General features: G+C 39.9%; 3 protein-coding genes across 4 annotated transcripts in view; all 3 read right to left on the bottom strand.

Annotated features, from left to right (window-relative positions):
• Positions 1 to 838: 838 nt before the first annotated feature.
• Positions 839 to 69,691, bottom strand: LOC109431086 (synaptotagmin-14-like). Its single transcript, XM_029862438.2, has 7 exons — positions 69,280 to 69,691; positions 49,472 to 49,633; positions 8,528 to 9,183; positions 7,893 to 8,453; positions 7,685 to 7,825; positions 7,453 to 7,617; positions 839 to 1,213 (listed from the first exon to the last, which is right to left on the bottom strand). Exons 1-7 carry the CDS (start codon positions 69,314 to 69,316, stop codon positions 1,007 to 1,009), a joined length of 1,929 nt encoding a protein of 642 aa, XP_029718298.2. The 5' UTR covers positions 69,317 to 69,691; the 3' UTR covers positions 839 to 1,006.
• Positions 69,692 to 87,382: 17,691 nt separating this feature from the next.
• LOC109431131 (lysosomal Pro-X carboxypeptidase) lies at positions 87,383 to 89,410 on the bottom strand. The gene is made up of 4 exons (XM_019707319.3): positions 89,148 to 89,410; positions 88,912 to 89,085; positions 87,800 to 88,840; positions 87,383 to 87,736 (listed from the first exon to the last, which is right to left on the bottom strand). Exons 2-4 carry the CDS (start codon positions 89,067 to 89,069, stop codon positions 87,502 to 87,504), a joined length of 1,434 nt encoding a protein of 477 aa, XP_019562864.2. The 5' UTR covers positions 89,070 to 89,085; positions 89,148 to 89,410; the 3' UTR covers positions 87,383 to 87,501.
• Positions 89,411 to 99,579: 10,169 nt separating this feature from the next.
• Positions 99,580 to 144,179, bottom strand: part of LOC109431116 (adenosylhomocysteinase-like 1) — a 63,623-nt gene continuing 19,023 nt past the window's right edge. Inside the window, exons 2-6 of one of the 2 annotated variants that reach the window (XM_029862437.2) lie at positions 122,859 to 123,322; positions 112,601 to 112,920; positions 111,494 to 111,843; positions 101,017 to 101,588; positions 99,580 to 100,782 (exon numbers count right to left, since the gene is read on the bottom strand). In XM_029862437.2, the coding sequence (XP_029718297.1) occupies positions 100,655 to 100,782; positions 101,017 to 101,588; positions 111,494 to 111,843; positions 112,601 to 112,920; positions 122,859 to 122,868 (1,380 nt within the window). In that variant the 5' untranslated portion in view covers positions 122,869 to 123,322 and the 3' untranslated portion in view covers positions 99,580 to 100,654. Of the gene's footprint in view, positions 100,783 to 101,016; positions 101,589 to 111,493; positions 111,844 to 112,600; positions 112,921 to 122,236; positions 122,434 to 122,858; positions 123,323 to 144,179 lie in introns of those variants that run through there. The other variant, XM_029862436.2, reaches the window with a different exon arrangement.

Below are 144,179 nucleotides of genomic sequence, written 5' to 3' on the forward strand. Positions count from 1 at the left end.
CCTATTACTATGAAAAAATCGAAAATGCTCTTACATGTTACATGGTTTACTCTAAGAAGTCGATGTTGCTAAGATAAACCTGCACAGGTTTCAGACACGAATCGCCTTTTCCCACAGGACTAAATATGCCTACAGTATGCATATTTAGTCCTGTGGGATAAAGCGATTCGTGTCTGAAACCTGTGCAGGTTCATCTTAGCAACATCGACTTCTTAGAATGCACCTGCACATGTCACCAATGTTATGGGTTTTATTGAAGTTAGTAGATGTTAGTTTATATGAACTAAGCATTAAATTCACTAAATGTTTAAGCCATTTTGTACTGGCGACAATATCGTCCGATAACGAAACCTGCGCAGGTTTGTACAAAAATACAATGTAAAATCAACAAGAGATTTCTGCATAGAAATAGCCTTCTGGAAATCACGGGTTCGAATCCATTTCGCCCACTCCGTATCAGTTGATGAACTGTTCAATATTTCACTGGCAAAACTCAATCTTACGACTATTATCCAACAACACAGACAAACATCCATACATACACAAGTCATAGAACAACAGTATCTATGTCACAGTGACACACTCAAAGATTCCTAACTTATCCCACGCCCATCTGTCCCATTTAGTTCCCACACTAGTTACCTCTCCCTCAATCGTCGATGGTTGATGAAAGATAGTTCTAAACAAACTCTAGGTCACTCCCTGGCATCAGTGAGATATCCACCGCAACCGAGTCCCGATCCCACGGAACTCCCGGCGCCTGCTGCAGCTGCTGCTGCGACACCGGAACGGCAGTCTGCAGCTGCTGTGCTGCCACCGCCGGTGCCGCCGCCACTTCCGGCCCTCCCAACATCGACGCAATACTTCCGGAACTGCGACGAGCCCGATGGTGGTGGTTGTACTGCGACGACGACAGCGAAGACTTGCGCCGGCCGGAGATCGCTACCGCAGCGATATCGTCACCGATGACCGTGCTCTGCCGAGGGGAGAGCCCTAGCTAGTTGAATCAGGAATCCACCAGCACGTGCCATCGCGTCACCAGCTCCGAGCGGGGGTTCATCGCCTCGCGCATGTCGCCCCAGTGGCCGTTCTCCTCCGGGCCGCTCGAGTTCAGGCCCAGGCTGAACCAGCCGACCATTTCGTTGCGCTTCATGTTCCGCTTCGCGTACACCGACACCATCAGTGTGACGTCGTTCAACTGGAATAAGGCCACCTGGAACGGGGGAAGGTTCGTGGGTTATTACAAGGAGAGTTTCTGAACGGTTTAAGGGGGATGTCAGAGGGGTTCAAAGGGCTTTAAAGGCGATTCAGGGGTGTTTCAAGGGGGTTCAGGGTTCCACGAGGGTTTCAGGGTAGTTTCATAGGATTTCCTGGAAGTTTCGTGGTTTAGATAAGTTTCAGGATACTTCAGAGAGTTTTAGGACCGTTTCAGAAGGTTCACAAGAGGGGTTTCAAGAAGGTTTCACGGGGGTCTCCAAAAGTTCATGAGGGTTTCAGGGTTTCACGTACACTGAAGTTTTTTATGCGATTTTTTACACTATCCGCGTAAAAGGGGATTCCAGGAGGACTTTCAGAACCAATTCAGGGGCATTTTAGAGGCATTTCTGGAGAGATTCAAGGGGTAATACAGATCGATCCAGGGAGTATTCAGAGGCGGTTTCAGGGGCTCGTAGGGGTTCCTGGCTGTTTCAGGGGGTTATTAGGTGCGTTTCAAGGGATTACAGATGTTTAAGGGATGTTTCGGGGGTTTTAGGATGGGATTTTAGGGCTTTTAAAGTCGTTTCAAGGAGTTACAGGGCGTTTCAGGGAGGTTTCAGATGCGCTTCAGTTTCTAATGGTCTTTCAGGATGTTTCAAATGGTCTTTTAGGGGTGTTTAAATGCGTTTCATGGCGTACCAGGGGTTACAGGACGTTTCAGAGAGGTTTCAGGTACATTTTAGGAGGTTTTAGGTGACTTCAGGGCGTTTTAGGATGTTACAGGTGGGCTTTAAGAAACGTTTGTAGGCGTTTAAGGGCTTTTTAAGCAGTTACAGGACGTTTCAGGGAGGTTTCATGTGCATTTCTAGGGGTTTCAGCCAGTTCTAGGGGTTCCAGGCAGTATCGAGTCGCATAATACTTTTTTTCCACTATCATCACAATGCTTTGACCGTCATGGCTAATGTTACATACTACCGTTACAGTATAACATGACAGTTTTGCAGTGGTTCCGAAAACTGCGTAAGAGACTTGCGGATAACTCGAGCTAGAACTCGAGAACAGGAAGTGTGATAAAATGGGGACATTGATCTTCGGAGCAGGTTTCAGGGATGTTTTTGAGGTTTCATATGATTTTAGAAGCGTTACGTGGGGTCTGAGGGGGTATAAGGAAGGTTTCGGAGGCATTCCAGGAAGATTTATAGCATTTTAGGTGATTTTCCGAGACAGTACAGGGGCGTTACATAAGCTTTTTTCCGGGGTTACCGAGGGATTCAGGTACGTTACATGGAGTCCGAGGGGGTTTAATGGGGTTTCTAAGACATTTCTGGTAATTTCAGAGGATTTTCAGCGGGTTTCTGAGACGTTATAGAGGCGTTTTCGGAGATTTGGAAGGGTTTCGGGTGCGTTACTTGGGGTTTTAGGGAGATTTCTGAGATATTTCAGGAAGTTTCCGAGGATTTTCAGCGGGCTTCTGAGACGTTATAAAGGCGTTACATAGACGTTTGGGGTACGAGGGCATTTTAGGGGGGTTTCCAAGGCATTTCAGAAAGTTTCAGAGGAATGTCGGTAGGTTTCAGAGACGTTTTAGAAGCGTTTTCGGGAATTTCAAAGGGACTCAGGGCTCAAGAGAGTTTTAAGGGGAAAGCTTAAAGCATTTCAGGAAGTTTCAGAGGATTTTTGGCGGGTTTCTGAGACGCCACAGATGCGTTTTCAGGATTTCCGGAGAAATTCAGGAGCGTTAGGCATCGTCCACAAATTACGAAACGCTCACGGGAGAGGGGGGAGTATGATCAAGCGTAACGGCTCATACAAAATTTTTTGAGTTTCCATACAAAAAAAAAACGTTACGGAGGGGGAGGGGTTTTAAAAATTTTCGATTTTAGCGTTACGTTATAAAGGGACGCTGCCATGGGTTCTGAGGGTGTTTTGAACAGATTTCGGAGGCATTCCTGGAAGATTCAGAGTATTTTCGGCGAGTTTCCGAGACGTTACAGAGGCGCGAGCGGGGTTTCCAAAGGATTCAGGTGGGTTATATGGAGTCCGAGGGGGTTTTAGGGGGATTTCTGAGGCATTCCAGGAAGTTTGCGGGAATTTTCAGCGGGTTTCTGAGACATTATAGAGGCGTTACATAGTTGTTTTCGGAAATTTCGAAGGGATTTAGGTATGTTACTTTAGGTCCGAGGGCATTTAAGGGGGATTTCTGAGGCAATTTAGGAAGAAGGAATTTCGGTAGGTTTGAGATGTTTTAGAGGCGTTATTAGGCGTTTTCGAGGATTTCGAATGAATTCAGACGCGTTTTTAGGGTTTTCAGAGGGATTCAGGCGCGTTACATGGGTCCAAGGGGATTTCTAAGGCATTTCAGGCAATTTGAGAATTTTCGGCGGGTTTCTGAAACGTTACAAATGCGTTACATAGGCGTTTTTTGGGGTTTCGGAGGGTTGCAGGTGCATTGCATGGGGTTCGAGGGGGTTTTAGGGGTATTTCTGAGTTCTTTTCAGGTAGTGTCAGAGGATTTTTGGCCGGTTTTGGACGTTACAGAAGCGTTACACAGCCGTTTTCTTGGACTTCGAAGGATTTAAGATGCGTTACATGGGTCCTCAGGGCGTTTTGACTAGATTTCGCAGGCATTACAGAAACATTCAGAGGATCTACGGCGGTTTCATAGACGTTACTGAGGTGTTACTAAGGTGTTACATAGGGGTTTTAAGGGGATTTCTAAGGCATTTCAGGCAATTTGAGAATTTTCGGCGGGTTTCTGAAACGTTACAAATGCGTTACATAGGCGTTTTTTTGGGGTTTCGGAGGGTTGCAGGTGCATTACATGGGGTTCGAGGGGGTTTTAGGGGTATTTCTGAGTTCTTTTCAGGTAGTGTCAGAGGATTTTTGGCCGGTTTTGGACGTTACAGAAGCGTTACACAGCCGTTTTCTTGGACTTCGAAGGATTTAAGATGCGTTACATGGGTCCTCAGGGCGTTTTGACTAGATTTCGCAGGCATTACAGAAACATTCAGAGGATCTACGGCGGTTTCATAGACGTTACTGAGGTGTTACTAAGGTGTTACATAGGCGTTTTCGAGGGTTTCGGAGGGGCTCAGGCATGTCACAGGGGGTCCGACGGTATTTCAGGGAGTTCTGGACGCCCCTAAAAGCCCACCTGAAACATCCGGGAACTATTGAAACGCATCTAAAACATTCCTGAAACGTTCTGTAACCCCTGGGAACGCCCTCAAAAGCCCCCCTTTAACTAATTAGGATTTTTTTTATATAACGCGGTATCGTGACCTTCGTAATGATCTTTCTGAAGAGTTTCAGATCAGATCAGGGTTTCAGCGGATTTCAGCGCATTGCAAAGGGTTTATCAGTGAGTTTCATGGGGTTTCATAGGGTTTAAATGGGGGTTTCAGGGGAGTTCTAGAGGTGTTCATGGGACTATCACAGGGGTTCCAAACGTTTTCGGAGGGAACTTAAGGGGATAAGGCCACATTAAGCTTAAGTTTCATGGGGTTTGAAGACATTTTAGGGATATTTCGGCATTTAACGAGGGTTACGGGATTGACAGTTTCAGGAGGTCTTAGGACGGTTTCATAGGGTTCTTAAAAGGTACTCTACCGTGTGCAGCATAGTTGTCCCATGTTCTATTGGAATCCCTACTAACATGGGGCAACTATGCTGCACACGGCAGTAGTTAAGGGAGTTTATAAAAGTCTCGGGATTCTAGTAGGGTTCCTGAAAGGTTACAGGAAGGCTTCATGACAGGTCTGATTTGAGGAAGTTTAAGGGAATTTCATAGAGTCCTCAGATGAGTATAATGAGTATAATGGGTTTCAGCGAATCTAAGACGATTCGAAAACGGTTTTATGAGATTTCAGAGAGTTTCAAGGGGTTTCATAAGGGGTAAATGGGGGCATCAGGGGAGTTTTGGAAGGTTTTCATAGGTTTCCAGGGGTTATCATGGGGCTCTCAGGATGGTTCCTAGAGGTTTCGGAAGAATCTTAAGCGGTTAAGATCACTAATATTGGAGTTTCAAGAGTTTAAAGGGCATTTCAGGAATGTTTCAGATGGGTTTCAGGATTTCCCAAGGGTTGCAGGGTAGTTTCATGGGGATACTTCAGGGGATTTAGAGGGTTTATGAAGGTACCTAAGGGAATTTTATAGGGGCCTCTCGGATTTCAGTGGGTTACAAGAGGATTCCTAAGGGGTTTCAGGAAGGGTCCAAGAGGATTTCAATGGGTTTTGGGGTTTCAGAGGATTTCAGAGAACTTCGAAAGGGTTTTATGGGGAATTTCAGAGAATTTCAGTTTTAGGTGGGGTTTATAAGAGTTTAATAGGGGCTTCAGAAGGGTTTCATAGGGTTCCAGGGGTTTTAGTGGGGCTCTCACAGGAGTTCCAGGAGGTTTTGGAGGAATTTTAAGCCCACTTAGGACCACTTAAAATGGAAGTTTCACTGGAAGATTCCCATGTTGTTTTAAAAAGGTTCCATGAGGGTTTCTGAAGCTTCATAAGGATTTCAGCAAGTTTCAGGGCCTTATGGGAGTTTCAGGAAATTTCATAGAGATCTCAGATGCGTTTAATGAGTTCTACGAGGGTATCAGCGGATTCCAGAGGATTTGTAAAGGACTTCAGGGAGTTTCAGGCGGATTCCATAGAGGTTTAATCATGGCTTCAGGGGTGCTTCAAAAGGTTTTCAGAGAATCCCAGGGGTTTCAATGGCGGGCCCTCGCTGAAGTTCCAGGATAATTTAAAGGTGCTTAATAAAGGTGGTTAGTCTGCCTAAAATGAAAGTTTCGTGGGCGCAATGGCATTTCAGAAAGGTTTCAGATTGGTTTCATGATTTCACGAGGATTGCAGGTCAGTTTCATGGGGGTTTCAGGCAAGTTTTAGGATATTTCACGGTTTCGGAAGGTTTTGTGAAGATACCTATGGGGATTTCATATGGACTTCAGGGAATCCAGTGGGGCATTGGAAGATTCCCATGCGATTTCAGAAAGGTTTCTGAAGGTTCATGAGGATTTCAGCGAGTTTCAGGGCTTTACGAGAGTTCCAGGAAATTGCATAGAGGTCTCAGATAAGTTTAATAATCTTTCAAAAGAGTTCCACAAGGGTTGCAGCGGATTCCAGAGGATTTCAAAAGGAGTTTATGGGTTTGGAGAGTAGTTTGGTTGGTCTGGAATATTTCACAAGAGTTTTGGAATGATTTGTATACAGTTCCAAGAGGGTCATTGATAATAGTTGGATACGCGATGTTAAGAGGTTTCAGCGAATATATTTACATTTACAGCTGAAGGTGAATATATGACGAAGCCACACCTCGAATTTTCAAGAGCACAAATCTGAAGAACCGAATATCGGTTTGAGCAGAAAAGTTGATCGATTGGTCACCACCAGCGGGTAACCAATCGATCAACTTTTCAGCTCAAACCGATATTCGGTTCTTCAGATTTGTGCTCTTGAAAATGTGAGGTGTGGCTTCGTCATATATTCACCTGAAGACGTCAAGGGCTAAACTCCAAGATAGTTTGGATGACCTTGAATGCATATATTAGTATCTATTAGTTTTCAAAAGGTCCAGTAACTATAGTTGAATACGCGACGTAACTCTGTATAGCGGATGTGACTACCGTTACTAGTATTGAGATCTGAGGCCCAAACTCCAAGTTAGCTTGGATGACCTGCGTAATCCCGACAATGACAATGAATGGCATCCGAGTTTCCAAGAGATTCACGTATTACAGCAGTTTATGCAATGTCACAATTTGGTGTTAAAACGAACAAAATTACTCCTGTAGATTTGAAGGATTGCATTTCAGAACGGTATGGAACACCTTGAACATCTTTTCCACATTGCAATAACTTTGCCGAAGAAAGAGTTTGCATTTGTCGAGTGGGTGATTTTATACGGTCATTTTTTATTTCGGGTACTATATGGAGGGGTCACTAATGGTTAAGGGTTTTTATGAGAGCTTCGGAGGATTCCAATGGGAGGGTTGCTTAGGTGGTCAAAAAGGTTTCATGGGGGTTTGTGTAAGTTCATGAGGATTTCAGCGAGTTCACGAAAGTTCCAAGAAAGTTAAGGAAATTTTAATGACCGCAGGGGAGTTTACGGGGTTTTATGAAATTTCATTGAGTTCCAGGGAGTTTTGTAGGGGTTTAATGGAGGATTTAAGGAAGTTTCAGAAGTTTTCCACCAAGACCCAATGGGGGAGTTCAGAGAATGTTTACAGGATGTTTTAGGACAGTTTCAGAGGGTTTAATTACCTGAAAGATAAACGTCTCCTTGAACAACGGATTCGGTTGACCCCGTCTCGTCGAGGTCTTCGCCCGTGCCATCTCCTGACCCATACTGCTGACGAGACACAACTTGACGTATGTATCCGGGACCTTGTTCAACGCCAGATTCCGGAATTGACTGCCCTTCACGATCTGGAATGATGAAAATACACATGTTTGAACAATCGCACCTTCCTGAATATTCGGAATTTAGTCTCACCTCAACCGTTAATCGACCCGTAGTACCGTTGTAACCAAGTCCCAGAAGTAACTCCGGGACACCGCCGTGCTGCATGGATGTCGTTGAACCCGTACTGTCCGATCGCGCCAAACTCAGCAGATCACTCGTAGAACCGGTGTTCTGAAAAGAACAATCGCAGGTTCGATTTTTTAAAATCCCACAAACCCACGAACTGGTCAATACTCACCGCTGCATTCGCTCTCGGTTCCAACGGTAGCCACAGGTTCGTCTCCAGCTCCAAATCGATGTTGGCGAAGCTCACGATCGACTCCCCGATCAATCGCTCCCGTCGCATTCGCTCGCACCCGTAAACCCGAATCCTCAATCCCATCGAGTTGACTTCCTCCGGGTTGACCCGATGCAGCAGGAAGCTCTCCATGAACTGCGGATTCTCACCAGATCGAATCTTGGTCTTGTGTTTCTGCTTCTTGCTCGGTAGCATCAACAGTCGGACCTGGGTGTGGGTAGTCGACTGACTACTCTTGGGATTGGGCGGTGGGTCAGCGGGGTTGGTACTGGCCGCCGTACTGCTGGCACTAGTTCGGGACGGAATGCCCCGCGCCTGCAGTACGTGGACTGTCATCTTTCGCATTGGTGCGTCATACAGGAGGGATATTTCCAGCGTGCCGTTCGGACAGCTGGTCGAAGTGGGACTCTCCGGACCGGGACCGATCGTTCCCGTGTCGGATTTGAGCGATTTGAGATCGCTCGTGTCGAATAAGGGTTCCTGCGAGAGGACTACGATGCACTGGAAGAAGACAGGGATTAAGAGTTAACAGGGATGTCTATAGGTGTGCGTGGCCTGACGCTTCTATTACTTACATCCTGATTGCTGTTGATATCTGGAACATCTTCCAAACTATCCTGCTGTTGAAGTGGTAATCGGTTGTATTTCGTGCTCGAACTCGAACCGACAACGCCACTCCCTTGGTCCTTCTTACCGTCCGCCGCAGACATCTCCTTCGCTGGAGTACTACTTTTCGTTCCACCACCCACCGATTGCAAAATCAGTCGCCGGTCCTTTTTCTCACCACCCACCAAACCCGTATTGCTCTCCACCGAAGCCTCTACCGAACTGTTCGAGCTACACTCGCTACTCGAGTGCGGCATTCCTATCTTACCCCTCTCAGCCAGCGCCAGCGGGTCCCTCGACGACCCGTGCCGACTGCTGCCGTGATGGTGTTGATGATGACCGCTGCCACCATGATGGTGGCCATGGCCGCCGTGATGGTGATGATGCTTGCGGCTGCTCTCCTTCCGGATCAGCTGTCCTTCATCCAAAGGGGAACCGATGGTTATGTGCTGCAGGCCACCCAAACTGGACGCTAGATCGGGATCTAGCGGGCTCAGAGCGCCGGCACCGTACCGCGACAACTGGCCACTGCTGTGCAGACTGCAGGACTGCTGCAACTTCAACCGGCGGAGTATTTCCTCCTCCGAGTCGGAACTGGAGTTGCCATCGTAGGCAAAGCGGCTCCCTAGAAGAAAGAAGAACAATAGAAAAACATTTTTAGATAGTCATATTTGAGTGGGGAGATCTGAGGTACAAGATTTATCATGGGAATATCATCGGCCTTATTAAAGCACAGCACAAGGCATTTTCGTGCACAGTACTGCACAGCGCTGTCTTGTCCAATCTCATCCGGATCGTCATTGGAGTAAGGATGTATACTGATTAGCGTGGTTCAAAAAATCGTTTTTGCTCCACACTGCTTATTCGATTCGTAACCAGATTCTAAGCCTTCTCCCAAAAATTGAGCTGATTTGGTTGAAAATTGAGAGTGCACAAGCCCTTCAAAGTTTGTATGGGAATTACTATGGGAAAAGGTCGTTTTTCATTCAATTGTCCGTAGCATTCCTCCAAGTGCCCTATAGTGTTAGTTGACCCATGGTAGTACTAGGCTACTCTATCAGCTACAACTTTGCCGAAGACCACATTCAAATCGGACGCCTCATTAATTAGTTATTCATTTTTGTCCAGAATGAAAATCTTTGATCATGATGATTACACTATTCGATGGGCATCACTGCAATTTGCCTTGAAACATAGTAGCCATGATTTCTGTGTGCTATCTTTGGCGCCATGTGCAGCAATGTTGCCTGCTGGGAAGCTGAACGATCACTGCTAAAGTTTCTCCAGTTGGATAAAAATCGATAATTAATTAATGCGACGTCCGATTTGAATGTGGTCTTCGGCAAAGTTGTAGGTGATAGAGTAGCCTAGGACTGCCAAGGGTCAACTAATACTCTAGGGCACCTGGGGAAATGCTACGGTCAATTGAATGAAAAACGTCCTTTTCCCATAGTAATTCCCATACAAACTTTGAAGGGCTTGTGTCTCAATTTTCAACCAAATTAGCTCAATTTTTGGGAGATGGCTTAGAATCTGGTTACGAATCGAATAAGCGGTGTGGAGCAAAAACGATTTTTTTAACCACGCTAATACTGATACCTCTCACAGGTCAAAGCGATGACGCGTAACACAAGATATAAAATGGTGTTGGTTCTTCAATCATAAATAACTAACAAAGTACACCCATAACTGTCTACCGAAACAACAATCCCGACAAATAGTGATCTAAATCTACCGTCGTACTAATTATGTACCAAAGGTAATTTATAAAATATCAGAAAACTACACTAATCAAACACACCAAACACTATCCCTTTTCCAGAGAATTGTCATTTATGACACCAATGTTGAATAATCACGTACATACCCATATTTCTGGTGAAAATAGATACCGGTATCTAAAACCACGCACTGTAACGAACCCAATTTAATTTCGCCATACATGTGCACGAGTAGGTACATATGTAACGTTCTCATGAGACTATCGCTAGCACACGGCTTCGCACCGTATACGAATCCTTTCTTGCATGCATCGAAGTAACCGTAGGTAGGTGGGGAACCACCGCACCGTATCACGAATAAAATGCTTCGCAGTTCACATTTTGCGTGTCTGGCTGACTGGTGGTGGCATACTACGATCTGCCGCTGTATCTAGGCACATGCGACGTAGAAGTCTATAACGAACGATAAAGTGAAGTGCACATTACATTGACTGGATGCGATGTGGATATCAGCTGACTCAATCGTCTCCTGTTTCTTCACTTCATCCATTTCGATGTACATACTAACGAAGAGATATTTGAGACCATGCTGCTCCATTGAATGGAGTCCATTGTGGACCATGCACAGCAAAGTGGTTTGATTTGAGGAGTTCGACTAAGTGTGTTATCTGGAAATTAATTCCAGACTGCCATGCCATGAACACCATGCCGCACTTGTACACTGAGGCAAAAATACTTAGGAATTTGATAAGTCACAACTTATGAAAGGACGATTTTTCTGTTTCATTACTCACTTATTGATTTCATAATTGACGCGAACGTATTCCATATCTACAACTTACGATTGACATAAGCGACATGGTTGTGAAAAAGCCATAATTGAAATCTATGAAAATCTTTACAATTAGGATATGGATTCCATCTAGCTTCGTCCTTGGCTTCGTCTTAGACAGACAAGCATTACTCACAGATCTGTTTTCGGAGCTATCGGACACTAAAAATCAAGTTGATTTTCTTTAAGGGCCCATAAATCCTCTGAAATCAACAACAACAATGGAATTATACGTAAGTAAAAAATGATTGATTTCTCTTGATTCATCCCATCGTTTTTCGCAAAAGTGACAAAGAAGCAAGTTTGACTACATTGTGTGGTTAAACAATCCACATGCAAAATTGCATTCTTTAATGTCGAATACGCTCCTTTTCGCTAAGTCCTTTTCACTAAAGTCTTTATTCCATATTCTCGATGAAACGAAATCGATCATTTAACTTACGCAGTAATTTAAGATACGTGACATGAGTTGGAGCAGAATTATTTCATCAAAAAATCTACAACATATGAATACGAATATCATTTTGCTTGCGACATGACATTCATAATTACCAATATTGATTTATATAAGTTTCAGTAGTTAATTTCAATAAGAGCAAACATACGATAGTTATAGTTTTGATCCAATGATATTCCAATGATATGGCTAAGCAAAACTTATGATTTTGGTAAGTGACTAGACATAAACTTTTTCCTCTCTATATCATAAGTGAAATTAATGGCTTTCAACAATAATCGTAGTGTCACCAAATCTTAAGGGGATCTTATGCTCTTCCTAAGTTTTTTTGCCTCAGTGTAGTATTAAGCTATCAGTACACGCGTTGCCAAGTGTGCAAATTTTTCCGCATGCAACAACCAACAGCAAAGCAAACGCTCGACATTTCCGATGGTTTGTCAATGTTGAGACCATTGTTGGTCTGCTGGGTTATGCGTGCGGAAAACTCCTCACACTTTGGCAAAGCGTGTACTAATAGCTTCATTGTAACTGGAGATAAATAAGCTTGAGACAGCTTCTTCAAAAAATAATCAATTGACTTCAGTCACGTGTACGATATATTGCGATGTATCCCTATTGTTTTGAGCAAAGTATTTAAAAACTTATCCGAAAAAGGCAGTTTTGTAGTTGGTAGGCTTGATTACGACGCATTTATGAACAATAGGGGGATTCACTAAACGTAATGATTGCCAAGGTGAATTTTTACCACATATCTCATACCACTACCTTACCGCCCAAGGTTTTATTGATTTAGGCATTGTTAGCGTTCACATTTTTACGATTTTTAAGTTTAAATTTAAGTTTTGTTTTTCGATAAGTTTACTCAAAAGTTAGATAAAAAAAAACTGTTTCTAAATAAGCCAAGAAAACTAAATGGTTTCTTCGACAAAGTTGCAGATAATATCATGCAGAAAAATGTTGCCGAAAACATTTTTGCTTTAGCTTATGAAATAAGCGATATATAATAAACTTAGTATAAACAATCGTATTGGACACGAATGCCATTTTATTTGGTAAAGTGTCTTTAATAAAATATAATAATAATAACAATAAACAACCCCTTCAAACCTTAAAACAACACTAAATCCTTTATATCTTTCTTGGATGAGGTTTCCATGCCCTGTTAAAATACACGTTGATAAAAACCAAAAAAGGTTTTCATGGCTTGTGATGTTCTGAACACTTTTTCAGTATGTTATTGTCCATCTTTTTCTGAAGACAGTATTGCCATATTTTTATTGTTCATACGTGATTTTTTAGTTTTCCTATGAAAATTACTTTTTTATTTTATATTTTTTCTATAAAGTTGCAAAAAGTTGCAAAAAAGTCGAAGCATAATGAAAATGCTATCTTATACAGGTCAACTGATAAGTTGCGCTTTGTCTCTTCATTGCTTAAAATGTGTTTACTAATTTCCATTTTCTCACTTTTTAAGGTTGAAATAAACACTAAGCCCACTCATGGGCTCAATCAAGCGTTTTAACGTTAAGTAGAGCCCCGAACAAAGAAGCGAACCGCACCGGTCGCTGCTAAGTAGGGCTGAAAAGCGAAAAGTTTACGTACGATTCGTAGCAGGGCTTTAGAATATAGAGACACGCAAAGTACGGTCTCTATCCGTAGGCTCGTGCGCTCTCTCGCGTTTAGCTCTCTGGGTAGCGTAAAGAGAAGACGAAAGAACATGAGTATGGATGTTGCCAGATAGGGTAGAAGCTTCAGTTTTGGCCAGCCCGGAGTTTTGGCCATAGTGCGGTATTCAGCCTGTTACGATCTAAATCGGTATAAATTTATTTTTTACTAGTAGACACTAATATCACAGACAAACAGACGTAACACTCTGATAATTCCCATCGTACACCGATTTAACGGTCAATTTAAAAATTTGATAGTTGGCCAACTGACCACCCGTAGCGCTCGCATCGTTTTTGTTCGAGTTTGACGTTTGCCCACTACCGCCACCTAGTTGATAGTCGGCCAAACTCAGTCCTTTTAGCATTGGGCGAATGTGTTTCCGTGACTATAATTTGAATCGGAAAATGTTCGAAGTGTTACGTCTGTTTGTCTGTGCTAATATAATATGATGATTACAGCTGTGAAAACCATACATTTTGATTGAAAACCGGAAGAAAAAAATAATTTTCTTTAACAAATCAGCTCCCATATATCTATTTTGGCCAGGTTGCTTCTAATTTGGCCACTCCCATAAGAAATACACGTGATTGGCCAAAATAGAAACCAAAGCTGAGAATATGGCCAAAACTGCGGCAATGCTTCTATTTTGGCCAGTGCCACTTTTAATACAAAAATCAAGTATTAGTTTGATTTATGCATTTTTCTAATAAAGTATAGATCGCAACCTTTCATTTAACACATTGGTAGGTTTCATTGGTTTATTGGTTATTTTTATAAAAATAATTTCCTTTAGACTGGCCAAAACCGGTGCCCGCACCCTATATAGTTTCTAGAGAATGATTTTCTTGTTTTGTATAGGTAGGAATTTATTTTAGTTTGCATCAAATATTAAAATTTTTATTTTTACTTGCTTTGAGATTTTCAACCAAACAATATCATAGATCGTTACACGAATAACACAACAAATTGTCTGACATACAATTGTGATAGTGACAATACAAACGCACAACAATAATAGGTTTAAATTGACAAGCTTTGCTCAAATATGTTTATGAATAAAGTTTTCCCTTCTTCGCCAATTTTAGGATCATGCATAACGAAAATGTATTGATTTTCTTATAAAAATAGTTACGATTGTACCTTTAGTTTTTGATTCGGCCGATCGTTTCGAAACTAATATTTGAAGAAATGTATAGTGATTCAGTGAATTTTGCTATTTTAACACGTACATGTTTGAGCCGGGGTTGCTACGCAGCAAGTAAAGTTTGGTTTCGCACATTAAGAAAAATGTCCAAATAAATAACTCGCGAAGTTCGTTCCGACAAAATTATCGTCATCCGTCACAGATTCCGGTGAGAAGATGTGCGTATTTTCTAACCCGGAAAGATACCATTTGACGGTAATAAGTGACCGCAAGGTTTTCTTTCTTCACTTTCCGGGCTGAGATCCCCCGCTTTGAAAGAGCTGTGCCTCGCCTTTCGTTTTGTCGTGAATATTTCGAAAAAGGCAAAGGAGTTTTGGTTTGATTGCTGTTTTTGAAAATGGTGGTCGTCAATGGGTGGTTTATCTATATATATAAAAATGAGTTTGAAGTCCCTTTGAGGCAACAAAACTCAAGAACGGCTGAACCGATCAGGATGACTCTTGCACGGTTCGGTTCGTATTCATGGTGGCTGTGTTTATATGTACAAAAAGTTACGAAAATCAGCTAGAAAAGTAACAAAATTGAAAAATTTCGATTTTTTATGAGCTGGGAAGGAAATTAACACGATCAAATGAAATCAATCTAGAGTGCGGTGACGTTATGAGCTCAACAGTTGTCAAACCACCACAGCTGGGCAAGACAACGTTTGCCGGGACAGCTAGTTAAATATAAATTTAAAAATTTAAATTAAATAAACGAGACGTTAGGAAGAAAGTGTGCGAAATGGGTAACTTCACCCTTGTAGAAACAATAGGGCAAAGCAGAAAAAAATCTGCGACAATCCCATGTGAATAACATCGATCATACAGAATAGGAGGTTCGACATTAGATCTATAAAAACAACCCAACAATAGGGGAGCTTTTTCCAATATTACACATTTATTCATAGCTCTATTATACACATTTTAATATATTTCATCAACATGTAATCTGGATCGTTTGGTACACGCATCCTTCCTCCCCTGTAAATTCGAGAAGTACCTTGCCGAAAAATAATATTCTGTACTTCAAGTATTTCGAAGAATCATCTTTGCGCGTAAATACAACGCAATAGAGCGATTCCAAGCAACAGCATCAAAATTAAGGAAATTTTTTAATTCATGATTTTCTATTGAACTGAAACTTTGCACAGTTTTTAAGTTCCATCTAAATCGTCATTTTCCGATATCAAATTTTTATTTTGAATCACGACTAACTTTTCAAAAGGGTGTATGTGAAAATGGTTCAAAAATCTGCACAGCCAAAATGGTTCGTTCGATTGCTATAAATTTTTCAGCATAGTTAGATAACTAAATGGTGATTCCTAAGAAAATATACACTGTGAAAAAACATCTTTTTTAACATTAAAAAATATCATTTTTGTCACAAAAACTCAAATATCTCAAAACCCTATCTTTTTACCAACGTAATTTTTTTAGGGAAGACGGTCCATTGTATTAGCAATCTACCATAAAAATTTGATGATGGTAAACTAATAAACAAAAAAGTTATAACATTTCAAACATTTCACAATTTTCACATTTGATAAATATTTTTTTCTGTGTAAATTATTTCGATCAGAAATCGCAGTTAGATGCAGATTTTATTGTTCAGCAAAGTTAGATAACTAAATGGTGATTCCTAAGAAAATGTACACTGTGAAAAAAAAATCTTTTTTTAACATTAAAAAATATCATTTTTGTCACAAAAACTCAAATATCTCAAAACCCTATCTTTTTACCAATGTAATTTTTTAGGGAAAACGGTCCATTGTATTAGCAATCTACCATAAAAATTTGGTGATGATAAACTAATAAACAAAAAAGTTATGACAATTCAAACATTCCACAATTTTCACATTTAGTAATAATTTTTTTTTAGTGTAAATTATTTCGGCCGGAAAGCGCAGTTTGATGCTGATTTTATTGTTAATGGCCTTGCGTGAGTAAAACAATCTGTTTTTATTATGTATTATGTATATTATATGTACAGTACTGTTCCGATTTTATCACGCCCTCCGCGCATTAGTCGTTTATTGATTAATTTGCTGTTACATTTGAGGACAAGTGTTTTCCCTCTTCTTCAAGATGAATGTTGAAAGCGTGTTTTGCAACGTTAAAAATATTGAAATGGGTATAAATGTTGAAGTATATTTCAAAGCATTTTTGAAAAAAGGGGTGATTAAATTGTTTAAACAGATGTCGCTGATGGTACGGTGGCATGACTCTCTGCACTTAGCACTTCTGCCAATTTCTCAGTTGTTGTCGTTTTCGAACTTCCTGCGCCCTGCTTTACCGATGATATACAGATGGCTCGTTTGTCATAGACGGCAGGACGTGCAAATGCGTAAATTTGTATTCAATTTGGGCATAACCAGTCTCTTTCAGTTTATCTATGAGATTTCGTAACTCTTTTGAACATTTTTTTTTCACAAACGGTCTACAAGAGAGCGTTGAGTTGAAGACCTTTGAGAAAGCGACTGTTCATGTTGTTCGTTAGATTATAATAAACAAAATCACTTATTAGTTTTAACTGACTAGTTTGGTGTTGTTTGCTTGGACGAAGAAAAAATTTACTATAAAATTTTTAATATCCATAGCGGTAGTATTTTTTTGCTTTTTCGTGAGCATTTTCATGGTATGTATACAGACAAACAAACGTAACACTGACGAAATTTTCATTGACCACGCCTTTAACGATCATTTTGAATCTTGGTTGTGGCTTTCATAACCAGAAGAGTGCCCATCGTTTTTCTTTGCGTTTGACGTTTCACACTAGCGCCTTCTGATGACGATATTGCACAACGCAGTGTTTCGTGAAACATTTCCACCAGGTGGTGGTAGTGTGAACTGGGCGATGGATTTTCACGAAAATTGTTCTAGGCGTTTCGTCTGTTTGTCTATGGTATGTACCTCTCATGCATTTGTTGTTGTTGAAGTTACTCGCATTTTTCCGATCATAAAGTCTGTTCTCTAAGAGGTATTTTTTTGCAGATCAACTAGACGTATACGCGTATATATAAAACTTTTATTATGCAGCTTTCGTCTTCAAAATAAGTTTAATTCCATTTTTCTTATGATCAACAGCTTTTCAACACTATCAAGGGATTTTTTCACCAGTCACGTACAATAAAAAGTATGACAATCTCAATATTTTTGATCACAACACTGGATCGCGTCTAAGGTTCAAATAGATACTATAGTAATTATAAATAATCAAACAAAAATATCATGAAAACTACTTGTTTAATTCATCCGGTAGCCTTTACAATAAAATCAGCATCAAAATATAGTTCTCCAAATAATTTACACAGAAAAAAATTTTTTTTTGTTACTAAATGTAAAAATTGTGAAATGTTTGAAATGTCATAACTTTTTTGTTTATCAGTTAACCATCACCAAAATTTTATGGTAGATAGCTGATATAATGGGCCATTTTCCCTAAAAAATTGACGTTGGTAAAAAGATAGGGTTCTGAGATATTTGAGTTTTTGTGACAAAGATCATATTTTTTTATAGTAAAAAAAGAAATTTTTTACAGTGTATATTTTCTAAGGAATCATCATTTAGTTATCTAACTTTGCTGAAAAATTCATAACAATCGAACAATCCGTTTTTGCTGTACAGCTTTTAGAATATTTTTGAACTATTTTCGCATACACCCTTTTGAAAAGTTAGTCGTGAGTGAATATGAAGGTTTGATATCGAAAAATGGCGATTTAGATGAAATTGAAAAACTGTGCAAAGTTTCAGATATTTTTGAAATGGTCGCTCAGGATCGACTGACATGACTCCGTGGAATTCCTCAATAGACCTGGCCGCTTTGATGCATGTGTCCTGATATGCTGCAAGCAACAATATTGACAAGAAAAGTAACACGATTGCTTTCCCGGGTGATTCCGCGTACTGGCTGCGTATGTATAAGATTAGATTAGAGTAGTTATGATTTTTCAAAGATGCTTTGACTGTACCTAACTCAATTCAGATATCATAGAAATACTACAGGTATTTTTTTTTTGTTAAAACATACTTTAATCATACCGATAAAAATCTAAAAAAATGTAGTCGAGCTGCCAAGTTTCATCAATTAAAATAAGCGGTGTGCAGGTCTGCCATATTGTAGGTTCCTCGTTATAGAAAAAGCAAGGTGGTGGATGTTTAAATTCAACAATTGTTGTATGAAGTGCCAAAAAAGAGAGGCTCATTATGTACTTTCACAAATACGCAGTCTACTTCAAGCGCATAGAATCTGCTTCCAACAAAATATTCATATACCAGTATATAAAAGATAGCAATATATATTAAGATTTCCGATTGATGCTTTGTAACTAATAGGTTGTGACTGAGTATAGAATTAGCTGATATTAAAATACACGTTTATGAAAAAAGGTTGTGCAAACTTATCGCAGACTGTTGGAAGACAGCTTCTACTTTGACCAGGATTCAAGAATCTTGACCTACGTGAAGTTGTAAAGGAGACAACTACGTTATAAATGTGTTGGAAATGCAAGGGATGTAATTATTCAATAAACCTAATTATTAAAAAAGATGCTCTAAATCTCAAATTCAGATAAATTTCTTGCGAGAAAGGCAACATGGATATCGAAGAGATGGACATTATTTTAAATAAAAATTCAACCTACATATCATACAGTAAGCAACAAATATATAATTAAAAAAAAAGAGTGCTTGATTTCCGGGATTAAATACAATCATACATTATTGAGAAAATGATATCTTTAAACGCACCAAAACTGGTATAAATCTCCAAGGGAATTATTTATTTGAGTTCAAATTTTACTAATAGTTTTCAGTCTTATCCAAAACCCCTTCTTTCAAAATATGAGCACAGATTATTATACTGAATAAAATTTGCAATAACACCATACAAATACACAAAATATTGCGATGATTTACAGAAGTGCAAAAAACCGATGGTACGGATAGAATAGAGACCACCGTGCGCAAAGGCGACCGATCATTATTTTACTCACATGGAAACGAACGACCGGTGCGAAAATGGGTGGATAGCGAAATTAAAAATCGTTAACGACGTGCTGTTGCGTGTGTACACAGCTAGCCGCGTTCGGTAATTTTTACCGAAATCTCAACAGCTGAACGTTCGGTAAGGGTTTTTTACCGAAATTCTGTAAAAATTACCAAATTTCGGTAAAATGTTATCGTTTATCTGTCAAATTTGAACGAAGTTCGGTAAACATCACCGAATTTCTCCGGTAAAAAACTTAACGGTTGAGATTTCGGTAAAATATTACCGAAGTCGGTGATTTTTGCTAAGTGTGTAGTATGAAGCCCACGAGTGGGCTTGGTCTAAGTTAGTTAAATCTCTTTTTCAATTATTTTTGTTTGGGATGTTTATGTGACTGCAGCGGCGTTTAAAGAAAGGAATATTGTCCACCTTTTTGATGATTTTGACTTTTTCGAACCATTTTGGAACAGTTCGAGGTATCGCATAATATAAAAACGACTCTTTCACATAAAAAAAAACAAACCTAGAATGAAAATATGGCATCACTGTCTTCAACCAAAAGATGTATTTTAACCCTCTAATACCCAAATTTTTGATTTTGATCTAAATATCATTTTTCGTCATCTAAAATCGATTTAAACATGTTTTGGAAGATGATTCTTTTTATTTCTCAATTTCGTGAATTTCAGTTTTTGATTTTTCTAATTTTTATTTTTGAACATCCCCACACTTTTATATTTTTCCTGGAAGCCTATTTGGGGTACGGATTTTTCGAGATGAAAACATTTTGATATTTTAAGATAATTGTTGAAAAAATTTTATTTTGAATTTTTTTCATAGGAAATTTTATTTTCCGTGTAATTTTAAGGAAAATAATTTTAGAGTGTATTCGATTCCCTTAAACTATTAAACTAGGATAGAATGATTTGGGAAAAATTTAAAATATGTTAATAGTAGCGATTCAGTACAAAATAAACAGTGACTTCTAAAAGGTGACTAAAACATCAATTTTTCAATGATTTTTAAAAAATGTAAATACGCTTTAAAATACACCAAAAATTATGTTGAGATATACAAAACAGTCCTAAATATCAGCCAAAAATATAAAAAAATTGATTTTCCACGAAGCAAAAATTACAAAAATGCTCAAACTATACCCCGTCTAAAGGCGGGGTTGGGTATTAGAGGGTTAAGATACTAAATATGCCCATGACCATCCCAAGCAACGAAAATCCTTCTAACAAAGTAAGTTTTTATTTCAACTTTGTAAAGTGAGAAAATGACAATTTTCAAACACAATCAAGCATCGAAGAGACAAAGAGCAACTAATCATAATTCTATAAGATATCATTTTTATTCAACTTTTCATTTTGCTTTAACTTTTTTGCAACTTTGCGAATATATCATTATAAAAATGGTAATTTTTCATAGGAAAACTTAAAAAGCACGTTTAAACAATAAAAATATGGCAATACTGTCTTCAGAAAAAAGATGCCCAAAGTAACCACAGTGCTGAAGCCTTATTGCATGCAGATATACGGTGTATTTAGTGCAATCATTACTTTACATGCAAACTTAAGGTTGATTTAAAGTGGAAGTGGGCAATTATAGAATCAAATTAGGATTATACTGGTATAATCTTGAAGCAGTCGCATAATTGCCCATTTTCATTTTAAATCAACTTTAAGTTTGCATGTAAAGTAATGATTGCTCTAAGTACACCGTACATCTGCATGCAATAAGGCTTCAGCACCGTGGTTACTTGGGGCATAATAACATACTGAAAAAGTGTTCAGAACATCAGAAGCCATAAAAACCTAATCCAAGAAAGATTTTTTAATTTTTAATTGGATTTAGTAGTTTTTCAAGGTTTGAAGGGGTTGTTTATACTAGATAATATCATGCAGAAAAAGGTTGCCGAAGACACTTTTGCTCTATCTTTTGACATAAGCGATATATGTCAAAAGATAGAGCAAAAGTGTCTTCGGCAACTTTTTTCTGCATGATATTATCTACAACTTTTCTGAAGACACCATGTAGTTACCGTGGCCTATGCAGAACATTATATTATTATCACTTTTCTTTAAAAAAAAATTTTCACACTCAAAATTCCCACGATCGCGTTTTTCGCGATTTTAACCACTGTGATTTGTGTCAAGGAAAATGTTCGACCCGTTATTGCGAATAAAAAGTATTGCGGAACACTACAAATGCGCTATTTTATATTTCGTATCACGCCCCATGTTGGACCCTGCTACGAAAATAAAACAGAATATTACAAATGCTCATTTTTAGTTTCCGTATCGGGCTCCACGTTTAGGCACCTAGATACGAAAACTTAAATGGACCATTACAAATGCACAAAATACAAACATGCAACACTTAACATAAATTGTGCCCAGTTATCAAAATAAATAACGAAGTCAATACCAGGATGACGAGGTTTTATTATTGTTCTTGGTCTATCAGTCAATCTTGTGATCGTGTTATTTCTGGCGGATTGCCTTTTTGTTCGCAGCGTTGGTTGCTTACATAGCTTATGTTTGGTCTAGGAAGCTCTAAGGGGGCATCCTGATTCGGGCAACAACACAAGACCGCCTTTCGTTTGATGTCCGTTTTAGGGGACGGCATGTGTGTTTTTTACTGTATTGCTGCCCGAAATGACTGGAACGCTACAAATGCACATTCAATTCACCCAAGTAACAATTTCATTGCTGGTTAGGTTTGTTTGATTTTTATTAGGGTTTTATTACAGCAATAATTAAAACTCACAGTTTTATGACTGCTTTTATGAAAACCATTGATAAAATGTTTTATAGTATACTTGAAGATATCCATAAAGAAAGATTTTAAGAGTAAACAAAACTTTCCGATTTGTAAACCTTTTGGTAATCATTATTGCCACAAAAAAACTGTTAAAACTCTCAACAGATGGCGATCCGTTCGATTAGTAACGACATCTGCTGGTGGAAAAGCAGAACTAAGACATTTCTAGGTTTATTGCGGTCATCATAAAAGTAAACTTGCTTTCGTTTTATTTTCGCTGATTATGGTAGTCGCCATATTGAAGAATTAGCTAACGTGAATGGAAAATAGTTAATTTTGCTCAAATTAGCAATTAATTGATAGTTTGCCACCATTTCCATAACATGCTCACATAAATAAACTCTCTCTGCTGAGTTTTCTTGTGATTCGAGATAGTTTTACTAAATGAACGAATTGATTTATTTCATTCCAAGATGATAATATTCACTATTTTTGAAGCGCATCAATTTTATGATTCTGCCACCCCAATATTCACGGTAAAATTGGATGCGCATAAGCCTACCAACACAATAACAACTACAGTATCACTTTTAAATGATCGTTTCTACTTACGAATGATGTATCGTCCTGAACTTTACGTGCCATCGAAGAAGCTTCTGTGCATTTTTAGCTGTCATAGTTTTTGTTGAAAAAAAACAACAACAATCGAGAATGGGAAATTTTCCTACTAGGTTTTAAAACGGTTTTATTGCTACTCTTAATGCGGTTTGCAAAACCTCTCCGAGAGTGGTCCACTTAGCCGGAAGATGCTCTTAAAGAGGTTATCAAGAGGTTTTGATGTATAAATCAATTTTATTGCGAGTTTTATAAAATCGGTCATGAAGATTTCTTGTAGAGTCGAACAAAACTTAAAATGTTACTTGCAGAGACAGATGTACACACAACAGTATAACATACAAAATAAACTGACGAAATGTTCATAACAATTTGCAAACGTAATACCGTTTTCTGCCTAAAGGCCCTAGAGCGTCTGCGTCCGCGATGTACGACGCCGTTGACCTGGAGCACAGACTGGAAAAACTGAACCCCGGTCGAATATTTGGAACGGACAAGATTCCATGGAGTTGAACGATTATGACCAACCAAATCAGTACCCACTTCCACTTTGCCAAGCTGGATAGAACAATTTGTACTTCAGCCAGATCGTATTGCCCGTCCTACAACCGCCTCCAGCCGGGTGTGACAGTTGCACTTGGTGCATTCCAGATGATCAACGATACCATGCTAGCCGGTCTGAAGTGTACTTCCGACTATCTCAACGACGTCATCGTCCGCGGTCGAACTAAAGAGGACCGCGATCGCAATTAACTGACGAATTCATGATTTCAACTTCACCATCATCTGACCCGAATAGTGAACGTTCCGCAAGCAGCAAGTGCAGTACGTAGGTCACGTCGTCTACAGGCGCGGGCAATGTCCGGAGCCGGCCAAAATCGAGACGATCTTCAAGCAACCGCTGCCTACCGATGTATCCGGAGTGCGATCCTTCTTGGGGGCCATCAACTTCGTCCCCAATATGTGATACTCTATTGACAATCTGCTGAAAGTTGAACCAAAATTGCTGAACGTCGAAGCTTTTTGTTCTTCTTCTTCTTCTTCTTCTTCTCCTTCTTCTTCTTCTTCTTCTTCTTCTCCTTCTTCTTTTTCTTCTTCTTCTTCTTCTTCTATGTGACTCTACGTTCCCACTGGAACTTGGCCTGCCTCACTTCAATTTAGTGTTTTTGAACACTTCCACAGTAATTAATTAAAGGGCTTTTTCTTTGCCTGCCATTGCATAAATTTGTATATTGTGATGCAAGGACAATCATACGCTATGCCCAGGGAAGTCGAGACCGACTTCCGACCGGAACAAGAATTGAACCCGGCGTGAACCCCACAAGATTGAAGCAGGAGTACCAGAAAGCGTTCGAGTACTTCAAGAAGATTCTCTCCTCCGATCTGCTGCTCACTCACTAAGATCCGCAGCGGGATATCATGGACATATATTAGTCTACCTCACAGACAAGGAGGTGGAACAGAACGCAACGCAACATAGCTGTATTTCTACACAACGCTTTTTCCGTAGCGTCCGTGTAATTAGCATGACATCAAATGCAATCCAGCGGGTAACAGAAACTACATCGATGCGATCCTGGTTCGTTCTGAACTCGATCTTCTGTGATTGCAGTTCTGAGCTCCAGAGTTCGTTCCAAGAATACTTCCATTTTCAAAGTTCTTGCAGAAATCATCTTCGCCTAAACGATAGCTAGTCCCACTAAACCATACGGATGGAATGAACGTGCGGAATCAGACAGTACGAAGCACTGTTTCACTGTAAACCAGTAGCTCTCGCTCGTCAGATCGACAGCCCGACATGGCTAATGCCTCTAGCAGGATCTGACCACGCTGGTTCGTAAGACGGTTTCCAAATTCTACGGCTACACCGAGGCTCAGACATTAAAGTTACCTGCTATTACCAGCGCCCTTTGCCCTGTCAGCACGGTCGTCATATTTTTAGTCCAGCCGCTGCTTAAATTGTTCTATTGACCACCACGGAATAAGTACTTTGGCGACCACGAAGCCCTCCACCAACTCCTGGACGGGTTATTTACCCGTCGTCCGCTATGGTGCGTCACAGTGCTTCAGGTTCAGCAGCGGTTTAGCAGCTATCACTTCTTGGTTCTTCTGGTTTCAACCTCCGAGAGTGAAAGTGGCATTCCAACCAGTCGGAAATTCTGAAGAGTGTTTCAGGTCACCATGACCGCATGCTTTCCACATGCGAGGAGGACACAACTCCGGACAACTTTGTTCAGAGGATGTGTAGGGATGAGTTTGCCTGAAAAGGCGTTTCAACGGCTATCACCCACATCGTCTTGGAGCAGTGGTGGCGCGTGGACTCGGAGAATAGCTAGTTGAGGCGCTATACAAGAGGTGGTCCAAGAGTTCGCGTAGGAAATTGATGTTATTATAAAATAATGAGTAGATGATTTTCTTCGGTGTTTCGAGACACATGCTCGTTGTTAGGGACAACAAGAAAAAACGGTCATAGTAGTCGGAAACCATCGAGGAAGGGAGAATTGGCTGAGACCGAAGATCACATTGATAATAAAGTAGTCTTCGCTGAGACGTGGTGGTATAAATACACTATTTCAGAGCGCAAGTAAACTGAAGAATTAGGTACTTTCTGTTAATCATCTGATTGTGTTTTATTGAATCTTACTTTGGATTCGAGCTAGACCCCTACAGTTCGGAGTCGGCTACGTAGGTCATACCGGTGACCTGCGGTGAAAATGAAGTCATACAGCGATTAAGTGGCCGATGGGAGAGCATCCTGGTAACGTCACGACCCGTTGTTGCGTTGGAAACTTTCCGCTCACCACGCGATCTCTTTGACACAGTCGTCGATGAGAGGTGTGTGGACTTCCAACACATTCCATTTTTTGCAAAATAAGGGACGGCCTACTCTTCAAACTCCGTGTTGCCAGATTGGGTGCTGCAGCAGTCAATGGACAGATTTAGAACGATGTTTGAAACATCGACGTTTTTGTTTCGATTAATCGATTTTTTGAATCGATGTTGAAGCCCCACAAAATCGAACGAATCGATATTTTACATTCGATTTTTCTTTCGATTCAAAACTATTTAATTTTCATTTTTCTTCAGAATGCATTGTCTCAACGTTATATCAGAGTCGTAAAATCATTGGCGCAGCTAGCTTGTATCTGGAGGGGCCCAAAATATGCAAATAGACATTGCAGTTTTGAGGAATCAAAATAACTGTTTTAGGTTTGTTTCTAGTTTCGTAAACTATATATGAGTAAGGAAAATTCCCCCAGAAAATTTTCCATCTTGAATTCCTCCAGAGATTCCTAGGTTCCAGAGATTATCTAGGGATTTCACCAGATATTTCTTCGGGTATTTGTCCTGGGATATCTTTAAAGGTTTCTCCAATAATTGTTCTAGTGATGCTTTCAGGGTTTCCTTCAGGAATTTGTCCAGAGATCCTTTAAGGTATTTCTGCAGATATTCCATCATAGATTTCATCAAGATTTTCTACATATACTCCTTCCAGAATTCCATCCAAGTATTCCTTCAATAATTCCTCCAGAAATTACTTCAGACATGCATTTCTCCAAATTCCTCTTTGCTTTCAAGCTTCCTCCTGGGGTTTCTTCAGGAACTGCGACAGGGTTGCTCTTTTTGGGATCCCTTCAGGATTTCCTTTGGAATTTCAGCGATGTCTTCAGTACTTCCTCTTGGGATTTCTTCCGAAACTCCTCTTATAAGTTTTACAGAAATTGATTCTTGGATTTCTTCAGGAATTCTTCCTGGGATTCCTCCAAGAATTCCTCAAGGGATTCCTCCAGAAATTTCTCCAGGATTCCTCTGGGAACTCCTACATGGATTCCTCTAAAAAATCTCACAGGGATTTGTCCGGGAGTCCTGTAGCAAATTCTCTAGAGATTCCTCTAGGAATTCCTCCATAGATTTCTACAGATCCTCTTAAGATACCTCAAGGAATTCCTCCTACTTCAGTAGTTCTTCAAGGAAATCCTCCAGGAATTCCAACCAGGGCATACGGCAATTATCCGAGGCGGTAAACGCACGGGTATTCAGCATGACCATGCTGAGGGTGACGGGTTCGATTCCCGGTCGGTCCAGGATCTTTTCGTAAAGGAAATTTCCTTGACTTCCTTGGGCATAGAGTATCTTCGTGCCTGCCACACGATATACGCATGCAAAATGATTATTGGCAGAGGAAGCTCTCAGTTAATAACTGTGGAAGTGCTCATAGAACACTAAGCTGAGAAGCAGGCTTTGTCCCAATGAGGACGTTACGCCAAGAAGAGAGAGAGAGAGACATACGGCAATTTCTCCAGAAATTTATCCAAAAACAGAAACTCCTTCAGAAATGGCCTCAGGAATTCCTCCCGGAATTTATTCAGGAATTATTCCAGGTGTACCTCCAAGCATTCCTCCAGAATTTCATCCAGGCATTTCTCCTGGGACTCCTCCGGGAATTCCACCAATAATTTATCCAGGGATTACCCCAGGTATTTCTCCTGGAATTCCTCCAGGAATTCTTCCAGGAATTGCTTGAGGAAATCTTCCTTCAGGAATTCCTTCGGAATTTTTTACAACAATTCCTCCAGCAAATTCTCCACGGAATCCTCCATGGATTCCTTCATAAATTCTTTCAGGAATTTATACAGTAATTCCTCTAGGAATTTTCCAGGGATTCCTCCGGGATTTCTTCCAGGAATTCCTCTGGGATGTCCTCTAGGAATTTCTCTAGGAATTCCTCCAAGAATTCCTACAGAAATCGTTCTCTGGGAATTCCTCTAGAAATTTCATCAGAAATTTCTACAGGGATTCATCCCAGAATTCCTCTAGAGATTCCTCCAAAGATTCATTCAGGGATTTCTTCATCAAGAATTCCTCTAAGGGATTCTCCAGGAGTTCCACCTCGGATTCCACCAGGAATATGCTCAAAAGATCTTCCAGGCATTGCCAAAAAGTCCTCCACGAGTTCTTCCAAGATTTTTTTTCCAGAAATTTCTCTAAGGATTTTTCCAGGAATTCCTCAAGTTGTTTCTTCTCAAGGGATTCCTCCCAAATTTCCTCCAGGAGTTCATCCAGGGATTCCTTCAAGATTTCTCCCAGAATATGCTCCATGCATTCATCCAAGTATTTCTCCAGTGAGTCCTCTATGAAATTCTCCTGGAGTTCCTCCAGGGATTCCTTCAGGTATTCCTGCAGATACTCATCCAGGAATTTCTTAAGGAATTCCTCCACGGATTCATCCAGGAATTCCTCCACACAATTCCTACATACATTGTACAATCTCAATTTTTATATAAAATAAACCGAAACTGCTGGTCCAAATCGAATCGATTCACAAAAATCGATGTCTCAGCCAAACTTGCCTAATGCTAAGCAGTACCGTGGGTAACGCTCGTCAGATGATACGTTCGGAGTGGCTCATCTACGGACTTTCACCAAAGAGTCGTCTGCTGTGGTTGATCTTGTTCTACTACGTTGATCATGTCTTTATGAATTCTAATCGGATCTCCGGGTGGACTTGAGATTCAGAGAACAGTTTTGAAAACCTATACAAATGACAGACACGAATGTTTTTATGAGGTTTAAACATTGAAATAAGATTCTTTCATCAATGACGATCAGACATTTTTTTCCGAAATTACTCTTCGGGCCGCATTGATGAGCTTTGAAGGCCACACGTTGAACACTGCTGATATATGCCCAAGGAAGCTCTGAAAATTTTCATTAGGAAAAATTGTTGGAGCGAGTAGGAATTCTTCAAATTTGCTCAATTTATGCAAACGTAACGTACACTCCCGTTCAAAAGTTTGGGGTCACCCCCTCAAATACATGTCATTTTTTTAGGCCCATATCTCCGCCAATTTGCGTCCGATTTTAAAACCCTAGGTTTCATTCAAAAGATAATAAGTCAAAGAAACTTTGAACATGATTTAAAAGAAACTTTTTTAAAAAATTTTGTATGTAAACTTAACCCAAAGTTGCCAAATTTTCTAAAAAATGAATATAAACTTACGGCAGTGTCGCTGGAAGTTGGGTCGACCAAATTTTAAGATGAGAGCGGTAATATGACCCATTTTCTATTAGCTTAAAACTGCTTTTTACAGAACTTAGCTAAAAAATCTAGAAAAAAAAAGTTATTAAGTAAATTAATCCTTGATGTCATCGACCAAAAGTTTGGGGTCACCCCTCAATATGATGTATCGGCCAAAAGTTTGGGGTCACTATCATAAAACATGGAAAAGTGATTTGTTGATATCTTTGTCATCTTTCATTCAATTTTAATTCTTCTTGGCTTATTTGAAACAAAATGAATGATACTTACTGCATAGACATTGAACCACACATATTTGTTGAAATTTACATACTAAAACTTAACGTAAAGTTGCCTCATTTTTTGAAGCGTGGTAAAATGTGCTAACTTTACATAACATTTTTATATACAAAAATCGTTAAATACGTTAAGTTGAAGACATCAAACGTAAATTTAGTTATTTATCTTTGAAATGAGCCAAAAATAATTAAAATTAGATGAAGAAGATATCACCAAATCACTTTTCCATGTTTTACGAAAGTGACCCCAAACTTTTGGTCGATGACATAAAGGGTTAATTTACCTACTAACTTTTTTCTGGATTGTTTAGCTAAGTTCTGTAAAAAGCTAAAAAGCTAATGGAAGCTAATAGAAAATGGGTCATATTACCGCTCTCATCTTAAAATTTGGTCGACCCAATTTCCAGCGACACTGCCGTAAGTTTATATTCATTTTTTAGAAAATTTGGCAACTTTGGGTCAAGTTTGCATACAATTTTTTTTCTAAAAAGTTTCATTTAAATCATGTTCAAAGTTTCTTTGACTTATTATCTTTTGAATGAAACCTAGGGTTTTGAAATCGGACGCAAATTGGCGGAGATATGAGCCTAAAAAAATGACATGTTTTTGAGAGGATGACCCCAAACTTTTGATCGGGAGTGTATCTAACCCTGAGGGTGCGATGTGCACTAGCCCCTCTCTGGAGCAATGCCTTCTTAAGGGTTCCGGAGAGCCGACGGGTTTGGCGGCCATGAGCATTTGTTCAAGAATCGTAGGGAGTTGTGCGGTAGTTTTGTATCTAATCATCCAAATAAGTGCGCGCTTGCTTTTGTGATTTGTTCGACGTAGAGATATAGAGACAACCAGCGATGGAGATACATAAATGGGTGAGCTCGTTTCATGCTATTATTTTATTGTGAATGTTCCTTGTAAAATAACATGATGACTAAGACAGTCGTACTTTTTTTGTATTCTCTAAAGCATACTTTGTATAGTCCGTCATTTCAAGTAACGGCGCTGACTCTTTGTTTTTGCGGACTAGATTACGTTTTGAGAAGAAATATTAACTGATCATCTGACGTGGATGATTAATTGTTAGCTTTCCGCGTGAAGCGAACAATAGCGCGAAAGTCTTCACGGCATGATTCAAAATCAAAAAGTTATGCTCTCATATAACTCTCAAACTGTGTACATTGAGAATAGTAAGCTAAAAAATTCCAATCAGTTTCCGGGATGGACTTGAGATTCGAATACAAATAATCATAATAGACAAATGTTTTTTTATGAGATTTAACATTGAAATAAGATGTTTTCGTCAACGACGATCAGCAACTTTTTCCAAAATTACTCTTCAGGCCACATTATTGTACTTTGAAGGCCTCGCGTTGAACATCACTGACATATACCCAAGAAATTCCTGAACAAAGTTACCAGGAAACCAACCCATCGTCCTCAGCATCCTCCGCCAATGAAATTGTTGAAAATGGTTAAGTTATGCAACACGTAACTTTTTTCGTAACTTTTTCGTATTCTTGTAGACCGTGTAATGTGTTCACCTACAGTACTGAATTTAAGATTTGGCGTGAAGATTCCTTTATTCATAAATATTTCGGTCACAGACAGAATGGCTAAATTTAGTACACAAAAATAGCACGCAGCACCACTGCACTGATCTGTTTTCATGATTCATCAGCAATCTTTTCTGAGATATAAATCTATATATATAAAAATGCAGTGGCATACGTGGGACCGCGCATAACTCGCGATCGGAAGGTCCGATTTTGGTCGTCTTAGCTTTGTTCTGTTAGTTTTCACCCAAGGAAGGTTTATGAGGCAAAAAACATGGAAAAATTGAGAGTTTTTGAATATCGATCTTTCATACATTTTGACCGGGGACTTGGTCTTGGCTCGAAACTTGAAACGTCAAAAAACGCAGTAGGCAAGACAAAGTTTGCCGGGTACAGCTAGTTTATTATAGATTTGTTTCAAGCGTTGTTCTCATTCATATATACACCCAAAACATGAATAAAATATCGAGCAAAAAAAATTTAAACTGTAAGGGAATTACAAAAAAAAAATTAGCAAAAATTATAAGTCCTAAATGATTCAAACAAACTTAATATTTACATGTTCTTACCAAGGTAGCCATATGTTCAACACTAAAGCATGAAAAAGTTTCAGACAAAGAAAACTTTCTACTTGCAGGGGAGACTAGCTCATACCACGATAGAGTCGTAACGTGACCGCTGCAAATAAGCGACTAGAGGCGACAGGGTTAGGGGGTAGAATAAAGTAATAATTATGTGTAGTAGGCCTGTGTTTAATGTAAACTAGATAATGTCATAATAAATAACACCGTTGTACGAACTGGACATCTTTCTTTATAAGTCCCTATATTTCAGAAGTGGGATAACCCAGTACATGTATTCGGCATATGAAAACCAAATTGAAGTTATTCGTGAAGAAACGTTGGAGAAGCGATTACACATTGAGAAAACAGTCAGTTCTGGCTTGGAGAAACATCACCGGAGGATGATGAAGCGTGAAGCTTAGAAGAATTACTGTTGGCGGTCGCACGCTATTTGACGCATTACTCTCAAACTGAAAAGTATTCGAGAGGAGGAGGAGTCAACGAGTTGGAGCTGGAACGAATATGATGATGGAGTAGCAGTTCACATCGAGGGCGATGTGTTATTGTCAAGATGGCCGAACTGTAGTAGGCCTGTGTTTAATGTAAACTAGATAATGTCATAATAAATAACACCGTTGTACGAACTGGACATCTTTCTTTATAAGTCCCTATATATGCTGCTAATTTCAATTTCTATTCACGATTTTACACACACACACCATACTCCACTGACTCGGTCGGTCCGGAACATGGTACGGGGCGGTCGGAACAAATTTATTACGCTCGCGTTATTGCCTGCAGTTTCCGGTTTCACTTGCGAATTATTTATTTTTCCCATTTGGCTGGAGGATACACCCCCCGTTTGTCCCACCTCGCTCGGTTTGGAGAGGAACTTACGGAGCGCTTTCCTGTGTACATGGTATGCTTGTGTTTGTTCGTAACCTCTCTTTGTAAATCTATTTCTATCACATGATAGAAGAATCCCTTTTGCTTGCTCCCATGAGCTAACAGATGGCAGCAACACTACTGGAGGGAACCGCATGGTGGGCAGCTTTACGTAAATAATAATGAACAAACATTCCAGGTTCCATTGCTTGTTATTGTTTCAGATCCTAAATCGTGGTGGTGTGCGGTGCGCGCGAGCAGAATATGCGTCACCACCACCATGTTTGTAAAACGTGACGTTGCTGGTGGTGGTAAGCCGCACACACCAGCAGGTGAAATCCCAACAGGTAGGGAACGTCTCCGGCCAGGTGGCAAGCGCTCTTTTCACTGTTACATCAGATGTTTGCTGTAGAGCAAATTGTGTGTCTGTCAGCATAATTTGAAATGTATGACCACATTTGCTCACACGGTGCGTTATACCCCTCCTTCCCCTACCAGCAATGTTGTGCACCAACAAAACTTATCACACTCCAGGATGCTCAACAGAGGACGACGTAGCGGTGATTCTGTTCAGCCCTTAGGGACGAAGTAGGCACTGCCGCATCATGGGCCTACATACATATGCTGCGGTTACTGCGATGGGAATGTGAGACCAACCGCTGTCACCAGGGATAAGCTATACAAACGTGACGTGGATGTAATGCGCGTTTGCATTGTTCGTGTTTCGCTTTGGTGGCGGACGATTGAAGAAAAACCAATACAGGATTTCGAATCCGGGATTAGGAATAGGCAGGACAATGATTGGCTGATTGTTTTCATACAGAAAATTGAATTGAACAATGTTTTGTCTTCTGCTTTTAATCCTTCTGGAATTTTCCATTTTCTGACATTTTAACCTACCTTTTTTTCCTCTATCTGTTCTTTCCGTCATTATTGTATTTTCCTTTATATAACTTTTCTGTCTCCATGGATTTTTACCTATTTACATATATCTTCTACCTTCTGATCTACTTGACTCTTGGTCATTTCCGCCCAGCTTTCCTTCTTCCTTCTATCTAGTCTTTTTTCCTTCTACCTACATTTCCGTCTTCGGATCTTTTTCTGATGCGTGTTTGGCTTTCCTTCCTTCTGATCATGCTAGTATAATCGCAAAAGCTTCCACTTTAAATTAAAATAGGGTCTTGTACCATTTGGGCAGGTGTACCTATTTTAAGCACTTGCCGCTATAACTAAGTCAGTTTCAAACCGATTGGTTTGAAATGTTGTATAGAGTTAGGCTCGTACAGTATCTAACTCTGTACAAAAATTCAAATCAATCGGTTTGAAATTGACTTAGTTGTGGCGGCAAGTGCCCAAAATAGGTACACCTGCCCAAATGGTACAATACCCTACCCACAAATTTGATGAAAATACTAGATTTCTGAAGCATCAATTTTCACTGTTTTGGACACTCCAGTGCATTTTGGACCCTCTTGAAGATATATTTTGGCAGAAACTAGCACTACAGTCAGTTGACTATGCTATTTAAGGACAGACTTGTTAGAATCCCAACATGGCCGCCACAATGGCCGACTTTGGCACCTACTCACGATTTCAAACGCACAAATCTCTTCGTAAACAAAACCAGCGCACCTGATCTTATTATTTTAAGCTTATTACAAGTGAACAAGAACAGAACAACAAAACGCACTTTTGTTTGAAGCTTGCTTCCTGAGATTTGTGCGTCTGAAGCTCTGATGCATTATTGAAGCGGGATTTTAAGACGTTTGTCCTTGAATGGGTTTGGCTCATAATTGTAGGTGGGATGACTATAGCGCACTGTACGTAGAGGTTGCTCAGAAAAAAAGTTCAAAGTCTTCGATGTTTCTTGGCCTTGTTTTTTTTTCGATTCGGACTTCCGAAAAATTTCTTCAGCATCCGATCGGTATTAGAATATGTTAGCCAATAGTGGACCCTTAACCTATAGTGGACCCCTAGCATATATTCTCAAATTTTCCGCTCAAATCTGCTTCTACCGGTAACCTTCCACCGGGAGATCATGACTCATGTTCCTAGACAGCAGTTCCATGTGGTGAAACTATGCTGAAAAGCGATAATTTGGTTATTTTAGCAAATTTGTAAATGTAAACAAGTCGGGGTCCACTATTGGTTAATTCTTAGGGGGTCCACTATTATCACCGATTTAACATGGTAAGAGAATATGATCTACCCAATAGTGGGCCCCAGCAACCTAATAGCGGACCCTGCGGGGTCAGCAGTTCCATGCGAGATTCATCCAGGAGTTCCTTCTGAGAATGCTTCAAGAATTGGTTTGACTTCAAAAAGTGGGGTGTGGTATGCGTGGGTAAGAAAATGTGCTGATTTATGACTTGCTGGTGGCATCTCTCGAGGAGCTCCTTCAAAGATTTCACTCGAATTTGTTCCAGGTTTTCCTTCTGCGGTTGTGAGATTTCTACAAGACTTCCTGGATTCCTCCAGAAATTCCTTCAAAATTCCTTTAAGAATTCCAGGTATTTCTTCTAGGATTCCTTCATAAGTTCCTTCAAAGATTACCCCAGTATTTTTTCTTAGCATTCCTTCAGGCATTCAGTTTCTTCGGAAATTTATTCCAGGATTCCTGTAATTTCCTTCAGGGATTCCATCTAAGATGACTCCTGCAGGATTTCCATCCCAGGAACATCCGGGAGAATTTTAAAAAGAAATTCCGGACACTTTCAGAAGGAACTCCTGGGAAAAATACAGAAAAGAGTTCGTAGAGGAATTCTAGATTTCCGGAAAAAATGTGAAAGCATTTTCTGTAAGAAGTTCCTGGTGGATTCTCGGAAGAAGTTCTTGGAGGAATCACGGAAGGAGTTCACGGAGAAATACCGTAAAGAAATCCCGAAGGAATCCCAGAAAAAGTTGCCTGAGGAATCCCGGTTCTTATAGCAATCCCAGAAGCAGTTCCCGAAAGAATCCCGGAAGAAGTTCCTGGAGGAATCCTGGAAAAAGTTCTTGAATTAGGAAGAATCCAGGAAGCAGGTCATATAAGAATCTTGAAGGGAGTTCTCGTAGGGTGCCGGAAGGAATACCCGGAGGAATCTTGAAACTAGTTTCCCGAACGAATTTTTGAGGCGATTCTGGAAGACATTCCCCAAAGAATAGCGGAATACCGGAAAAAATTCTACTTAGAGGAAGAAATTTTTGGAGAACTCCAGGAAGAATTTCCCAGATGAATCTCAGAATTCTCGAAAGGAACTCCGCATGGCAATTCTGGAGGAATACTGAAGGAATCTCTGCAGAAATTTTTAAAGGAATTTCTCTTAGGATTCCTCTGACATGATTGACGGGGTTTCTCTAATAATTTCTGTAGAGCTTCTTCCAGCAATTCCTACTAGGATTTCTCTAGAAATTCCGTCTATGAAAACTCTCGGAACTCTAGCAATTCCTCCAGAGATTCCGTCAAGAACTTTTGGTAAGACCATTCAAGACAATGTGCCGTGGATTATTCCAGAAGTTTCTCTGGTGATTCCTCCAGAAACATCTTCAGAGATTTTATCCAGGAACTCCAACTGCGACTTTTCAGACAATTGCAACTGTAGTTATACCAGCAATTCCTTTTAACACTCTTCCAGAAATTCTTACTGTGAGGAGTTCTTTAAGTGATGTCTCGTGCGGTTTCTTCAGGACTTTTTATTTCGGACATTCTTCCAGAAGTTCCTCCGATGAATCCTCTAGGAACTCCTTCAGATATATACTCCCGGCATCCTTCTGTTATTTTTCATGGGATTCCTCCAGAAGCTCCTCGTGACCTTCATCCAGAATTCCAGCTCACTCAAGCAATCCTTCTTGCGGTTCTTCCAGCTTTTTTTGCTGGGGCTCCTCCAGAAATTCTAACTGTGATATTTCAAAAATTCTGCTAGGGGTTGGGTCTACAGCTTTCTCCTGGCTTTTTTGCCTTTCAGGCAATCTTTCCCTTATTTTTTTATGCGATACCTCCAGGAACTCTAGGTTTTCCTACAGGAATACCAGTTGGATTGCTCAAGCAATTCCTTCTAGGACTTATTCAGAAATGATTATTTACCTCCCGAAATTCTTCTAGGGATTCTCCCAAGAATTTCTCCTTGGATTCCTTCACAAAAGTCTTGCTGGGATAATTTCTGTTTTTTTTTTTCGAAAATTGCTCATTGGATTCCTCCAGTAACTCCTCTTGACTTTTATCCAGGAGTTCATCCTGGGATTCCACAAGCGATTCTTCACAGGATACTTCCAGAAATGCCTTTGGTGATTCTTCCAGGGATTTTTCCAAAAATTCAACCAGGAATACCTCCAAAGAGAAGTGTAGAATAAGCATAAGTTAAAATACACGGTATGTTCACCGCAGCAGCCCATCGTATCGAACAGCTCTGCGTTGAGCCATTGTGAGCCACTATCTCGGCCCAATGGCCTGCTTGACATGAGTAAGGATGACATGCAAGATTGAATGTAATAGGCATTGACGTAGATAATTTGTTTTGATCTCGAATATCTAATAGTGAAAAACAGGTGAATTTATGAGGTGAATTTAATGTAATTTATTTGGCTATAGAAGTTATTTCAAATATTTCTTGTAGCATTAGGAAAGAAAATCTTATCTCTGTTTGCGAACTGATTATTATTAAACTAAATCGGAGACTAAAATGAAAGTACTAGCTTTAAATAGAAACCTGAACTCGATATCAATAAACCTATCATTTATAGCTTTGAGCTGAACAGACTCCAAATTGCGAGTTTCTGCTATGAGAACTCCGAAAGAATCTCTTCGCAACAGAAAAAAAAACCTCTAGAGATTTCATGCATGGATTATTCTAGGAATTAAAGCTGAAGGAATCCCAATAGATATATCTAGAGGAATCCATAAAAGATTTTCGGAAGATAGCAAATCTTTAGTGAAATCTCATCAGCAATGTCTGGATTTATCATAAAAGAAGTTCATTGAAGAAATATCGTGAAGAATCTGTAAAGATTCAAGAGAAATCACTGGAAGAATCGATAGAGGTGTTCTGGAGGAATCCACGAAAGATTCCCTGAACAAATACCAAGAGGAAGTATTTCGGATAACGTAAAAACAGAATGATGTGTCTTGAAAAAACACGAAATTTGAGGTGTCGCTTGGCGATATTTGCATTCATTCGAAAAATAAAAACCAGGACCCACCAGAACTGGCTCCCAGGAAATCCGTATATCGGGTCCAAAATGACCAGAAGTATTTCACACAACGTTAAACTAGCATAGAATAAGGGTGTAATTCGAAAACCGCGATGTTTGAAATGCCGCATGACAATATTGAGCCCTTTTCAAAACTTGGTCTCGGAGGTGTGCGCCGCCGCGCCACGCCGACGCCGCCGCCGATTTTTGGTTCACGCCGCCGCCGCCGATTATTTTTCGGCGCGCCGCCGCTTACGCCGTCGAGTTCCAATTTTTTACGCCGATCTCAAAAACGCATTAAAAATAATATTATTTCTTGATTTATTTCATTACAATGTTTCAAGCAATTCATTGGAGTCATCTGCATACATTGCATTCTGTAGCATTGCTACAGAAGTTTCACTAAGACTTTTGTAGTACTTACTCTAGAAATTCCTCTAAAAGTTACTCCGGGTATTCTTTTAGGAGATCCTCCGGCAATTCCTCTAGAAGTTCTTCCTGGGAATTCCGTTAGGAGTTCGTCCGGCACTTCCTAAAGGAACACCTCCGGAAATTCCTCCTCGAGTTCTTCAACGAGTTCATCCGGGAATTTCTTTACGAATTTCTACGGGAATTCCTTTAAGAGTTCATAGAAATTGCACTGGTAATACCAGAAGTTTACTCCGGTAACTCCTCTAGAAGTTCTTCCGGCAATTTCTGTAGCAGTTCCTCTTGGAATTCTTCCAGAAGTTTCTTTAAGATTTCTTCCTGAAATTCTTCTAGAGGTTTCTCCGGAATGTCCTAGAAGTTCCTGTGGGAATTTCTCTAGGATTTCCTCCAGGAATTCCTCCGGGAAATCTTCTACGAGTTCCTTCGGGGATTCCTTACCGATTTTTTTTTTCGGGGATTACACTAAGAGTTTCACCGTGACTGTCTCTAGAAGTTTTTCCGGGAATTCGGCTCGGAGTACTTCTGGGAATTCGAACATCTTCGGGAACACCTTTACGAGTTTCACCGGGAAGAAGTTCCCCAGGCAAGTTCACTACGAGTTGCTCTATAAGTTTTATCTAGAAGTTGCACTGGGTATGCCGGAGTTTCCTCCGAGAATTCCTTTAGGAATTCCCCGGAAGTTCCCCTAGAAGTTCTTCCGGAAATTCCTGTAAAGTTCCTTCGGAAATTCCTTTAGGACTTCCTCCGGGAATTCCTCTTAGGAGTTCCTTCAAGATATCTTCCGGGAATACATCCAGAAGTTTCCCCAAACGCTTATTTAGGAGTTCTTCCAGCAATTTCTCTAAAAGAATCTCGGGGAATTTCTCTAGAAGTTCTTCCGGGAATCCCTTTATGAGTTCATCCAGGAATTCCTCTACGAGTTCTTCCGGAAATTCCTTCATGAATTTCCTGGGAATTCTTCTAGGAGTTCCATCGAGAATTTCTCTGCAACTTCTCTCAGGAATTTATGAGGGAGTTCATCCGGGAATTTTTTAGGAGAACCTCCGGGAACTCCTCCACGAGTTCCTCTACGACCTCCTCTATGAGTTCCTCAGGGAATTTCTTTACGTATTTCTTTGTGAGTTCCTCAAGAAATTCTTCCGGAAATTCCTTTAAGAGTTCGTCTGGTAGTTTCTCTACGAGTTCTTCCTTAAATTCCTGTCCGAATTTTTTCGGCAATTTCTCTAGGAGTACCTCCGAAAATTCCTCCAAAAGCTCCTACGGCAATTTATTTACTAGTTGCTCAAAAAGTATTTCTGGGAGTTGCACAAGGAATGACCAGAGTTTTCCCCGAAAATTCCTCTTTGAGTTCCTCCAGTACTTCCTCTAAGGATTCCTCAGGAAATTCCTCCAGGAGTTCTTCCGTGAATTCCACTGAGAGTTCCTCCGGCAATTTCTCTAAGAGTTCTTCTAAGATTTGTTTCCGAAATTCTTCCAGGAGTTTCTCCAAACGTTCCTTAAATATGTTTCATCCGGGAATTCCTCTAGGTGTACCTACGGGAATGCCTGTACGAATTTGTCCGGGAATTCTTTTAAGAGTTTATTCGGAAAATCCTTCAGAAGTTAAACCGGGAATTCCTCTAGAATTATTTCCGGGAATTTCTTTAGGAGGCCATTCTGGATTAATTTTTGCGCAGCTGATAGATGATTCACCTTAACAATTATTTCAATAAATTGAAATAAAAAAAAATGTATAACAAAACCGTAACAAAAAACATGTCATTGAATCTTCATGATGAGTTACTAAAAAATAAAACACTGATATTGATTAACGGAATTAACAAAAAAATAAAAATTATGGCCACGCCGTTTCACGCCGCCGCCGGCCAAAAAATTGCAAAACGCCATTCAGCAAATCTGCTCGACCCGTCATGTGACTCGATGCTCCTGAATCTAAAAAGCATCCACCATGCGTCTCCTCCTTAAACGCTGCAAATCACGCTGCCGTGAAATTCTTCTTGCTCTCGTTTTTGGCTTCGCACTGGAACTCTGAATGAGTCATATTCCGAACTTTCTTCAGCAGCTCACAGTTACGCATCACGTGGTTAGCACTTCCGCATGCATAGCACAAGGCGCTGCACAGTGGGAAAAATCGACCCAAAAAACGGATCTTTTAACGCCACTGGTTTCGGTACGTGAAGTTGATCATTTCTGACGTAAAAAATTACGAGAAATCGATTGGTGCTAAATTCATTCACCGCACGGCACGGTAAGTGGTCCATTTTGCCCCATTTTACCCTTTTTCATACAAAAAGAGAATCAAAATTTACTTTCAAACAACTAGTACGACTGTAGATCGTTGAATAGCTGCAGGTGTAGTTAGAGGTCAATAGAAATCATAAACATACATGAAAGATCCTTTTAAATTCTTATTTTGCCTCATATGCCCCAGCAACTGCTGGAAATTTGTTACTGATTTGAATTTGTTTTTTTTTCGCATAAACAAAAAGCGCAAGTTTTGTTATCACCAGAATCATCTTCAGTAGTTGTCCAATTTGCCCCATGTTGCCCTATTATCATAGAAAAATGAGATTTAAAATGTTATTTATAAGAAACATATACTTCTATGGAAAGTTGACATTAGTTCTAGTTGCAATTGGATGTTAACAGTTATCATGCGCATATATTAAATATATTTTCCCTATTTTACCCTACATTTCCCTAAAACTGCTGGATGATAACATTTTTTTTGTATTGTTTTGTAATGTCACTGGTTGATGAAGTCCTGGATCATTTTTGATATATACAAATGCGTTTTATCGATTAGCTTTAGAATCATTCACGGGAGGGTACAAATAGCTGTCCATTTTACCCCAGTTTGCCCTGATATGTTGTCGCCTCATGAATGAATCGATTTCCCACATTTGCTTATGTCCGAAATGATGGACTTTTGGTACTGAAACCAATGTAATCAAAAGGACAGTTAAGAATATGACTTTGGTGGGGAATTCAGGGTATAATAAGCATTAATCTTAATCTAAATTGGTGACAAATATGCACACAACTAATTAAATTTGGCAACTTAAGTACACCTAAACCTTGATTTACGTCCACTATTGGCTTAGCGAAAAAAAATTCTACCGACAAAATAATGATCAAAATACACATTTTTATATTTTTGTACACTTCTCCTAATCACGGAGATGTTTTAAAAAACATAAAACTGTTAAGTTTGCTCATTGTCTTAGCGGTAGAATTTTTTGTCGCTCAGCCAAGCATGGACGTAAAAAAAGGACAAGGTGTATATAATTTGGTGCATTAAAACACGCTATATTTAATCAGTTTAGCGCATATCTATCTATCTATATCTATCTATCTATATATATAAAAATGAGTTTGACTTCCCTTTGAGGCAACAAAAGTCACGAACGGCTGAACCGATCAGCATAACTTTTGAATGGTTCGATTCGTATTCGTGGTGGCTGTGTTTATATGTATAAAAAGTTACGAAAATCATTCAAGAAGAATAAAGAATGTAAAAATACAGATTTTTCATCAGCCGGGAAGAAATTTGGCGTGATTGGAATGAAATCAATCTAGAGTGCGTTGCTGCGATGTCCTCAACAACTGTCAAACCATCACCGCTTGGCAAGACAAAGTTTGCCGGGACAGCTAGTTCGACATATTTTATAAAATGCTTAGTATGCCATTAATTCCCCATCAAAAGCTGAAATTATAGAAAAAGTCATATATATGTATTTTTGATAACAGTACCAATGCTAATAAGGGAAATTAATTTATTCATTACATGACAAAAAATCAGGGCAAATTAATTTATTCATTACATGATAAAAAATCAGGGCAAATTGGGGTGAGATGGACAGTTATTCATACCATTCTGAGAAAGATCCTAGTATTAATCGATAACCCACATTTGTATATACATATTAAAAATGATCCAGGACTTCATGTTTTGCATCCAACAAAACCATACAAAATATGTTATTATCCAGCAGTATTAGGGGAATGTAGGGTAAAATAGGGAAAATGCCTTTCATACATACGCATGATAACTGTTAGCGTCCAATTTCACCTTAAGCTAATTTCAACGTGCTATAGCAGTATTTGTTTTTTATAACTACATTTGAAATCTATTTTTTTCATGAAAATAGGGCAAAATGAGGCAAATCGGACAACACCCGAAAGAATTCTGGTGAAAATAGATCTGGCGCTTTTTGTTTATGCCAAACAATTCATTTGAAATCAGTAACATTTAAAATCCATTCATAATTAGGAAAATCATATTTTATTCAAAAGTTGTTGGGGCATATGGGGCAAAATAAGCTTTTAAAAGGATCTTCCATGTATGTTTATGATTTCTATTGACTTCTAGTTACACCTGCAGCTATTTTTAACGATTTACAGTCGTGCTAATTGTTTGAAAGTACATTTTGATTCTCTTTTTGTATGAAAAAAGGGCAAAATGGGGCAAAATGGACCACTTCCCGTGCCGTGCGGTGAATGAATTTAGCATCAATCGATTCCTCGTATTTTTTTACGTCAGAAAGGGTCAGCTTCACGTACCGAAACCAGCGGCGTTAAAAGATCCGTTTTTTGTGTCGATTTTTCCCATTGTGCGCTGTTCCTCTGAGCTCTTCGTCTGTTTTTGAAACACTTTCACTGCAAAGGCATTCCGATAAACGAATTCTTCACTTCGTCCACGGTGTCGCTCGAATCAAATCGTTTGCAGTGCCAGTTCTGCCTTTATCTACCACTGAGTCGTCCCCTCCTCATCTGGAGTTCAGCGCACACATAACTCCACAGACCTTATCGTGTTAACACTTGTTGAGGTCCATTCGTCCATGTTTCATAATTGTCGTAGGAAAGTCGCTTGATTCCTTGCTTTGCGAAATCCATTTCTCCTCCTGAACGTGTGCTCCAACAAAATAAAAATTGCTCTTGTTCGAACGTTTGTCATCACTTTTAACAAAACACTGTCTACTGGACCCACAACCTGTTGTAATCTACGGTTTCGTTGAATTGAGAAGAACAAAAAAGTTGTATTTGTTGCACTGCGGTTATTACAGGAATGACATCCGATTGAAAAATTCAAATATAAAAACCCATCTCTACGCCTACTCTGTTTTCGCACTGCTGCTGATGTTATTGATAAACTTACTTCCAACACATTTCACATCGCATTTTCGATGCCAGATGGCGAAAAACCTTCCAAATTCATTCAGTTTCGATTTGAAGCTGCTTTTATCTCTAGAGAAGAGGCTGCTAAGAACCACAAGTGATTCTATTACCAACCATAAAAAACGACGTATCGAAGTCATACCACATGGCGACCTTCGGAGCTTATTTTTTTGTTAATTTTCGAGTTTGATTTCTTGTTTACGATTTTTTAACCCATATTAAGTTTTTTAATGAACAGCTCGTGTAATACAAAATTCGACGAAAGATAATGAAGAAATGTCTGCCCATATTTCTAAACATACAAAATTTGGAGGCCGCTGATTTTTTTTTCAAAACTTTTAAATAAATTCTAGCAGAAATCTTTAAAACAGATTTATTGGAATTCCAGAAGTAACACAGATATCCAGGAATTCATGAAGTAATCACTGTACCTAAATATTTCGAGAAGCATCTCTAGAAAAATGTCAGAAATTCAGCAAATCTGCAATAAATTTCATAAATTGTACCACATTCGTTTCCAAAATAACTCCTAATGGATTTTCCATCAAACTCAAATGAGTTGCATAATGGAAATTTTGCAACTATTTTTCATTATGCAACTCATTTCAGTTGCATAATGAACCAGTTCAGAAATGTTGACTCATAATGGTACCAAAATGATTTATATAAATAGAAATTATGATACTGAATTGCAATAAAAGTTATTCTACGACAACAGTTTATCACTATTCCAGTAAAACAAACAGCATCAATCGAACGAATCCCATGCTAATGCTAATGCCTACTCTCGAGAGAAAACAATGTTCCAAATTGCTCCACAACCAGGGCAGCAAACTTCAGATGGCACGTCTCGTCTCTGGGTAACTCCATTAACTGTCGAACATAGGCAACGTGACATGCCTACAATGATGCGCCTCCTTCGATGAAAACACGTGTCGTAAGAAGCAGACACTTTGAAACTGGTGTTGCAGATGTTGTCGCTATATTGAAATCGATGGATACGATAGGTCTCCCGGCATTTTAGCAGACGAAGCCAAAACTACAAACTTTTGAACCTGGATTTTTTTTGCGATTTCAGGTAAGAAAACTGTTTTTTATTGGCATTTAAAATAAACATTCTTGAAATGATTTCAACTACTGATGGTTACATAATAACTAAAACGATAGAAGCCAAAATAATAATATGAAAGAAGGTCATTTGCCGAATATTTCAACAAACAAGATTTTTTTCTATGCAATCATTATGTTGAAGCAGACTGCTAAACACCTATAAACATGGTTATTACAAAGATCTCCAACCGATTTGTAGTCCTCGAACCATACCACCACAATCACCACGTGATGACCTTTTCCGTCTGCCATTATCCCCATAAAACGATAACCGCGGCATGTCACAAAGAAATGGACACTATCTCGTCTACACCCGTCCATCCATCCATCACAAATGGAATGATGTGTTTTCAGGGAAAAAACGCCGACTGGGCGCACCCAACCGAGCCTACAACGTAACAAAGAAATTCCACACAAAACACTTCATCATCACTGAGTATCATCGGTACCGGGGCTATACGATGTCACAGCCTGTCGCTTGTAAACCAATAGCCAGTAATTTGATGAGCCAACGCGGCCCCACAACTCATTATTCGCAGAAAGAGCCCCCATCCGTGCCAAATGGAGACTGAACACATCAAAAACTGGTCACTAGCTATGTATCTCTTAGGTTTGGCTGATAGCATCAGTTGGATTGAAATAACAAACGGACATTTAAAGAGTTTTAAAGAGACAGTTTTGAGCTATCTCTTTCATGAGCTGAGATATCGGTATAATAATGATAACACAATCAATGAAAAAAAATCGTGTTTTCTTACGTTAATCGATTTTGTTCACTAGTTTCCATGACTACCATGCAATTAAAACAATACACGACAAATGTTTGACATAATAGTACGTGAAAGTGTACATTTTTGAAGAATTTCAGGAATAATTGGGTTGCTTTGATCATATACTGCATGACAGTAACAATATGTAATGGTTTTGAGAGTTAATCATCGTTTTATATCTACATATGCTGAACATAACTTTTCACACCCGCTTTGTGAATACGAAAAGATTTTTTTTTTTTCTTAGATTTCATCTGTTGATCAGATTACAGTAGCAAGTCATCCCCGAGCAGAAGAAAATATCAACAGCATAATAAAATTTGTTATTTTGGCTCAATAACTGTATAATGGAATCAGTAATTTTTACGTTATTAGCATAGGGGTGGTGGGGGTAAAGCGGAAAGGTGGGGTAAAATGGATAGGGTACAGTTTCATGGCTTTTATTGTTTTTTTTTTTAAATGTTTCAACGATTGAAGCTTATGTCTAAGCATGAATCATTATACTTTTGCTGATCTTGAACATTAAAATCAATTAAACCTCTTCAAATGACAACAACTTTAAAAATCACGTGAAAAATCGGAAATGATGTAAAATTTGCTCATAATTGCTAAGGTTTTCTCGTAAGTTATTTTCAAACTATTACAAGTTTTACACCCTAAACCAATAAAGTCCACGTAGAAGAATATATCTGACCGAAAAAAAATAAAAGTTTTGTAAAAAAACAAGTTTTGGAAATAATTTTAACAAAATCAGACCGTGGGGGTAAAATGGACAATCGGTTCAAATTTCACCAAAATTTCATTTTTTTTTTTTCAAACTTCAGAATCATCAGCTGTCATACCTATCGTGGGATAATTGAAGTAAAAAGTTATAAAAAAATATTTTATATCAACAAAATATAATTTTCATCCAAAACAGTGCTTGTTTTTTACACTATTTTTACAATAATTATTTAAGTGTGTTTCAAAGATTGTATTAAAAGTTTGAAAACAACAAAATAAAGGTATCGTATGAAATTTGATAGTTTGTATTTAAAAACATAGAAACAATATGTTGTTATATAACTTTTAACGACTTGTTCATTTTACCCCATCGATTGTCCATTTTACCCCCACCAATTTTTTTAACGCTATTTTGATGCACGATTTAATGAAGAAAATAATCAAAGAAAACAATATTTTTTAAATGCAACCCGTTACAAGATTTCTAGAGTATATCATTACCTTCCATGTTACTCGGAAAAGCAGATGGATTTTGCCGCATTTCTGCGGGAAACGACCAAAATGTTTAGGTTGTCCACTTTACCCCCACCACCCCTAACATATTATGTTATAAACTTGTCTGTCATAAGCGGCAAAATAACAAATATCATAACAAAAAAATGTTCCTGGACGACTAATTCAATAACATGTTTAGTTAGACCAATTACAACTTAATACATAACAGGAAATTTGTGAACTTGTTACTGTTATGTTATTGTTCATCACATATTTGTACATTTTCTATAGTAGAATAATAACTGAACTTGTTCTACAACAAAATATGTTGTTAAAATGTTATCTTGTGAATATATCCTAATAACTTGAACAAAACAAAATAAGTTTGCCCAACAAAATATGTTATAAAAAAGATATATTTTGGTAAGTTAACAATAACAAATCATGATATAAAAACAGGCTATGTGATTCTGTTGTTATCAATTTGCTATTCTCCTCTGCTCGGGTCGATTCAAAACTTGTAGTTTTGGTTTAAAATCATGTTTTAACAAGTAAGCTGCGCAGCAGAAAGATTTTAGCATTGACATTTCTTAGGTTAACACCTCTTGTAACATATTAGGCCAGTCACCCAGTTATATTTTTTTAAATAATAGTGGAATCTAAACATCCTCCCAAGTAACACACTTGTCACACGAAAGTCACGGCGGCGCAGATTTTTGTTGGGCAGAAGTCACTATGACTTTCTTCTAGTGAGTAAGTGTTTATTTGTTAGAAATAGGTCAATGCAACTTCTGCGCAACAAAAACCAGCACCGCCGTGACAAGTGTGTTACTTGGGCTGATGCTTTCTAAAATCCACCCTAGCTGCAAATATGTGCACTAATGGTTTACTTTTAAAATCAAATTATATAATAGATCTCAATATTGTGTAAAAAATTAGCTTTAGTTAAAATTCGCGAATAAAAAGATGAAAAAATATTCTAATATTCGTAAAAATACCTGCATTTCCATGCACATATTTAAATTTTTATGTCTATTGGCTGAAACTATAAAACTATATTTTTCTTTCTTACAGTTTTATTAGCTATTTTATTTGCATTTTAGTTGTTTTCAATGAACGATAGAGCACTAGTTCTGGTATAACTAGAAAGAACCTATATGTTTGCTTAACAAGAGCACCAAAACTATTCAGAAAAGGTAAACATTGTGGAGCGATCTACACATCACTCAAAATATATCATAGAATTTAATTGTCTGACTTGCGATCACTTATATTATTAAAATTTCGCAGCGAGTCACTTTTTGAGTCTTTCTTTGAACCGGTAAGCACAATCAATGCAATATTATCAAAGTAACCCAATTGTTTCTGAAAATCTTCAAAAATGTGTACTTGCATAACATAACATGTCAAACACTTGTTATTTGCTTTTTTTTGCATGGTAGTCATAGAAACTAATGAACAAAAACAAATAACATAAGAAAAACCGATTTTTTTCATTAATTGTGTTATCATTACTATGCCGATATCTCAACTCATGAAGGAGATAGCTCAAAACTGTCTTCAGCCAAAATAATCTACACAAAATTTGCTATAAAATAAGGGAATTGTGAATCACAGGAAAAATTTCAAAATCCTTATAAATTGAGCATTTTTGAAGAATTTGGTGAAAAAAAACGCGATTTTTTGATATTTTAACCTTTGCCAAATATATAAAATCAGCTTTGATGACCTAAACTCCCTCCAAACTTTGTTTGCGGAACCCAGAACTATGATTTACTTTGATTGGTGGCTTTTATTTCTTTTATTTTTCAACTCATATTAGCATTTTTTGGTAAAAATATCAAAAATCATCCATTTTTCATAAAATCGATGCGTGCAACCTTTAAATATTTTTTGATTGAGTTTTCATGTATGGAACTATTGTTGCTAGGAACCTAATCTATCATTCTAAGGGTGAGCAAGTTAACTTTTTGACACTTTTTCTATTTTTGGACACCCTAGTATGTAGAGATCTCTACATCCTCTCAGGCCTAAGTGTCACGGGAATTTGGGTGTTGATAGTGGAAGGATTAAGTCCAAAGGATACGTTTGGTCAACGTTTAGGAATAAACTCTCCAAATTACACGAATTCCAGTACTCTCGTGACGAAATTGTTGACTTCAGTTTGTCCGAGGCAACCAGTAATCGTATACGATGTTGCATAAGATGATAAAGTGGAGGCCATATGCGTGCATGCCTTCATTTAGGCGCATGAAAAATGTACGCATATCGCCTCCACTTTAACATCTTATACGATCACTGGTTGACTGGGGTGTCTCTTGGTCATCCATTAGCAACATCACCAAAATTACAAGGAAATCACGCAAAAAATGAAGACGAATTCCGGCACCCAGATGAAAATAAGACTAACTCTCACAACAATCACGAATTATCCTAATCAACACTAAGTTATCCCCTAAATAGTCAGGTTAGAGAAATATATTGAACACCGAAGATCAATTTGCAAGCACTTTTCGAGGTAAAATTTGCGGAAGGCATAGCACCACCATCCGATTCAAAACAACGCGGAGCAAAGAAAACGCGTGACAATTTTGAAAACGCAGCCGCTCGCGCGCATAGCCTGCTATTAACTGTGCGCTTTTTACGTACAAAAAATATACCTCGGTAAACCAATTACCGAATACCCTAATGCCTGCATATTTGTGATAATCTAACGACGAAATCTAACATATTATTTAATATATTACATATACGAACATTACAGTAAGAAAAATCGATATTATTTCCACCAAAAGTACATATATCACTAAAACGTATACCACAAAAACGTCTACAATGCTACAAGTCTAAATACTAAACTGGGTTAAAAAATGTTAACAATTTTATCCATTTTTCACCGACCACATTTTGGTACATTTACCGGCTCGCCGGTTGACTCTCCCCACAATTCCAGGCAATAAATTCCCCAACCGCAACTACTTGGATGGAGGCCGCAAGGACGATGGCATCAGGAGGGCACCCGCCAACAAATAGTGGTCATTTCCGTAGAGTCAATTATGTTATATGTAAGTGCCACAAGTGGGCGGTCGCAGAAGCGGCGGCAGCGGCGGCGACGACGAGGCGATCAGAATCAATTAGTCCGACAAAGCAGGCTTGTTGTCGTTGTTCGGGGGTTGTGTTTTGAGGTTATGGTGTCAATAAACGCGCTCCCAGACTAATGGTCGTCGATGGTGAATTAATGGCTCTCGCCTTGTCCTCCAGGCTATAGCACACGACATCGACACCGGCACAGTAGTAGCCGGGTTAGCAAATTGGAGGGCATTATTTTTCTCCAATGTATGCAATGCCTACTGAAGGAAAAATTTGACCATTTGAGATGGTAGTTTTGAATCGAAGCAAGCCTAGCGATCGTCGCCAAGACAATGCATTGCGATGGAGACGCATGGTTGTTGTCCCCACACTTTACCTACATTGATATGTGGAATGTAATGCAATACTCACGTATGGTGTGAACCGTTTTGGCCGGCAGGGTGTTCTCGTCGCAGCAGTTAAACGATCCGGGCGTGGCGAAGCACCACTTCCGGTTGATGTACAGGAACAGGACCAACAGCAACGCGATAAAGCCGAGGGCCGCACCGAGGAACGTTGTGGTCTCCATGGGAACTGTGCAGTGGAAGAGAAGCGGAGGAAAAAGAAAAGATTGTTATTAAGAAAATTGAGAAAATTAAAAGGTATAGATGATATAGAAAATTGAAAAGTATAGCGATACGGAGTCGTGGGTTCGAATCCCACCAAAACAAGTCTTTTTCACAAATTAGTCCTCAATTTGTCAATTGAACACACACTGTAACTTCGAAAAAAAAAGCTTGAGCTTTTTCATCTATTTCACACATACCAGCCGACTGGTATAAAGGCTGTTTGCAGATCAGAGGAAATCTCTGAGCCTATCTTGATGCATGGGAAATACCTTGCCTGAATTGCTCAAGAAATTGTTTTTTCTTCGATCACAGTACGCAGTTGCGAAGAAATGACAGTACCAATGACAGTCATCGTAGAGAGTTTCTGCCAGGAACCGGCCAAGAAGTTTCTTGAGCGATTCCTGTTGAACTCGAAACTGAACTATAACCGGTAAAGGGCGATAGTTGATACGCTCTTGAAACCTCCGTAATCAATTTGAAATGCCCCTGAAACCTCCTTCAACAGGCTCCAGAAACCTCTTGAAACACCACTGAGACCCCTTGGAACACTTATGTAACCCTGAAGCGCCCCAGGGACTTTCACATACCCTGAAACACTTCAAAAACTTCCATCACACCCTAAAACCCCTTAGACACCCCTAAAACGCTCCTGAGACCCCCTGAAGCTCCCTCTTTTTCTTCTTCTTGACGTAACGTTCCCACTGAGACAAAGCCTGCTTCTCAGCTCAGACCGTTTTGCATGTATACATCGTGTAGCAGGCACGAAGTATACTCTATGTCCAAGGAATTGAAGGAAATTTCCTATACGAAAAGTGCCTGGACCGACTAGGAATTTATCCGTTTGAAGCCCCCTTGATCCCCTTGAATCCTCTATGACACTTTCGGGTACCCCTTGTGACTTCCAGCAACCCAATGAGTCCCCCTTAACCCTCCTTGAGCATTAGGTTCATAAATTGAAAATATGCATAAATTAAAAAGGGCATAAAAAGAGATAATTGTGTCAGTCAGGGCTTTAATGAAGAAAGTTAATTCGCGAAAACAGTTCTTGCTCCTGGGGCATCTGAGATGCGGCCAAGGAGGCTACCAGGAAGCTCCCAGAGAGCCCAAAAAAACGAGGCTCCAAGGAACTTCAGGGAAGTTTCAGGGAATTATTTCCATTTCTTTTAAAACCGTTCAGGCAGATTTTTCGTTGGAGTTTCAATGAGATTACGGGGATTTCAGGGGCGTTTCAGCAGTATTACGGGGGTTTCAGGGTCATTTCAAGAGGTTCTCAGGGCGATTCAAGAAGGGGTCTCAGGAGCTACAAGTGCTACAAGAGGTTTTAGGGACGTTTCCCGAGTGTTTCAGGAGGTTTTAGGAACTTTTAAGGACCTTCCGAAAGGTTTGCAGAACAATTTCAGGGGCATTAATATTATTTCAGGGGTGAGCAAAACCCCCGAAACCCTCTTGCCTCTCAAATTCCTTGAAATGACCTCAAAAGATTCCTGATACCACTCTGAAAAGCCTGGAAACGCCTCTGAAACCTCCATTTACCCATTTGATACGCAATAAAATTCTCACAATCAATTTGAAATGCCCCTGGAAGCCCTTAGAATGCCTTCAAAAAGCTAACCCACAAACCTAGAAACTCATGAAACACTCCTGAGACCTCCCAAAATGCCCATGAGGCACCTTGTAGCGCTCCAGAGATCAGCTCCCTGATACTCTTTGAATAGTGTAGAATTAGCATAAATAAATAAAAACAAACTATAGCTCTCTGAAACGTCCCTGAGACTTCCAGTTACTCCCTTAGACCCCCTGAAACGCTCCTATGATCTCCCTTAAGCACCCTTGGAATTCCTCTGAAGCCCCTTGCGATCCTGGTATCCCCTGATACCTCCAGGTATCCCCTAAAACCCCCTGATACGCTCCATAGACCTCGGGGTGTCGCTCTGAACCCCTCAGGGACCTCCTAGAACACCCTTGAGACCCCTGGAAATCTTCTTGAAATCTCCTGCAGCGCTCCTGAGATCCGCTGGAACTCCCCTGAGACCTCCTGAAACCGAGCCTGAAACGCCCTGAGACATATGTTTTCTTCTCTAAGCAATGGGGGACAGTCTGCTCAACAGACATCTGCAGTGGGCTGCAGTCAATTCCACTTCTTCGATCGATTCACCGAAGATCTCCAGCGATATGTCGTCAAAAAAATCGATAAATGGCACTCCCACTGGGAACTTTAACTCCACCTCGTCGTACATGACATTCCATAAAACCGGACCGTGCGGGACTCTTGAGGTTATCTGAAAGCACTTACTACCCACCTCTGGGAGTATCCATTTAGTACGTCACGCTAAAATTGGGAATTTTCGATCCCTCTCCCCCCTTCGTACGGGTTCATCCCATACTTAATACATTGCTTGTCACACTTTCGTCAACCCAACCCCCTCCCCCTCTAAGCGTGACGTACTTTATGGATGCCCCCTCTGTGTCGTGAACTAGTACTTGACTCTGGAAGTAACTTCCGAGAATCTTGTACAGGTGACCGGGTATCCCCAGACGCAGGAGCGCATCGGCAAAAGCCACCCAACTGGTGCTATTGAACGGGTTCCTTACATCCAGAGTCACTACTGCACAGTAGCGAATCCCCTTCCTCTTACGCTGGAGCGCTATCTCGGCGGATTTTGTAACCGACAGGAAAGCATCTATGGTCGACCTCCCCTTCCGGAAGCCGAACTGGCTGCTCGAGAGACCTCACACCTCAATGTATCTAATAGAAATACACTAGAACTCCAATGGCGCTGTAGTGACTTTTCCTATTTAATTAAATTTATAACTTTTATTGTAATTATTGATTGTTTTTAAGTGTTCAGCTTGAAGAGAATCTTTTGTTTTGATAAGCAAAATTTATTTGACACTTCTAGTACCGCTAGTGACGCTGTAAGGGCGTGGCAAACTAGATGTTAGTCACACGATCAGTCGCGACATTGGACTTCTGTGGCTAGTTATTCTACTATGTATCTCAACAGTTTGTTGAGGATGATCTTCTCGAGTGCCTTCCCCACCGTGTCGATCAAGCAATTTGGTCTATATGCCAATGGGTGTCCGGATGGTTTCCTCGACTTTGGCAATAGTACCAGGCTAGTGCCGCTTCCAAATCCTGGGAAGACTCCCTCGACTAGGCAATTCTGTATCTATCAGACCTGAACGTCCCGGGAGCCTCTGCAATAGCTGATTCAAAGGCTAAGTTTGGAACTCCGTCGGAAGCCTTAGGGACTGTTCATAAACCACGTATACCAGGCGTGTCTCAGGTCCGTAATCGCTTGAGTCCACCAGTAAGCCGGTGGTCTCTCAATTCTAGAGTGGACTTGCCTAGACATAGTTGCACGCGCACGTACGCGAGAGCACCGCTACCGGCTCGTCTTCGCTTAACCGGCCTTGGCCTAGTCACCGCTTCCACTACACGCTGCCTTCTGTTGTTGTAGTCGATACTAAATAAATAAATAGATTCTGTAGCGAACCGCCAGGTGATCGCTGTGGATGTAGTCACCGTCTATCCTCCAGTTCTAACTACTTATTAGGTCAGGATTACAAGAACTAACGTCTATAATCGACTCCGCCCCGTTCCGACTAAAGGTACTTTTGGTACCGACATTAGCCAGATCGACATCTAGCATGGCCAGTGCCTCTAGTAGGAGCTGACCCCGCTGGTTCCCCATTCTACGGCCCAGGCATTGAAGTCACCCGCTATTGAATACCGTTGGCCTTCACGCTGTCAGCACAATCGTCATACCCCAGCATCCGCGTAAACTGCGCCATCGACTCCGCAGAGGTGCATAGCAGCTACAAAAGAAGACCCCTCTCACTTTGGCGACCACGAAGTTCTCGTAAGTAGTAGGATCCAACTCCTGGACGGGGTATTTACTGGTCGTCCATATCGCCGCCAATTTTCTGAACCCATCCGCGACCCAGTTGCCGTTGCCGGCGGGTACTCGGTATGGGCGATATCCGTCCCCCACTCAGAAACCGCCTGACAAAGCAGTTGTTGAGCTGCGTTACAGTGGTTCAGGTTAGCTGCGTTACCTGCATTGTGTTTTGTTCACTGCGGCTTTCTTGAAGGCCAGGCATTTTGGACCACCCGTTGGATGCCTGTTGTTCACGGATTTCCCGATACAAATCAGACAAATGGGTAGACTCGTGTAGCCTTGTGCCTTATGGCCTTCGGTGCCGCGTCTCCTACATAAATTGCTCCTGTCAGGGGCTTTGCAGTCCCATGACTTGTGTCCTGGTTTCAGACACCTGAAACAAAGCTCCGATGGCTCGTGGAATGTCAGATGACATACGCACCAGCCTACATTGATCCTCCCAACTTTAACGGAATTGTTTACGTCCGCCACAGTTAGCTGATCCAAGGCTACCTACGTTCCTGCCAGCTCCTTCCGTAGCCGAAGGGCTGCAGTGGGCACCTGAACGTCGCACTGTTGCCGCAGTGCCGTGATGAGCTCTTCCACTTCGGTGACATCGTCTAGGTTTTTCACCGTCAGTGTCGCCTCTTGTGTAAGAGCCCTCACATCTACCTCTTCACCAAGGACCTCTTCCGCCAAACTTTTGTAGGCGGCGCCCTTGCGTTCCTTATCATGCTTCAGCTCTAGAATCTGATACGTCTGATACTGCGAACGTCGGCTTTCACTTCCACGAGTTTGACGTCGCTTCGCATCGCCTTCAAGACGCCCGAGTACTTAAACTGTTCGGTCTTGATTGCCGCACTTGGCACCTACTCTTTTACGCCTTCTTGGTTTGACGTCCCTGGTCTCCTCTACCTGCGGCTTTTTGTTCTTCCTCTTCCGCTCGATTTTCGTTCAAGGAGGGTTCTTTCCTTGGTTCACCCTACTCTCCGGTTGCTGAGGACCTAACAACGATCGCAACTCCCTATTCCCTTCCATCCGGGACAGGCCAGCCTTTTCAGACCCACCCATCCCAGCTTTCCGGGACTCCTGGCTGGGGTCCGACTTGCCGGCATTACTGCCGATCTTTGGGGTTAGTATCTTCCTAGCCTTGCGGGCACCATCAAACAGCTCCTCACCTGACAGCTGCCTCACCTGCTTCTGCGTGTGCTTATCCCGAACTTCCTGCGAAAGCAAAGGTCTCCGTCTTCGGAGACTTCATAACCTTTACTTTCCCCGGCTCCGCCGCTGCTGCAGTCTTTACAAGTCTCACGTGATCCTGCATGGCATCCTCCATCGACTTACGAAGTCACAACAGGATCATGTTCAAGTCCTTACTTATGTTGGACTTCGTGGACGCAAAGTCGATGATCTTTTCACCTTCACAGTCCTTCTCTCTTTTGGTTGATGGCCCTCGTCAATCACGCTTCATCCAATACCTCCATCGGTAAGCTAGCCGCGGAATGGATCGGAGCTCCCACGCTGGAGCTGCGTGCGTAGCTTCCCGCTTCTACCTCCTCGCTTCTTCTTAACGGACCCTCGCCAACCCACTTCTTGCGAGGGGTTAGCCTCTAGCCTCGCCATAACCATCACCTCCTGTTGTTTGTTTTTGATTTTGATTAGACTTCACTTTTAAATCCCACGAGTTTCACGGGAAAAGAGGTCCACCACGCCAGAGCCCTCCATTAACGCGGTAAGGGACGAAATTCTGTGGGGACTGGGGGGTGCCCAGGTATCCCACAGGCTCTGTTAACGATCGAGCATCCTTTTCAAAGCTGACCCCCCCTCGCCCAACGTTGTTGGTTGAAATCGTGAAAAACACGATCGTGGGCATATTTTACGGTAAGGGTGACCGTAGCACCTTACAAATGTAAATTTCTTGATTTTGCTTTGGCTGTATTGCGCTTCAAAGATTTTTAGGCTTTGCTTTGCGATTATCGAGGGGTAACTTCTAATTGGTAAACATTGCAGCATTGTCAATTTCTTCATTTTGCTTTGGCTGACCAAGCCATGTGGGAAATTACACTGTTGAAAATGCTTTGACATCCATGTGCACAACAGAACATGTGCTCGATGAACAAATTGGGAGTCGTGAGTTCGAGTCTCACCGGAGTACGTGGATTTCTTTCCATAATTCAAATCTCAATTTGTTCATGGAGGAACACATGTTCTGTTGTGCACATGAATGTCATTGTCAAAGCATTTTCAACAGTATAATTTCCCACATAACTTGGTCAGCCAAAGCAAAATCAAGAAATTGACAATGCTGCAATGCTTACCAATTCAATGTTACCCCTCGATAATCGCAAAGCAAAGCCTAAAAATCTTTGAAACGCAATACAGTAGACGTTCGAGAAGTGCAACATGTTTACGTTTCACTTATCGAATACGAAAAACATCGCATTGCAACAAAAGCACCGACGAACCGACGTGACAGCTAGAACGAATAAATTCAAATTTGTTGTCCGCGACGCTATGATGAAAAATACCCGAACACTATCGCCACCTCTATAACGGCTCGCGATGATTTGATAGCTCGACACCAAACCCCCGTGTGTTCATATAGGAAACGGTTCGCGTATGCGCTGATTTGACAGAAGCGATCGCTCGCTTCGCTGGTCGACCGTTAAATTAGGGGGGACAGTTTTGGATCGCCACTGTCACGTCGGTTCGTCGGTGACAAAAGTGCATGCAAAAAACACCGCATCGCTGTTGACATTCCATTTTGACGGATAGCAGTGCGATAACTGCAAAATTGTTGCACTTAGCAGACTTTAAAAGCATTGCAGTTAAAGCGTTTGCACCGAGCGAACGTCTACTGTACAATACACGATGTTTATCACTTGTGTTCAAGTGGAGATAAATCGGAGGATTGTCGCAACAAATGCAGATTGCGACATTGTCACTTTTGATGCGTGATCAATGAGAGTCTAATAGAGGTGGGGAAGAAGATACTTCGTGTGCGTGAGATCCGTGTCTGGCGCAAAACATGTCACTACTACAAGCAAAGCGAGCTCCCATAAGAACGCGAGTCAAATAGTTACGTCACTATTTGTGTTTACATTTTTCTTTGCTTACTAATACACAGCCACCTCTTCTTCTTCCCCACCTGTAATATACTCTCATTGATGCGTGATGGTTGGAAATTAATTCGGTGTTCCAAACAAATCTATATTCTAGCATTTCTATTCGTATTTGTAGTTGCTCGTAGTAGTGAGCAATCAAGATAGAACTCCATGCTTTATACCTATCGTTTTGATTGTTCTGGATCGAAACGTGCCAAACGTTTGCGTACCATAAAAATGGACTCATTCAATAATGTCCCGCACCTAAACAGACTGTGCAAAACAATCCCATGTGTAGGTGGTGGCATCTGTGTCTGAACTTCTGAACATGTGGTATCTACTCGTATGTGGGTGGAGTCGCTGCCTGCCCCAATAATCCACTTTGAAGCATATGTTCAAACAACAAAAGGACAGCTTGACCTACTAGGGATGGATGGAGGAGGTATCATTGCCAAACAGTATGTGGAACACGATGATCCAAAATGCATCGACATTCCATTAATTGAAATGTAAAACTAGCTAGCTCTAGATTTGATGGACACCCATCTTACTTCAAACTGTCACCGTTCTGACAGCCATCAATTAATTTGACATTGTATACAATCCGATACATGTATCTATTCACGGATCTATAAAACATTTCGCTATAACAGTACCTTCCCATTCAAGGGTGAGGTAATAACCTCCGGTCGAAGTCATCAATAATTCTCGTCCCTTCACTCTCTGGTGGCTCCAGTCAGAGGAGTCGTTCGTGCATCGAAATAACACAAGATTCTTACACTCGCTTCTATCTGAAAGAGAATTTCTTTGAAGTAGGTTCACCCGTAGATATCCTCCTGCTATCTTCATTTGGCTTTCTGTATCGATTACCACCACCACATCATCGTAGGGTATCGCACACAGGAGCTTTCTGATGGACAAGCTACCGGGTATAGTGTCCGACCGGCCAGTATCGCACTTGCTCCACCAGAGCGCAGCGCCAGGACTGGGGAGTGTTTGCTTTCTGGAAGTGAATTATTTATTCATGGAAATATGACTCATTTCATGGCGATAAATTTTAATATTTACGGTATATCGAAGAAGGCTGTGGACTGTGGAGCCGTGCGGGCGAGTGACGGCAATGACCACAAGCATGCTGCGATGTAGAACGCAGAATGGAGCTTGGAAGAAAGCATCGAGTAGGACTTTCCGCTCCACATAAAACGCAACTTCCGATGTCGTTACACCACACGCCCCGCCCGCATCCGCATTCGTTCGCCATGCAGTGGTAAAAGTTGAAAAATTTTCCGGTTGCATGTCGTGGATAGGTTTGTAGGACACAACATGGGGTCATTTCTGGCGAGGAAGTCGTACATTTAGGTGCGTTAGCTTTCGGAGCGTGCGATATGTTAAAATGTGTTCACACGAAGGCATGACCTCAAAGTAGGTAGGGTCAAACCTGACACAGTATACGTTTCATGGGAAAGTACGTTGAGAATTAAAATAACGTGTTAAATTTCTACTTGGGCATGATCATGAGCATGATTGACCGTTACAATCACGTAATAGGGTATTTAGAGCTCGAACTTGACTGACCGCCGTAGATGCTACTCCAGTATCGCAAGACCAGCTACACTCACACAAGGAACCAATGAGATTATTTGCCGAGGGCTACCAGGCATCTTCAGTGTGTGAGCATTGGTGATCTTCTATTTTTTTAGGCGACAATGGTGCCTGCCACTTCAGGTTGCAGGTCAATGTGGAAAGGGTAAGGAAGTGATGATTGCAATCGTTTGTATCCACATCAGACCGATACCTCTGCGTCTGCACAAACTTATGTGGATGTCGGAGTATTGGTGGTATAGGGTTCACACATTGATTGGTGCACGCATACCAGGAACCTAAGTATTATCGAACTTGCATGAACCTAAAATCTTTTTCCATAGGGTTTCAGCTTATGGTCTAAGCTTTCAGAAAAGCCTTGGTTCAAAATATTCTATCGACGAAAATGGAAATAAATCAAGTTTGAAGGTTTTCTATCAAATGAGGTTAATTCAGGGCATAATTTTGACGTATTGTTATGATCAGACCTATCTGTAGAGTCTCGTAGTCACACAATTCCTAATAAATTATTACATGAAGCATACTTGCCTTATGGCTTACTTTTATGGACTCACATTTACGTCGTCAATCTATGCCTAACGGACTAACTTCAACATGACCAGGTCGTTAGCCAAATACCGCAAGCCGTTCATAACGTTTGGTTACATTATATTCTATATACATAGTTGCAAAAAGCTATGTGTCATTTGTTGTCATAATCTTCCAGCATCCGATTGATATAACCAACCCAAGTAAGTCTGCCGTACTTTATATAAACATTATATTGCACAACTCATGAAGCAACACTTTTCCAATGATTAATAATTTTGTGCTAGATGAACCATTTGGGTGAATGTTTATGCAAATAATGATATTATGATTAGAATACTTTGATTTCACCATTCAGAAGTCGTGCTGTTGTATTCTGTACAACACGTTTAAACAAACTCGCATGTTATACCGTTTAACCGTGATGCTGGGGGTAGTGATCGACCACGCGTCTAACGGAAGGTAATATTTTTTATTGACTTGATAAATTCCAATAAAATCTAGCATAAGATTGATGATTTTGCTATTAAAATAAGATAATTTGGGTAACAACATTACAGCTTCATCATGTTTATTTTAATGTTTTGAATTCCATGATTGTACTCAGCATGTCCCGTCGCCAATACAAATGCTTGCGTGGTAGCGATTTTTTTTTTTTTAATTTCTTTTGTAATAGTTTGTGAGAACTGTAATAGTTATTTATGCAACAAGTTGCAAAATGATGATTTTTTCAGCACGAGTCGTACATTTATCCAACGAGGCTTACCGAGTTGGATAAATACGACGAGTGCTGAAAAAATCGAGTTTTGCAACGAGACATACACAGTTTTTTGTAATTATGAAAAACACCCATTTAGTGAGATTTTTTCTGGCTACACAAACATGTATCAGTAGGATCCACGTGCGCGCGCTCATGCTTGTCGGCGTAGTTTTTTGTTTGATCAGGTAGGCTCTGGTGTAGTAGGCGTCACCAACAATCGAGCTCTCGTTGTCAAACAGTTGTGTGCCGGCAAAAGCAAATTGATTCAGCAGCTGCCTCTACACTTGATTTGCAGTTCGAATCCGAATTGAAATCGTCATGATTCAAATTCAAGCTGCTCAGTAGATGTAGAGGCAGAGGCTGAATCTACGGAAGGCATTATGGTAAGTAAAAAGTGCGTACGAGCAAAAGTGCCGAAAAGTGCTACTTTTCGGCACACTTGCATTAGGGTTGAAAAGTAGGCCATTTCAGCATACTTCAGCCAACTGAAATGTTCAACTTTTCACAACGTAATTACAGAAAAATATTTAACTCTGCCTTATATGGGTTCCTTGCAATAGGTTTTATGAGACTTTTACAGTTTTTCAAGATTTGATGAAATATTTGGGCGTGTTAGTGAAACATCTGTAAGTAAAAGAAAATCTTCTAGTTGAATCAAGTAGAGAACACTGAAGACGACCTTACAGTTGACATCGGAATACTAAGTCGAGTGCGCTGGCTGTAGGGCAAAACAAACACGCTCGACATTAGAGCTGAGGGGTCGAATGCGCTCTAGCTACGTGCATAAGCATATGTCTTGGGATTCCTTGGGATATTAAAGCCCAACCTTGTTACACTGCACATACAAAACACACGTTCTCTTGTTCCGACATATGAAATCAAAATTTCAAATAGGGCTCATTTGATATCATTTTTCTCCCAATTTACAGCTCTTTTATCCACTACGATTCCAATTGGCAGCTGCACTTACACTTTGTTTAGCGCCTGAATGTATTCTACTCTAACTTTACTATATCAAACTGGTTGCCTTTGCGCTGGTGTCACTTTTCTACCCTGTCCAAGGTAGAATGATGTGCACGAGGATGTGGATGTGTAACTGTTAGTTATTTCTTTTTCTAGTTCGATTGGGGGTTATCCGGGTTCGTTTGAGCCATGGGCTTAGAAGAGGGTCAGTGTCAGCTGCTCTCAGGGAGGAAGAGAAACTGATGAAAGTGCCGGGGCTGGGATCGAACCCATGACCATCTGCGTATGAAGCAACGTGTGACTACTTGCACTGCTAAAACTTAAAAACAAGTTACAGACAAAAAAGTAACATTATTGTGTGGCAAACATTTTAATACGTAATTAAAATCTTGCAAAGGCAAAACAATCAATTGGCTTCTTTAGCGGTGTTGAGATAATACCATATTCTGAATCTGCATGCCAAACTGGGTCGAATGCCAAATGCCCGGGAACCTATTTAAAAATCAATTTGAAGTTTGTATGGGAGCGATTTGTCGAATCACCCCTCGCCGCATTTTGTACCGGGCGGAGCTGTTAAGCAGTTGCCCAGGTGATACCTAAAAATCTCTTTTAGGTACCAAAATTAAGTAATGAAAATCTGAATAAATCATAGTGGTTCATAAAAGCTGCTTTCTCCTATAACATTTAAAAATCAATCAATATCCTAGTCTTACTTCATGACTTACTATACAACTAAACGTTTAACACCACTAACCGCATGACCACGAAGCCCACCAAATAAAAAATAAATAAAATAATTAACCGCGGCAGACTCCCTTGGGCTGATCATTTAACACAGATACCGGAGAAATGACAAGTGAATATAATGTGCAGAAAACTATAGAGGCCATCGGGTATGTGACAGATCAAGCACGATGCCTTGTTGTTTGCAAATCTGGATGTTCATCAAAATTATGCTCTGTATATACCTCACATGATAGAAAATCTTCAAACTTGATTTATTTCAATTTTCATCGATAGAATATTTTGAACTAAGGCTTTTCTGAAAGCTTAGACCATAAGCTGAAACCCTATGGAAAAAAAATTTTAGGTTCATGCAAGTTCGATAATATTCAGGTTCCTGGTATGCGTGATGGTGCGTGGATGCCAGACGTAAGGTGACAGATTATTAGGGGAACAAAGCCCAAAATGCCCAGATGGGGTATAATGGCCCAACTCATAAAACCATTCCTCAATATGATTTGACCATTACTATAGGTAAATGGTGTCAATATATGTTTACACAAAACATTCTTCTAGAAGCTAGCCCGCCATACCCATGGAAAATATTTCGATTGCCCAATAAAAACTGGCAACTTCCGGTTTTTCGTGCTTGCAATTAAGGTTTTCTGGTGATTTTATTACGAGCCAAGTGTTTCCAAGCAGATTGAGACACACATGGAGGCGCATGATTGTTGATGTCTACGTTTTTCATGCTAGGGGTCATTCAAATATGACGACCATCGTTTAGCGGGGAGGGGGGTGACACTCTATGTATTGAGCATACGATAAAAGCAGAACAGAGGAGCAAAGGGAGTCAGAAATGCCCGAAAAATGATGGACGTAATTTTTGAACGTTTTCATGAAGTGGCATCTTACCCCATGGCAGATCCCTAATAAACCAACACAATAAACGGACCGTAATGTAGACGGTTGAACAATACCGCATACTGTTTGAATTGTATCCCGAATGGGTGGTTAAGCAAATGTTATGGTTATCGTTAATGCGGGATGGCCTTTTTGCACCACTTCCGTTTTACGAACCAGTTTTTGAAACCGCTGAAAATCGAAGAAAATGCATTAATTTTGTAAATATTTTTGCTGAAGTATCGAGCAATATTGTCTAGTTGCTGTCAGTGTCTTAATTTGTCAAATTACAGTCATCCGCACCGACGCCCAGTTACTCCTGCGTCGTAGATTTGTTTTTGTTTTGATTGTCGTGTTGACAACCTGTGTGCCACTCTCTGAAGTTCAAGTAAAGAAAAATTCATTACCTTGCTGTCTGCTGAATTTCAACCACCCACTGATATTCAAAGTCAGCATATTCATATTCAATTGATATTTTTGGTTTAAGCACGATTTAGAAGCAAAAAGTACTTCTGGTGCATACCATTCACCTAAAGCAAGCATAATAAATAGAATTAGGGCAACATATCGACATTTGCGTGCCCAAAATAGCCTGAAATCAGAAAAAGTCATTTCCCAATTAAAAAATTCAAATTCATATTCACCGAGCTCGGGCTGAAGATCAAAACAGAACTTCAGCTACCGTTGATTACACTACGAGGCGTCGCGCTCATTGTCTTGCTTTCTCTTTGTCATGTTCGTTCTCGGCTTCATGTTGGTGGTAGACTGCATTCGTTTATTTGTGTTCGTTTTCGCACTGATTGAACATCATTGGGCTGAATTTTTTAGACACTGGTTGCTGTTAACACTTTGAAAGTCTAGTAAATGAGGCTATTTATCATTGAAAACGATGAAAGTTTGAAAAATGGCATTTTACCCCACTTTCCCCTACAATGAAGCGGCACAGTACGATTGCATAACTTGTAGGCGTTATCTGATAGATTGACACTGTGCTGTGAAAGTTCGAAACAAGGGAAACGGCTTTTCAACCGTTTCTGGTTCTAGCAATGACTATGAACATATGAATACACATGCATCGTATATATAGAGAGAGGAGAGTAAGGTACACCGGGGCAAGTTGAAACGGGTGGGGTAAGATGAAACGCGAAGTTTTGAAATAGATTTCAATTTAATTTTGAAAATCTTCCTTTACCAAAAGATTGTTTGATTCAAAAACTATGTGTTATGACATTCAAAATGCTTATCATGATTGAATAATATCACAATAACCCGCTGTTTCATCTTACCCCACCCATTTCAACTTGCCCCGGTGTACCTTATAGAAAAAGTGCATAGAAAGATACACAGTAGAAGGAAAGGGACGGGCCAGGGATTGAACCCAGGACCTTCTGCATATGAATCAGAAGCTGTAGCCACTAGACCACCAAGCCCGTTTTGCTCTATGCCTTTCCTACATATTGCACACAAAACCGTACAAAATCACCTTATATTTCTCATAAAATAATCATGGAAGATTTGTGCAGAAAATTTAAGAAACATTTAAGGGGCCCAGTATTGGCTAATATACCCTATGCTCCTAATATTTATACTAGGGTAGTTTTTGGAGAGCCTTCTCCCAAGAATAGAGCTGCTTAGGTTGAAATTTGAGACTACGAACTCTTCAAAGTTTGAATTTCTATAGTCAGGACTTCAAATATCAATTCATCCAGCAATTTCATTTATGATTCTACCAAGATTTTCCACCAAGATTTCTCTTGAAACTCTGACAGAAAGACCTCCGAAAGAAGCTCTAGGAATAACATCTAGAATTTCTCAGAAAACACTGTCTGAAAATCCAAAACCGATTCGATGGATTTAAAATTTTATATTTGAAACAAGAGGTCTTCCCATAGGCAAGTACAAATGTAATAGAGCTATGACAACCCGATGTTAAACCATCCATAAGACTAAGAGGCACCATACTAGATATGGCGTGAAAGTGTAGATTTATAATATTTCCTTTAAAATTGAAGTATTTCAGTTGAAAGTTCACTCCCTTTTAAGGCACTTCCCATTGGCCGATTTTACAGATTATAGCTCGAATCGAACCGGAAGTTCCGCTTTGTTTGCTATGGAAAAAGGTGCGGATCGGTCAAGGCGTTCCGGAGTTATGGCCATTTTAGTGATCGAGACCAGCACCACTGCAGTGAACTGGTCATATATAAAACTGAACCAAATTCTATCATGTGACCAAATTGCGCCGAATTTTACAAACTTTAGCATGGTTGCCGAATTTTAAGCGGAAATCATCAATAAAAACCACAATGTCGGCCAAAAATTCAAGACGGCGATCTAGAATCCAAGATGGCGGCCCACAACTAGAAGAGGCGCCTGTTTTAAGGAGTTTAAGGCTCTAAAACCATGCAATATGGATATTAGCGTGGGTCATCGGATCCGTTTTCTCAGATCAAAGCATTTATGATTCCATGTCGGGTCGTGAGTAGGGTAAATCGGGGTAATTTGGCCACTCTAAGCAAAAGTCGACTGGAGATGCAGAAAACAATGATTAATCTATCGCATTTCGTATGACCATAATGATTCTAATAATACTACTAGATGCATCAAAATATCATAGCCCAATCGTGTTTATATGCCAAAAAATGATTTTTGAAAAACTGTGGTTTTTGCGTCGATTATGATCCGTCGGGGTAATATGAGCACCCTATTTTCAATGAAGAATTTATCACGCCTAATGTTATGGAAACTTAATATGCCCCTATAGGCATTGGATCATATAGTATCAATTTGAAGTATATGGAAAATAAACAAATTTGAAAGCTATCTAAAGCATTTAAATATTTAAATAAGAGAAGTCTTATGTGATGTTTTTGTTCAGCCCGCGCGGGGTAATTTGGCCAACGATTTAAAATATTATTTTTCTAATTTACTATAAGTTCAAATTACTTCGTTCTAATGATTCAATCGCTTCAATATCAGGCTAGTATTAGAGCTGTAAGGTAGATTTGCAAACATTGATAGATTTTAGGTGATTTTCATGTGGTGCTCAAATTGCCCCATTGGCCAAATTACCCCGACTACCCCTATCTGTGAAAAATTTGAGCACGATCGGTTGCGTCTACTACACTTTGCGCATTGAAATTGAAATTTGTATGAGATTTTGTATGGGAAAACATACTTTTTTGCCGGAGTCCAAAAATGGCGACCGAAATATATAAGATGGTGGCCCAAAACCCAAGATGGCGGCGCAGAGTTCAAGATGGCGGATGTTTTAGAGGAGTTTTATGTTCTGAAGCTATACAATATTGATATACAGTCGACTCTCTACATCTCGATATTGAAGAGACCATCGAGATCGGGAGAGATTGGAATGCAGAATAAATATGTAATGCACACTAGATTAAAAAATCCTCCGTAAGAAAACTGTCAACAAACAGATGTCACTTTGCATTCTCAGAAAGGAGATCTAGCAACCTGCGAATATGGGCATATCGACATATGGAGAGAAAATCTAGAACAAAAACGAACGAGTTCGCATCGAGATAGGGAAATATCGAGATAAGGAGATATCGACATACAATGTACAATGAGGTAAAATGTATGCAGATTGAAGGGACCGATCAAACCATCGAGATAGGGAGAGATATCGAGATGTAGAACATCGACATGTGGAGAGTCGACTGTATTTGGTATAGAGAAGATGTGTGGAGCCCAAAAATGACGACCAGAATATGCAAGATGGCAGCCCAAAATCCAAGATCGAGTTTAAGGTTCTAAAACCATGCAATATGGGTATATTTGGCATAGAGAAGATACTCGAAGACCCTAAAAGGCTACCAGAAAATACAAGATGACGGCCTAAAATTCAAAATGGCGATTGTTTTAATAAGTTTTAAGCCATGACCGATAAACCAAAGATGGAGTTTTTTGCTCAAAATCATGCAATGTTTGTATATTTGGTAGAGAAAATATGTGCGGAGTCCAAATATGGCGACCAAAATTTCTAAGATGGCGACCCAAAACTCAAGATGGCGGCTGTAGTAAAGAGTTTAAGCCTCTAAACCGTGCCTTTGGTGTATATTTGGTATGGAGAAATTGTACGGAGTCCGAAAATGGCGACCAGAATATCTAAAGATGACAACCCAAAATACAAGATGACTGCTCAAAATTCAAGATGGCAGTTGTAATAAGGAGGGTTAGCCTCTAAACTCTGCAATTTGGGTATATTTGGAAAAAGGAAGATGTCCGGAGTTCAAAAATGGTGATCAGAAGATTACGGCCAACAATTCGAGATGGAAGCTGTCTTACGGAATTCTAGGTTCTAAAACCATATAGAAAATACCCATATTATATTTAGCACGGGGTCCAAAATATTTAAGCAGGTGGCCCAAAACTCAAGATGACAGGAGTTTTGGGCTCTGAAACCATGCAGTGTAGGAATAATTTGGTTTGATTTGTTAAAAAAAAATGACAGCCATAATATGTATCCAAAATAGCGGCCTAAAATTCAAGATTGCGACTATTTCAAGGAGTTTTAGGCTCTTAAATTATGCAGTATAGGGATAATTTGGTATTAGAAAAACTTTATAGAGCCTGTTTTGAGGAATTTTAGGCTCTAATAACATGTACATAATATGGGCACACACACAGTAATGTTCCGATTTGATCATCATCTTTGCGCGACAGACCTTAATTTTTAAATAATTTTCATACATTTGGAGAAAACTGTCATTACTCTTCTTTAAGATGAAAATGAATGAAAATAAAAAAAAATCCTCTGGGAGTTTCCCCAATTATTCCTACAGGAGTTTGATTGGGAATTCCGGCGGAAGTTCCATCAGGAACTTCCACCAGCAATCCCTCAAGGAGTTCAAACAAAAATCTCTCAACAAGCTCCACCTAGTATGCCTCTAGAAGATCCCACAGCAGGTCCAGTAGAAAATCCTCTATATAGGTGTACCATCGAAAGTTTCATCAGGAACTCCTCTAGATGTTCCATTGGGAACCGCTCAAGCAGTGTCCGCCAGGAATTCCACCAGAAAATTCAACAAGAAATTCTCAGAGTTCCAGCAGTAATTCCAGGAGTTTAGATCAGAAACTTCAGTAGAATTCACGACAGAAATTCTTATAGTAAGGGGTTTTACGACTGGAAACATGTTGATAAAAATCGTTCTTGATTCTAAGAATTCCTCCCTTTCTGTGAAATTCTTAAAGGCGTTCCACCTCGAATTTATGCATTTGTACCACTGCAAGTTCCATCCTCTAGTAGTTCCACCGAGAATTCATCTAGAAGTTCCAACGGAAATTCCTAGGAGTTCCAGCAGAAATTCTTTCAGAGATTGCACCGGAAATTCTCTCGCCGGTAATTTCTTTGAACTGGACATTGTTTTCGAAGTAACAACGCGAATTTCTCTAGGAGTGCCTCAGGAAAACCATATAGCAGTTTCTCTAGGAGTTCCGTTACGAATTCTCCTAAGAGTTCCAAAGAGAATTTCTCTAGAAGTTGCACCGGGAAGTCCGGCAAGAGTTTTATCGGGAATTCTTGTGGGAATTCCACTGGAAATTCTTCTCGAAGTTCCACCGAAAATACCTTTAGAAATTCATCTAAGAGTTCCTAAGAGGATTCCCCAAAGAATTCCATTACTCTCTATGTGTTTCACAAGGATATTCTTGAGGAGTTCAACCACAAATTTCCGCTAGAAGATACACTTTAAAAGTTGAAAGTTTACTATGTAATATTTTTTGTCAAATAGATTACAATAGCTTCTTAGAATCATAATAAAACCAAAAAAAAGGTGTGAGGTTTTATGACGGTTCTCAAAACCTCCACAAGACTAATTGATCATCAAAATGTTACTTGGGTTCACTGGGAATTCTTTTCGAAGTTCTAACATATAAACATATAGAAATTCCACTGAATATTCACAACAGGAGTACCGCCGAGAATACTTGTGGGAATTTCGCTGGAAGTTCTTTTCAAAGTACCATCGGAAATTCCTCCAGGAACTCTACCGGAAAATCCTCTAGCAGTTCCAGTCTAATTTGTGAACGGTGTCCTACAAATGTGATCGGGAATTCTCGCAGGACCACCATGAATTTGTGTATGAGTTTCAATGAGAAGAACAATTAGAAGTAGAAGTTCTACCGAGAATTCCCCTATCAATTCATCCGAAAATTTCTCTAAAGTGGCAACGACAATTTCTTTAGGAGTTCCACCCGGAATTTTTTTCAGAAGATCTATTGCAACTTCTCGGAGAAGTACCTGGAATTTCTCTAGGGGAAATTATTGTAGGAGTTCAACCGGGAACTTTTCTGAAAGTTTCACTAGGAATTCCTCCGGAAATAGCACAGAATATTGCTCTTCACGAAAGTTCCACTGGGACTTCCTTCAAGAGTTCCACCGGAAATTCCCCCAACTATACATCTGGAAATTTCTCTAGGAGTTCCACTCTAATTTCTCTAAGATTTCCACCGTAAATTAGTTTAGAAGTTTAACTGGAAATACTTCTGGGAGCTATAATTGAAACTACAACTGAAGAAGAAGTGAACCTCAAAATTTCATTGAAAAACATAGATTTTTGCACCTTTGAGAGCGGTTTGAAATGTCTTAGTATGCCCTGTAGCCTAAAAGTTAACAAATCAATAGTACAACGTGATACCATTTTAATGAATAATATCAATCAAGCAAGGTATTGACATTCAGAAGGATGATATTAGGATAAAAAAAATCATTCTGTAAAACCACCTCCAAGAAAACAGTTCTACTTTTTGAGTCCTGCTATAACTTTACAATCATATCAAAATATATCATTTGTTTACCATTAAGAAAATGATTTAAAAATTGACTAAATCACTAATGTCAAATTGTGCTATCATGACTAACATCACAAAAGGTGTCATTTCACTGTTTGTCATAATACCAAATATTTGCCATTGAAGTCAGATATTCACCCAAGGTCGCCATGATTCACATTGTGTTGGACTTTTGTCGGGCTTGTTTGGCCAAATATTTGTCGTGTGTAATGGGACCTTCATACACAGTTTTTTGCCTTCAAATACGGGTTAATGATATGAAATTCCACACATAATTTATTTTCGTAAATCATAGTAACACTCATGTAATCAAATATTGAACACATTTCTAACTTACCGTTAAGGTAATTATCAACTCCAGCGATCAGAATCATGTTTCTCTCGTCCGTAATCAAGCGCTTTCCGTCAAGCTCGACAAACGTACTTCCTTATCTTCTTGATTGAATCAGCCTTTGATAGTAATACCAGCTCACACCACCCCCCTCACATCTTCCGTTGACTTCTCACACTACTGCGGAAACTGCGTCGAATCCTTCCGCCCGAAACGACGAAAGGTGGTTGGTCCTTTGTTTTGTTTATACGTCCTTTCTTGTGTTTAGGAGGCCACCACCGACTGACTGACTGTCCGTCGTCGACAGAGTCGTGGTGAATGTTGTTGACAAATCCGTTGGTATCGATCGACGCGCCAGTAATGCCTCTCGCGTATACACACGTGCTCCCCCTGTGTAGTGGGGTCGGTCGGTATGTAGCAGAAGCAGTCTTGCAAAATATCAGTGTCAGTGCCTGTTTTTCAGCCGAAAATGAATGACTGCGGCGGTCGTTTTCAGTTCCTCGATGTGAGAACTGACAGAGTCCGAGAGCTCCATTCGTGAGCAACCCAACAAGGTCAATTCCCAATCATCCACACACTACTCATGCTGACAGGTCATTCGTCTCAAGCGGTAGCTTGTGAGAGTGAGTGCCCTATACGCTACCACGGGTGAAAACACTCAAATACAGAAAATTGAATGGAAAATTAGCCCTGTCAGCTCTCGCTTTCAGCACGCTGCGTGCGAGTGTGAGTGCCTATTTCATTTCGCTCCCGTCTTGCTGATCGGAAAGCAGCATTGACAGGAAAAACAAAACGGAGAAAATGAAAAAAGCAAAATATCGCCATCATAAAGGCCTGTCGAAAAATTGCAGCACTGAGCAGAAGAGCTTTAGCCCGCTCCGCTTACTGCGATGAGCTTACTCGCTCTCGCGTGCTCGCCTCTCTCATCGAAGCGGTATTTTGGCGTAACTTTAAGGATACAATCTAGTAGCACTGCACACTGATCCCCTCGTCAATGTGACAACAAACAATTCACGGGAGGGCACGGACCTGCCTCCAATGTTAGGATAGTCCCCCGCTCTCTCGCGACGTTCACATATGGACTCCCGTTTGATGTACGCACTTTTCTCTTTCGCGCTCTTCTTCTCACACACTCACACACTGGCACGGATGAGGAAAATTTTCATTCAATTTTTCCACTGGCACTGACCCAATCAATTTTCCCGATTGACGGATTTTTCCGGATGATTTTCCAAATTTCCAACTTCACTTCTGAACTGATTGCGACTTCTAGCGCGACTCGTTGATCGAAAACACTCCCAACGACTCATCAACTCCCCCTCTAGTCAGGTTTGCGTTCCTCGAAGAAAATCCAAAAATGTCGCATTTGTCCTTGCCTTTGACTAGTTACATCTCATTTTTGTCGTCTAATTCATCCGATTTTAGAGTTTTTGGTTCCAGTTCAACGGAGTTCCACCGCGAGAAATACGAATTCAAAAGTTTGAAGAAATAAAAACTGACTAATAGTAGATTTTCTACGTTCCACTATGCTATAATATAGTAAGCTACTTTTTCTTCGATCAAAATCCAAATCCCAAAACACAATTTTCACTAGACTAATCTCACTTTCAAAAGCTTTTCCACCAGATATATCCGTTTTCCGATTGTAAAATTATGTATTTCTTCGTTTGAATCCGAATGCAATGACTGTTGGATTAAAATGTAGTAAAAGTTCTTTTTTCTTCGCTTTTTTTGCCCTGTTGTGCCCTCAACCACCGTTGATGATGCACGGTGGTTGCTTCCCGATGGATGATGTTACTCGGAGAAAGGTAGTTTCTGAACTGAACATAAGACACGGAAATACCCAGGATTACTCACTCGCCCATATCGCAGCAGCAGTAAGTTTGTTCTCTTTTGTTTTGGCTGGTGATATCCTCTGCTACCAAGCTGTATCCGTTTGGGACGAGGAGATTGGGCTACCAATCAAATGTCCTGCACTCGCCGTCTATCTGTCACATGGGGTCGTATTCGGTTTTTGACACTTGGAAATGGGTAAGTACTGATTCTTAAACTTATTGGAATGCAATCCACAGATGCGAATAACAAAAAACGCAAGAACAACAAGTTGTTGTTTTGTCCCAACGGAATTTCTTAAAAACGATTAAACTCAAGCTAACCATTCAGGCCTCTTTCTGAGATGGTTGGGGAGATGCAGAGTAGGCCGTCCCTATTTTTGCAAAAGTTGGAAATGTTAAAAGTTCAATATTGCAAAACGATCGTTTTAGCTTAAAAATCATCATACCATAATTTGAAGTTCGTATCTCAAGGCTAAGTGGTCCCCCACGGGGTCTAAAGTTCACAAAAATTGTATGGGGTCAAAAAAATCATTAAATTTTTGCGTCGAAAAAAATACTCTACTATACTAAAACCGGTGATTTTAGGACCCTGAAGGGCCAAAACTGTGCTCAGAATTGCGATATCTCTTTTCGTGGTGTCTTTTTTTTCGACGAAAAAATTTCATGAATGTTTTGACCCCATACAATTTTTGAGAACTTTAGACCCCGTGGGGGACCACTTAGCCTTGAGATACGGACTTCAAATTTTGGCACGATGGTTTTTTAGCTAAAACGATCGTTTTGAAATATTGAACTTTTAACATTTCAAACTTTTGCAAAAATAGGGACGACCTGGCATGACTTATCTAGAAATAGAAAAGGCGAATTTTTCAGTTTTCTCAAAACCCTGAAATACCCGCACGCACAGGCAAACATATTTTTACAAAAAAAAAAGTCAATCAACCATCTGAAGAAGCATGTCTTCTAGTGTATCATGTGAAAAATGTTTTGAATTTATATATTTGGCAAAACCGTAAAAAAAGTAGTTTGTGCAGAAGATTTTGTGTGATAGTGGATTCATACTAATATATGTACCAGTTGGTAACGACGCACGGCACATCTTGTGATCGCAGTAGGCATGGCAAACCATAGCCACCCGCGCCGTCGTCACTCGTCGCGTAACGTCAAAGTGTAAAGTGCGTGTGCATTCCCACAGCTCCCGCTTGCTCGCAGTCAATCTAAAGCGCAAATTTGGCGATCCTGCCGGATTAATTACGTAAGAATCTATTGAAAGTGAATGTGGGCAAGCGGGGGCGTTCAGGAATAGAGTGATTGTGTTACTACTGTGCGGCTATTTTTTTTTTCGGTCGAAGTGATTGTATCAAAAGAAAACAAATATGTGAGTGTGTTCTTGGATTTTTTGTGAGGTAGGACAAACTGGCGGACCTGGAGACTCCAGGTTTAGGTATGGTTACCCGATCAGAAAGGCATAACAAAATTATAACCGGTTGAGTTATTTATTTCAAAGATTTTTCATAACAGAATAAGTTATAAAATTCGCCGGTTAGGTGTTAAAATAACAAAAAATATAACTAAAATTGCTCTAGTCATAACATAATTATAACAGGTGTTGATACAATTTTAACAAATTTATAACAACGTGAGATATAATAAATATTGGAATGTTCAATAAATTATAACACATGTTGTTATAAATTAGATATAAATATATTGGGTAAAAAATAGGTTGGGTAAAATTTAACTCATTTTTTGGGTAATTTTTATTAAGAGTGTTATTTATTTTTAGCGAAAAGTTTTTTGTATAAAAAACTTTCCCCACGTAGTATATAAAAAACCCACACTCAGACGGGAATCGAACCAAGGACGCCAGCCTTCAACTGCAGTCCGGCACCTTTATCAATGAGGCCATTGCAGCACTTGAAGTGAAGGGTGGTATATGATCAAGTGGTTTTTCGTTTTGGCGGCTGGTCTATAAATAGAATCATTTCTCCAACGTACAGGGGAGAGAAAATATGACGTCACATAAAAGTGTTGCTGATACAATTGATCGCAATTACGTCATCGTAGGATATAATAACAAAAGTGGATATAATTTAGTTATAATTGTAGCTCAAGAATTTGCTCTGCATTTTGGCATGCTTTATCTCATGATTCAGATCAGAAATAAACATCATCAAAGTTGTAAAGATAGTTAGGCTGACACAAATTTCGATTTTCTCTTATGTCACCCTCCCCCCCCCCCTCGAAAAATTTTGGTCGGAATTCAACATTTTGAGGGGGGAACAAATAAATTATTCAAAAAAAAAATTACAATTTTAAGGTGTAATTTGAGTCGCCCAGAATATTTTTTAACAAATCCGGTGAGTTTTGTGATTTTGCCTAATTGTTTGGGTATTTTTGATACGTTTTTTATTTATAACCCCCCCCCCCCCCCCTTGACGAGTCAACAAGCACTGTGGCAAAAGAAGAAAATGAGATTTGTTCCGGCCTTAATGGCTCTTAAACAGTGAAAAGAGTGGTATACAATTTCACCTTCTCTTGGTGCTAGCGAGTAATTAAATTAGAACATTTTGATATGTTTTATTAAATAATTATCTAATGTTCCTCGCCATCAAGGAAGTTCCTGCCTATGGCAAAGTTATGCACTAGTCTTGTGGTTGGAAATTTCACCGCTTCGTGGCGTTAGTATGCATTTCTGGATATTGTCAGATTTAGATGGCTTGTGAAATAAAAAATGAAGTGTTTAAAGCACAATTTTAACATTACATGGTACAAGAATTAACATTCTAAAGCAATTCTCGTGATCTCATATAATGTTTTTATTTTCAGCAAAAATAGTTTAAACAAGAAATTCCTCCACTGTGCCAGCACCTGTTCGGCATTTGCTACATATCGGTAAAAAAGAAATAGCCTTCTGCTATTGATTGATTTTTCAAAAGCTTTTAATAGAGTTTCTCATTTTAAACTACTGCCCAGATTATCACATCTATTTGATTTCAGTTGAGATTCTGTTTCATTGAGTAAATCCTATTTGAATAACCGCTTTCAAATTGTGGAAATTAAAGAAAATCATTGAAGCCCAATCGGTACGCTATCGGGAGTGCCACAAGGATCGGTTTCAGGACCATTGATGTTAGCCTTATTTATCAACGGCCTTCCTTCATCTTTGAAAGTATGCAGGCCACATGTTTGCAGATGATAAGAAACTGTTTTTCTACTGAATTAATATGGACATTAATTGCATGGCAATGAAACGTGACTATAACGACATTACGTGACGAAATTAGATATAAATTTCAAAGCTCCACAAATAATTTGTTATCAATGAATTCTTCAAAAACTAAGGTGATTTTCATTTGCAGGCGACTAATTTATCCAGTTGTATCATGTTAATTCAATAACAATGATAAAACTTCTAATTTCAGAATAATTTATTAAAATAATTTTGAATGGGACTACAAACTGCAAAACCTATGGAGGATTGTGAAACTTAAAACTTACTTCAGGAATGTTAACAGTTTTAATGAAAGTCATCTTTTTCATATCCATTTTGTTGACTAGATAATCTAGTGTGGCTCACGTACAATGACAACTGCTGGGATACTTATTTCTTTTGTTTTTACTACGTTGTTGTGCGATGCTATAAAGAATCATTCGCCAAGGGCCTAAATATTGTGGTCTCATCAATAAGATACTGATGTTCTAAAGGCTTAAACATCCGTCATCATTTTTCGGAAAATAAAAAGCAGTTTTCTCGCTGTTAATCAAAACATCGACCATGAAAATATATTCACTGCATTCTATTCCTCATGTGGAGTACAGTGAATATATTTTCATAGCAAAGACTTTTGTTTTGATCGAAAAATCTGCTTTCAAATGTTTGATGATGACGATGATTTGAATGACGAATTGTTCAACGTTAACCAGCCGCAGTTTATCGCGGAAAGATTGCGCCCGTTTGATTTGTACAAGTTGGCTGATTATATGTGACAGCTTCCACTCGGCGGCTGCAAAAACAGTTTTAGCCAAGGTGCACACCGTGTACAAACTATATACGTGCGCGGTCTGACGCAATCTGATGCTGCGCGTTTCGAACGCAGCTGGCTGAGAATCTAAGACAAGCGCGACAATATCTATCTGAGCTTTCTTAAAGGTTTGGATCATGATTCAAACATGTCAAAAATACTGCATTAGTTTATTTAAGGTTTGAATTTCTATTTGCGTTAGTGGATTTGAAACAAGATAATCAAGAAATCGATTGTGAACTTCCAAAAAGGCATAACCCTCAAACTACAAGTACATATGTCAATAAATAAATTAATGAATAATCTGAACTTTCTTAAAGGTCTGGAACAATATTCAAACTTGTCAAAACTACTGTATTTTACAAGCACAGTAGCACCATACAGCGGCGTAACTGCGTACTAAACACCACTTGTAAAATGTTCATTCGACATAAACTGCATTTTCAGAACTATAACGGAGTTTGTTATAATGCTCATATAAAGATGATCAAAATGAATTTATTTGTATTATAACTGACCTTGTTATAATTCTGATATAATTAAATCAGGGTTTCAAATACTTTTTGTCAAATATATCTAAATATAACAGACGTTGATATATCTATCAACCGTTGATATAATTTTGTTACATTTTTGTTATGCCTTTCTGATCGGGTAGTTCCTTGTGTATTAATCGATATCATCGTATTTTGCTTATGTGAAGAGTGTGCATCTTCTGACGATGCATGAGAACGAGCTTCAAGTTTTAAATGCATGTATTTTGTTAGTTTTCCGAAAGATGCCTTGGCGGCTGTTCGAGCGAAAATAACTGCATTGTTTTATCTTGGCCCGCAACCGCAAACGTCGCGGCTGCTGCTTACTTTTTTCCTGCAATTATAGGGAACACAAAAAAATGCTCACTACTTCCGACATGGTTCAAAATGCGTCGCCTGTTAGTTTGTTGGTAAGACATAAGCTTACCGCATCCAAATGCAGTGATATGAAGACGGTATAGTTGTAAAATCGGTTTGAAACATAAATGTTCTGATGCGTTTCGCCCATCATCACGTTTTATAAATTCTGCATTTGTGATCAATTCAAAACATCAAATCTGTTGCATCACGAAGACATGGCACACTAGATATTGATTTTCAAAACAGTAGCAAAGGCTAGTGATGTCTGAAGAATATATATTACTTAATGATTTCTTCACAAAGTCACTTAGTTGATGTTTGATTTATCTGTACAGAAATGTTGCAACTGACAAAAAAAAAACAAAAAAGTTCGATGATGATGATAACGATGTGACGGATTCTATTTTCGGTCGATCTCGCATGGTAGTAGGTATCAATCAGATAACATTTCCGGAAACTAATGTTTTTGTCGGTGCAAGACTAAAGTTTCAAAGCTGTAGAGAAGCTTCAAATATTGAATGTGAAGTTTGCATGTGTATGAATGAGGCAAGAGATATATATCCCGAGAAAAGGTTGGAAACAATCACAACATACAACATAGAAAAGATCGTTTTAATTTTAGCCAGTTCAACATAGTTGTTGTTCTGTATCAATATTGTACTTAAATGCTATTGACATAACAAGGAAGAAGAACTATTTTTAGTTGATTATAACTGCTTGAAATCTCCCAAAATTGCCTACGTTAAATTAGTACTGGTTCATATTTAAATGTTTGCTTGGAAACGTGACAAACAAATAAAGAAAATTTAATTTTGTCGAGACACTTACTTCGGGAACTTTAACATGCAATTTATTTATTATTTGGTTATGTCGTCAGCTTGTGTGCTATCTAATATAGAATAAGGATAATAGATGAGTGAAAAGAATATAAACGTGAATTTTGTGTTTATTGAATTACATGAGTTTCGCATTATCATATTTGATTTGCATAGTGTACATTCGTCATAGTGTTTCCTAGTAAGTCTGCCTTATGGCGGCAGTAAAAGAAAAAAAACAGTTCTTAACGTGACCAAATCACTGCCCCTTAGCGTAGTGCTGGTATTTATCTCTGATGATAATACAAAAACAGTCCACAGCGTGCCCGGAAGACCGCACCCTAGAATCTGTCCTTTGGCGACATGAAAAAACTCAACAGCGCGTCCGGATGACCGCACCCTAGCATTCGTTAGAAATTGTCTCTTGGCGAAAGTTAAAAAAAAATCCACAGCGTGTCCGGATGACCGCACCATAGTATTTGCTAGTAATTGTCTGTTGGAAACAATAAAAAAGTCCACAGCGTGTCCGGATGACCGCAACCGAGCCCATAGCGTGTCTGGATAACATACTAGTTCACATGGTGGCCGTATGACGGAAATCCACTGTGTGACCATAGATTTTAATTTAATGGGTGTGACCGGGTGACCGCACTCTGGTCTGTTGACTTGTCATTAAGACACAATTGCTGAATAAGATTGTATTGTGTCCTGCCTACAAATAAATCAAAATGTTCACAGCATCTCCGGATGACCGCACTCAAGTCCATTGGCGTGCTCCGATGACGGCATCCTAATTCGTTGGCGTGTCTGCAAGACACTCTTTTTGTGAAAAAAAAATCCTTTGCAACGTGCATGGATTAAACAAAATACCCATCGTGTTCTAGTCCATTAACGTGGCAGTAAAGCCACATCCTAGCTCTGTACGATTAATACATCGGATTTATAAAAATTGACAAATATTTGGTATTTTCTGCCAAATGTGGGTAAAATATATTTCAGCATAGTCAAATGTCTTTAAGCATCATGTATCAATTTTCTTATAAATATAATAATCATCAAAAAAAATGGTAAATAGCGATAGAGTGAGAGAGTTATCGAAGAAGCTGTTTTCATAATAAGCCCAGAATTTTCGCACAAAATATATTAATTTTAGAGCTTTAGCGTATTCGGAAATATCAAAGGATCAATGTGCATTTACTCACGAATCCCGTTACCGATAGATACCTCGCGATGCTAATGGGAACCGAACGATTTCGGTGGTGGCTGCGTCGTTCAATCGTTCTCCTATAGTATGCTAATGATGAGGATAATATACACACAAAAAAAGAGCGACAACCATTCGTTGCTGAGTGGCTTCCACTGCGAAACGTGAAGCAAAGAGAATTTCAAGAATCTTTCTCGATGAAGAAAACTTATTTTATGTAAGACATTTTTTTAGACTATTTTGTGTTGTGCGTATTGTACGTTATCTAATATTGTTAATAATGATAAGCCTAATTGAAAACGAAAAACAATGTAAAATGTGTAAACAAACAAATGTTTCAGATATGAAACAGGTTTAATAATGAGAATGCCGTAAGGGGCTGTCCATAAACCACGTGGTCATTAGGGGGGGTTCGGCCAATGACCGTTTTGTATGGACAAATAAAATTTTTTGTATGGACTAATGACCACGCGGGGGGGGTTCAAAAGTCCCAAAAAAATGACCACGTGGTTTATGGACAGCCCCTAACTAGTTTGTTATATTATTTCTTGTGCTATTTTTATAGCTGCATAGCGTATAATCATCAGTAGGTCGGCACCTTTTGCAGAGTAAAAGAAAACGTCTGGTTTGGTTCGTTGACTAGATACTAATGAGACAAATTTTATTTGAATTTCAACCGCCTACTGTGACTTGCACTGCTAGGCGTTGCTATGGTATCTTATATACTAGTACATAGGTTAAATGATTATCGTTGCTTACTGCGATGCCTACTATGATTACAACACTCCTCCCTAAGCAAAGAATCCAATTAACCTATTATTTTCTTCCAGCTTCAGATTCGCCAGGGATTTTGTGAACCCATCCGCAGGTTGTTGCTTCGTGCTCACGTATCCCAATTCGATAATGCCTTGCTGTAGCACATCCCGAATGAAGTGGTACCGGATGTCTAGGTGCTTCGTCCGTGGATTGTATCCTTGGTTCCGAGCGATGCAGATGGCCGATTGATTGTCGCACCGGATAGGAATTCCCTGCACACCAAACATCTGTGACTGGAAGTGGTGCCACCAAAGCGCTTCCTGGATTGTGCGGGAAAGCGCGATGTATTCCGCTTCGCACGAGGACAACGCAACTGTTGGTTGCCGCTTCACGTTCCACGACACAGCTCCTCCCATGAAGGTGAACACGTATCCAGTAGTGGATTTCCTGGAGTCCGGTTCTCCTCCCCAATCGGCATCTGTGTAGCCAACCAGATTCGATGCCCGATCCTTCGAATACGTCAGTCGGCTTGATTTCGTACCTCGCAGGTACCGCATGATGCGTTTCACAGCATTCCAGTGACTGCGCCCAGGATTCGAATTGAATTGGCTGACTTGATTGACCGCAAAACTGATATCCGGCCGCGTCGCTTGCGCCAGATAGGTGAGACAGCCCACTGCCTCCTGGTATGGAACTTCTTTCATTTCACGGGTCTCGTCCGGCGTCGCCGGTGACATCGATTTGTCCAGCTTGATGCTTGCCTCTGCCGGTGTGGAGACTGGGTTGCAGTTCGCCAAGTTGAACCGCCGTAACACGCTGTCGATGTAGTGCTCCTGATCTACCCACAGCTCTCCGTTCTTCCGGTCCCGCGTGATCCTCAATCCCAAGCAGAAGGTCGCTTCGCCGAGGTCCTTCATTTTGAAGCGATTGTGGAGGAACGACTTCAATCTCCGCTTCAGCTTCACTTCGTTGGTGAAGATCAAGAAATCGTCCACGTAAATGGTGACGAAAATCATTTTCTCACCGTCGACCCGGAAGTACAGGCATGGGTCCACTTTGGACTGTTCCAGTCCGAACTCTTTCAGCGCTTTGTCCAGCTGGCTGTTCCACACACGGCTCGCCTGTTTGAGCCCGTACATTGCCTTCCGCAAGCGACAGACTTGTTTGGAGGTGCCAGCAAATCCTCGAGGAAACTCCATGTATATGACCTCGTCCGCCAGCTCGCCTTGAAGGAAAGCAGTAACAGCGTCCATCTGCTCTATATCGAGGTCGTGCTTTACCGCCAGCGCCAAGAGGTAGCGGATGGTGGAATACCGCACCACCGGGGAGTACACTTCGTCGTAGTCGATTCCTGGCCGCTGCGAGCACCCTTTCACGACCAAGCGGGCCTTGTACCGCTCGATCTCACCAGTTGGTCCTCGTTTCGTCCTGAAGACCCATTTGTTCCGGATTGCTTTCCGGTCGCTTGGAAGACTGGTTAGCTCCCACGTTTGATTCTCCTCCAGGGCCTTGATTTCCTCACGCATGGCCGCGATCCACTGTTCGCGATCCGGCCCGTTGAGCGCCTCCTCGTAGCTTTGAGGGTCATCGACCGTCGTGTTGGGAGACATCGATGTGGGCTGGGGGGAAACAACTTCGCCAGAAAAGGAACTATAGGTAACGAAATCAGAATACTTGCCTGGAATTCGGCGCTCCCGGTCGCTGCGCCTAAGCCCTTGCTGCTCAACAGCTGGCCTACCAAGTTGCGACGGGAGCGCAGGCTCGTTGCTCGCATCCAGAAATTCCGGATCACTTGACTCGCTGTCGGATGATGTCAGCTCTCCAATCTCGTCTTCAGTGAGCTCACCGCCACCGATTCTCGGTTCCGCAACCGGGTTCATCTCGCCAGTTGCAGTCGACTCATCGATCGAGTACAGCTCCATGAACTGTATTTGCTGCTGGTTCTCCTCACGTTCGACCAAATATTGCGGTTCGCCTTCCTGAACCACAACCACGTCGCGGCCGATCCGGATGTCACGCTTGACCGGATCGTATAAACGATACCCCTTGGTACCGTCGGCGTATCCCACGAAAATCGCTTTCTGGGATTTGGCGTCGAACTTCCTTCTTCGTTGCTTCGGCACGTGGACCAACGCTAGCGATCCAAAAATCCTCAAGTGTCGCAAATCCGGCTTCTTACCACGCTTCTTCCGGTGTCGTCTCGATTGACCTCGTCGGGCTCCGGTTCACGAGGTACGCTGCCGTTGAAACTGCCTCGGCCCAAAATTTCTTCGGTAGGCGCGAATCGTTCAGCATGCTTCGGGCTTTCTCGATGAGCGTCCGGTTCATTCTCTCCGCCACACCATTTTGCTCGGGGGTGTACGGACAAGTTTTCTCGTGGCGTACTCCATCCTTGGCCATGCTGCGTCTGAACGATGCATTCACATACTCGGTTCCGTTATCCGTCCTCAGAACCTTCAGCTTTCGTCCTGTTTGGCGCTCGGCCATTGCTTTGAACGTTTCATACGCCCCAAACGCTTCGCTTTTTCGTTCCAGGAAATAGAGGAACACCTTCCGGCTCGCATCGTCGATGAATGTCATCACGTAACGGCTGCCACCGAGAGATGGAACTTCGATGGGTCCTACCAGGTCCGAGTGTACCAAGTCCAATAGCCCTTCGGCTCGCGAAACACTGGAAGGAAAAGGATTACGTGCATGCTTACCCTCGATACAAGCGATGCACTCCGGAATAGCGTCATCCCGCAATTCGAAGCCGTCCGCCATCGTCACCAACTTCCGCAAGCTTTGGCGATTCAGATGACCTAGCCGCCTGTGCCAGATGGATGCGCTCGGTGCCATTAGCGCCTGCTCGTTGTTCCGGTTAAGCTTGTACAGGCCACCCACGTGTGTGCCGGATGCGATCACGTTCCCATCGTTCTCGCGGACTTCGCATCGCTCCGCGTCGAAAAACACCGTCAGTCCCTTCTGGCAAATTTTGCTGATAGAAAGGAGATTGGTGGCCAGTTCCGGGATTTGCAGCACATCCTTCACTTCGATGGGGCCTTCTTCGAGATCCAGCTTGACCAGACCCTTCGCGACAGACATCATGTTGCCGTTGTTCGCCGTGCCAACCGGGTGCGCCATGTGCTGTTGCTTCACAAAGCCGTTGCCACTCCGAGACATGTGGCACGTGGCGCCGGAGTCGAAGTACCACTCCTCACTACTTACCTCACCCATCGCAAAAACGCTGCACAATGCTTTGCCCGACGTCCTCTGTGGGGTTTGCTTCTGTGGGCACTTTGCTGCAAAATGCCCCCGCTTCTTGCAGTTGTGGCACGTGTCGTCCTTCTTCGATGTGCCACCGTTGCCACCACGTCGTCGTCGTGCCGGGTTGGAGTACAACGCACCGTCGGCGCCGTCGTTTTTCGGTCCACTCGGTAGCTTCACATCTTGCAAAATTTTTGCCTTCACCGCGTCCGACGTTAACGCAGTGCCCGATGCCTCAAGTCCCATTATCATGGGTTCATAGTGCTCCGGAAGTCCCATGAGCAACAACGCAGCCAGCCATGAGTCGTCCACTTTGAAGCCGATTCCCGCAAGTTTGTGCGCCGTGGACATCAGCTCGTCGACGTACGATTCCACGCTGCCGCATTCGTCCAATCGAATCGAGGTTAGCTTTCGCAACAACCCGATTTTCCTCGTCAGGCCGTTGTCCTGGAAAGCGTTCCGCAGCTGCTCCCAGGCTTCCTGAGCGTCCTTCGCGTCCTGCACCAGGCTGTAGTTCGTGTAGTTCGTGTAGTCTCCAGGCTCAAGCAAATCGTGGCCAACGCTCGCAAACTAACCTCCTCGTCAATTTGCTGCCCCGCCGGGGGCGATACCGCGTACCACGTGCCCTCGCGAATGAGCGTCATTTTCATCGCGAACGCCCACGTGGAGTAATTTTCGCGTCCCTTCAGCTTCTCGATGATGGGCATGGCGACCGCGCTGATCCGTCCGTTCCCAGCGGCCGGCACTCCGGCTCCGCCCACGGCACCAGGTAATCCAGCTCCGATTCCGCTTGCTCCATTCTGCTGCTGACGGTTCATCGCGAATATTTTCACTAACATTTAACTTTTCTTCTGGCTATGGCCAGCCTCGGGCCCATAACCTTTTGCAGAGTAAAAGAAAACGTCTGGTTTGGTTCGTTGACTAGATACTAATGAGACAAATTTTATTTGGATTTCAACCGCCTACTGTGACTTGCACTGCTAGGCGTTGCTATGGTATCTTTAGGGACAATGGAAATTCGCGATTTCGCGGAAGCCGCGAAATCCGCGAAATTGGGCTATGGCCGCAAAATTCAAGAAATCCCGCGAAATGCTGCGAAATTTGACAAAACTGTAAAAATACCTTACATATTCCCATAAATTTCAAATTTTTAAAAATTGACAGATAATTTTCGACAGTTTGAGATTATTTACGATTCCGTATCTGCATAATAAAAAAATCATTGCATCAAATGTATGCTTCTTTCTTGAAAAATCATAAAACTTGTTACTTTTTTAAATGAATTATTCATTTGACATGCAAAATTGATTTTTTTTTTCAAAAAAAATGGTCAAAAACATAGGACCGCGACATTGCCGCGAAATTCACAATAGTAGCCCGTGAAATTTAAGAAATTTTACCGCGAATTTCCATTGTCCCTAGGTATCTTATATACTAGTACATAGGTTAAATGATTATCGTTGCTTACTGCGATGCCTACTATGATTACAACAGCACCAGAGGCACGTTCTCCTTCATTTGGGAAATTTGTTCCATCGCCATGAACACGAGCCTATTCATCATTTATCTGAGGGAGAAGGGAAGGTAAAAATGATAGGACAGGGAAAAAGACAGATAAAGCAATAGGATCGTTATACACGCATGAGCGTACCATAACGGGTTCACACAGCGTCCTGAAAAGAACACTGTAATAACGCATAAGTGTACTAAAATGGGTGATTGTTACCATAGCGGGTCAAGAACAACCAGAGTTACGCAATATCATTATTTTCAGGTGACTACTGAAATTCCACCATCATCACTAACACTCCAGGCCGTTCAATATCAAAACGACAATGACAGACAACGACCTGATATTGACCAGCACTCTAGCTTACAATCATTGCAACTGATGCGATATTTTAGTTGTTTTCGCCAAAACTCAACTTTTTGTGACCAACCTGCAAAACTTGTTGTACCACTTATTAAAATATCATCTTGGTAAATCTTCATTTGGATTTTTAAACGAATTTTAAAGATGGCCTATCAGTGAATAGAGAGGCAAGTTTTATTTTATGCACTCTTATCCAGTGTTAATTATATAGCGAGAACATTTAAGACCATAATGAAATCTGTAGAAGAAAAATTCAGGAAATATGAAATCCGAACCCTTTCATGATACATCTATCCTGTCGTTAAGTTATTAGGACACTTTCATATTGTGGAATGAAATTTACATATTTTTTTTTCAGAAAAAAAACTTTTATTCCTGAGAGGAGAGTGGATGTGTGATAGTGGATTCATACTAATATATGTACCAGTTGGTAACGACGCACGGCACATCTTGTGATCGCAGTAGGCATGGCAAACCATAGCCACCCACGACGTCGTCACTCGTCTTGTAACGTCAAAGTGTAAAGTGCGTGTGATTCCCACAGCTCCCGCTTGCTCGCAGTCAATCTAAAGCGCACAGTTTTAAAAGATGAATTTTTCATTTTAACCCTAAAAGGGATACCTTCATGGCCTCAGTTTCGTCACCTCGCTGAGTGTGTTCCATCAAAGACGAGCTCTGAAAGGCGTCTGGGGTCCAATGGACCCCAGGTATCCCTTTTAGGGTTAAACATTCTGCATACAAAAACCTTTTTTAATATATAAACTCTTAACAGGTATCAATTGAAATACTTTGAATAAAAATACAAAAATAGTTGGTTATGAAAAATGATTGTATTTTCGCTATACAAAGTTGTGCCCATACTTTCTGGGACACCCTATATCTACATGTATACGCAGATTTAGCAATGGATAAAGAGTTTTATTTTTGATCAGAATTCAAGATTCGTCTAAGATGGAGTATTATATCTGTGGTATTGATCTCTGTAGGCAAATTATTTACTTAACTGGTCGATGTACCCAGATAATAAGGCTAAAGTATGCAGGGGTTTCTATGATGAACCGATGGGTATCCGTTTCGCCCCGTACCTTTCCTGCTAGCCCTAAAAAAACACACACGGTTTACAATCTTCACAATAAAGACATTCTACCTGCTGTAAATGGATGAAATACGTAGGAAACAAGTTAAAGTTGTAAGCCAACTGATAATATGTTAAGTTTTTCTATGTTATACAGGCCTAACATACGCATTTGCTTAGGGTGTCCCTAAACCCCCTAATACAAAATAGAATTGCCGCTTGAACACCTACAATCCGGATTTCAAACACCCTGTTGAATAAGAGTACCCAATCCAAAAATTGTATGTTCAGGTGTTGAGGTTGTAATACAAAGCCAACTGCCACTTCACCTCGGACTTGAAAATTGTTATGCACAGTGACTTGAACGTTGGGAACCATTTGGAAGCTCTTCCTCTTCGAATCAGAGAGATATGAGTGTCTCCTTACGCGTTCGTCGCCATGAAAGCTGAGTGAGATGGCAGACACGCCATAATTAAATTCAATACGTTACTGCGAGAGAACGCATATAGCCAGCGGAAGGCTCGTTCTGCCTGTAGTGGGCCGATAAAGAGCTTTCGATGGGTGGTGGGTGGAAAACTCTCGTGTGTCAAAAGAAATTATATTGGTAACCAGGACCAGTGGTGCCAGTTTGTATTGATGTTCACATTCAATACGTTCCATGAACTTTCAGGATTTTTTAGTTAGTTAGTCATCGGTTGACGATTAACTGTGAAAGATATCATACTAACCGATTATACTATAACTGAAAACTATAATTAACCCTCTAGGGTAGGGCGGGGCAAGATGAGCACCCTAAGGATCACGTTGAGTTTATTGAAAGTTAACACAGTTTTTCAAAGTACCTCTCAGTAGTTCTTTTCTATATCATGTTTTCTATCACCCATAAACATGGGAGGGCTCAAAACTCACAATAAGGATGATTTATTTGACTAAACAAAAAAGATGTTTTATGGTCAGTTCGAACATGCTACGGGGCAAGACGAGCACCCCTACGGGGCAAGAAGAGCACTTCATTAAAATCCCAATATTTTAACAATAAATTTACCATACAGTGATTGATATAGTAAACCTTGTTTATAGCTATGGTATCACGTTCTATAATTATCAATTTTTTTTTTCGATTATTGAAAAAAAATGCGGTTTTATAATACTTTATACAAAGTGACCCGAAAAACAATAAACGATTATTAAGTTGCTTATTTTTAGGAATTTACGCAACCAAATAGTTGCAGAGGTCACGGAAACCTATGCTCGACACTATTGAGTGGATTACAATAATTTCAAAACATTTTCTATATTCCCCTAATGGGGAATAATGGGTGCTCATCTTGCCCCACTATAGTTAAATAACCAAAATTGAAAAAAAAATTAATGTTTGTTTTTAGAAAATATTTTCTAATGTAAATTAAAATGCTTTGCAATAAGCTAGTAATGTTGGCTAATAACCAGAATTATGGTAAAAATTTGATTCTGACATAAAAAACCTTATTTTGTACTGATGATTTCTTATAAGAAAATGCTAAAAATTCATGCTATTGACTAATATGACGATATTTTTTAATTCGTTCATTATGAAGTACCTTTTATCAAGTTTACAAACAGGATGAACATTATTCTAACGGATTATGAAGTTGTTTGGGCAAAATTCATCATAAAAGTAGTAAAACGAAGGGGTGCTCATCTTGCCCCGGGTGGCCATCTTGCCCCGTCCTACCCTACTTCCCATGGTTGCTCCAGAGCACCATCCATTTTTGACAAACTAACTGCAATATTTTTTGCCAATTTCTCATCGTAATAGGCTGTTTTACCTCACGCAAATCTGCCAAGAAAAGGCCTACTTTCACACACCAAATTAGCAGTGCTGATTCATGACAGCACTGATTTGCGTTGCATAATGAACCATTACAACACTGTTTTCAGTTTTGATCAACTTCTTGATGCTTTCTGGGCGCAGTTTCGAAAAAATATGACAACTGCACATTTAACCTGCTATGATCAGACTTTCTTAAACATGGCTATTAACATCAATGTGCAATTTAAGGAAAAAGTTTTGTTAAAAACTATCCTCCAGCGGTTATCTATGAAATTGCTAAAAAAAAAAACGTTGTACGCAACTCGGTGCAGCACTCGATTTTTAGAGCACTTATGGTAATTATCTAACTCAGCAAGCCTCGTTGAATAAATGTACGACTCGTGCTGTAAAAATCTTTATTCTGTATCTTGTTGTATAATCTACTATTAGAATATGATTGTATTCTCAATAGGTAAATCCAACTGCTTACTACTTGTTTCAATAGTTGAACTATAGATAAACAATAAAAAAAACTATTGATTTACTAAGAGCGCTTCATAGAATTTTGTCATCAAATAAAACAGAACACAGCAGCTTTTCAATAGAAATGATTTGATTATTGAAGTAAAATTGCTTATATATTGAGTAAAAATTGACAGTCCAACCAACGTTAGCCAAAACAACTCTTAGTGGAAGCCCTACAGTTCCTACATTCTAGCCGTGCAGTCTTTTACGGTATTGCTTGATCCACATCTGAATGTTCTGCAGGTGAACCTGCCGTGCTCCCCGCACCGATCCCGGATCGTTTTCATCCGCTGCGCGCAAATCAATATGATGAGCCCCTTCCGGAATCAACACAATCTTGATAGCGTTATTGCTGGATCGCAGAACACCACCTCCCGACCACGGATCCATAAGACCATTGCTGAACACAATGTTGGAAGCACCACTGGAATAAAAATAGGGTTGTTAGGCAAGCCTATGGAATACCTAGAAAACCTAGAAAACTCACTCCAAATGTAATCCACCGTAGGCGGTTAAAGCCGCATTCTTCTTCGGTCGCACTCCGAACTGTTTGAAGCAGTCATCTGAAAACTTCTTCTCGTCCCAGGGTTTCTTCGGGAACATGTCTTTTCCGGATCCTTCGGAACACATCGGCATCCACATTTCCGTACACGATTGGAAGTCCCAACCGGAGGTTCCCATATTGTCATCGTAGGCATTGGCAATGTTCAAGCACTTGGTTTGGCCGGTGTAGTTCGAGTAGATGCTCAAGGCTTCCTGAAGACGACCAATCAACTCCATCCCGGTGAAGTTCTGAGCAAGGCGACCGCAGAACTCTCGCACTGGATACGCCGGAACCGGTGCCAAGAAACTCGAGTTGTAGGGGTAGTTAATCATAGCCAGGTTTCCGTAAACATCCGTAAGATAGTCGAAGAACGTCCCGGTGATGTCTTCTGCCTTGGTGATGTTTCCACAGAACTTGAACTTATCCTTCAGGACTTTCAAGCCATCAGCCGTCGAAGAGTAGTTCTTCAGGACATCCCACGAGTTGGCAATGTTTACAGAACATTCTTTGGTGTAAGAAACGCTGAAGACCGACGTCAAAATTTGACTGAACACTCCGCAATCGGTATCAAATTGACGAATCGGAGCAGACGAAGCAATGGCACCCGTCACCAGATGCGGATACTTCATACGGAACCACGCGGCCAGCATTCCACCGTAGGACCCTCCGAAGGCAATCACCGGTCGACCGCGACTTGACCGATTGGAGGGGTTGATCTCCGCAAGCAAATCGGCGAAATCCGCCAAAGCCTGCTCGGATGTGAGATATCCCAGATGTTTCGGAGAATCGTAGGACGCGTTACCAAACGGGAGAGTTTTACCGTAGTAACGATGTTCCGCAAACACCAGCGACGCCTTCAACTTGGGTGCAATTTCCCACATGAACCCGGTGTTTTGCGCAAAGTTTTCAATATCACCCTCGTTACCAGTGTAGAAGAGAATGGGACCTTTTCCATCCGAATTGTAGGTGTCATTGACCAGATATCTACATTTGGAAAGGGGGTGGACGATTGAGAGTCATATGTAAAATTGTTGTGATCATCGGATCGCACTAACCTCATTTTGAATGTGACAGTCTCGTTCACATACGTGAAATGATCCAGCGGAACATCCAGATACTTGGTTTGATATTCATATTTAGCACTGATTTGAATCATCATGGAACAAATGACGAGAAATCCGAGTATCGGAAAATGAGATTTTTCGGATGTCATGTTAAAGATGGAATAACTGTAAAATTAAGAACAAAATCTTGAACTGAGTCTTTGAAATATAAAAGGAATCATACTTACAAACTGTAGCGAGTAAAATGTACAACTCAAAAATAACAAAAACACATCACCTATTATGACTCAGTCTCTATCGGCGAAATTTGACTCTTATCAATTAGCAAGTAGTAGAGTCGAAGGCATTAAACCGACTGCAATACAAAACAAAACCAACATTCAAATGTTATTACAAAATGAAAACACAGCCACAACCGGCACCAGCCTCGGAAGGAAAGCAGTAAATAGCTTCCTTTCTGTCAAACAGCTGACGGAAGATTGAATTCCGCTGAGAAAACTGAGAAGATTTAGGAGCTGCTCTATGATTTACATCCCACATTCCCACATAACAGGGCAGCAGAGAGAAAACTGTTTAAGTACGTATGAGAGAGTGACGACTGTACGCCTCTCAGAGAGCTGTATGCGTGACTCGTCGAAATGACATTCATAAAAGGAAACACAGTTAAAAAAAACTTAGAGCTGGAAGATATAGATGTAAAAGTAAACTATTGAAAACTATACACTGAATAGAGATAATAAACCATAGACGAAGAATGTCGCTGGTGTCACTGCCGCAACATGTCCTGCTGGCGGAAATTGTCAGAATTGTAAGCGAAAAAGTATGCAGTTTGCCAGAAAGAACCCGACTTGTTTGCGCACGAGAACAAATGGAAGAGCAGCGACATTGGTCCTCTATTGTAAACTGTCACTATTGCGATTGCAATAACACCTTCATAGCCACAAATATGATAAAAATACATGTACCGTAAAACAGGGTATCGTTGATAATGCGGGTAACTTTGATAGTGCGACAGGCATTGTATAGTTTATCTTAGAACTATGAGTCCTTTAACCAGTTAAGAAAAAGGCAAACGTAGATCAATGCTATACATATGAAAGTTCATCTTAGACGTATTATCATTAAAACCTAGTTTAAATACAACTTCTTGGACAAAAAATAAGAATTGTTGTTATTTTTGTCATTTGTCAACCCCTTCAAATAATCTGTTATACGATTTCGTTATAACTATTTTTTCAATGAATGGACTTTTATTCTCGATAGATTCATCATGGTATATTCCAAATCTGGCATTGAATCTCTTAACGAAGTGTGTTTTTACGAAATGGAAGCAAAATTACGACATAAATCTCCATACATCGATAAACGCCTAAAAGTATGCAATGCCCTTGTAATATCATGTAGATAAATCTGTGTTGCTCAAAATTTATTAATAAAACATTAAAAAGCATCCCTAAATAAGTGAACTCTCCATGAATAGCATGTAATCTTATGTTGATGTACCGTTAAACATATATTTTTTATAAAGATAATGATTTTTGATAGCTAAATTCACTGTTTTTCACTCAGTACTCTACAAACTCATTTTTATATGTAGAATTTAGTAAAAAATCAATGTTTTGATATAATAATTCTACCTTTTATATTCCACAAGGCTTCTCTCATCAAGTTCATACTCCTAAGATTTCAATCTGTGATTATTTTTTTAAGATTTGATGTATTTTTAGGGCAATATCAAAGTTACCCCAAGATGAAAATCTGATTCACGCTCATATGGAAAACTAAAAGTGACCCAAAATATTTAAGATTATCGAATCTTTCAATTGCAATTGATAACTGATACCCCAGTACTTGTTTTAAAAATACAAAACTGGGGGAAATACTTTTACATGAAAAAATATGAGGAAAATTCGCTGAAAAACTATCAAAGTTACCTCATGTTACGGTAATTAAAATTATCACCAACCCGCCATCAATCTAATAACATGTTACTATCTGAAGGTGCTATTCATGGTATTACATTGAGTACATGTTATACAGTTTTCCAGCCATAACATGGTATTAAAGCGCCGACTACTTATTGAAATTTATTTACATAATCTCTCAAATGAATTTTGTGTTCAAATATTGAAGAGAGTACCTGGCCATCACGTTTTTACTTGTTTATTTTTGAAAAACCGACAAATTAAATGAGTGAACCCAAAGATGGCCGTCAGAATGGGTGCAATGTAGAGCTTAGATCTCGTCACCATATAAACGCACAGGGCTGCAAACAGTAGGGTGGGACGGGGCAAGATGGGTCGCGGGGCAAGATGGGTCAGTGCCATTTTTGGGCGCATTACTCATGTTTTGTTTATATTAATAATTTTGTTAGATGACCAGCATGAATATACAAAAGTTTGGGACATTGATTGAAAAATTATTCACTCTCATTGGAAATAAAAAATAAAATGGTTTTTATCCATTTTTCTTATGCGATACATTCCATATAATCTCCATATAAACGGCCGCGGGGCAAGATGGGTCACCTTCAATTTTGAGCGTATTTTTGGAGCATTCAAAAGTTATTTATTTTTTATTACAAGACTATCTCATAAATGACTTCAATCAAGCGGAATGAACATTCAAAATTATAACATAAAATTATGATATTTTTTTAGTGAAAACATCGATTTTCAAGTCGCCTTAGGACCACTCAAACCGTAAAGTTTTTTATATTCCAAATAAAGCTATAAAATGTTTACTAGTAGCTCTTGTTTACTCAGTATGGATATGGAGCGTATATGAATGCGGAACAAATCATATATTTTGACGTTTTTCGTTGAGAAAATTGTGAACTACTTAAAAGGTGACCCATCTTGCCCCGCACTTTTTTCACGGTGCAAAATCGATCACTTTTCAAAACTGCTCGTTTAACATCATATTTTGTATTTAATGAACTTTTTATCGACTTTTAGCATAGCTAACTAGTGTATTAAAGAGTAGCGGACGAATACAAACCAATACGATTTGTATTTACAAAGTTTTGGTGATCCATCCTTATGCGACCCATCTTGCCCCGCCCCACCCTACTTTTAGTTTTTTTTTCAATTTATAGAAATTTATACAAAATTATTCAGGATCACCTTTAAAGACAATGCCAGAAATTATTTGAGGATTCATCAAAAAAAATCTGAAACAATGATTCTGATTCTTGCAGAGTTGAATGATTTTAGGAAGAATTCCTCTTGAGATTGCTCTTAGTATCCGTGCAAAATGCTTCCATAACCATGGATTTCTTCAAAAAAATATTTTGAGAAAATCCTTTTAAGAATTCTCCCAGGAATTTTTCCTTGGCACTTCTTTAGCAGTTTATCAAGAACTTTCTCAAAAGATTCATCTTAAAACTGGTCCACGAAATTCCTCAGAAACTTCATCCGAAATTCTTCCTGGGATTTCTTAAGGGATGCTATAGAAAAAACCTTCAAGAATATTTTTTTTGAAAAAAAAAAACATTTTGAAGCGAATTCTGCAGAAAAATTGTCAGATTTTTTTCCTGGAGCTTCTCGTTTGAATTTGTTTAAAATAATTTCTAGTACAGTAGACGTTCGATAACTGCAGTATGTTTACGTTTCACTTAGCGAACGAAATTCGATAACTGCAACGCCTGACAGATGTCAACAACCAATCAATTGACGTAAAATAAACGTGAAATTCATTCAAGTGCTCACTAGGGCTAACATATCGCACCATTTTGACGTTTGGCGGTGTGATAATTGCAAATTTGTTGCACTTACCGGATTTGCAGCTAAACCGCTTGCAACGACCGAGCATCTACTGTAATTTCTCAAGAAAATTCCTCCAAACTTTTCTCCAAAAATTGGTATTTTAGTTGAATTTTTTTACAAAGCATGTGTGATTCTTTCAAAAAACTCTTCGAGTGTTTTCCTTTAGAAATTAGGATTTTTTTCCAGAACCTTTTTTAGAACGTTTTGCTATTTTTTCCATTTGCACCTTCAAGCATTACTCCATTTATTCATGAAATTAATCTAGAAACCCTTCGAGAGATTGTTCTGGAAATTTATCCGGGGGTTTCTCCAGTAGCTCCTTAATATATTGCTCTAGGCATTTTTTTTGGATTTATTCAAACATTCCTTCAGGGATTCTTCAGGATTTTTTTATTCCAAAGATTCTCTCAACAAATCCTACAGAAATAACTTTTCCTTAGCCATTTCCAAGGAAATTTGAAAGAAATTGTCCTGTGAATACCTCCAGAGGGTTATCCAGCTCTTCCAGATATTATTACAATGATAACTTCAAAAAAATTGTTTCTATTTCTTCAGTTACTGCCGTGTGCAGCATAGTTATCCCATATTCTATGGGAATCCCAGAGTAGTTCTCTAACGAACTTCTTCTGGTTTTTTCTACTGTTTAGGGATTTTTGTGTGTAAATCCCTTCATGAGGGTGACGGCTTCTATTCCACGTCGATCCAGGAACTTTTTTGAAAGGTACCCGGATAAAAAATACAATAGAAAAACATAGGATTCTAATGTAACAGTACCATTGAAAACCATGCTCTCACAATAGAATTCAATGTTAAAATAACAATAGAAAAACAATAGAATCAAATGTTTCTAACAATAGAATCCAATGTGAATGAGCATTTCACATTGAATTGAATAGGTTGTTAAGTATCGTAACAATACAAAAAAGTACTTTTTTCCATACAAGTTTTTTCGCAAAACAGAAGTTTCTAATGTAAATGAAATGTTGTTAATACATATACGTGGAATCAAATGTACCGTAGATTTTTATGTATTTGTATTGTTTTGAACTGTTAAATATGCCGAGAACTGGCTGTTTTGAACTGTGAATTTACATTAGATTTAATGGTTTGGGGATGGTTTTCTATTGTGAAACAGAAGATTCTTATGTTTTCGAATTGTTTGAAACAATTAAATGCTCAGTAAACGTATTGTTTTGGGTAGTGATTTTATTTATGGTTCCACATTTGATTCAATTGTTTTGGAATAGTTTTCTATTGTAAAGCAGAACATACTGTTTGTCCTGTGTTTACATTGAATCCAATGCTTTGGGTATCGTTTTCTATTGTAATACAGAAGATTCTTATGTTTTCGAATTGTTTCAAACAGTGAATTGCACGGTAAACGTATTGTTTTGTGTAATAAATTTATTACTGGATCCACATTTGCTTCAATGGTTTGGAAATAGTTTTCTATTGTGATACAGAAGATTCTTATGTTTTCATATTGTTCTTTGAGCAGTGACTTAATTACACATTAGATTCTATTGTTTTGGAATTGCTTTCAATTGTGATTACGGAACACACTATTTTGCCCTATTTTCACGGTAAATCCAATGGTTGAGGAATTGTTTTCTATTGTGAAACAGAAAATTCTAACGTTTTGGAATAGTTTTATTTTACAAACGAATATGAACATTTTGGAATGGTTTGATCTATTTCTGCTTTTTATTTTTGTTACTGATTGCTTGAAAAAATCAGAAAAACAGTGAATCTGAACTATCTTTATGCATTTGGACTAGAAACTTGTATATTTTATGCTACATTCAGGGCTACATTTCAAGAGCACAGATCGAACAATTATCTAATATTTGGATCAATCATGTCATAAATTATAATTTCCTTGATTTCTTAGGCATAGAGTATCTTCGTGCCTGCCATTCCATAACCACATGCAAAGTGGTTATAGGCAGAGGAAACAATCAGTTAATAACTGTGGAAATGCTCATAGAACACTGAACTAAGAAGCAGATTTTGTCCCAATAAGGACGTCACACTAAGAAGAAGGACAATAAGAAAATTTACAGAGGTACCTGTAGGAGTTCTTCCAAGGATTACTTTAGAAAATCCTTCAAGGCTCCCTTTGAAATTTATTGAAGGATTTCTTCAAAAATTACACCAGTGTCTTTGATTACGATTTTCGTAGAATTCCTTCAGAATTGCCTTAACAGTTTTCCAGGAATCCCTTCAGAGGTTTCTCAAGCATACTTTTCTTGGAATTACTTGCAAACTTCCTCCACAAATTTTCAGGGGACAAATTTCCAAATAGAGAAGCCGACCTACTGATACCTTCATAAGTCTCTCATGTTTTATTTTCTAAGAATAAAAGGGACAGCTTAACGTATTTTATTCGGGTATTTTTCTAGGTATTATCCTGAGCATTCAAGCAGGAACTGCTCATAAGATATAGCTTCTATAGCTTCAGGATTTTTTGTTTAGTTCCATCATACAATTTTTTAAAATTTCATCTGGGACTTTCCAAAGGCATCTCCAGAGGGGTTTTTTTAAGTATTTCTTAAAACCATCCTCTAAGGATTTCTTAGAAATTTCTCCAGGGATTCTTTGGAGAATTGTTCAGTAACTTTAACTTTTGAAAATACCTGGAGCATATTTAAAAAAAATCTACAGAGACCTCTTGATACATTCCGGGAGATTTCTGATAGAACCGCAAGAATAATTTCCAGTAATCAGCGATGATTTTTTCAAAGAATTCTAGCAGAAGCCCTGGGAAGAATATCCAAAGCAATCCCAGTAAGATTTGAGAAAAAAAAATACGAATAATTCATGAAAAGCTCCCTGGAAGAGTTTTTGAAGAAATCTCTTGCCTTAATTCTTGAAAAATAATTATAAAATTTTGAACAAGTTTCTAAAGATAAAAAAAAACCTCAAAGGAGAAAGGAGGGGTTCCGTGATCAGGAAGGCGGACTCTCCACTGTACTGCCTGCTTGTACCTCTCATTCTTAGCTGTTTAAGATGCTACTCTGATCTTTGTTGGAACTTTCAAGCTCCTAAAAGTTTATTTCAGCAGGTTGGTGCCATGAAGATTACATATTAAAAAAAAATGTGACGTCCACCGGATTCGAACCGATAGCCATAATCAGCACCACAATCCATATAATGTATCTTTAGCAGCGTAAAGGTACGACAGTAGGTTATCACGCAGGAGAATTCGGTTCAAATATACATAGGAGTGTCATGCAGATAAATATGTGAAATAAAGTTCGGACATGTTTTTCGCATTACAAGCAAAAACGGCAGGTGTGATGAATCTGAAAAGTACATTTTTGACTTTACAATCATTCTGTGAAAGTTCCATCAGAAGCTGCTTAGAAGGCTATCCGACTTCCTAATGTGAACGATCTAGTTCCGAAATTACTTAAACCAGAGAGCAACCTCCTGTAAGCTGCTTAGCTCCTAAAGTACCCTCTTATATGAACTTTGGGTTATTTAGTATCCTTGCAGAAATCTCAGGATGTACTTTCGAATGAATCTGTGGAACAATATCCGAAGAAATCCCAGAGAAATCCTTGAAGCAATCACAAGAGTAATTTCTTAAGAACTTCGTAGACTTCTTAGGAAATCCTCGGCGGAATTGCTAAAAAAATATTGAAGAATTCATAGGAAATTTTCTGGAGAAATTCTTAAATAAAATTCTTGGATGATCTCCAAAAAGTATTTTCGGAGAAATCTGTGGAAAATTTTCTAATAAAAAGTCTGCGTTTACAAAGATCCCGAAAAAACCTATTTCTGAAGTAATTAACGTAGAAATTCCTAGGAAATATTCTTAAATAATCCATGGATAAATCTTTGTGATTATCCCTAGAGAAAATTCCGAATAAATTTTGGGGGTAATATATTGAGGAATAGCTGGAGGAAATACTGAAGGAATCTTAGTAAGTGCTCCTGCAGTAATCTCTGGAGGAATTCCTGCCTGAATCACTGAAAGTAACAATGTAAGAATCTCTGGAGAAATTTCTCCACAATTTTCGGGATGAATCTCTGCAGACTTTTCGGAACACATTCGTGTGGGAATATTCAATGGAATCCCTAGAGCAATTCTTGCACAATTTTTTGATGAAATTCTTAAAGAAATACCTAGAGATTCCTCCAGGAAAATTTTCGAAATCATTAGAAAAATGTATTAAAGAAACTTCGAAAGGAACTCTGTATGAAATCCAGGAGAAATTTCCAATGAATTATCGAAACGAATCCCTAGAAAAACTTCTCAAGTAATTCCAGTTGAAGTTTCAGAAGGAACCCATAAGAAGCCAAGTATTATTTGTAAGTCAAGTTGCTTCGAAGAGGTTTTAAGAACTATCATAAATCCAAGATAAAATCAGTAACAAATTTTGAGAACGACGTATAATCAATGCTACACCATTGATTATACGTCGTTTTAAAAATTTGTTACTGAAATCATCTTGGTTTTATACCAGTTCTCAAAACCCCTTGAAAGCAAATTGGTCGTTACGCTGTTGTATTTGGAACAATGCGTTGAAAACCTCGCCTGTTCTACTCAAATCAGCGAGATACCATGACTAACTGAGTTGTTTCAGTAACTAGTCATGCAGTTTGTCTATGCTGATAAGCAATCTTGAAATGTCCTGGATCTCTATTCCTCTAAGAATAAACCATCAGTTGCATTATTCCGAGAAGAAGAATTGTTAAAGGAGAATAATTTCCTGGAGAAAGTTTCGGAGAACTCTCAAATAATGCAATTCTTGGAAAAATCCTGGCGTTCACTTGAAGGTAATCCTGGACGAATAGCTGGAATTTATTCAAAAAGAAATATCTGGAGAAATTTAGGAAGGAATTCCTAGAGTGATACGTGGTGAATTTCCTAAACTAATTCCAGAAGGAAAATCTGGGAGAATTCCGAAAAAGTCTTCCCAAGATGAATTCTTGAAGGGTTTCCTGGAAAATATCTGAAAGCGCTTCTAGCATGTAAGTAAAAGTATTTAAATCGCAGAAGTCAAGCGCAATCAAAACATGTGCTGCCGTGACTCATATGTGATATGTGTGATGCTTGGAAGAATCCTTGGAGGACTCATTGTAAGAATCCCTGAGTAAACTTCTAAAAAATTGCTGGAGAGATTTCAGAAAAAATCCTTGGAACATTTTTAGGCAATTTCTTACAGAAATTCAGGAATTTAGGTGGTGCAGTTGTTTGAAGGAATTTCAAGAGAAATTTCTGGAGACATCCCAACCTAAAATTCCGAAGGAGATTCCTGGTGAAATTCCTGAAGGAATTTCAGGATAAATCTTAAAACAATCACTTGAGGCATTTCTGGGGTAATTTCTGAAAAAGTCCTTTGACCTCCTGAAGGACTTGCTAAAGGAACACCCTAAAAACAACCCTGGAGAAACTCCTAAAGGAATATATGGAGGAGTTTCTAAAAAAATCATTGGATAACTTCTTCAAGGGTTTCTTGGAGAAAAAAAAAATCACAAGTTGTCTTCCTGAAAGAATCGGAAATCGAATTTCTGAAGGAAATACATTGCAGGAACCATTAAGGGTATTCTTGAACGAATTCATTGATGGATTCCTGAACAAATTCGTGGGTGAACTCCTAAAAGATTTCTTGTAGATAATTGTGAAAGAATTCCTGGAAAAGAATTTCAATAAAAATCTTTGGAGGAATTCCTATAGAAGTCCTTGAAGTAATTCAAAAAATCTTCAGGGAATCCTGAAGAAATTCTTGGATGCATCCTTGGAAAAGATGATGGAAGGAATTCTGAAAATTCTGAAGGAACCCCTGGATATTTTTTTTTAACACCCGGAGAGGAATTTCTAAAAGAATACAGAGTAATTCCTGGAGGAACTTCTGGTCAATCGCCTGGAGGATACCTGAAGAAATTCCTAGAGAAATCGATAGAGGAATCCTTATAGGAAATTCTGAAGGAATACCTGGAGGCTGTCATGCAGGCCTCCCTTGAGAAATTCCTGAACTTGGAGCAATCCCTGAAAGATTTCCTAGAGGAATCCGTTGAGAAATTCCTGGTGGAATCTCTAGAAGAATTCTGGGAGGAACTTTCGATGCAACCCCTAGATGAATTCCTGAAGAAATCGCTAGAGGAATTCTTGAAGGAATTTCTGGAACAATTTCCGAAGTAATACCTGAAGGATTTTCTAGTGGCATCCCTTGAGAAATTCCTGGATAGATGTCTGGAGCAATCCCTGGAAGAATTCCTAGAGCAATCTCTGGAGGAATCTCTAGAGGAATTCTGGAAGGAATCCCTGAAATAATTCTAATTTAGCAATCCTTAGTTGAATTCCTAGAGAAATCACTAGGCACTAGGAGATTTCTTGAAGGAATCCCTGGAGAAATTTCTGAAGGAATACCTGAAGGATTTCCTGAAGACATCCCTTGCGAAATTCTTGGAAAGATGCCTGAAGCAATCCCGGGAAGAACTCCTAGATTAGTCTCTGGAGTAATCTCTAGGAGAATTCTGGGAGGAATCTCTGAAAGAATTCCTTGAGCAATCCGTAGATGAATTCCTAGAAAAATCGCTAGAAGAATTCATGAAGGAATCTCTGCAACAATTTTTGAAGGAATACATGAACGATTTCCTGGAGGCATTCCTTGAGAAATTCCTGGACGGATGCCTAGAGCAAGCAACTCCTTGTGGAATCTCCAGAGGTATTCTGGGAGGAGTCCCTGGAAGAATTCCTGGAGTAATCTTAAGATGAGTTCCTAGAGAAGTCCCTGGAGGAATCCCTAGATGAATCCGTGCAGGCTTGACCCTACTAAAAAACCGCAAGTTATTCGTTCCTGCTTCGCCTAAGTACATGGCCCCCCAAAAACTAAGCATCAATGCTGTGAAATTACCACATACACAAGAACCAAACACGACGCGCCTTAAAAATGGGTGTTATATTTTCTTAACTTCTCTGTGTGCAATTGCTACCGCTCGTCTGGAATTCTTATCCAAGATAATGATACTAATAAGGAGGATAATAATAGTTTTATAATTAACCGTAATAATAATAATAGTAATACGCGTCGTCTACTGCTGCAAATGTATGCTGCTATGGGGTGTAATGCGTGCGCGCTAAACTTAGACCAAAGAAATCGCTATTCATCACGTTATACTGTAGAGGTCTCGGCACCGGAAAAGGATTCATCACCCCTTCCGATCACCGTGGTGGTGCAGTTGTTTGGCGTTTCACTAATTTAAATGCTTGGAAAGAGTTCTGAAAAATGCAATCCTAACAACAGTGAATGTTTGTGGTGTGATTTTATCGACCGAGTGATAGGTGATAAACGCGGTTCGAATCCGAATTTGCGATAAAGCCTGGGAACGGATTTCCGCCAGTAGTGTTTGTTTCTGCTGCCATATAAATCGTGCACAAAACGTATCCGTTAACTAATCGTTATAATTGACACTTCGAAATAAGAGCATCGTTGATATAACGTTTGCGCCACAAAAATAGACAAAACAAAACGACGTACCGTGTGATTTTAGTTGATAGATGGGACGTGATCGTTTCCCTTCAAGTTTTATCCCTCTCTTTTCCCGATTCTAAAGTATATAGTTTTCATTTTGCGATTCTGTAACAGTGTATAATTCAGCTTGTTTCGTTTTCTTATGTTTGCGTAATAGTGGAAGCGGAAGAGTTTCGTTTCTTACTTTTTGTTTAATTTTGCTGCGCATTGCCTTACTCCTTTTCATCGTTTCGTTTCTATTAAATCTACGATTCTAAAAATTGTCTACGATACTACTACTTGTCCAGAAGTAGCTTGGCCAATTTTATATCCAGTTTATAATGTCCCGTCCTCTGCGATAGTTTTTTTTCTACATGCGCTAAATTGTTTCAAAACCGAACAAAAAATCCCGATTGAACTCCTAAACACAATACTTTTTTTTGCTCCTTGGTTTTCTCGGAAAATGCTTTACAATTGCGTATTGATTTTGCAATACGAACGACACTAATACCTGTAGTAGTTTGGTTTGAAGGGACCGGCCTTGTTGAGGCCCATGTAGCGCGCCTGATCATCGGTCAATTCCGTTAGGTGTGCATCCAGCGTCGGTAGATGCAAACTGGCAACGTACTCGTCTGTCGAATAGCGGAAAAGCGGGTTAATATTATCAGATTCGTTAAGGAGATTTACAGCCCAAGTTCTGAAACATTTTGTTAAAAAGCTTAGCTTGAAAGACTAGAACATTTGCGGCGTATTTTATACACGGTTCAACAGAGTTTGTGAGCTCTGTCCTTGAAAATGTCATGAACTCATTATTGTCAAATGAAGGAAAGTCTTTCAGGCTGAAAAAACTTTTTCATCTATCTTACCCATCTTCTTCGGCAGCAGATACACGTCGGCCTTGTACCGTCCGGGCGGTGCGTTGAACAGCTCGATTAGTGCCAGCGCTTGGGTAGCGGCCGTGATCGACGCAACGAACGACGACACGCTTGAGCAAGACAGATTCACCAGCCGTCCCTCGGCCAGCAGGATGATTCGCTTCCCGTCGGGGCCAGGCCAAATGATGTGATCGACCTGGGAACGCATCTTCTCCCACTGCAGTTCCGAGGTTCGCAGACTGTTGACGTCGATCTCCGTGTTGGAATGGCCCATGTTGCACACGATGCAACCGTTCTTCATCTTGTCCATGTGCTCACGGGTCACCACGTTCTTGTTTCCGGTGCACGTGATCACGACGTCAACCGTCCTTATCACCTCGTTCAGCTTGACCACACGGAAGCCATCCATGCAGGCCTGCAGGGCACAAATCGGATCGATCTCCGTTACGTACACAATACAACCGAGCGCCTTCAGGGCTTGAGCACAACCTTTGCCGACTTCGCCGTAGCCGCACAGGACGACCTGCTTGCCACCGATCATAATATCCGTGGCGCGTTTCAAGCTGAAAGCAGAATTTATAATATTACAAACTCAACGGCAAAAGCTTAATTTTCAGTTTTTCAGATTCTAAAGCCAGCATAATTAAATCTTTGATTATTCTAAATTGTGTTCTTCAAATTTAAGGCATTTTTTTCCAATCAAGAGATTGAAACGTAGTTTTCTATAAACTTCTATAAACGTCTGTCTAGTCCGAATTTGGGAGACCGAACAGCTAGGTACTGGAGGAGTGGAAGGAAAAGCTCATTCGGCCCATCTGCAAGAATGGTGACAAGTTGAAGTGTGAGAACTTCCGAGCGATCACAACTCTGAATGCCGCTAACCTATTGCAATTCAAGATTATCTTCCGTTGTCTGTCACCTAAAGTGAATGAGTTTGTGGGAAGTTACCAAGCTGGCTTCGTCGATGCGATGGCCGCTCGGCAACGGACAATATCTTCACCGTGCGACAAATCCTCCAAAAATTCCGTGAATATCAGGTCCCAACTTACCACCTGTTCATTGACTTCAAGTTGGCGTACGACAGTACGACCATGGAAAATCATGGACGAAGACGGCTTCTCCGGGAAGCTTACTAGATGATGAAAGCAACGATGGACGGTTTAAATTTGTCTAGTTTGTTCGAATCTCACCAGGGACTGCGACAAGGTGATGGACTCTCATGCCGAATGGATCTTCACAGTAGAGGATGCGTCGATAGAAAAGTTGCAGTCCAAATACACCCTAAACTACCGATTTGGTTTAATCAAACTAAGGAAAGCCACAGATCAACCGACTGCCGCTACCGCCAATCCGACTGGAAGGCCGACCCAAGAGCAATCGGAGGAAGCCTCTGGTTCGGGCGAAGTTAGTAAATCTCACCCCAAAAGCATCATAAAGACTAGCCTGTCCGCCTCTAAAGGAAAAGCTCGAAGCTTTCATGCGACCTCCAACTCTAGTGGTACCAAGCCAAAGGTATCTAAACAGGGCAAATGCGGTGCAAAAAGCGACAGCTTGACCACAGAGGCGAAACTGGCGGATCAGGTTGCTACAGGGAAGACAAACGACCCAAACTGTAACACCAAACGACATCATAATGATCCACAACATCCAAAACCGGACAGTTGTCGTCCGGAAAAAGCGCGAACCCCAGAAATGGCGACTAAAGCACTGCAAGTGAACCTCCACCATGCTGAGACCGCCACGGGTGTGCCCTGTCGGAGGTTCATCAAAGACAATTTAACCATGGCCCTCATTCCACAACACTCATATAAGTTGGTATATGATGACAGTCAGCTTTCTTCTAGAGCGGCTATTTGATACCACCATATGGGAAAGTACCAATATAAACACCAGAGGTGAGTAGTTGTTACAATTTATCTCTTCCGAGAACATTGACATTTGTAATGTTGGTGACAAGCCCACGATTGTAAACTCCATTCGTCAGGAAGTTTTGAACTTATCTCTGTAGTCGGTGAATACCTGATAAAATTTAAAAAAAAACTGGCAGGTTTCTGAAGAAATATCGATGCTAGAGCATAAACACATCATCTTCGAATGAGAAGGGGGTCTAACGATAGAGAAAACGTTTAAATATCCTAAGAAAACTGATTGGAAATCCTACTCAACTATCCTACAATACGAGGAGAACATCATACCCAAGTAACCAGTAAGCATTTAAAATAGCATTCCTTCAGCATTATAGTAGCGTTTACGACAAGGCGTTTAATGCTAATTAGCCGTATATGCGCCTATAGTGCTACCTCACAGCAGGTTTTGGCAAAATAACGGGCTGTCTTAGTGCTATTCCTTCAGGAACGTCGTGACGAAATGTCAAAGAAGCGTAACGCCTTGTCGAGCAAAAAAAAAAAAACAAAAATAGATTGACGTCTGCTTCTCGTTCTCTCAGCCTGCTTCCCCGCTTCATCGTCCTTCCATATTCCAGCCGGTGCTAAGTGGAACTTTTTTGCTGATTTTTGTAGTGATGTAGGTTTGAACTTACGATCCGGAGATTGATTAATCATATCTGATTCGGATTCTGTTGCTCCTGATCCACGATGCTAAAGCTGTCCCGGTGGCGTGCGTTGATTTAATCGCCAATATAAAGAATGACTCGATGACGTTTCAGATTCAACATCCAAAACTTGTTTTCATTGAGATATTTCATTGTGGTAGAGCATTACGATCCCTTCTTTTAAATATGTATCTGTGGAATAAGATTGTTTCTTCCCTCTTTCAAACAATCCTATGATCCACCAAAGCATTCACCTATTCGGCACATATTCTCCGACGAAATGATAAATAATTGGTGATTTTTTGATGGACAAGTTCCCAATCCAATCCAGCTGCAGTAATCTTTTCTTTGGTGCTTTTGGATGAGTAGGGGAAAATGAAGAAACAAAAAAGATGCACAAATTTGTAAACAGAAGCATAGGCTCTGTAGGGCCCATATAGCCGAGGCGGTAAACGCACGGGTATTCAGCATGACCATGCTGAGGGTGACGGGTTCGATCCCCGCACTATGGGGCGGCTCCATACAAAGTTATGGCCAAAAATATTTTTTTGGTTTTTCCGCTTTTTTTGAAAGTATTCTAGTAAGATTAGCATAACATTAGTCCAATTTATGTATTTTCATCACGTCTGAATGGTGTTACTAGTATTTAATTCAGTTAGGAACTACTTATTCCTGAACAAAAAGTTGATTTTAAATTTGTTTTTAATTTTTAAGACAGTTCAAATGCAAATCAAAACTAGAATAAGATTGCCATGCATAAGATAAAATAGGAGAGGTAGAAGTGGAAGCACCCCCCCCCCCCATTCTAGGCAAATCTGACCCACCCCCCTTTTTTTAAAGTTATTTAGGATTTCTGTTTTATCAATCAGGTATTTTGGTAAAGAATTGCAAAGTTGATGATTAATTTCCATTTTTAATACTGCAGGAATGAATATACTGCTAAATAGAACATAATTTTCATAGATAAATTTCCATCATAAATTTTAATAATTAACTGTCTCTTGAAATTTCAATACAAAATATTGACAATTTTGGGAATTGTCAATATTTTAAATTCACTTTCACAATTTTTAAGAACATGGCCAATCAAATTCTCCATATTTAACGATGATTTTTATCGCATTTTGTTCCAAGTGGTACGTCTGTTTGTCTGTGGTAACTTGATGCTCCTATGTTCCATATTACCACAAACAAATATTTTCATATTTGTTTTCGTTAAATTAACTACTGTGCGATATTCACGTTGAAAACAAACTTATGAATTGAAAATATTGTCCTCGTCTTTTAAATACAAGTAGGTTAATTTTAGTAAAATTATAAATTAGATGTGGTGTTTCTTTCCCTGATGGTAAATATGTATTGATAATATAAACAAGATTTTCGTGAACAAAAGAAGCATTTCAGTCCAGATGGGTTGATACAGTTTATGGATGGAACGATAATTTTCGGTCAGTTTTTACCCATTTTTAACATAAAAATAATAAAGTGTGTAAGATTTTTAAGGCTTAATTTGACAATTAACAGTTCCATTTTTGAAGCACTGTTTAAATTGTACGATTTTTTTGTATGTGCTCGCATAATCGATAATCGTAATTAACAAAAAAAATAATAATTTTAAAAAATCCAATTTTCGGGCTTGTGTCAAAATGACGCTCATCCGCAGCTATCCGCAGCTGGATTCGCGTTCCGCAGATAGTATAGACCCCAAACTAAACTGTGGAGGCGGTCCCTTGAGACTGCTTGACCCTGCTTGTTAGATATAGACCAACTTAGGCAAAAAATGTTGTTTTTCTCAATAATTACTCATTTTTTACTAATTTCATTTAACCATATTACCCCAACAACACACCTATTTTAAAGTTCAATCAATAACATTTCCAACGGTGGATTAAATTCTAAAATTAAACCGTTTTTTTCACTGAGAAAACTGCATTTGTTTAAAATGCATTTTTTCTACAATTTTCACTGTTTTTCTAAGTCTGATATCTGTGGTGCAATGAGTTCCCATCACAGAAGGCTGAAATTTTGGGAATCTAGGTTTGAACTATCTGGCTCTCAAATGGTGTATAAGACATGTCATTCAAAGCAAGTAAATTTTTTGATTTTTGGCCACCACTTTCCCCATAGTGCCCCGGTCGGTCCAGGATCTTTTCGTAAAGGAAATTTCCTTGACTTCCTTGGGCATAGAGTATCTTCGTGCCTGCCACACGATATACGCATGCAAAATGGTCATTGGCAGAGGAAGCTCTCAGTTAATAACTGTGGAAGTGCTCATAGAACACTAAGCTGAGAAGCAGGCTTTGTCCCAATGAGGACGTTACGCCAAGAAGAGAGAGAGAGGCTCTGTAAGAGAGAGACAAAATGTGTTGCCAAATGCGTAACATATCTCCCAACCTTTTTGCTCCTAGCATTTAAAGAGCAGTTGAAAAGCATTCTGTATGCTCCCAAGTGAAACCACTTCAAGCAGTTGAAATGCTAATTAACAGCCGAAAGCTTTTGAGCAGCACAGCTTATGCTAACTCAAGGTAGCTATGCATTCGAACTGCTTATGTAGGGCAGCAAGCAGTTTAGATGCGTAATACGGGCTGATACACGGCTTATTCAAATGCTTAGTGGTTACCTGGGTAGTTATATCAAGTCCATAACACAATTGGAAGACTGACGCATCTCCATCTTAAATCCACTAAAAACAAAATCCTTAACGTTTACCAAGAAAGATGTCCAACTAAATCAACTAGTCCGAGCAGAGACGTTCCATGGTGGAATAAAACTCTTGAGAATAAATATAAACTCGGAATATAAAGAGAATAAATATAAATAAAATAAACTCGGCGAATTGGAGACCATACAGAAAGGCCCTGACGTACTACAACAAAGAAATGAGGTTAGGCAAACGGAAATCGTGGAATCTAATGTGTGAAAGCATAGAAAATACAGCCGTAGTGGCCAGACTCCAAAAAACTCTTTCAAAAGACCACTCCAATGGTGTGGGTAGCCTTCGAAAGACGGATGGTTCGCTCACTGTAGTCTTCCAATTGTGCGATACATTGAGCGAATTGTTAAAGATCCACTTTCCTGATTCCATCTCTGAGTCGAGCATCGGCGACCAAGACACTAGAATGTTCGTCTCAGATCCAAAAGAGATCCAATCATGGGTTTCAGGATCTTAAAAGATGCAATAAAGGTTGCAAAAATCTTTCGCTCGGGCCAGGGTTGAGAGGGCTATGAGATCTGTCGAGCCATTTAAGTCTTCCTGAATGGAATATTCCCAGCGTTTATCCAAAAAAAAGAGAAAACACAAAAGAGAAAAACCACCCTTGGTAGAGATTTTAGGGCGATTCGGATTAAGGGGCATATACCTAAAGATTGGCGTCAAATCCGGACTGTCTTCATTCCGAAGGCAGAAAAGGGAGATAAAACCAACCCCAAAGCATTCAGGCCGACAAGTTTATCTTCTGTAATGCTCAAAATTATTAAAAAGGTACTATGTGAGTACGTAAATCACAAATTTATGAAAGCAATGCCATTGTCAAAATGTCGACATAAATTGCTCTTGTAGCATTTCTTCATATTGAGGGTCACCAATGTTGAGGAGAAAATTCGACCCATGCTCCCATGCATTGTTACCTGGATACATGCTATTCTAGCAGAGGTGTCCACAAGTCGGGTGTCCGCAAGGCGGAGTGATTTCTCCTCTGTTGTGGTCACTGGTGGTGGGGGTGAGCTTCCAGACAGCTTAGAAAGCGGAGGCTTCGAAGTGGTTGGATATGCTGATGACGTTGTCACTATTGCACGAGGCAAATTCGAAAGTGTTATCGTGGAAAGAATGCAATCTACCTTTACCTTTTTTGATGTCAAAAGGAATAACTAGGCATAAATCCTAGAAAAACTTGCATTATTCCTCTCACCAAACAGAGGAAAGTCCAAGTAAAACCCCTTTTCTTGAATCAAACACAATTAGTTTATTCAAGTGAAGTAAAATATCTAGATGTCACACTCGACGCGAAATTGAATTGGAACTCTCATCTCCAATCTGTTTTGCATAAAGGTCTCAATAAACTTTGGATTTGCTCAAAAACCCTAGGTAAAAGATGGAACCTAAAACCAAGAATGATGATGTGGATCAAACTTGGTCAAACCATTGTCCGTCCCAGGACTACTTACGCTTCCCTTGTCTGGTGGCCCAAAACTAATGAGGCTGCTGCAAGGGCTAAGTTTAAGTGTAGAATTAGCATTTAAGTTAAGATACACGTTAATATAAACAAAAAAAGGGCTAAGTCCAATAAAATCCAACGCACCGCTTGCATAGCCATTACTGGTGCAGTTCGTAGTACACAACTGACCCTAGATGCAATGCTTCACCTGCCCCGGATAGATCAATTCATAAAGCTGGAAGCAGAAAAAAGTTCTCTATAGTTAAAGAGAATAAAAACACTGCTGTCGAGAGACCTTAAGGATCATCTCAGCATACAAAATGAATTTGCCATAAATCCCGCAATAGGAATTTTGAGTGACTGGATGGACACGGTAGTCAATTTTATGACTTACGGTGTGCTCATTCCATCCCGCCAGGAGTGGAAAGAAGGTGGACCTAGCGCTCCAACAGGCTCTATACATTTCTTCACAGATGATTCGAAAATGAATAATCTGACAGGCTCCGGAATCTATGGCCCTAGAACAAAAATCTCTTTCCACTTGATAAGCTAGCCAGGAATGAATCTAATGAAAGGTTCATTGGCCCTGGGGCCTTCTGCGCGATCTCAAACTGCTCTGTAAAAATGGAACTGAACAAATATATGGTCAGTCAAATCACATAAAACTGGAATGCACTTCGCCATACGAGCCAATTCAAAAGGCTCGTAACGATAAAATCCAAGAAAATCCAACAATTACTAGGTTTCAACAAAAGGGATCTCAACATAATAACTGGACACTGCCCCTGCAGATACCATTTACAAAAGATCGGAGCAATCCAAGGTCAAATTGACGCTTCTGTGACGAGCAGAAAGAAACATCAGAACACATCCTCTGCTTGGTTCAAAGTCCTTAGCAAGCCCTTCTCAGGGATCTCATCCCCCAAGAACGTGGTTGGCTTTATAAAGCAAGTCTCGCCAGAATGGGGGAATCACATACTGTAACTCAGGATCTCTATTCATCAATAATAGGTAGTCATGAGTTCAATCGATACCAGGGTATCTCAGTGACTTGCATACCTCACAGCAAAAGGGTATCACAATAGTTCTAAAATCTGGACGCAGTGATCTTCACCCGACAAACGAGAGAGTGACTATATAGCTCCAGGATTTCCTGGATCGATTTCTCCGCATCATCAAGCTCTACGGAGTTCTACTGTAGGGTCTCGAATAGTTCCCATAATGTCTACAAGTGGGGAGTCACATCACGCTGACACCCGTAACGTGGGTAGATCACCTTAGAATGGTGCGTTGCGGTGTAAGATCTACCAAATCAAATTTTGATCTTGATATTTACCGTATTTTTAAATATTCCAAGATCAAAGTTTGATGCTCTTTTTTTTGTGTTTTGTAGTATTTGTGTTTCAATATACTGCTAATTAACATTTTATTTCAGCAGGATTCAGGTAAATGTATCGTACGATATAAATAATATTTTAAAAATATGTAACTGTGGCGAGCGTATCACTAATATGTAGCTTATTTGACGTACGATGTTAATGTTAATATTATTTTATATTTCAGTTCAGATTATCAACCGAAGAATCTGGCAATTCAACCAAATGCCATCAAGACGACGAGGAATCCAGGATGAATCGGGCAGACAACGGATTCGAAGAAGACTAACAATGGTGTGCCTGAACGTTGACCAAGCGTATCATCTGGAGTTTACCCTTCCACTAACAACACCCAAATTCCCGTGACACCTAGGCCTGAGAGATCGTAGAGTTGTCTACATTTTTCATAGGTGTCCAAAACTAACCATCCTTTCCCATTCCTCAGCAGTCGCAAGGACGTGGCCAGGACAGTGCTCGACCATTGGAGGATTGCGTCAGTCTTGTCTAAGAGTCAGAGATTAGTCCCAAATCTTTGTGCTTTGGTTCGGACGGGAAGGAGGCAACCCTCATAACAGCGGTCTAGGACTGTACCACCTACGAATTTGTGCGACTCGCTTAATGCTAATGCTAATGCTAAAGTGGGGAGTCACATCACGCTGATGTTGCTCTGGAACGAAGCTGGCAACAAGAAATAGATCCATTCGTCTGAAGACATCAATCGCATTTTGCAGTTTCGACTCCTTCAAGCGCTTTGGATCGGTCTTCGCGAATCATCTTATGAATGTCGTCGATCACTGCATGTTCCCTAGAACAGATTACGCCAATAACCGTTCATTTTCATCTTGACAAAATTACTGAACTTGCGTTCAAGGGAAGCATACCGTTCACAGTTTGTCACTGTGGATTTTTCCGCATTCTAAGAAGGCCACCAAGGACTGAAAGGTTTTAGTAATAAAAACAAATCTGACTCCTGGGTATTGTGTCAATTTTGAAATTTTTAGATTGTATGCCAGAATTACTTTTTTGTAAAACCAAATAAACTATTTTTTTGCAATTTGGCACTATAAAATTCATTTTATACTTGCCGTTTTAGTATCCTAACGGCTTACTTTTCCGTATTATACAAACAAATGCATTATGGTTCATAATGCATCCCATTTGGGTATCATTATGAATCATAATGCATTTGTTTGATTGACAACCTGGGTTACCACAGTAAGAGCTTGAAAAACTGTGACGGTTATAGCACGGCTTGCTTGATTTAGATTTCGTGATGGAGCACGTGGTCGTTCCCGCTCAACCACCGAGAAGCACAATGATTCTGATGGAAATGATCATATTCTAGTGAATAATTTTGATCATTGCAAAAAATGTTGTATGCAACTCGTTGCAAAACTCGATTTTTACAGCACTCTTCGTATTTATCCAACTCGGCAAGCCTCGTTGGATAAATGTACGACTCGTGCTGTAAAAATCATCATTTTGCAACTCGTTGCATAAATAACTATTTGTGAACCTTCACTAAAAGTTGGGCGCGTACTGAAAAAAATCGATTTCCTGCCCATAACAATAAGAAAGAGTAACTGTAAACAAAAGCGTGCTAAACAAACAGCAAAAGTGCGCACTATTTTTTATTCAATATTTTCGCACAAATTGCAAATCGTTCTACTCACCGTATCACGTATCCCTGTGTTTCATTCTGTATGGTATATGACTTCGATCGTTTCCTGTTCGTCGCACTTGTCGTAGATTAAACACTAACTCATTGTAGTTCATATTAAATATTCCACACTCACACTGGAGGTACACTGTGTTGTACCTGTCAGCATTCCCGTAATGAGATTTCCGGAATGGTCGTATTCTCCTGATCGACTTAATGCATCCAACAATTTCCGTTTCATCAATGCACTTGAGCTGCCTTGCGTTGTACTTCATCCCAGTGTTCGATGAATACTGAATATATGTTTTCCTCACTCTCTTTAACCCTCGAGCGATCGCGCTGTTGTATTTTGTACAACACGTTGAAAAAATCTCGCTTTTTGTACTCAGCATTAATGTGGTGCTGTGCTGACTCAGGTAGCCAACCGCGCGAGTTACGGAAGGTTAAAGTATTGGAACCAGATGTCTTCTTCATGTAGGTTTGCTAGTTTCTCGATGATTTGATTTTTTTTTTGGTGGACACTTTTCTCTATACATTTCTGTTTCAGCAGCCAGTTATTAACCCATTGCATTGCGAAATGATGCATTTCTTAATCTGTTGAAATAGATATAAATTTAAACAAGGCTTCAATTAGAATACTAACAGCGGTAAGGATGTGAACTTTAGAATCTGATAAACTACGTAGCAAAATGAGGCAGCCCAATAAATGCCCCCTCACAGAACTCACCTATCAATGACCGACTCCTTACAACTGTACAAACTGTCGAACTTGGTCTTGGTGATGGCATCCTTCACGTTCATGGCCGGTACCGTCAGCTTGCCCGTCTTCGACAGCTGATACAACCGGTGCACCCCGGTCACGCTCTCGTCCACGATGCCCTTGATCATCTTGAACATGACGGGGTACTTTTTCAGCATCAGATGCGTCGCATCGCCGCCATCATCCAGGATCATGTTCGGTTGCCAGTTTTCCGCATGGACACATTTATCGATGCACCACCAGAAATCCTCCTCGATCTCGCCCCGCCAGGCGAATATCGGCACTCCACTTTCCGCTAGGGCGGCGGCAACTTCATTCTGAATGGAGAGAGGGGAAACACAAAAGAGCAAGCGAAAGGTACAAGTTGACAAGCGGTAACCAAATTTATACGCTCATAAAAACGAAACTTAAAAGTGTTAAAAAAGCCTAAAATTTACGTTGGAGCAATTTAGGTTTAAAATTCTATAAAAAATACTGAACCGATTATGAATAATTTTATACCACTCAATTGATTTTATGTTAAAAACTTCTAATTAAATTTTCAGTCGTTTTGACGAACTGACAACAAAGTTATAGCCGACATTATGCATTACAATAGGAGTTCAGAATTTCCAAAATCCAATGTTGTTTGCGTTGACAATATTTGGCTAGTACTAGTTATTGACTATTTTTGTGACAAATTTCCAACTGTTCCAACTGAATATGATCTAAGTAACGGCGATTTATCTTGCAAATAAAAAGGTTAATCAAAATATATATTCAACAAATTATGAAGCTTATTGCACTTGTCGTCCAATAATTACAGAAACATTCTGCCGTTGACAAACACAATTATTTTACGCCATTCATCAAATAACAGTCAGTACGGGGTTGTCCTCGATTTCGAAGAAACGAATCCAAACGAGGCCACTTGACGCACGAACATGGAACAACACTCATCAGAGCTTCTTCAACAAGAGCGCTTACAAACATCGTCGTTTTATTGCCATTATCAGATAAAACGACGCGACGACCGTCGTCGTGCATTCGCGTTGAATGTTTGTTCTGCTGTCCGACCGTCCGGTGGAAACTCACCTGTGTCGAGTAGATATTGCACGCAGCCCATCTCACGTTGGCCCCCAGGTTGATGAGCGTCTCAATGAGGACGGCCGTTTGGGCGTTGATGTGTGTACAGCCCACGATGTTGGCCCCCTTCAGCGGTTTGTCCTCGAGGGCCTGCTTCCGCAGGGCCATGATGCCGGGCATCTCCTGTTCGGCGATTTCGATCTCATGCCGGCCGAACGAGTGCTGCTTGATGTTCCGGACGCAGAAATCGGCGAATCCCTTGGAGTTCTGCTGGACCTTGTCCCTCGGGGACAGATCGTCCTCTTCGGAGGAGCTCTCGGTGTACGAACCTGGGCACGGCGACAAAGAATTTAAGGTTTTAGGAAGTTTTCTAACGTTTCATTGGTTAGATGAAAATCACAGATCGGGATTGTTCTAAGGTAAATAAAAGCATAAAAATTGCCTATAGCTTAATATTCTGTAAGCAGAAGCCTTCTTATAGAGACTAACTGCCATAGTAGGAAGAGATGAAACCAGAAAAGCATAAATTCTGAGTTATTATAAGGGGCAAACAGATTGACGCTATTCATTTCGATTTCTTCCATTTTTTATAGATTGACCTTTAGAACTTTTGTTTTCCATTCGATATACCTAAATCGATTGATTTTTTTTTTTTTTTTTTTTTTTTTTTTTTTTTGTAGAGTGACCAGGTGGAGCTGCATGACAGCTGATAGCAAAGCCTGGACCCTTTCCCAACTTTCCCCCTACTAGGACCAATACTCACGATGGACTAGACGATGTCGTCAACTTGAGCAAAGTGTGTAGTAATTAGTATTGGGTCGTAGTAGTTTTTAAAATTACTGTGTTTTAACTATTCCCATCGCACTAGTGTTTTGACCGAATGGAAGCTCCAAAGATGATATGATAATTGAACAATATTTCAATAATCGGAGATCTCCGAGATCACTGGACAGCATACAGAGAGAAAAAAAGCTGTACATGTTAACGCCTTCAAGGCACTATTCCTGAGAAATATTACAAAGAAGAGCAAAAAATTTGTCATAGCTAATGTTTACAGGTTTGATATTTTTGAAAATTATTCGGAGACAGCTGCCAGAGCTAGCGTTATTAGCCGATATGGGCAACTAGTTTTCTGATAGCATCTCTAAACAATAAATCAAATAATAACCTAAGTTTTTTACAATACATTCTGAAAATTATTTCAAGCTGATTACCAATAGTGCCAATAACCGATGTTGGTCATTGACAGCACCAGCATCATCCCCAAATAACTCTCATATTAGTGTTAGGTAACACTTTTTGAGCTTCCATTCGATTTTGTAATGAAATCAGTCAAACCCTATACGTCGAAATATAGTCTATAATGTGTCAAATTGTGTTCTTAATTTCGTCTAGTCGTCTTCTGCATATCTGTGATCATCTAAGTCCGAAGTATTATTACATCTACCGTAACCCTTTAGATTGTCAACCGTCCTAAGTCCTAAAGAAACATGTAACAAAATTCCTGCTTTTTTGGTCAGTGTTATAATACCGACTAGAATATAAAACAAAAAAGTTCAGTCAGCTGATTGTTGTGTCAAAAATTAAAATGATTAAGATTATTTGTCAACTTCTATATATTCATCCCTACAAAACCTATAAAAAGAAGAAATACAAATATAAACTCATTTCTAAAATCAGCAGTTTTGACTGATTAGGGTCCAGAATTTTCTAAAGGTAATAAATTTAATTGTTAACGTTACCTAATCTGTAAGGCTGTAAGTCAACTTATCCTAGCGTCCCCTGTCCTGTGTACTTTCGAATTCAAGTGATGAATGATGAGTGTAACGCAGAGACCTCCCCTACCCACTCTTGCGTTACGTTAAATTCAACAATTATTGTTAAATTTGAGAAAATTTAAAGAATGCAAAGATTAGGTCTATGCAAGTTGAATTATAACTTGTGATAAATGCACTACGGATACTCCTTTGGTTCCCATTAGCACTTACGGCCGATTCCTTCACTTGCGCTCAACTCGTAAACCAGATATATCTAGCTCAAAGTCCAAGCAGTGGAGAATAAACTGGCGCTAAAATGCTAATGGGTTAAGCCCTCCCATCGCGTCAAGATTGAATATCCAGGGGGAGGGAGGATATACCTAAATCGATTGATTTATGCCGCAAAAATATTTCTAGCAAAATACCAATTGATTAGATTTAAACCAAATTAAAGAATCCGGTTTCAGTTTCATTGAACAGCAATGAGCGGGTTAAATCTGGAATCGTGCCGATTAAAAGCCAATTTTTCCGCCGAGGACCAACCAGCTGCTGCGATTGGGTACCTACAGATATCTATTATCTTAAATTAATCAATAAGCAGCGCTCGAGCACGAACACGCAAAGCAGTGATTCTAAATAACGTACAACAGAGCCATTTCTACGATGGATGGCGTGTGGACAATGAAAATCGTGGACATTGTTGTTTCACTATTTTGATTGAGGCAGGGTAATCAACGCAAAGTGTATGGCAATTTTCAAGAGCACACTTAAAAGTAGGGGATTGTAAGGCAAACCATCAGTAAAGAAGACTGGGAAAAAAATCATATAGCTGTGAATTTACCAATAAGATACCAATAGAACCGTGAAGATACAAAGAGCTTCCGGCAATGCTCGGTTCAATGCTAATTGAATACTGTAGATATTTTGTGGATCTAACAAAAGGCGATTCCAAATATAAAACAGGTTTTCTTTTTTAATGTGTATTTTAACTTATGAGCTAACTCTACACTTTAACTCTTTGGAGCTGGAGGGGTCATATATGACCCGGCGATGAAACCGAGCATAACAAACGTGTTCGACATCAGCGAGGTTGCGTCGACAGCGGCGAAAAAAATAGGCTCCAAAAGGTTAAAACAGTTTTTTTAAACTACATATACTGGGAGCAATGTTAAAAAAGCTTGAAGAATTGAAGAAGCTAGCGAATTAGACAAAAGCTGAACAATGGGAGGAAGTTAAATATTCGGATAAGAAGCTGATGCATTCTAGAGATGTCGGGAGGATGATTTTAGGAGCATGCTGGTGATTCCAAAGATCCAATCGAACCTAAGGAGTGTATCGGAAAGTAGTTGAAAATGTTCAGAATGCTCTATCTCGAAGCTGGGTTGGTCTTTTCATTTCGGTTCTTCTATGAAATCTTCACAATATAGTTAAGTTTAGAATACCTTGGAAAAATTTGGAAAAAGTTTAGTATTATTGAAAATATGGTTAAATGAATACACCTCTCAAAATAAAAATCTGCACAAAATGCAATTTTGTTAAGATTTTTCAACATTTCAAAAATCTGTAACGAGTAAAATTTGTACAATAAAAAATTTGGAAAATATTGATGCTTGTTAACAGTTATGTATACATAACATATCACCGACTTTAAAAATTCATATTTTCGACAGAAAAATCTCCTATATCTACAAAATGGTCCACTCCAAAAAACGTCAAACTTTGAAGTTCTACTTTTAATATCTTGAAAGGTTATAAAATTCTATTTTTTGCTCTAACTTACTCGTCCATAAATTAAAAAACATACCCTATTTAAAAAATGCGAATTTTTCATTTAATGTATTTTTTATTTGCGTAAACATGATTTGGAGGAGCATAGAAAAAAGGGGTTTCTCAAAAATGGCCTTTTTTCATTTTTAAGAATTGCGCTTAAATGCAGTGGAGATTTTTCTTGAAAAAAATAATTTGCCTATATCATGAGGATTCTGGAGCTTATTATATTTGCACAAAAAAGTTAACAATTTTCGAACATTGCCGAACTTTTTTCGCAATTTAAATTTTTTAGAAGGAGTGCAAAAATTTAAAAACATGCATTCAGCAATCTAGGTTAAAACCCCATTTAAAAGAACATTTTTAGAAAATCATAAAAGCCATTTCTTTTTTCAAGGATTTATACAGTATCTCCAAAAATAAAATTACTTAAAAGTTGTTTTAAACTATTTTTTAGGCTATTTTAAACATTTTCAACTACTTTATGATACACTCCTTAGCACCCAGAAGCTGGCCAAAGCCGAAAGGATACGGTGGGCAGGGCATGTTGCAGGAATGCCGAAGAGCAACCCTACAAAATTGACGTTCGCTACTGATCCGGTTGGTGCAGAAGGCGTGAAGCGTAGAGAGCTTGATGGGCGGACCAGGTAGAGCGTCATCTGGCGAGCATTGGGCGTGACCGAAGATGGAGAGCAGCAACCACAAACCGAGCATTGTGTCGCACTATTGTTGATTATGTCCTTTAGCAATTCCGCAGGGTGTCTACTCGCTTACAAAAATAAAATTCCCTGATTTTTCCAAGTTTTTTTTTTCAGGTCTGAGAAAATAATTCCAGGTTCAGAAATAATAACTAACAGAAAAAAAAATGAACGCACCACCAATTTGCCATACACACGACAGATAATGATTTGCTGAATTTTGTTAGAAGAAATTTGTGGCAGCATTAGTAGGTTTATTTCTGGTGTAACTTTTGGAAGAAATGAAGCAGCTCCAAAAAATTTCAGCGTATTTCCGAGATAAGTAATTAAGGGATTTCGAAATCAATTTAATGCATAAGTCTTTTTAAATTATTTGTCAATTAATAGAGATTTTTTTAATCATTGCTTGTGAGTCTTAAAGAAATTTCAACAAATATTTAGAAAATTTATGATAAGATAGCATCATGAGTTGTAGAAACACATTATGTTATCAATTTGCTTCAAGAAATGTCGCAGAAAATTTTACATTGGAATAATGAATTTTTTGCGACATTTCTTTAGAAACTGCATGGGATTTTTTTGCTGTCGACATTCTTAAAAAAAAACCCTTTGCAAGTTTCATTCCAAAAAATATTCGAAAATTCTTTACTGAAATGTCCTTCAAGAATTCGCTTCTAAGTGTTCTAAATTCCATCTATTTTTTTAATGTTTAGGAAAAAAACCTCTAAAATATTATTTAAAACTATACACTCCTAGAAAATCCAACAATATGAAAAGATCATTGGTTCAATAAGGAATTTTACCAACCATACCTTTTAGGGGATTTGTTGAAAAAATGATTTAAGAATGATCAGGGACTTGCACAATACTCTTGCAGGGGTTCCATAGAAATACTTCCAAAAGGTCCTACACAAATTTGCCTAGGTGAATTTCTAAAAATTTCCTCACGATCTGTTTCTACCCAAAGAATGTATTCGAAATTTCTCAAGCAATCACGTCAGACATTTTTAAGGAATGCCACCAGAAGCTAGACTTATACGACTAAAATCCTCACTCTTTAGATGTTTTTGTAGAAAATTTGTTTAAAGCCCATTTATATATTCTGGTAGAAATATGTTGAGATTTCCACCAGACTTTTTTCCGGAACTTCTCCACTTTTTGGAGATTGTAGTACTATCAGATTTATTTATTACTAGCTTCTGATTTCAATTACTAGGTCGGAATACGATTGGATGTATACAATGAAAGTATGAATATGTTGTATTAAGAATCTAACCGGAAGATCATCTCGAACCTGTTTTTGCACCGGCAATAAGTGTTCCTTGGTGCAACAGCTGACCTTTGACTATTTTATCAATAAATAGCTGTTTATTCTCGGTAGATCAATTGAAGTGGAATCTAAATCTGGCCATATAGTATTTTTACGAATTGGAATCAATTTGGTGAATTGGGGCAAAAATCTTGATATATATAAATGCCTAAAAGTATGCAATTGGCTGAAAAATAAATAATTAACTCAAGGGTACGCGCCACTATTTCTCGTATCAGAAAGAACCAGGGGGCCAGCGAAAGCCAAAATCCCCGTAGCTCACAACAAACACACGTCCAAAATTGTTTGTGCTGTAAATTGATGCATTACACAATTTCTTACTGATTTATTTGCTATCTCCGCGTTGTCGTGTAATTTCGAACGATTGCACGCTAAAATTTTGATAACCCTTTGCTAGTTTTACACGTTTTACTTAAGTAATAACTTATGGTAATGACTAATTCGCAAATGTCGTGCACATCCCAGATCTGTCAGAGTGCCCAAAAGTGTCAATTTCCCAAACATGTCAAATTCATGTGGACTACGGCTCATCTATTCGTGGTTGACGTCCGCGCTGCCCCGCTGGAAAGAACAGCCTATGATTCAAAGAAGGAAAAATCTTTGATATAATATTGGCAGTTTTAATGCCAGCTACTCTTTGAATGGCAAAACTAGAAAGAATAGCCTATAATTAAATGGTGTGGCTTCATGGTCGTGCGGCTAAGGTCTCCAAGCCTTTAGTCGCATCGTGCTGAGGAGCGCGGGTTCGATTCCCGCCGCAGCTGTCAGGAAAAGTTTTCGGCTGTGCCACTGGGCGTTGCATGCTAGTCCGCTGTCTAGTGTCGTGCTTCCTTCAAAGAGCAAATAGCTCACTGGAATGCATCAAACGTGTCCGTGTCTTTTAAAAAGAAGGAGACATTTCTGAGAAGCATATTAGCAGTTAGAATGACAAAAACTTCCTCTGAATTCTTTTGATCACAATTCGGCCAAATGACCCATTCGGCCAGATGGCATTCGACCAAATGGCGTTCGGCCAAACGGCATTCGGCCGAATGACCGTACACCGGATTAATCACAGGAATGATACTTTTAAGAGAAGGGTTCTGGTATACCAAACTAATTCTTCTTATTCTTCTTATAGAGAACAACCTAAGGGCATGTTCATAAACCACGTAGACCAAAATTCGGGCATCTCAGACCACCCCCCCCCCCTCTCCCCCCTCGTAGACTTTTGACCATACAAAAATTTTGAAATTTGTATGGAGCGTAGACTTTGACCAGAGCCCCCCCTCCCCCCCAAGAAGTCTGCGTGGTTTATGAACGGCCCCTAAGCATTAATTGTGCTCTTATATTGGCCTTTTTTTGAATAATTATTCCTAAAATATCTCATGAATTTTGCCGGCGGTTTTTCCAGAGATTCCACCAAGAAGTCCTCCAGGAGTTCCTGCAAAAATTCTATCAGGAATTCATTCAACAGTTCCTCTCGCAGGAACTCCTGGAGGACTTCTTGGTGGAATCTCTGGAGAAACCGCCGAAAAAATTCTAGAGAATTTTAGCTAGGAACTCATGCAGATTCTTAAAAGAATTCCACCGCATCGTCCTTTAGGAATTCCTCCATGAACTCATCCAGAGCTTCCTGTAAGGATTCGTAATTTTTGATGTTATTTCAAATTAGTTCCATGAATTCATTCATGGAAGTTCATTCCTCAAGGTATTCTTTCAGAGATTCCTTCAAGAATCTCTACAGAGATTAATTTAAAATTTTCTGCCGCGATTCTTCAAGAATTTCGTTCAGTAATTCTTCCAGGAACTTGTCTAGAGACTCCACCGTTAAGTCGTCTGATCTCCTGCAAAAATTAGGCCAAAAATTCTCCAAGAAGGCCCTACAAAGGTGCAATGGGGAATTCCCACAGAAATTCTTCAAGTAACTCTTTCAAACATTCCTCTAAAAATACTTGAATTCATCTCTGGAAAAAATCCCGAAGTGAGGATAGAACAATTCCGGGATTCCACGAATTTCAGGATGAATTTCGCGAAAACCATTGTACGAGGTGTTATAGCAATTCCTGGAAGAAATCTCTGGAAGATAATGAACGAATTCCTCGAAATATTCCTGGAAGAATGTCATGAAAAAATGTGCAGGAAGTCTTAGAGAAAGCTCTCGAGCAATTTCAGAATGAGTCATTGGAGGAAACTTTCAGCACAAATATCTGGAGACTAATTCCTGGGGTCTTTCTGAGGGATTCCTGAAAAATTCGTGAGTGATTCCTGATTTTTCTTAAGTATATCTGCATGAATTCCAAGAGGAAAAGAAACACGGAATCTTACAGCCATTCTTAGCACAATATTTGGAAAATCCCGAAGGTATTCCTTGATGATAAAGCTCTGTAGCATTACTGGATCAATCTCTGGAGAAGATTTCCCAAAGTTATCTCTGAAGGTTTCCTGAAGAAATTTCAAAAAAATACCGACAGAGATTTCTCTGGAGTAATTCTTGAAAAAAATCTGCCGGGGAATTTCTGGAGCAATACGTCAAAGAATTATTGCCCAAAAAAACTGAAAGCTTCTCTGCATAAAAAGGTAAGAGGAAACTCTAGAGCTATTACTATAAATATGCTTGAAAAAAAAATCCTGGAGGCAACTTACGGAAAACTTTTGAAGAAAAACATTCTCTGTTGTAAATCTTGAGTGAATCCTAACCATTGCATTGATCAGTCACTGCACTGTAATCATTGTTTTCTTTTTTATGTATGAGTCATTGATGTACATTGCGGACCCAGATTCACCCAATCTCCTTTGATTAGAATATTGCAAAAAAAGGTCATATCACTCGTATTATAACCATCATATTGCTTTCGGGATGAATCAGCTCAAACGTGCAGTGGAGCTGGTAGGCAAAGCTAGAATCTAAAGATAAAGAAAGTAGTTCTTCCAAGTGACGTAGTAAAAATGTTTTTAGTGTAGTTTAGTAAAGAATCCCGGGCAGCGCAATTTAGCAAAATAGCAGTACTGTTTTATTCTGGGATATCATCTTCATCAAGACCAGTTTTCTCAGCTACAGCTGTTATGAAAAATGTTACACTGTGTTGAATTGTTCGGCACCAACATTTCAAAAGGGCCAAACTGCTTTTGCAACTAATGCCTTCTCACAGAGCTGTGGATCGTATTTCATTCATCTCACGCAATTCACATCCATTAATCGAAAGAGAAAGATTTTATCTTTCTATTTGTGCTAGTTGATTGCTCGAGAGGGATGGGATACGCTCCACAGCTTTGTGAGAAGGCATTGGTTGTAAATGCAGTTACGCCCTTTTGAAATGTTGGTGTCGTGTTGTTCTTTTTTTTGTTAGAAGAAAGCACGTCTAAAAAAAGAACGATTAAAACTATTTAGGAGCGTAAGATTACTTATGGCACGCAGACCCTATCCCGAATTTTTCTGTTGGAGAAATCGTCCACTGAATTATGCCACAACCTTTCAGACCTTAGTATACCTTTAGAAAAGTTTCAAAAGGTATGACATTTTTTCAATGTATATTGAGCTACAGCATCTTGGGCATTTTCAGCAACCATATAAGATTTATAAGTTTTAAAAAAATAGTATTTCATTTGTAAATTATTCAATATATTCGCTATGAATATATGCACACGTCCGTAGACTCCTTGTAGGGCGATATTATAGGTTTATCGGAGAGATAGTCGTTATTATTTTTGCTGACGATTCCGACAAGATTATCTCAAAAATCTTCACAGAATCCAAATGTAGAAGTCATAAATCGCTAGAAAACTAGAGAAGCACTTTACCAGCATTTAGAAAATAATAAACTTGAATAAGCCAATATATTTCTTTTGAACTGCAAATTACACGTTACACTAAAGGTAAGTTTTCACCGTTTTCACTTATCCAACACCAAGTTCAATGCGGTTTCACAGGAATGAACTTTGACGATATCCCGAAGCAGCTGTTTTTGATCATATGTTTCAACGTATTTTCTAATGTGTGCAACATGTTGATGGGGCAAAACTCTTCGGCTTTAATCGTTCCAGCAGCTTTCCGATTCAAACTCGATTAATTATTACACAAAACTGTCACTATCTACAAAGTTGATAAACTTACTGACTGAAAGCCGCATGACCTGATTTGATTTGAGTTCAATGTCACTGATTTCTGTTCAGCTACAAAAAGCTTATAAACTGAAACTAAATTTTCCGAAACTTTTTCCCAGTTCCGTTTGAAACACGACACACTTCCGACTTCGGACACTGAATGTTGAGAGTAGTTTGAACGATAATAGCTCCATGAACATCGGACTTCCAGGTATATAATCCGTACTGACATACATATATATTCTCTCTTCTGATGGTATCACTAGTTGAGCCAATCAGAAGTCAAGTTTCGAAGCGCACCTGAAGCGCAGTGCATCACTCGACACCTACAACTACAGCATTGTTGTGTTGCTGTAGTCCATTTTCGTAGGTATATTCACTGTCATATCTCACTGGCCCGGTGTTTCAAGTACTTTGCATTTCTGTACTAGCTCACATGATCAATTGTCGGCCCCGAGGGTATGTACTAGTCGAAACTAATCCCCGAACACGAATAGATAAGTCCCATTTTGATGTTTTGAAATGTTTACCGAAGAACAACAACTTGTTTGGGCGCACTTTTTTGAGTCATTCACAACATCTAATAAAACTGAAAAACTTCCGAAAAAAATAACGAATCAATGCACACTTACTCATACTCATCTTGGCGGCGGGCTGATAAAGACTAACCGGCTGCAGCAGCAGAAGTAACTACACAAACGCGAATTGTCTCTCTGGTGGTTGTTCACTTCACAACTACGATATCGTCGTCGTCGCGCCGCAGACGACCATCGACGACACTTTTGCGCTGAGATTGCGTGATTTGCTGCTTTTCCACCGAACGAACAATTTAATCAATTTTATTGTATTAATCACGATAACGTCGTGCGGGAGAGGACATAGATCGGAGGTCCGTCACCTTCACAGTCTCGGTCTCGCGCCGGCCACTATTGTTGCATCACGCGGCGATGATTGGGTTCCAAAAAAGCCCCAAACTGTCACAGAACGCCCTCACCGGTTCCCTCAGATGAAACCGTCCGCGGTCGTCATATGATGGCAATTGTTCGTTCCAGTTCGGTTGGCGGTTGCTGGTTCGACGTCGAATCGTCACAGAGGCCTGAAAAAAAAAGACAATAAACAAATTACCTTTTTATCTAACTGCTAGCTCATTTGAAATTGTGTTTGTCAGTTTAATTAGCGGCAATATTCGACGACGGCGACGACAGACGGGACGCGCAACCGTGGGCCGTGTTTAATTTGCTTATGAATTCCTAATTTAGCACAATCAACAACCTCGGCGGCGCGTCGGAGGACTACCGGTTACAAACCAAATTGTTGAGAGTCCCTGACGTAGTCGGCCACTACGGGATTCCGGGCGGTCAGAAATCTACGAAACAGTCAAGTTATAATAAATCTGCCGAAGTCGAAATCTATTTATAAAAATATAAATATAAATAGAATATAAATAGTAACATGGAACGAGCTCACCATCGAGCATACCTTCATTCGCTTGACCCTTTAAAGCCAGAATTTTTCCACTCGTTTTTATAGTTTAAGTATGTATTTCTGTGGTATTGGTGCTCAACAGCATGAAAAATATAGAATATGATGCAATTTTTTTTTTCTGGATATCCTAGGTCATCCAAACTATTCTTGAGTTTAGATCCTGAAGTCTACGGGAGTAACACTAACTTTTTTCATTATAACAAAGCTACAATTTGTATTCTATCATGTCCAGTAAGTCTTCTAAAAATTCAATAGACAGTAGCAGGTCAGTCGGGATATCCGAGGTCATCCAAATTGTTCTTGAGTTTAGATCCTAAAGTCTACGGATGTAACGGTACCTTCTGTCATTATGCAAAGCTACGATTTGCATTCTATCATGTCCAGTAAGTCTTCTGAATGATCAATAGACAGTATCAGATCAATCGGGATATCAGAGGTCACCCAAATTATTCTTGAGTTTAGATCCTAAAGTTTACGGGTGTAACAGTAACTCCTTTCGAACAAGCTCACCATCGAGCATACCTTCATTCGCTTAATCCTTTGAAGCCGGATTTTTTCCACGCATTATTATAGAGTTGTTTCTACGTATTTTTTTTTGTTTTGGTGCTCAACAGCATGAAAAGGGTAGACTATGATGCAAAATATTTTTCTGGATATTCTAGGTCATCCAAACTGTTCTTGAGTTTAGATCCTGAAGTCTACGGGAGTAACATCAACTTCTTTTTCATTACATAAAGCTACAATTTGTATTTTATCCAGTCCAGTAAGTCCGCTGAAAGTTAGACAGACAGTTAGATAGACAGTATCAGATCAGTCGGGATATCCTAGGTCATCCAAACTATTCTTGAGTTTAGATCCTGAAGTCTACGGGAGTAACACTAACTTTTTTCATTATAACAAAGCTACAATTTGTATTCTATCATGTCCAGTAAGTCTTCTAAAAATTCAATAGACAGTAGCAGGTCAATCGGGATATCCTAGGGCATCCAAATTGTTCTTGAGTTTATATCCTCCTGTCTACGGGTGCAACAGTAACTTCTTCCATTACACAATGCTACAATTTGTATTCTATCATGTCCAGTAAGTTTTCTGAAAGTTCAATAGACAGTATCAGGCTAATCGGGATATCCTAGGTCATCCAAACCTGTCTTGAGTTTAGATCCTAAAGTCTACAGGTGCAATAGTAACTGCTTTCATTATACAAAGCTACGATTTGTATTCTATCATATCCAGTAAGTCTTCCGAAAGTTCAATAGACAGTTTCAGGTTTGTCGGGATATCCTAGGTCATTCAAATTGATCTTGAGTTTGGATCCTAAATTCTACTGGTGTGACGGTAACTTCTTTCATTATACAAAGCTACGACTTGCATTCTATCTTGTCCAGTAAGTTCTCTGAAAGTTCAATAGACAGTATTAGATCAGTCGGGATATCCTAGGTCATCCAAATTGTTCTTGAGTTTAGATCCTAAAGTCTACGGGTGCAACAGTAACTTCTTTCATTATACAAAGTTACAAGTTCTACAGAATACACCTCAATCGCCGTTGCATCTAGGTTTACAGTTATTGTTCACCGATATCCATGGTTCTCCGCAATCTAACGAGAAGTTCTTGCATGGTTGTCAGACATTGTGGGGTTTGCAGAAATCGTGAAACTTCACGGCTTTCAGGGTCTACTAAATCTGCCGCCACAATCGACATCCAATCTACGCTTCCGGCTTATCCGGTATACTGTATTCACAAGCAATTTATTTTATGTTTGGCAGACATTGCAAATGTCCTGGAGCAAAGAACCTTTAAATTCTAAACAATTTACCTCAATCATTTACCATACTTTACAATGTCGTACAACTTGAAAAAGATTTTCTTGCACTACGGAGTGCCATGGATAACAATTATCATAAACCGCATGAATAGATTTTTTTTTTGTTAAGAGAGACTTTACCGTTCTCGGCATTCGTCTCTTGCACGAATAGATTCAATGGCAATTTTGGTAGATTTTGTAGAACTTGAAAGTCCTGAACTTCAGGACATTTAGCAAACTTTACAATATTCGACTAACGAAAAAGGGCTTTTACACTGGGTTGGGGAACACCATGGAAATTAGAGGACCATAACTGCAAACATAGGATGAATGGCTGGTTGAGGTAGATTCTTTAGAACTTGAAAGTCCTGAACTCAAGAAAAATTTACATACCTTCCAATGTCGTACAACCTCAAAAAGATTTTCCCGTAGCATTACGGAGAACTCTGGAGAACAATGACCGAAAACCGCAAGCGTAAATTGAATGGTAATTGTGGTGGATTTGGTAGAACAACTTAGGATATTCAACTAACTGAAAACATCCGACAACCGTAAAAAAAAAATCTCGTTGGGTTTTGGAGCATCATGGATATCAGACGACAATAACTGCAAACGAAGATTGGATGGTCATTGAGGAAGATTTTGTATAACTTAAAGTCCTGAACTCCAGAACATTTTGCATTTTGTTAGGCACAACCTCAGAAAGATTGTCTCATGATATTTCGGAGTGCCATGGATAACAGTGGCCGATAACTGCGAACGAAGTTTGCATGGTGAATGCGGTAGATTCTGTAGATCTTGAAAGTACTGAACTCCAGCACATTTTGTATACCTTACAATGTCGTACAACCTCAGAAAGATTTTCTCGTTACATTACGGAGAACCTCGGATAACAATGACCGATAATCGCTATCGTAGATTGTATGGTGACTGAGGTAGATGCTGTAGACCTTGAAGTCCTGAACTCCAGGACATTTTGCACACCTTACAATGTCGTACAGCCTCAGAAAGATTTTCTCGTAACATTTCGGAGTACCTCGGATAACAATGACCGATAACCGCTATCGCAGATTGCATGGTGAGTGCGGTAGATTCTGTAGATCTTGAAAGAACTTAACTCCAGCACATTTTATATACCTTACAAGTCGTACAAACTCAAAAAGATTTACTCCTAACTTTTCGGAGTACCATGGATAACAATGACCGATAACCGCTATCGTAGTTTGTATGGTGAGTGCGGTAGATTCTGGAGGTCTTGGAAGTACTGAACTCCAGCCCAATTTGTATACCTTACAATGACGTACAAAGAAGATTTTCTCGTAACATTTCGGAGTACCTCGGATAACAATAACCGATAACCGCTATCGTAGATTGCATGATGACTGAAGTAGATGCTGTAGACCTTGAAAGGCCTGAACTCCAGGGCATTTTTCATACCTTACAATGTCCGTACAGCCTCAAAAAGATTTTCTCGTAACTTTTCGGAGTACCATGGACAACAATGATCGATAACTGCTATCGTAATTTACATGGTGATTGAGGTAGATGCTGCAGATCTTAAAAGTCCTGAACTCCAGGACATTTTGCACACCTTACAATGTCGTACAGCCTCAGAAAGATTTTCTAGTAACATTTCGGAGTACCAGTTTACCAGAGTAAGTGGTAGCAATGACCACTAACGTAGATTGAATGGTGAGTGTGGTAGATTTTGTAGAACTTGAAAGTCCTGAACTTAATGACATTTTGCAAACCTTGAAATGTCCAGAAACCGTGAAAAGTGCTTCTCGATCAAAGACAAAGCATCTCTGAACATAACTGTCAAAAGCCGTAAGGTTGTATTGAATTGGAGCTGCGGTAGATTCTGTTGACCATGTAAGTCTTAATTCCAGGATAGTTTGGATATCCTAGAACGATTCGTATATAAAGTTGTTCAGCAGGTTTATGACCCTCAAATGGTGGAATGTTTGGTACGTAATTCCACCGCTATGTGGCGCCAGTGTGCATTTCAAACGAAGTACTTTGACATGGTTTATCTCATGGTTCTGACCATCTAGAAAGTTCGTGTCTTTAGCAAAGTTGATCAGAAGGTCTGTGGCTATCAAACGGTGGTAAGTTTAGTGCGTAATTTCACCGCTATGTGGCGCCAGTGTGCATTTACAACGAAGTACTTTGACATGGTTTATCTCATGGTTCTGACCACCTAGAAAGTTCGTGTCTTCAGCAAAGTTGATCAGAAGGTCTATGGCTATCAAACGGTGGTCAGTTTAGTGCGTAATTCCACCGCTATGGTGCGCTAGTGTGCATTTACAATGAAGTACTCTGACATGGTTTATCTCATGATTCTGACCACCTAAAAAGTTCGTGTCTTCAGCATAGTTGATCAGAAGTTCTATTGCTATCAGATGATGGTAAGTTTAGTGCGTAATTCCGCCGCTATGTGGCGCTAGTGTGCATTTAAAACGAAGTACTTTGACATGGTTTATCTCATGATTATGACCATCTAGAATGTTCGTGTCTTCAGCGGGGTCTATGGCTATCAAATTGTAGTAAGTTTAGTGCGTAATTCCACCGCTATGTGGCGCCAGTGTGCATTTACAACGAAGTACTTTGACATGGTTTATCTCCTGGTTCTGACCACCTAGAAAGTTCGTGTCTTCAGCAACAACATCTAGTTGAACTAAAAATTTCTCACGATTACTATCGTAAGAGTTTCTTATCATCGATTTTCTCATCTGTAAATCCTGGAGGCATCCCTCATGAATTTTCTGGAGGAATCCCTGGTGGACCTCCTGTAGGCAACACTGAATCCTTTTAGAAAAATCTCCGAAGGGACTTCTGGAGAGATATGAATGATGAATAATGAATGATATGAAAAATGACAGGAGTACCTTCAGGGAAAACACCAGGAGTTCCTTCCGGCAATCCTAGAGATACATCAGAGAATCATCCTGAAGATCCTTCAGGGATTCTCATAGGAAGTCCTCCAGAGATTAATATGAGAGTTCCTTCAGGTTCAGGGATTCCTTCTGAAGTTCCTTCAGGAATTCGCACAGGAGTTTGTTTAGGAACTATTCCAGGAGATTCCTCCAGGAGATCCTTCGAAAATTCCTATAGAGTTTCAAGAAGGGATTTCTCCTGACATTCTATAGGGATCTCCCAAGGAGATCCTTCAGAGATCACTCCGTGAGTTTCATCAAGGTTTCCTACAGGAATTCCTTCTATAAATTTCAGGAGAGATTGAAGTTTATTAAAGAACTCATCCTGAAATTCCTTCGTGGATATTCCACTTAGAATTACTGCATCCCGGAGTAAATGAAATTTTTCAAAGATTCTTTCAGGAGTTCTTTCAAGGATTGCTCCAGCAGTTCCTTCGGTGATTTCTCCAGGAGTTCGTTCAGGGATCTCCCTAACAGCTCCAAGAAGGATGCCGCCAGGTGTTAATTAGGAGTTCCTTCAGAAGACTCCTAAGCAATTTCAACTCTAAAATTCGCTCAGGTGTTTTTCCAGAATTCCCTCCAGAGATTATTATCAGGAGGATTCATAAATCCTTCCTGGAGATCCATAAAAAAACCGAAAGAAGTTTCTTCAGAAATTCCTGCAGGAGTTCTTTAAAAACCAGTCTATGAGCTTCTGCAGGGATTTATTCTGAAGTTCCTGTATAAATTCCAACAGGAGTTGTTTCAGAAATTAGTCCAGGAGTTCCATCACAGATTTCTCCAGGAGTTTCAGGGATTCTTACAGATGTTTCTTCAGAGATTCCTCCTGAATTTCTTGAGGAATTCCTACGGAAGTTCCTTCAGACCTCTCCAGGAGTTCCTGCAGAGAATCTTATATGAGTATCGAAGGATACCTTCAGTAGAGTTCAAAGACTCCTCAAGAAAATTGTGTAGAGAGTTCCTTCTTAGATTACTTCAGTATTTTCTACAGGAGTTCCTTCAGGGAATCTTGTAGGAGTTCCTTCAATAATTTCCTTAGGATTATAATCAGGCATATCTCCTGGATATACTTGAGGGATCCTTCATGGAGTTTCTACAAGAATTCATCCTGGAGTTTCTTCTGGAATTTCACCAGGAATTCCTTAGGGAATACCTCCTGCAAATCCTTCCCCCTACTCAGAAAGATTCCCTTTGAGAGATTCCGCTGAAATTCCTTCGAAGATCCCACCTGGAATAGTTCCCCATATGGAATTCCTGCAGGGATTTCTCTTGTAATTTATACGGGGATTCCTTCTGAACTTCCTTCAAAGCTTCCCCTGGACTTCCTTGGAGGGTTCCTCCTGGAATTCCTTCGAGAATTCCTCCTGGAATATCTTCCAAGATTCTTCCTGGAATTCTATCAGGAAATTTGCCTGGAATTCTTTCAGGGATTCCTCGTAGAACTCCTTCGGCGATTCTTCCTAGATTTTCTTTTGAAGTTTCCTCCTAGACTTCTACCGAGAATTCTTCCTGATATTCTTTCGGGGATTTCTCCTGAAATTCCTTCGGGGTTTCCGACGGATTATCAGTCGTGGATTAATCTTTCGCGGCTTCATCCTGGAATTCCTTTGTTGATTCCTCTTAGAATTTCTTCGGAGATTCTTCTTGTAATGACTTCGGGGATTTCTCCTGGACTTCAATTAGGGATTCTTCTTGTAATACTTTTGGGGATTCTTTCTGGAATTCATTCGGAGATTCCTCCTAGAATTCATTCTGCAATTTCTCGTCTCAAATAGAAATATCTCCACGGGCTCCATAGGGTTAAGGCAGAAATATTAAAATTCACATTAAACATTTCTTCATATATGTTTTGTTCATCAGAGCTTCAGGCTTGAATTTGGCCCATAAAGTCGAAGCGGTAAACACGGGTGTATTCATCAAGACCATGCTGAAGTGACCGGTTCAATTCCCTGTCAGCTTCAGGTTTTCTGATCCAGACCACATTTCGCACCAAATTTTCCCATGGTGCAGCCGAAGAATGTTTACCCATCGTCCCAAAAACTCCCGCCAGACTGGATACGGTGGTGCTGATGGGTGCGTTGGTGGTATTCACACACGCGACCACCCCGCCAAGAACGCGCGTTATAAGCGTGCCCGCACTTCGCTTCCAATCGTTTAAGCCAATTATTTACGACGCGGCCAATAAGGTTCCCCATACAGCCTCGCTCGCACTGGTTAGTCAAAGTCGTCCTTAATTGGTTTCAATTTGTTGGCGCGAATGGTTTTCACTTTTTCGGTGACCCCCTGCCTGCTAGAAGAGCAGAAGAACCGTTTAAAACCCCAATTCTCTGTAAATGGAGCTTGAAGCGCGATCTCGTCATCGTTACATCGCATCGGATCCCGGCAACGACGCGACGGCGACGTCAGCCACATGCAATCCGAGAGCCACATGCACTACAGTAGCAACACGTGATGCACTCGGTGCTTTCTCTTTCTCTCGGGTGTAACTGCGAGAAGCAACCGGTGGCATATTTCCATCTGAATTAATCCTCTTTATAAAATGATTGTAGGTATGTTGAGGTGCATCAGAGTACTAGCGCTGCACCAATTGTTGTTGGCTCGGTAGAGGAATGATCAAGATGGATTTGTAAAACCCACAGGCACGTGCCTATAGCAATTTATTCTTCGAAAACCCTTTCCTACGTCGTCGTCCACCAGCGGAGTGTTAAGTAGATACCGCCACAGGAAGGTTGCTATATGTGATAAGGTTTTGTTCGCCTTGTACAACAGTGCAAGGTAGGTATATCTATGTACCTAGCTAGGCCTACTTAGCCACAACATTGAATAGGCTCATATTCAGCACTGCACTAAACAGCAAGTGTTGGACGTGGCGCCTGGTTGGAGTTAGTTCAGACAGCTGGAAAATATTAAAAGAGACAGTAAATGAAAGATGATGTCGGTGTGGGGAAGCTTTTTTAAGTAGTGTGAATTCTAATGTAGTTATCGAGTTTAAGAGATACAAAAATTAACATTTGGGGTTACGGGGTAACAAGACCTTGAAAGGCCATTCTTAAGACTAAACTCTAGTTTTTTTTTCAAGAATATTGGAACTCTTTATCGTTATTTCAGGAAGAGCGAAAATGCAATCGTCAATTTCATACAATTCTTTAGAAAATAACTGTGAAAAGTTTACCATTATCCTTTAAGGACAGACTTGTTAGAATCCCAAAATGGCCGCCACAATGGCAGACTTTGGCACCTACTCACGATTTCGCGCGCACAAATCTTTCCGTAAACATAACCAGCGCATCCGAGCTTCTTATTTTAAGCTTATTACGAGTGAGCAAGAACAGAATAATAAAATGCACCGTTATTTGAAGCTTGCTTCTTGAGATTTGTGTGTCTGAAGTTCTGATGCACTGTTGAAGCGGGATTTCAAAACGTTTGTCCTTAAAAACTGTCTTATTGGTGGAGCGGACCTGGTGTGGTGGTTAGAACACAAGACTATCACGCCGAGGACCTGGGATCGAATCCCACTCCCGACATACTCACAAAAAGTGGGTTCTTCCTTGGGGAGTGGGAATCGTCGCCATCATAAGCTAAACATTCAATAGTAGGTTTGTCGTTCAAAACTACTTACAAAAGCAATATATTCACAGTAGGATAACCGATATAATTTGAGGGAGTTAACCGTATAACCAAGATTTTCTCAGACTAAAGGCTGAAACAAACCACAAAAAAAGTAATTCAACAACTTCAACAATGCTATAGAGCCTAATCGCAACATCAAAAGCTCAGCCCAATTGAAGACTAACTCCAATTCTAACATTCCTCCCTAACACTCGGATTAAAAGTTCATAAAACCTTCGTTGTCTTTGAACCGTTAAAGGTTTCGCGAATCCGTCGGCTAAGGGTTCCACCGTAGCTTCTCTACTCCTTGTTGTATTCTATCATGTACAAAGTAGCGGAAGTTCACATGCTTCGTACGAGTGTTGTAGCACCATTACTTGCAATGTTGATTGCCGTCTGGTTGTCGCTGCTATTTTCTTGCTTATAATTTGTTTTTTTTTTTCAATACAGCCGGAAAAGTAATTTTTTCATCTCATTTCAGAGAGCGAGCAATGGCGCACAAGCCTAGGAAATTGGGCTAGAATGTAAGGCAGAAATTCCTATGTCCCACCTCAAGACGAAAAGCTTCAACGGAGTGACATTAACTTTCTTAACAACGTCACTCCTAACGTTTCTTTTTCACATCTATAACACTTACTTACGAAGCGGCTGATGAGATGTCACCATTCTATGGTTTCGTTCAACTGTATTCAATGACGCTTCGCAGTACAGTCAGGTCTTTTTATACGCGGTTTCTATTTACGCGGCCACGCGAATGAAAACTCAAAAAAAATCGTCTTATTTTTGCATGATTCGTCGAGAAATCGTGAGATTTTTTACGCAGGCTGTAGCCCTGGCTGATTCAATACTTTTAATGCGGCCCATATAGCCGAGGCGGTAAACGCACGGGTATTCAGCATGACCATGCTGAGGGTGACGGGTTCGATTCCCGGTCGGTCCAGGATCTTTTCGTAAAGGAAATTTCCTTGACTTCCTTGGGCATAGAGTATCTTCGTGCCTGCCACACGATATACACATGCAAAATGGTCATTGGCAGAGGAAGCTCTCAGTTAAAAACTGTGGAAGTGCTCATAGAACACTAAGCTGAGAAGCAGGCTTTGTCCCAGTGAGGACGTTACGCCAAGAAGAGGAGAGGAGGAATGCATCTTTGATGCCTTGCAAGTATTGAAAAATTATGAAAGTAGTCGAGTTTATCATTTTCCATGATTACGCGGAAGATGGCGGCTGTATTAGTGCAGACTAGACTAGATTAGAACAATCGCTCCTTTAACATCTGCAAACGTATTTTGGGTCACCACATCTTCTCCTGAATGGTTCTTGACACAGCAAAGTACTCTGCCTCACAGGACGACAAGGCGACAGTGTGCTACTTTTTCACACTCCACGATATGGCTCTTCCTTGTAGCGTAAACATTACAGTCGACCTTCGGCTCTCGCGGTCTTCCCAAGTAACAATGAATGCTGAACAGTGAGAATATAAGCTGAACAATGGCTGGTTAATGGTGTCAGTGGCTGAACACAATGACAGCTGCACCCGAGAAACCAAAAGTTCGGCTTCCTATGACAAAAAGCACTCTCAAGTTCCACGAAGTTCAGATAAAGTTCCTAATGGAGGTAGAGGTAGTAATGTACCTTGCTGGAACTACGCACGTGAGTTCCAGCAAGGCTCATAGTTAGTCTTCAATGTTCATTTCAGCACATCAGTGGTGCTAAGGATTTTTTTTTGTATTTTAGTAAAAATTACTTTATAAGAATACTTTTATGGACAATAAATCTGTATTCAACAAATCAATTAATTTTAAGTGCAGCTGAAAACAAAATAATGACGCCACTGGATTCGAATCTGTAGCCGCTGCGCGAGAGCCCCATACTCTACCCCAACAACACGATTGCGAAGAAGTACACACCGGGTGAAATCTGACTTGAATCAATACTCTGCCGACAGCTAGGTTTGTACACTTGTACAGTTGCGCAGTTAACCTCATCATATCAAGAGTCTATAGCAGCGCAGTGGTACGACAGCAGAAATTCACGCAGAAGGACCCGGTTCAAATCTTCATAGGAGTGTGCCACGGTAAAGTATGTTAGGTCATATTTAACGCAATAAAAGCAAACAACAGAGGCTGTGGTGAATCTGAAAAGTACATTTTTGTTTACACATTTATTTTGAGAAAGTTTCATCAGAAGCTGCTGAGAAGGAATATGCATATGCAACTTTGTTATGTAAACTTTCAAGTTCTGAAATTACTTTAAAATGAAGGCTAAAGAGCAACCTCTAGCAAGCTGCTTGCTTAGCTCATTAAATACCCTCTTATCCGAACTTTTGATTAGTTGGAAACATTGGTCTGAATTAAGGCTTATTTATTCATGCCACAAAAGTTCAGCTTATTGGACGCAGTGGCTTAAATTCCCCAACAGGGGAGGAAAAACGAAAAAAAAGGCTTATTTAACCAATCTAATTAGCAATGCATACATGGCTAAATATAAAGTGAATAGAATGTTATTCATATGTGTAATCAGTTGTAAAACATACACCGACATACATAATTAATCATCTGTCAACCTTAAATCAAATAACAGCTGGCACAATTCATGTTTTCGTAGAGTCCACATCGCTTCTTCAGCCTCATGACAGGCTTAGTTCAACTTATGTTCATGATTATTGGGACATAACAAGTAATGCTTTCTTTATCGAACATATGTATACAATTGTGTGTGGTGTTGGTACTAAGTTGAGAGACTATAAATCAGGAGGTCCAAGTTCAAGTCTCAGTTTTCCATAGATTTATTTATATATAACTAAACATCTCTTCTGGAAAAAGAATGCCGGAAATAGTCAAAGATAAGCTTACGAAAGGGCTTTTTTTTATGTTAAATCTCAATGAATAAATTTGATTGATTACAGATCAAGCGATCTGTAACTTTAAATCGGTCATTCAATGAATCTCAAATCAGCTAAAGGTTGAATATAATCACCAAAATTAGATGTCCAGGAGCTAAATAAAGGATTGTACCTCTTGTGCTCAGCTTTTACTCAAATGAACGTTGCTTTAGGCGATTACAAAAATCTAACTTTTTTTATTGCATAATCTGAAAGTGATGATACACATTCCTAAGTTTATAAACATTGGAGCACTTATACCAAAGTTAGAGCTCATTGCCCGAATAAAAAATACAGTAGAAAAACGGAACGTTGTATTGTAACAGTACTATTTAGAACCATATTGTTACAATAGACACCACTGTAAAAATAAAAATACAAAAACAATAAGATGTAATGTAGACACCATACCGTGAATTGTAAATAAGATTTTTACAATATATTATACAGGTTGTTAAGTATCGTAACAATATAAAAAAATATTTTTCTCCATATATATTTTTTGCGAAACCATACATTTTATTGTTAATGAATTGTTCAAAATACTGATATGTGGGTTTTAATATACCGTACATTGTATGGTACATGAATGGTTTCAAACAATAAAATGTACCGCAAATAAATTGTTTTTAATTGTAATTTCTCTACTGGTTATACAGTTTATCAAATGGTTTTGAAATGGTTCTCTTTTGTTATGTTGTATTGTTTTACTTTACATAAACCATATATTGTTATATTATCTTGTCATTTTCCTCCTGTTAATGGTATCTTAGGCTTACTAGATTTCACTGTTGAAAATGCTTTGACATCCATGTGCACAACAGAACATGTGCTCGATGAACAAATTGAGATTTGAAATTATGAAAAGAAATCCACGTACTCCGGTGAGACTCGAACTCACGACTCCCAATTCGCTAGACGGGCGCTTCTATTCCTTCAAGCTACGGAGTCACTCGACTATCTCCGTCGCCAGCAGGCCTAGAACTGAACTCGATTCCACAATCGCACATGGTTATCTTCTTTTCACAATCCAAACCCCCTTCGGATGGGATTAGATGAACATCTAACACATTGTCTGTTGTGCACATGTATGTCAAAGCGGGAGAGGAAGTTATTTTTAATTGTCGAGAGCTTCGGGCACTGCCTTCCAATCACTTATTGGTATGGCAATTAGTGTGCAGTCGGACTCTCGACGGGTCGGTCCTCGGCCGACCGAATACGGTAAGGGTGACCGTAGCACCTTACAAATGTCAATTTCTTGATTTTGCTTTGGCTGACCAAGCCATGTGGGAAATTACACTGTTGAAAATGCTTTGACATCCATGTGCACAACAGAACATGTGCTCGATGAACAAATTGAGATTTGAAATTATGAAAAGAAATCCACGTACTACGGTGAGACTCGAACTCACGACTCCCAATTCGCTAGACGGGCGCTTCTATTCCTTCAAGCTACGGAGTCACTCGACTATCTCCGTCGCCAGCAGGCCTAGAACTGAACTCGATTCCACAATCGCACATGGTTATCTTCTTTTCACAATCCAAACCCCCTTCGGATGGGATTAGATGAACATCTAACACATTGTCTGTTGTGCACATGTATGTCAAAGCGGGAGAGGCCATACCAATAAGTGATTGGAAGGCAGTGCCCGAAGCTCTCGACAATTAAAAATAACTTCCTCTCCCGCTTTGACATACATGTGCACAACAGACAATGTGTTAGATGTTCATCTAATCCCATCCGAAGGGGGTTTGGATTGTGAAAAGAAGATAACCATGTGCGATTGTGGAATCGAGTTCAGTTCTAGGCCTGCTGGCGACGGAGATAGTCGAGTGACTCCGTAGCTTGAAGGAATAGAAGCGCCCGTCTAGCGAATTGGGAGTCGTGAGTTCGAGTCTCACCGGAGTACGTGGATTTCTTTTCATAATTTCAAATCTCAATTTGTTCATCGAGCACATGTTCTGTTGTGCACATGGATGTCAAAGCATTTTCAACAGTGTAATTTCCCACATGGCTTGGTCAGCCAAAGCAAAATCAAGAAATTGACATTTACTAGATTTATTTCACTAAAGTTTGAAATATATAACAACTCATGAGAAAACTGTCAAGTTCGATTCAAATATAAGTTAGGTTAAGAAGCGAACCCATATTAGAAGTCATTTCAGTGTTCAGTCCAGTACATATTTTTTTTTTTTTTTCCTCCCCTGTTGGGGAAATTAAGCCACTGCGTCCAATAGGCTGAACTTTTGTGGCATGTCCCGTTTTGATATTCGCATCTAGCCAGCTAATTACCATGTGTCAAGTAATCAGCTACTGCCACGACGCGTCGTCTCCCAGTCAGGTGCAATGGAATTGATAAACTCCAAGACCTTCCCAGGTTTTGCAGACCAGATCTCACTGGGTTGCAAGCAACCACTATTTAGAAATCTTTGCCTGCGCGTGTATAAAGCACCACAACTGCAAAGCAGATGTTCCGAGGTTTCACGTTCCGTATTACAGAAACGACAGATATCACTCTGAATATGGCCAATATTTTTCAAGTGATACCTGCTCGGGCAGTGTCCAGTTACTAGGCCAGTGTATGTACATAGAGCTCTCTTGTTGAGCACTAAGAGCTTTTTGGTTTTATAAGCATTTGGTGTTATAAATCGTTTTGACTGATTGCAATTTTTGACGTCCATCCAATTGGATATCACCCTCTGCTCAGCCCAGCGTTTCAGGTCCATTTTAATTGTACAGTTTGATATACCACAGAATGGTTCTGGGCCAGCAAACTGTAAATTGGAACCACTTTTAGCAAGCTCGTCTGCCATTTCATTCCCTTCAATGCCACAGTGACCTGGAACCCAGTATAAGTTTACTGAATTCCCTTGGCACAGCCTGCGCAGTGAAAGAATGCATTCCCAGACAAGCTTTGAAGTACATTTGTAAGCGCACAATGCTTTTAGCGCAGCTTGACTATCTGAGAAAATACAAATATTTGCATACCTGTATTTTCTCTCAAGGCAGATATTTGCGCATTTTAAAATAGCAAGAATCTCTGCTTGAAACACCGTAGGATAGTGTCCCATCGCCACTGAAATTTGTATTCCAGGGCCGTAGATTCCTGCTCCCGTTTTTATTCCAACTTTTGAGCCATCTGTAAAGAATTTGATTGACCCTTGACGAACAGTGGGACCACCGACTTCCCAATCTGCACGAGTTGTTTCGTGCAACTTGTAAGGAACATCATGGTTCTCCACAGGTTTCATCCAGTCTTTAATCATTTTCATTACTGGCCTATTTTGGAAGTATTGTGAAATGTTCAGGTGACCTACAAGATCACCTGGCATAAACATTTCAACTCGTTCAAGTCTCAGCAATTCCTTTTCTGCTTCTAATTGCACGTACTCGTGCAAAGGTAGTAGATTGAGAATCGCATCTAAAGCTTTTGATGGAGTGCTTCGCATCGCTCCTGTAACAGCAATGGACGCAAGACGTTGAATTTTCGCAAGCTTCGATTGTGTGGTAGCCTCTTTTGTTTTTGGCCACCAGACAAACGAAGCATACGTCACTTTTGGGCGGATTATGGCAGTATAAATCCACATTATCATTTTTGGTTTCAAGCCCCACTTCTGCCAATAGTTTTGGAGCATAACCAGAACGCACTTGTTGCCTTACCGATCACGGACTCAATTTGAGCATTCCAGTTCAGTTTAGCATCCAGTATCAAACCTAAGTATTTGACTCGATCACTAGGATGAATTTGTATCCCTCCAAGCCGAAAAGCTTTAAGGTTGATCTTCCTTCTCCTAGTGAAAGGGACAATTACGACTTTTGACGGGTTGATGCTAAGGCCCTCCTTAATACACCATGAATGTGTATAGTTTAGAGCCCTTTGCATTCTTTCCGAAACAGTTCCGTCATACTTTCCTCTCACTATTATGACTATATCGTCTGCAAAGCCTACAACTTCGAAACCTTTTTCCTTCAAGCTTCTTAGAAGATCGTCTACAACCAAGGACCACATTAGTGGTGAGAGGACTCCTCCTTGAGGGCAACCTTTCGTTGCCCTTACTGTTATAGAAGAACTTCCCAGCTCAGAGGTGATTTCTCTTTGTGCAAGCACAGTATCAATCCAACGTATGATACATTGGTCGAAGTTTTTGTTCTCCATGGCACGCTTCATAGATGAATAGGAGGCATTATCAAATGCTCCTTCTATGTCTAAAAAGGCGCATAGAGCTATTTCTTTTGCTGAAAACGTTTTTTCCACCTTTGTTACTAGCGAATGAAGTGCCGTAACCGTTGACTTACCAGATTGATAAGCAAACTGGAAGTCAGATAGGGGATGGTCTTTTATGTAAGAAGAATTAATAAAATCCTTCAAAACCTTTTCCATAGTCTTCAACAAAACTGAAGAAAGACTAATTGGCCTGTATGCTTTGGGATGCGTCTTGTCTCGCTTCCCCTTTTTTGGTATAAAGATAACTTTTACAAGTCTCCATTTTGATGGAACGTAATTCAATCTTAAACTAGCCTTGAACATCTCAATTAGTGGTGGAACCAACACCGCTTCTCCATTTTGAATCAGTGCTGGAAATATTCCATCAACTCCTGCAGATTTAAAAGGCTGAAATGATCTAATTGCATTTTCCACTCTGGCCTTCGTGAAGATTTCATCAGCTAAATCTGAGGCGGTGTTTATTGTACTAGTTGACTCCGATGAGTTTATACTAGGACATCCTTCACCTTCCAGAGATATAGTATCATTGGAATCCACACTTAGAACCGAACCTGGAAAATGGGTTTCCATCATTAAATCCAATGTTTCACGAGGAGTTTTGGTAAAAGCTCCATCGTCGCGCTTCAGGTTTCCCAATTCATTTGAATGATCTTTTGCAAGCGTTTTCTGTAGTCTTGCAACTACAGGAGTGCTGTTTATGTTTTCACATGTCAGCATCCAAGATTTTCTTTTCGATTTTCGTATTTCGTTGTTGTAATCAGTCAGGGCTTCCCTGTACTGAGTCCAATCTCCCGTTTGTTTCGCTCTATTGAACATTTTACGAGAAAATTTTCTAAGGCGATCCAGTTTAAAGTTCCACCATGGCACGTCTCTAGTAGAAGACGATTGTATGGTGGGACAACTTCCGTTAAAGGAATTGATGATACTTTCATTTACCCTTTGAGAAAATGATTCCAACTTTTGGGTTGAATCAATAGTTTCTCCCATTGTAAATGATTGCGTATTCAACAATTCTACATATCGATCCCAGTTTGTCTTCCTGGGATTTCTAAATGCGGTTCTAAAATAATCTCCACCACTCCAATTGAAGATTATGTGTTTATGATCAGATAGAGAAATCTCATCTGACACGTGCCAGTTTGTGATCTTGTCAAAGATTGCAGCATTGCACAGTGTTAGATCCAAGACCTCTTGTCTGATTACATTTGAGAAAGTAGGTTTATCACCATTATTGCAAATGTCTATATTGTTGGAGGACAGATACTCTAATAGTGACTCACCTCGAGTGTTAATATCCGTACTACCCCAAACCGTGTGATGCGCATTGGCGTCACAGCCAATGATAAACGATTTGTTGTTTTCTTTACAGAATTGAACAAATGATGCGATCTCAGGAGGAGGTACCTCAGGAACATCACCAGGAAAGTAAGCTGAAGCCACAGCGATCTCAGTTTTACCCCTAGTGGTTGGTACCTCTACCATGACCGCAACAATGTCCTTTCTGATAAACTCTGTAATAGGATAGCATTTTAACGTTTTGCGTACTAAGACAGCGGTTCTGGGCGAATCTTGTTGCTCATCATAAAATAGTTTACTATTTTGTGTCAGAACTCCAAGAATCTTTCGTTTATTGGACCATGGCTCTTGAATAAGCGCCACTTCCAGTCCTTCTTTTTTTAAACCTTCGACTCAACACAGCAGAAGCACCTTTTGCGTGATGAAGGTTTACCTGTACGAACTTAATTCCTGCCATAAAAAAATTTCATTTACCCACTTTTATTAAGCCTCGGAATTGAGACGTAAGAAAAGTGGCCGATTATCCCGGAGACAAATAAGGTCCACTGCGCCATTGCTCCGTTTAACACAGTAAGGGCAACATACTGTGGAGGGTGCCCTGGTACTCCACAGGCTCCGTTCACGGTTAAGTTTTTATTAGACCCCCCTAACCATTCATTCCTAGGCACGGTACGCTTAACACCATGAATTAGGGGTCGCTTGTTTGGTGGACTTTTACCACTGGATTAGGCAATCCGTAGTGATATTCTGAGCCAGTTGAGGTAACTGCTACCGCCACTACACGGCTATCTAGGCTGATCGGGAATAGAAATTAATATTGATGATCAACTTCTTTAGAGCCCGAACAGCCGGCAGTCCATATGTTAAAGATGGCTCTACGTCAAAGATAAAGTTTGTCAATCGCATTTGATTCGATTGTGGTCGAAGGCAAGTTCACATGAGAGAAGAGGAGAAAACTCCCCTAAATGCAAATACAGAAAGAATAATGTTGAACTCATCCACTGATTTACGGTAATCTGACCTGCATCTTTCCGGGTTGGCCTACATTCGTATTTCTCTCATCGCACTCTACACACCTAGCTCGCGATATCTCTTGGACCCCTGCTTGGACCTGCAGTTCTTAGGACATCTGGTTTATCACTGATTTGAACATGTTACAGACTTTAAATTGATGTTTCAACTTATTCACTTTTTTCTCTTTCCTTTCCTTTCCCTCAAAAAAGTCACAAACATCAACAAAACAAAGCACGGAAAAAATCTTAAACTGAATAAATAATTAAAAATTTACGGAAAAATGTTTCGGAAAAGTGAACGTAAGAAAAACAGTATGATATATTGTTACATAAAAAATCAATGTAAATGTATAGTATAGCGAACCATTTCATTACAATACACTTTATTGTAGCTGGTACACTGTATGGTGCAGGAATGGTTTTCACCAAACACCCTATGGTTAGTTTTTATCCGGGTGTAGCGTGCACCTTTATGGACAAAGCAAAACGCAAAACTTTAAACGCAATTATCTCAAGGTACTGAACGATATATTTTTCATCTCGTCGGCTTCCTCCTGATTCTTTGGTCCCATCGTTTTGCTCAGTCTAACGCTTGGGTCGGCATGCGTCACAACCGGGTTCGAGCCTGATATACCGAAACCTTCAATGATTTCTTCTACGTTCACTTGGTGATCAAGCCAGAGTTTCCCTTCCGCTCTCAAATACGCTTCCAGTTTTTACGTTTCAGATCCCGATCGTTGATAAGGATGAGACAAAGGTCACCGGTAATCGTGATGAACATCATCGTTCTACCGTTCATTATCCTGTACCTACATACAGAGATCGACGGTTGTCCGGATGAGTCCAAGTTTCCGAATAATACCATCCTGTTTGGCATTTCACACACGACTCGGTTGCTTCAAGGCGTAAAGTACTTCCTTCTATCAGCAGACCTTACCGCTTTGCTGATCTATTCCTTGTAACTGTATCATGTAGATTTCTTCATCACCGAGATCCCCTTGCAGAAACGCAGTGACAACATCCATCTAGTCTGTTTCCAAGTCATGCTCCATCGCAAGCGCGAGGAAGTGTTGCATAACGCACCATGAGAGAATACACCTCATCCTAAACTAGATCATTGCGTTCTAGGACAGAATAAGACAACTAGTCAGTCCAAAAGAGACCAATTTGGGGACCAGCAAGCTATGGAATTAGACAGAGAAGTTGCAGGTGTCACATCCTATCCTAGATTGCGATCACTCTCTAACGTCGAAACGGACTTTGTATCCTGTCCCGACTTTTCGAACATTTTGTACGTTTCATGATTCGTAGTACACCAGCTCCAAAAAATGCGTTGCTTTTGGATCACTGGTTATAAATGGCAGCCGATGTCATTTGGTCTTTCAGAACGTTGATGTTGATCAGCTCGATAAGCTGATCGATTACATGAGCGGGCAGATCAATAACAGCAAGGACCTCAAGCAAGGTCTGCTGAACCTCCGCAAGTCGGTGACCCTGGCCAAGAAGGAGTACGAACTTGTGGCCGTAACCAAGCAGCAGTGTCAGGTAGATGCACCAAGTACATCGATCTGTCTGCGAAACGGCCACAGATCGCCACGATCAAGCTCCCAATAGGGAGCGGAACAAGGCGACTGCAGTCGGCAAGATTATCCGGTACAAGAACTTTGACGACACTGTACAGGAACAGGCCAGAGGAAGTGAAAACTTCTGGAAAATCTCGAGATACTTGAGGAACTCAACATAACCTCGAAATCGATGGAAACCGGATAATTCTTCCCAGCAGATAACTTTTCTAAGTTCCGATCACCAAAAGTTGCGCGACAGCCGGGGCCCGTGACGTAGTTGGTCACACGTTCGCTTCATATGCGGATGGTCATGGGTTTGATTCCCAGCCCCGGCACTTGCAATTTTTCGTCAGTTACTCTTCTCCCCTAGAGTGGCTGACATTGGCCCTCTTCTCATGGCTCAAACGGACCCGGACACCTGGACATCGGCGAAATGCAATTCATAATGGACCCCCAATCGGACTGGAAAAGGAACAACAAGCACCCATGGACATCCTCGTGCTCATCATTCTACCGAGAAAAGAGTAGAAAAGTGAAAGCAGCACGAAGGCAACCAATTCGATATAGTAAAATAGAATACTTCTAGACGCTGTACAAAGTGTAAGTGCAGCTGTCAATTGTAATCGCTCACGTAGTGCCTAGTGGACAATAGAGCTGTAAAATAGGTTAAGTGATCAAGAATAAAAAAAAAGTTGCGCGATGGTTTAAATTTTATTCAGTGGTCCAAAAAATAAATACGTTTGGACATCGTTTAGCACGAAAACGATATACAAGAACAAACTTTGCAACTTATACGAATTCCAGTATTTTCAACACTAAATCGTTTACTTCCATTTGCGTCTCCCGGACATCCAGCAGCAATATCATCAAAAAGTACACGGAAATCACGCGAAAATGAAGACGATTCCGGCACCCCGATGGGAATAAGACAAACTCTCACAAAAATCTGAGTAAACTGTGACGATTCAGTGGTTATGTAAAAGAAATATGTTGAACATCACAGATCAATTTGCAAGTACTTTTCGAGGCAAAATTTGCGGAAGGCATAGTACCACTAGCCATTCCACAATTAGGTCGACCATATTCACGCGTGACAGTTTTGAAAACGCAGCCGCTTGCGCGGGCTCTACCCCATTGGGC

Source organism: Aedes albopictus, chromosome 1 (assembly GCF_035046485.1).
Source record: "Aedes albopictus strain Foshan chromosome 1, AalbF5, whole genome shotgun sequence".
NCBI lineage: Eukaryota > Metazoa > Arthropoda > Insecta > Diptera > Culicidae > Aedes > Aedes albopictus.

Bases quoted from the DNA above. Each gene is read 5' to 3' on its own strand.
- LOC109431086 (XM_029862438.2), bottom strand. From the start codon at position 69,316: ATGATTCTGATCGCTGGAGTTGATAATTACCTTAACG. The intron at 9,184-49,471 runs GTGAGTATTGCA...TCTTTCTTCTAG, and splicing joins CAAAACGGTTCACACCATAC to GGAGCCGCTTTGCCTACGAT. The intron at 7,826-7,892 runs GTGAGTATTGAC...TGTTCTTTTCAG, and splicing joins AACCGAGAGCGAATGCAGCG to AACACCGGTTCTACGAGTGA.
- LOC109431131 (XM_019707319.3), bottom strand. From the start codon at position 89,069: ATGACATCCGAAAAATCTCATTTTCCGATACTCGGATTTCTCGTCATT. The intron at 88,841-88,911 runs GTTAGTGCGATC...TTCCAAATGTAG, and splicing joins ACTGTCACATTCAAAATGAG to ATATCTGGTCAATGACACCT. The intron at 87,737-87,799 runs GTGAGTTTTCTA...TTTTTATTCCAG, and splicing joins TACGGTGGATTACATTTGGA to TGGTGCTTCCAACATTGTGT.